The sequence below is a fragment of the Pygocentrus nattereri genome, chromosome 11, assembly GCF_015220715.1.
Source record: "Pygocentrus nattereri isolate fPygNat1 chromosome 11, fPygNat1.pri, whole genome shotgun sequence".
In the NCBI taxonomy this organism is placed as follows: domain Eukaryota; kingdom Metazoa; phylum Chordata; class Actinopteri; order Characiformes; family Serrasalmidae; genus Pygocentrus; species Pygocentrus nattereri.
In genome coordinates this window covers 2666415-2810593 of record NC_051221.1, presented here as the reverse complement: position 1 = coordinate 2810593, position 144179 = coordinate 2666415, and the positions used below count along the sequence as shown (strand labels likewise).

Below are 144179 nucleotides of genomic sequence, written 5' to 3'. Positions count from 1 at the left end.
CAACAGGGCTAAAAGGGCATCATAACATTTCTGCGACAGTTTTCACGGCAGTATCTTCTGCAGAGCTCAGTAATAATGGCAATAAAGTGGCAAACAAAATATGTTTTAGTTTAAAAGGAGAACAAGCTTCTATAGAAGATATCTTCTACAAGATATCTATCTATCTATCTATCTATCTATCTATCTATCTATCAGACAAAATTAGGTTGCCAAGTAGTCTTGATTGTGCTCCTTATTGACAATAAGGGTTGCGGAATGGTTCTTGGCTCAGACATACAGTTCTAAGAAAATCTTTGAATTGGTATAGAACTTTTACATTATGTGGATGTTCATCAAACCTTAATAAGGCCTTCACACAGTCACGTCATGGACAGCAATGGTTCTATGACAATGAAGAGCAGGGTTCTTCTGTGACAGTGAACCCTTTTCTAGCACCCCTTTCTTTTTCTTAAATATCATCGCGGGTATGTGGAGCTGGGCAGAATGGCAGAACGTGGAGCTCAACTGAATGTGATGGATTCATTGTGAAAAGCTCGACGTAAATACAAGCTAATTACTCAGGAGATATTTCAGAGAAGATATAAGGTAATCCACTTGCGTAAGGATGGAGAAGGTTAAGAAAAAAACAGGAGTTTCCAAAACTGGAGTTCAAAAACTGGAAGACCTGGTAGCCCCCAAAACTGCCCCCCATCAGGTAAACAGCACAGAAAGCTTTGATCTCTGAGAAAAAGGAGACGATCAAGCTACTTCTGATCTGAAAACATCCACAGGGGTTTCTGTCCATCCTTCCACTGTGAGAAGCACACTCAGCGTGGTGGGTCTGAAAGGACGTGTAGCTGTTCAAGTAGAACCTCACTGAGAAAAGGAGATGGACACATCAAACAAAGAAGCTGGACGATGGACTGACCGCCCCAGAGTCCAGGCCTCACCACTGAATGGGTTTGATTAGTTCAGAAAATCAACCAGCTTCTCAGACTGAGCTTTGGAGGCGTGTCTGCAGGTTCTCTGAGGAGCTGAGAGTGAGGCTCCTGAAAGGAACGGAAGCTGGAATGAAGGTGAAGAGCGCCTCGGAGGCTTCTGCGTGGTTTTCTCTTAAACGTATGTTTTGAATGAATTATTTTTACCGAACGTCAGTTTTGAGGATGAAATAAACGAAGGGTGCTCTGGTGTTGGTGCAGTGCTGGAGCTGGAAACAGCAGTTTGTTACCTGCATCACGAACCAGCCTAACATACTGAAATAGCCCCACCGTGCGAAGCCTCCGCTGGCCTTCTTGGCCGTCTCTCTGTAGACGCTTAATGATTTCCTGCTCGTTTAGCGAGCGGATCCTGCGCTGGAGCAGAGAAACACGAGTGAGGGACAGCAGGGAGGAGGACGTGTCCCGGCTTCTACAACAAAGTCGATACGCTCTGAGACGTTAACAGTCATTCATGCAAGACAACCACAGCAATCAATAGACTCTTTCACTGCGCTCTACAGGCCAAAAGGCATCCGACGTAAACGAGAGCGAGCCAGAGGGCGAGAGAGGAAGCCAGTGTTTCTTTGCAGAGGCTAAAATACACACAGTGCGATTATTTTAATTGGACACATTTTTGATGCTCGAAATTGCTTTGAATCGATCATTAGCACGAATATCTTTCTCACAAGGCCCTTTTCATTTCACTGAGCATTGCACAATAAATATTGAGGAAAAAATGCAGGCAGAAACATTTGGTTCTCTTTTTGCACCTCACACTGCATTAAATAGCCAATCAATAGGTCAATGACTTTCCTGCAAATTAACTCCACGGTTTGACTTGACTGTGACCCTGCACTCCGCCGAGAATACTATATCTGTGTTTTTTTTAACTTTGGAGCCGTGACAAAGTGTTTTGGACCGGTTTCATTGACAGTTGAGCAGTTATATCTTTTTTTTTTTTTTTTTATCAGTTCCACCGAAGTGAGAAGATTGTAACAGTTATAAGTGTTTCTGTGGACGGCTTGCGTCTGTTTTCGACCATAACTGTGCATGTAAAAGCAGGAGAGAGAGAGATAGAGAGAGATAGAGAGAGAGAGAGATAGAGAGAGAGAGAGAGAGAGAGAGAGAGAGAGAGAGAGAGAGAGAAAGAGAGCGTTATTATTGATATGACACGTCCACGTAACGAGACGTGACAGATCCGGTGTTACTTTGAAAGAGGAAGCACTGTGTCGTGTAGCGTCTTACAGTCGACTTTTCTCTCTCTCTCTCTCTCTCTCTCTCTCTCTCTCTCTCTCTCTCTCTCTCTCCACGTCTCTCTCCATCTCTCTTCACCTGTCACTGCGCTCACTCAGCTATTTACTCCATAAGACTTACTGTCATTTAAACTGCAGCAAACAGCCATGGCAGTGAAGGACTGTGTGAAACTCCCAGAATGAATTCTTCTCCATGGGACGCTGGCCATTTAGTGTCAAGCTTTAGCGTTCAGAACGTCTTTGGGAGCTAAATGAAGTGGGTGCCATGGCGTAGATCATTTCACACCAAATGTCTTGTCCAGTGGTGTAGAATTTCAGAGATTGGCACTAAATGTCTTGAGTGCTGTGGTGTAACCCACTAGAATTTCAGAGTTTGGCACTAAATGTCTTGAGTGCTGTGGTGTACCCCACTAGAATTTCAGAGTTTGGCACTAATGTCTTGAGTGCTGTGGTGTAACCCACTAGAATTTCAGAGATTGGCACTAAATGTCTTGAGTGCTGTGGTGTACCCCACTAGAATTTCAGAGTTTGGCACTAAATGTCTTGAGTGCTGTGGTGTACCCCACTAGAATTTCAGAGTTTGGCACTAAATGTCTTGAGTGCTGTGGTGTACCCCACTAGAATTTCAGAGATTGGCACTAAATGTCTTGAGTGCTGTGGTGTAACCCACTAGAATTTCAGAGTTTGGCACTAAATGTCTTGAGTGCTGTGGTGTACCCCACTAGAATTTCAGAGTTTGGCACTAATGTCTTGAGTGCTGTGGTGTAACCCACTAGAATTTCAGAGATTGGCACTAAATGTCTTGAGTGCTGTGGTGTACCCCACTAGAATTTCAGAGATTGGCACTAAATGTCTTGAGTGCTGTGGTGTAACCCACTAGAATTTCAGAGATTGGCACTAAATGTCTTGAGTGCTGTGGTGTACCCCACTAGAATTTCAGAGATTGGCACTAAATGTCTTGAGTGCTGTGGTGTAACCCACTAGAATTTCAGAGATTTGCACTACATGATGTATATCCTATGGTGTAACCCACTGGGGCAGAGATGGCACTAAATGACCTGCCTGCCTGGTTGCAATACAGAATTTAAGAAAAATGACCTGCATCCTTTGGTCTACTCCTTTGGAGTACATTCCATAAATTGACACTATATAGCTATAGTGTTACCCACTAGAGTTTAATACTAAATTACCTGCATCTTATGGTGTAACACACTGGGGTAAAGAATCCCAGAGTTTGACATTAAATTATCTGTATCCTATGGTGGAAGCTGGTGTGTTGGACAATTACAGAGTTTGGTATGGTATAACCTGTATGTTTCCACCCACTGAGGTACAGACCTCCAGCATTTTGGCACTAAATGATCTAAATCCTTTGTTATACCCTGTTGGGGTACATAATTCCAGAGTCTGCCACTAAATTATCTGTTTACATACATCATGATGAGGATTCAGTGTTTGGGACAATGTGATCTTCATCCCTTGGTCTACCACACTGGTACTGCTCACTAGCAGCTCAACACAGTTACAACATTTTACACATAGAGAGACACACAGTCCCAGTTAGTCTGATAACAGAGTTACAGGAACGAATATCTTACTTGATAGAATCAATGAAAAAATATCCAAGTCAATTTCCATTGCATTGATAGAACTGCCACTAGGGGGCCTGCAGAAAAAGGATACATCAGCTGTTCTTGTCTTTCTTGTGTTTGCTCTTTTTTTTCCCCAAAAGCCAGCACCATCTGTACCTGTTATATATCATTCCTGAAAACTGTCGCAGAGTTTGTGGATCACAGTTCGGTCGCTGTCGACATTTTTGGGCTCAGATTTGCATACATTATGCCAAGTAACTCTTTGCTTCCTCGGCATAAAATACAGCGAAAGATGTTCCTCTTGTTTTGGAGACCGTCATCCATGATTATGAGGGCTTGGGAAAGAAAAGAACATATGTTGATTGAGACCTTGCACTTTTATTCTACCATCTCTGTTCCCACATACTAGAACATACACTCGTCCTATTCTCACATCTCAGGCAGGTGATATATATATATATATATATATATATATATATATACATCATCTCAAACAAATTGCGTATGATGAGAACATCCGCAACAACCACCACCTTCAGCACCGCATCGTGGAGGCTTGTGACAGCATAGAAAATGTATGTTTGGGACAAAGTTTGAACGCCCCCAGTCAACTGAATGTTGTTGTTGTTTTTCTAGGCAAATACAAATGAACACATCCACTGCAGAGAGCTCACTTTGTTGAGTTTGACACGTTTAACTCAGCAAATAACCATCAATAATGAGGATGTGTTCATTTATATTCACAGATCCACAAAACGTGCGACTGACTGTACATTCCTCTTATGATTCAAACAGTCCTGATCAGTTGTGTTTGTGTACAATATACACATATTACATAAAACGGTTTTCACTGATGGTTCTGGTGTCCAGGTTTAACTCCTATAGAACATTTCTGGTCTCACTTTAAGCACAAACTGGCTCAGTAATGCTTTTCAGCTGGTTAAGGCCGTCACTGCTGACTCTTCTTTCCGTAAAAGACTGTGGGCGGGTTCATCGTTTAAAGAGGTCAAAGTGAAAAGCCCCTCCTACACTGGTTTGCCACAGATGTGTGTTTAAGAATCTGTTGTTAAGACTATTAAAAGCTTAATGTTTTGCCATTTTGGGCCCATTTATTTATTTATTTATTTACTTATTCAGTCGTTCATTTGCACAGAGGTGTATAACGCTTTGAGTTCTGTGCAGGACGACGGAAGTAAGTTTACATTTATTTATTTAACGCAGGTTTTTATAGCGAGCAATTCGTTTGTTACGTAATGTAAATACACTCAGGCTTTAATGAGTTAGACTTAATAATTAGTGCAGATCATTTAAGTTTTAGTCCTGAAGTGAGAATGAAGGAAGCTACAGAAGTGTAAAATGAAACTTGTGCATTCCTACACAAACGTCCACACAGTCCGGTCCAGTCCGGTCCACTCCAGGCCAGTCTGGTGTCCTGTATTGGCCTGTGGGTCTTCGGCTGAGCTGGCTTCAGTGCACTCATCCGTGTGTGTGTGTGTGTGTGTGTGTGTGTGTGTGTGTAAGCTGTGGGTCAGTAGGGTGTGAGTAATAGGTCGGGGGCCGCCGGCTGCCCCCAGTCCCCAGCTCAGCCCTGCACTTAACACACTGAATTGATTTCAGACACCCCTCTTGATCCTCAGAGGGGACGAGGCTGTGCCACCAGTGACCCCCCCCCACCCCCCCAAACAGGCCTACATATACACACACAGTGCATGCAGGCCCACACACACAGCCCTGTGCATGCCTCGTTGCTCTGGTGGAGTTTGTGTGAAGCAGCGCCCCCCTGTGGCCTTACTTACCATCGACCAGTACAGCCTTAAAAATAATCGGTCTGAAGTACGGAACCTAGGATAAACCTTAAAGCAGTGCAGAGCCCTCACATCACATGGAGGTTCTCTAAGCTTTTTAAAAGGCTCCTCGCCCTCTCACATCTCCAAACATGGTTCTTCTATAATGCAGCACCAAAAATGCCATTTTAAGAGTAGATTTCAACCCTTTCCAGATGCAAACCACCACAAATAAAATGAGATTTGAAGAAAGATTGCTTTCTCAAACAACCAAACAAACAGAAAAAATGGGTATTATTTTGATACAAAATCAAATTTACCCATTTTTATCCTTACTGTGAATGCAGTCAGGTAGCCGAGTCATGTTTGGCATCTGAAGTTTAAGCACTGGAGCTCACTTTAAGCCTAAAATGAGGATTGTCTAATAGAAATGCCACAGCGCTCTTCTCCTATTGGACCGGATTGACCTTTGGGCTTAAGTTATCTGGCTAACGGAGAAATCTTGCTCTGTGAAACACCCCCCAGCGCGTGCCTGCGAAATCGTCAGACCGGAAAGCCTCTGTGGTTTAAATCAATGCATTGGCACTTTGCGGAGTGCCTCCCACAGATTTGGGAGCGCCCCAGTAGAACTCATCCCTTCATCCCTCTGTCCATTCCTCCACGGGCCAAACAACTGGAAAAGAGAAAAACACACTCCCACGTCCCTGCAGGGAGCGAGGGATTCTCTCTCTCCCTCACTCGGGGCCCCAAAACGACACGCTCGATAGCCATCACCCTGTCAAACACACCGCTACTGACACACACACACACACACACACACACACACACACACACACACACACACACACACACACATTTAACCCTGCCATGACAACATACGTTTAATGCTTACCTAAGAATAGCAAACATAAATTAGACATAAAACAAGAAAACAAACCTATGATGTAATATAATTTGTTTATGGAAAAAACATTGAAAGACAGCACAGAATCATCTAAAACTAAGTTCATAGGTGTGGCTGAGACCCCTGCTTTAGATACCACCTTTCAGACATGCAGCATTTTGTGAGATTAGGATATTCTTATCATACTCACCACCTGTCCTCCAAGGTGTTCCCCAGGGCTCCGTTCTAGGTCCCCTTTTTGTAGGGCCTAGCATGTCCTGGATGTCTAAAATTGTCTACAATTAAACTATGACAAGGTATGGAGCTCCATCCTGCTCCTGAAGGTACCAGTTCAGTTCAATTCAAATGTATTTGAATAGCACATTTTTTGTCACAAAGCAGACTTCCAGAAATCAGCGGTTAAGGGCAAAAGCAGCGCGAAAATGCCTGAAGTGCAAGAGAAAGAACCCTTGAGAAGAACCAAGACTCAAAAGTGGAACCCATCCTTCTGCCATCCTCCACTTATTACAGCTCACGTTTGCCATGATTTCCATCTTCATTAATGGCAAAACTCATTCATGCCTTCAAACCTCCCATCTTGATTATTGAAGCTGACGTTCTATTCATCCACCCTTCAGAATTCCAAACCATATTATTGACCATATTATTCCTATTCTTCAACAGCTACACCGGCTTTCTATTTCATCCCACGTACAGTTCAAAGGATCCAACAGCGTTGCTCTGATTAAGCAGAACTCTTTCAACCGTGTACCAACTACCGAGTTCGTAGACCCTTGGATCTTGGTCCGCTCACCATCCCCACGTATCCAGAATATTTAGCGCATAATATATTTCAGAATTATGGAATCCAATATTTTTTGCCTGGAGATGTTCTTTCACAGCCCAAATGAAAACCCCTCAGTAAAGATGGTTCTCCAAGGGTTACTTAGTGAAAGCAATGGTTCTAATTAAAAGCATTAGTTCTGCAAAGAACCCTTTCCTGCTTAAACGGCTCTTTGCATGGTGAAAAAAAAAAGGTGCTGTTACAAGCTTAATGTCGTAGCCATCGCAGAAACCATTCTGGTGCTGGTTCTAAACAGAAACACTGCCTTTCCTAAAGAAACCAGTCGAGCCATATCTTTAACAGTGACGAAGTGGTGATGATGATAGACATTTAAGATGAACATCTTCACATGAGTTAGTGGTGCTGTGCATGTTTTATTTTGATTTACAGGCTTGAAAGTTTGCATTTTTGGTCTGTTTATCATTTTATTGTTTTGTCTATGTTTATCCAGTTAACACAGACAGTTTTCTTGTGTTGTTGAGTCGTTTTATATCGCACCTTTTCACACACTGCGGCTGCTCGAAACGGAAAAAAAAGCTCAAATGAAATAAAAAAGGAGGAGAACATACATTAAAAAGATGATATGAAACAATAGATTCAAAAGAGAAGAGATCAAGCATTAAGTTAAAAATGAAAAGGAAAATTAAAGCCGAAATGATGATAATAGAGTGGTGTTAAAGGACAGAAGTGCAGTAGAGACACAGAATCGTTTTCAGGCCGGTGTAAAGTGTCCAGTGTTGGGGCTCTTCTAACGCTCCCTGTCCACTGGGTCCATTTAACAGCAGCACAGTATCTAAACGATGTTTAGCCTTCACCTTCGGCACTGACTGACTAGTTCCTAATGATCTGAGAGGTCTGTTAGGCCCATATCGCTGCAGCAGATCAGTCAAATACGCTGCTCCTGCACCATGAAGACCTTTATAGAGCAATAACAGCTCCTTAAAGGCTGTTCTGGAACAGACTTGAGGGGGGGGGGGTACCATTACAGTAATCAATCCCATTGGAAATAAAGGTGTGGATGAGGTTCACTACATTAAGACATATTTCTATTATTAAGCTGCTCTCATTGATTAGAAATGAAGTGAAGCGGTGGGATAATAATATAATTATTAAGCGTTTTTTGGCCATTTTCTCAACTGTCTGAAGTTTTCTTTCTGGCAGGGAAACCTGCTATAAAAGCTCGCCCGCTGGCCGCACGAATATCAGTAACACACAGCGCTTTTAAAATGCCCCGTTAGCTCGTTGGTTTGCCGAGCTGCGGTCAGTTTGCACCGTGTCCATAGCCAATGCAAAAGCACGGACTCTTGGCGCCGTCTTGGAGCTCTGAGCGTGTGAAAGCTGTAAGAATCTCGTTCTCTCGTGCATTGTCTTCACACCGTCTGAGCATGAGATTTTCACTACATATGGAATCTCCAGAATTTCGCGAAGCACAACTTTTTTTATCTTCATGTGATTTTATTATTCATTTATGTTCATTTGTATTTATGTGCTTTTATACACGCGGGGTGTCCACTGCTCGAGATTGATGCCTATTATTTAAGGCTGCGCTCTTGACTTTATTCAGTTTTTTAGCGCTTTGAGAAATCCCTTTAGAGAAAACAGCCACTAATCCCATTGGACATGGTCTGAAAAGGAGAAAAAGGGTAGAACGTACTGGTCACACTCCCGGGGCTTGCCAGCAACTCCTAGAAACAGTGGCAGGTTGGGTTCTGTGATTAGGGACAAAAGTTACAATTGCAAATGCGCTAAGACTAAAATTGCAGGGAAGGATGAGGTCATTTTGGCTGAGAAATACAATTTTGACCAAAACTTGTATGATTTTTGTTTCCGATTAAAAGTAGCTGGTCTGGACTCTTATACTGTTATTCGGAACGGAAAACAGAGCAGAATGTTTGTTCATGGAATTTTAGTTGTCCCGTCTATACAGCTCGTATTGTATAATAACCACAGCAATTACTATCTGACAGTTTAGTCATGATTGTTAATAACATGCGTATGAATTCAGAAAGGGCACCATGTGAATTACTAACCAATTGCTAAGCATCGTACAAATAATCAGTCATTGTTTTGAATTGTAGAAACCTAATCGTTAATTACAGTTTTTAAAAAAGTGATTCAGTTATACTTATAGCTCTTAAATGAATACAACTTAAAATATTTAGTATTTGATTGCTTAGAAATAGTTTATAAATATATATTACACATGAATAATTACTCTGGCACCTTTCAAAACGTTGCAACCTTTTGATGTCTTCACAAGAATGTATGGCTATATTTTAAAATAACACATTTATGAAAAACATTTACAGTGTTTAAATTCTTGAATGTCACTGATGTTCATTCAAACTGTAGCACTGGTTAATGCACAAGTATCTATATATAAATAAACGTGTTATGATAATGATTAGGTTGCTATGTAGAGGAGTCTGTTATTATTAAGTGGTATGGAAACAGTAATATAAAGACATTACAAATGATGAAAGGAAGAAATACACACTGTTATATTCTGTATACATGGGAAAGATATTCCGTCTCTATCAATATAGGGCAGAATCCAGCGGATGGCTTTAAAAAGATCCGTGTCAAATTCAAATGAAAGTAAAATTCTGTTTCAGTTCAATTTGATACGACATCATTTCAACTTCACTCAGAGACGACTGCAATTAAGACCCATTCCAGGAGCTCAAACACGAGCTAAAGAAACTGAAGAGGAAACCACAACAGCAGCCAAAGATCTTGAGATCGACGCTCGTGCTGCATCTGTATTCAGCGTTTCACTTTTTAACGGCGAGCTGTGAAAGCTGTGAAATCAGATGGTTTGTTGGTGGAATTTCCAAGCTCTCAGGAATGCGATTTCTCTCTCCTTTACTGATTCGAGCGCCACAGATAACAACATAAATTCGATATGTAAATTCACAATGCATTGAAAATAGGTTGCAGTATTTTGTCGGTTTTATTTTGGGCATTATTAAAAATATCATTTTTTCTTTTTAGAGATGAGCACGTGTCATGACAAATGGTCCAGCAGAAATTTTTAGGAAAATTAGCACATTTTTACCTTCTGTTATGAAGTCGTTCTGACAGAGATTTGATGTTCTGACAAATGTCAAGAGTATAATGGCAAACATCCATTAATGTGATACAGTGAGAGTATCCAATGTGTTTACAGTTACAGTTACAGTTAGTGGTACAGTTATCTAGTCAACATCCTGTACAGTTTCACTGTATCACAGTATAACTGATCTTTTAAAAACACAAGTTGGTAAAAACATCAGTCATCTATGCAGTATGGCGGCATCATCCACGAACACTTTTTCTCAGATATTTGTAGGCCGCTATGTGGTTTACTACAACTGTCTGGAATTGTCTGATAGTGCCCTTGAGCAAGGAGAGGGGAGTCAGTAACTGGAAGGTTGGGGTTCAGATCCGGGGAATGACTGGAATTGTCTGATAGTGCCCTTGAGCAAGGAGAGGGGAGTTGGTAACTGGAAGGTTGTGGGTTCAGATCCCAGAAATGACTGGAATTGTCTGATAGTGCTCTTGAGCAAAGAGCAAGAAGAGGGGTGTATCTGGAAGGTTGTGGGTTCAAATCCTGGAACTGACTGGAATTTTCTAATTGCGCCATTGAGCAAAGAGCAAGGAGAGGGGAGTCAGTAACCGGAAGGTTGTGGGTTTAGATCCTGGGAATGACTGAAATTGTCTGATTGTGTCCTTAAGCAAGGAGAGGGGAGTCAGTAACTGGAAGGTTGTGGGTTCAAATCCTGGAACTGACTGGAATTTTCTAGTTGCGCCATTGAGCAAAGAGCAAGGAGAGGGGAGTCAGTAACTGGAAGGTTGTGGGTTTAGATCCTGGGAATGACTGAAATTGTCTGATTGTGTCCTTAAGCAAGGAGAGGGGAGTCAGTAACTGGAAGGTTGTGGGTTCAAATCCTGGAACTGACTGGAATTTTCTAGTTGCGCCATTGAGCAAAGAGCAAGGAGAGGGGAGTCAGTAACTGGAAGGTTGTGGGTTCAGATACTGGGAACAACTGGAATTGTCTGATTGCATATCCTTGAGCAAGGAGAAGGGAGTCGGTAACTGGAAGGTTGTAGATTCAAATCCTGGAACTGACTGGAATTGTCTGATAGTGCCTTGAGCAAGGAGAGGTGAGTCATAACTGGAAGGTTGTGGGTTCAAACCTAGAGTGACTTGTCTGATTGTGCCACTCCTACTGCCCAAGGTGGTGCTGCTCTGCATGCATTTATCTTGAGAACAATTTCTGTGCTCTTTATCCCAAGACCATGACAAGACCACGTGAAAAATTAGGTTGAGGCTGGAACAAGACTGAAATAGCTAATTTAGACTAGTCTTTGCCTCTCGTACTACAATTCTATGCCGTAATGTTTGATGTTATATTTATATAATGTTTGATATTTCTCGTTAAGCTTACTGTAGTCAGCCCTCACAGTAAACTTTGTAATATCTGTCTTAGGAAGTTTTGGTAATGATTATGCCACATTTGCAGATTTACAGCATAGTTATGTTTGTGTTATGTAGCAGGGTTCATGTAGGGTGTTTACATACTGTGCATACCTCCACTGCACCTGAAGCATTTGAGTCATTTGTACCCTCACACTCCTCCTGTCTATCTCCCTCCTCCCTCTCTCCCTCCCTCTTTCTCTTTCCCTTTCTCTCCACAGTTCATTCCTCTGCTCAGCATGTGCGTGCTCCGTGTATGTGCGTGCGATAATAGGCTTGAACATAATTGGAGTCGGGGCACTTTAATTAAGAGGTGCTATCAGCTCCCTGTTCTGATCTGTGCTATTTCCTTACACTGGTGTGACTTTGCCTTTTGGGGGAAAGCACTATTTAAAGGCAGGGACCCTCAACGCCGAGAACTCTGAGAGAAAGAGTGAGAGATTTACACTGCTCATCAAAAGTTCAGAGATGCTTTCCCTTCTTTTGAAAATTTCTGAGAAATGTTTGATCTTGGCTTGAGTTAAGCAAAGGGTGTAGAGATTATTAAGCAGCTCTGTGCTAACTCTTTGGGTATATTTCATTTCATAATATTTAATTTCATGATGAACATATTGTTCATCAATATGCCCTCCTAGGCATAAAGAGCAGGTTTTGTCTATACAAGGATTTGACTGTTGGCTTTTCAAAACTTTTATTCAAAGCACATATTCAAACTCTTCTGGCCCAAAGGTAGTTTGAACACCTGAAAAGTTTGAGTGATATTGTTTTGTTTTTTTTTAAATAAATAATCAGGCCTTAAAGAAGATTTTGAATAGTATTTACTTATGTTGTCGCTATTATTTGTTTATGTGTTTATTTCTATAGCACTTTTAACAACAGGTGTTTTCGCCATGCAGTTTTACAGAAAAATCCAGATCCAAGCCCACATGAGTGCCACCAATGGCGATGGTGCCAAGGAAAAACTCCCTAAGAGTAAGAGGAAGAAACCTTGAGAACGAAGACTCAAAAGGGGAACTGATCCTCCCCTGGTCCACTTTGGCTAGCAAACAATAACACAAGAACAAAATGAGCAAAGAATAAAGTTGTAACATGAGTATAAAATATAATAAGAAACTGACACCAAGCATGTCCTTCAGAATTTCAAGAACATAGATCACTAGTGGAATTCCCAGAGGGAAAGTCATCTATTACAGCAGCACAGAGTACGGTAAAGAGCAAAAAGGGCAGTGGCATTGTTGTGCACTATTATACAGATGCATAAACAAAGTGGCAGTGCAATATGCAATAGGTATATATATATATATAGTTCTTAATTGGTACAGGAACTTTACATTATGTGGAAACATGCTTAATTAACATAGTACAAACGTGTTTAAGTGTGTGCAGTAAGTGGCTGTTAATGAGTTGAGCTCGTGCAGATTCTCCTGCAGAGCTTCACTGCAGCTCTAATCAGATCCACCTGATTCCCTCATTCAGAAGGTCCTGTGGGCAGCGCAGCTCCAACAGGTGCGTGACATTAAGAGTAAAGAAAGACCTTTCAGTTTAAGATGCTCTTTGTCGATGAGCGTGAAGAAGAGTTGTCCTTCAGAATAGTCCATCTGTTTCTCTGCATACTTTGTTACCCTCTTCTTCAAAGGTCAGGACCCCCACAGAGCAGGTATTATGTGGGTGGTGGGTCATCCTCAACACTGACATGGTAGTGCCATGGCCATGGCATAGTAATTACATGGTAGTGATGCGGTAATCACACGGTAGTGGTGTGGTAATGATGTGGTACTGGCTTGGTAATGATACATCATACTGATGTGGTGGTCACATGGCAGTGACTCTGTAGGTACATAGTATTAATGTGGTAGTGTTGTAGTTGTGTGGTAATGATATGGTAGAGCTGTAGTTGTGTGGTAATGATATGGTAGAGATTTGAAATGCAGTTCAAAAACAAAAAAGCCTTTAATGAATTGCCTTTACCAATTAATTCAAATGTAAGTGCTTGATTAACATATAAAACATGTTTTTGGTACAGTGTAGTGGGTATACAGTGGTTGGTTAGTGTAGTGGGTAACACCTTTGCATTCTATGCTGGAGACTGGGGTTCAATCCCCCGCCCGGGCAGCAACCTACACTATACTAATAAGAGTCCTTGGGCAAGACTCCCAACAAATAACCCAATTGTTAGTTGCTCTGGATAAAAGCATCTGCCAAATAATGTAAATGTTTTAGTTTTGCTGTAAATGGCTGTTAAATGAAGTGTTGGAGGATGAATCTTTGAGCATATACGTGAAGCCTTCATCAAATCATCCTATTACCTCACAACCTTTACAGTTTAGAATATATGCAAATACACCGCAGACACAGCACACTCTCCACACAGCACAGTCAACAGATTCGTCAGTAACAGATGGGCAAAAGCTGACGAAACACCTCAGGCAAATGGGTTATGAGTGATTATGATGTTTTTGGGGGTGTATTTCAAACACTCTGTCTGTAAGCTAAGGTTAAAAGTCTAAACTCTTAAAACCTAAATGCCACAAACTGTTGTTCGAGTGAAGCCACAGCAAAACCCCTTGGCTTCCCATGTTTAATAAAGAGCCTCTAAAAGCCTAACAATAAAACAGGCATTTCACATATGCATCAGAACCTAAGCTCTGAAAAGGTTTTTCACATTCACACATCTCGTTTGATAAAAAAATATTCTTCAAAAAACAATTCATTGCAATGTTCTCTAGGAAGCCAGCACTTTTCTTCTATTGTCTTCAATGCTACCACCACAGAACCCTTTTTGGCATCTGTACTTCTGAGAGTTTAGAACTGATGAGGCACCAAGAGGAAAGTAAATACATGCATGTAAAGAACACACCTCCTTTATCTAGCTGATCCTTTTGGTCAAATGTTACACTATGCTGCCATCTTGTGGACATTATGTAGACTACAACAAATGCTTGGAGAGTAAAGCTGTTATGATCTGTTCTCAAGTGGCTTTCAAATCCAAAAATGTTTAAGATATTTGTCTTAGCCTCTTATTCTCCAGGCTGTATTTTGGTGTGTCCGTCTGACTTTCCGTGACCAAATCGTAAGGCAAATTATTCAGTGACTGCGTGAGATAAAAGTAATTTTTATTTATTTATTATTTTGTAAAAGCCCCTCAAATGAACAGAATGTGTGTTTTATGATCTCCACATATCACTATACGCTCGCAATTCACTGCTGAGAGCCAAAAATCTGCGCCGCTCTTTGTGTTGTTCTCTAAAAGTGATGTTTCCAGAGCAGATCACTGAAGAGACGCCGGCTGTTTATAGTTTAGAGCCCAGATTTGGGGAAAAACGGGTCGACTTTCAGTAGAAAAACAAACTGAGTTCAGCTTCTTTTATTATAAGGGTTTAAAATGACGTCACCGTCTATTAGACTGGAGAGAAGAGCTACAGCCTCACACGACGCCCAGCTTCTGAATGGAGCTTATGGAATATGAACGTTATGGAGAACATGACCGAGTGCGGTTTGGAGCCACCGGTGGTCCCGAGGAGCATAAGAGGTTAATTTGCTAAGAATATACAGTGTGTTTTCATCCTCCATAAGCCTAGTTCTGTGTAAAAAATAGATAAACTCAGTGTAAACACATTTTAATAAGTCTATAATTGAAGCAATATTTTGACGACCCCATCTGAAGGCCTAACCGTTAACACCAGGTCCATTAGTGGATGGCCTACAGCACACAAAGCCAGTCGCTAATCATTTCTCACATGATTAAACTCAGAGACTGACCTGCATTGATCTACCGACAGTGCTTGTAAACATAGCTGTGCTGAGAGACTGATCATTTGAACTGCATTTGTTCAGTAATCTGCACTCATGTTGAGACTTGTCTTTAATAATTAATGTTATACTGACAATTAAGTAAAACAGTTAAATTGACAGTTTCGATGGATCCTTTGATCCAAAAAAAAAAAAATCTCATATTGCCATTAACATAACTATATTTCCAAAAGTTTTCACTCCCCCACCCAAATCATTGAGTTCAGGTGTTCCAGTCACTTCCATGGCCACAGGTGTATAAAGCCGAGCCCCTAGGCCTGCAGACTGCTTCTACAGACATTAGTGAAAGAATGGGTCGCTCTCAGGAGCTCAGTGAATTCCAGCGTGGTGCCGTGATCGGACGCCACCTGTGCAGCAAGTCCAGTCGTGAAATTTCCTCACTACTAAATATTCCACAGTCAACTGTCAGTGGGATTATAACAAAGTGGAAGCGATTGGGAACGACAGCAACTCAGCCACGAAGTGGTCGGTCATGTAAAATGACCTCAACCCTGTGAGCCAGGCCTTCTCGTCCAACATCAGTGTCTGACCTTACAAATGTGCTTCCGGAAGAACGGTCAGAAATTCCCATAAACACTCCTAACCCTTGTGGAAAGCCTTCCCAGAAGAGTTGAAGCTGTTATAGCTGCAAAGGGTGGGCCGACATCATATTAAACCCTATGGATTAAGAACGGGATCTCACTCAAGTTCATCTTGCATGAAGCCAGACGACCGAATACTTTTGGCAATATAGTGTAGCTTATATCTTTGCCTTTGTCTAGCACAGTGGTTTTCAGCCTGTGGGCCCCCTAGTGGACCTTTGCGGTACTGCTAAAGGCCGCTTTTTTCAATAAAAACAAGAAACTATGCAGATGTTTTTGTGGTCGTTTATGTGGGATCTAGTGTGATTAAGCAGGCTACCTCACCTGACACTGGCCAACAACTTAGGTTAGTTAGCCAAGACATATCAGGTGACGTAATGTGTCAATTACTTACTTACAAACACTGGTAATAAAAAATCAAATACAGTCTAGCATTTTCTAAAAAGGGTAGCTGGCTAACAGTAGCTGCAGTTTGGCTGGATAATTTGGCTATTGAATTAACTACTACTAGATTATGATTACTGAACATAAGGCTAGTGATCGGTTTGGTCCAAGAGTGTCCTGCAGAGGCAACGGTCTTCCCCTCTGCTTTATACAGGTCTTGTGCTTGAACATGCAGTTCAGTACATTTGTTCTGAAGTCTAGCAGACTGCAACATTTCTCCCTGCAGTATAAAAGCCTTTCTACCCATGCAGAGAGGCTGACCTTGTGGAGAACTATATGACAAGACCACTTCTTTGATCTTGATTTGGTCAATCAATCTATATTAAATAATCCACACCACTCAGGCCCTTGTTGCCTCTTTGTCGGAATAGGACAATTTTGGGCAATCAAGGCATTTTAAATTGCAGCAGTGAGATTTTAAGTAGCACACACATGACAAAATATGTCTTGAGGCTATGATACTGATCATGTAATTGCTGCTGGAAGGTCGCCGGTTCAAGACACCTAACGTCCAACTGCTCCCCGCGCACCGTGGATAGGGCTGCCCACCGCTGCCCTGCCCGTCCCACAGGCAAGTGTGCTCACTGCCCCCTAGTGTGTGTGTGTTCACTAGTGTGTATGTGGTGTTTCACTTCATGGATGGGTGGACTTCCCTCGTTTGTGCGAATTCAAATTCTGGCTAATTCCTCTCTGAAACTGGATCAGTATGTTAGCACTAAACTAACCAAGGCAATGAACATGAACATTCTTGACCTCACTAATGCTCTTGCGGTTTAAGGCAATCTAATTCTCACAGCAATGTTCCAACATCTAGTGCATATCCTTCCCAGAAAAGTAACGGCTTTTGTAAGAAGTGCTATAGATATCGACCTTGGCTTGACTTGACTTGATAAAGAGTACAGGAGAACCAGCTGGAGCTTCATTCATCATTGCAATGGACCGATACTGATTTCTTCATTGGCTATAGCCACCAAACCGTCCACATTTCTTCCCAAATGAATTACTGCTTGTGCATTTCTGGTTAATTGAATAAATAATTTTAGTTTGTAATATTTCCACATACTTTTAAACAGAGCCCACGAAACGACCTGGGGTTAAACATGGACTTGATATTTATTATAATAAGCCTCCTGCCTGTGACATAAACAGAGATTTTTTTTTCCACTCAAATGAATTATCTTGAGATCATTCCATGACTTGGGAATTTTCTGGTACCTGTATTTAAATAACAACAAAAAAAAAACCAAAGGCAAGACAACTAATGCTTAACCAAAGCTTACAAAGTAAATATGTATTAATTCTGAAACATGTTCCAAAGAACACTGCATCAGAAAAGATTTTAGACAAGCGATCATGCAAATAATCTCCACTACTGACCTCCACAAACATCTGAGACCCCCTTATTTTTCCTGTCCACTTAATGCCTTCAGGATCATCTGGGGGAGTGAAATGTCGTATAACGCTCAAATCATTCTGTCTTCTTTCAGAAAACTCTGGTGGGAATCAGAAGAGATTTTATTTCCCCACATCTCTATAAAAAGCTGCACTTTAAACATCAGATTCCACCCTGAGCAGAAACATCTGATCAAACAAGATCAGATAAATATGATCATCTTTACTCAGTGTTGTTAGAAAGATGATTTCCATAGAGGCTCCACTTTGCATGATCAGCCCATGCTTCAGTGCTCTGCTAGTGTTTATAGTCCTGTGAGTTTAACACTTCATGACTGAGAGCTGCTGCCCCACAAACTTCACCCACAGCAACCATGACTTTGGTCTCCATCTTCATCTGGACGCTCACCCTCTGGACTCAAGGTCACTCACTCATTTATCTTTACTATAAATGAACTTCAAAACTTTTTCTAACTTCATATGTACATTTTATTGTCATACACTCTATTCTCTATATTGTATTAATATTGTAACTTTAAATTTAATATTTTTCTCAGGATCCAGTGGTCCAGCTGGACTCTACTGCAGGTGCTGAGGGGGAGGATGGACACACACAATAACACACTCTGTGGAAGAGAGGATACACAAGAGAGGATTCAGTAACACACAACTCATCACAGTAATGTCATGGAGAGCTGTAAAGCTGTAAGATACACTGAACTGTAAATCCATTTCTATGACAGGAGCCTATCAAAAAGCAACTAATGAAAAGGCATCCCATAATCAACTCAAATTAGTCAATATCATCTAATTAATCTGATTCGTCTAAAACAAATGTAAATGTAAAGAAACCACAGAAAATTTCACATGAAAATTCTCATTTTTTGTAGAGAGAAAAGTTTAGTTGCAGTCAAAACACTTTTCTCCAAAATCCACCCTAAATTGACTGTTATTGCATATGTGACATGTCGTGTCCAACAGGAGCCACCAGGGGGAGGTGAAGCTGAAGGGATGGGTGTAGAAATAGTGTTGTGCTATAGAACGCAGAGCTTGCTGAGCTCAACTGAGTTACTTTAATTTACTTGAGCTCGGTCTTCATGGTTATTGAAGCATGGTGAAAAGGATACAACTGGTCTTCGTTTTGGGAGCAGCCAGAGCTCTACTGGAGGGATAGGCTTCACCCTAGTCATCTGGGATCTGTCGTTCTCTGATGGAACATCGAGAGGGCCATCCACTGACTATAAAGCGAAGGCCACATAAGTAGCGCCAAATATAGAAACGCTACAGCTCATCATGCTAGAATTACTGCTGAAAATAAGCCGATTGCTACTTCTACAAATACTTATTCTATAAATACAAATCCTCATACCGCAAACTGCCTTGAGACGCCACTTAGGTTCCTGCCAGTTGAGACTGTGTCTGTTTCCCGAATAAAACAAAGCATCACTAAGTCTTGAAAAGTTTGCTCTAGTAACCTGATTAATATCAGACCAGTTAAACCAGTCTGCAGTGACAGCACCTTTGGTCTAAAACTAGGACTGCTTAGTATAAGATCCTCTACATCTAAAGATTTCACAACCACACTCTAGACTTAATACTGACCTTTGGTGTAGACATAGATAACTTAGCTGTTCTCCCCCAGAGCCCAGCCGTCTCAGACCATGACTTAATCTTTACGAAATCCAGTTTGGTGGTAATGTGCGTTCATCACCATGTTATCAGGTTAAGAGGACTATAACTTCCTCCACAGCTGGCAGCTTTATCAGAAACCTTCCTCAGTTATCAGGTTCTGTCAGCTGCCCATCTGATCCTACCGAGTTAGATATTATGAACAAGTTCTTAGAGGATACTTCTTAGAAGATAATGTAAGTAAAAAGTAAAATAGTATAGCAGAAAAAACTCGTCCCTTGGTATAATGATCACACTCGAGCTTTAAAACAGACGGCCAGACAACTAGAGCGAAAATGGCGTCTGACTGAACTAGAAGTGTTCCAGTCCGCCTGGAAGGAGAACCTTACAGACTATAGAAGAGCTCTTACTGCAGCTCAGCCTGTCTCTCCTCTCTCATAGAAAACAATAAGAACAATCCCAGATTACTATTTAGAACAATTTCTAAACTAACAGAGAACAAAACAGTCACTGAACCCCAGATGCCATCAGCCTATAGCAGCAATGATTTTATGAATTTCTTTAGTGATAAAAAAAAATTAGGCAGAAAATTCTGAATGCACAGTTAAACCTGCTTATAATGCCAGTCTAGACCCTGAGAATATTACAGTCACTGCAGAGGCTGGAATGGTTTACTTTAATTCAAGAAAATGAAATAGTTAAATAGTTTCTTCCGCAAAACCATCGACCTGTATTTTGGACCCGATTCCTACAGGTTTACCCAAGGAAATCTTACCAGAAATAACTAAGCCTATTCTGTCAATAATAAACTCCTCTCTGAGCCTTGGATACATCCCCAAAACTCTTAAATTTGCAGTAATTAGACCGCTGATTAAGAAAGCTAACCTCGATCCCTGTGAACTATTAAACTACAGACCTATCTTAAATCTCGCCTTTATATCTAAGATCCTGGAAAAAGCAGCAGCAAAAATTTCAGTCTGGTTTTAGGCCACATCACAGTACAGAAACAGCACTAGTAAAAATTGTAAATGATCTTTTATTTTGCTCTGACAGAGGAAATGTGTCTCTGCTAGTTCTTCTTGATCTTAGTGCAGCATTTGAGACAATAGGCCACTCTATCCTACTAGATAGACTAGAAAACCTTGTAGGGGTAACAGGAACAGCTCTTTCCTGGTTCAGGTCCTACCTCACTGATCTCTATCAGTTCGTTAATGTAAAGGGTGAATCATCTGTCCTTGTAAAAGTAAAATATGGGGTTCCACAAGGCTCTGTTTTAGGGCCTATATTATTCACAATTCATATGTTACCACTAGACACCATTATCAGTAAACACAGTATAAATTTCCACTGCTATGCCGATGACACTCAGTTATATATATCAAGCAAACCGGATGATAAAATCAAACTTAGCAAGATTGAGGACTGTGTAAAAGACATAAAAGACTGGATGTTGAGTAACTTTCTGCTACTTAACTCAGATAAAACAGAGGTCCTGCTTCTTGGTCCAAAAGCAGCTAGAAACAAACTGTCTAACTTAACACTAGAACTTAACAATCTCTCAGCTGCATCGAGCTCATCTGTTAAAAATCTTGGTGTCGTGACAGACGCTGATCTGTCCTTCGACGCACATATAACTAATATCACTAGAACAGCCGTCCTGCATCTCCGCAATATCGTCAAATTAAGAAATGCATGATCTCTACAGGACGCAGAAAAGCTAGTTCATGCATTCATTACTTTAAGGCTGGACACTGTAATGCCCTGCTGTCTGGATGTCCCAGCAAAAGCCTCAATAAGCTTCAGCTGGTCCAGAACGCTGCAGCCAGAGTCTCACAGGAACCAGAAAGTTTGACCAGGTCAGCCCAGTTTTATCAGCCCTGCACTGGTTACCAGTTAAATTTCGCATTGATTATAAAATCCTATCACTGACCTATAAAGCTCTAAATGGACTCGCCCCTCAGTACCTGAGTGAGCTCCTCTCCCACTATGAACCATCACGCCTACTGAGATCACAAGGTGCTGCTCACTACTGGTACCTAGAACTAATAAAGCTCCATCAGGGGGCGGAGCTTCTCATACAAAGCCCCCCAGCTCTGGAATAATCTTCCTGTTAATGTTCAGGACTCAGACTCAGCCTTAGTCTTTAAGTCTAGGCTAAAAACTCACTTGTACAGTGGAGCATTTGGTGATTAGTCTCCCTGTCAGATCTGGACCTGCCGGAGTCTCTGCTGCTCTGTTTTACTGTAATCTGTGGTCAGCCACTCTTTACAGAACTGACTCTGTGGTCAGCCACTCTTTACAGAACTGACTCTGTTTTTTTCTTTCCTTTCTCTGCCGAGTTGATCAGCTGCCCATCCTGTGAGTCTGATGCTGTTGCCTCTTCTGCCTTGATTGGTGCTGCTGCTCTCCAGCCTTCTGGACCGGTTTGACCACCACTGAGCTTCTTGCTGTACAGCGCTGTGCAGTCCTCACCCTCAGATCTTCTCTTTTTCTTATTTTGTACTATAATGCTTCATACTAATAATGTTTGCTATCCGGTGTCGGCCAGAGGAGGATGGGTTCCCCTTCTGAGTCTTGGTTCCTCTCAAGGTTTCTTCCTCTTTTAAGAAGATTTCCTTGCCACTGTCGCCACTGGCTTGCTAATGGGGGCTCGGACCCGGATTTTTCTTTTCTTTTTCTTGGTTATTCTTTTTTCTTGAATGCCGATTGTTCTGTAAAGCTGCTTTGTGACAACACCTGATGTAAAAAGTGCCATATAAATAAACTTTGCTTTGCTTTGATTTATGCATGCACATATTCTGTCATCCACTCCAGTACTTTATCAGTCAGTCACACTGAAATGTGGCCAGTGCCCCATGGAGTCAAATGGTATCTCTGTGAATTGTTACATCTCCTAAGGCAGGAGTGTCCAATCTTATCCTCAAAGGGCTGGTATGGCTACAGGGTTTAGTCCAACAAAGCAGGAGATCACCTGATCAGCAGTTTGAAGACTGAAACCAACCGATTAAAGAAGTGGAATCAGGTGAGCTCCGGCTTGCTTTGAGTGAAAACCTGCAGCCACACCAGTCCTTTGTGGATGAGATTGGACACCCCTGCCCTGTAGTGTTTATTAACCAATGTCCCAAGTGTTCTCTTGTCCTTTGTATGAAGCCCTATCATATCGCCCCAGCAACATGGTGATGAAGACTCTGTAGCAGTTTTATTAGGCCAGCATTTTCTTATTGAGATGGATCTGATTCTGAATCTTTGTGAGGACTGCTGGGTAAAGCAGTCTTCTCCTTCTCCTTCTCCTCCTGTGTTTTGTTGGTGTGTGGCAAACCTGTTATGTGGTGCTTTACCACCACTTACTGGACTGCAGCATGGAGTGCCAGGACTGTGATATAATAGCAGAATTATCCATTAAAAAAACTTCTTTAATTTCACTTTCAATTTCATGAATTCTATCAAACAACCCTGTAATTTTCAGAAACCTTATCACTTTTACTTGCACATTCCCTGTTATATTTTGCAACAGCTTCTTCATTGTTAACATATGTATGTCCTTCTCATTGTTCAGGAGGAAGAGGTGACGTATTCCCAGTTTTTAAGATAAATATTTAGAACATGGCCTTAAAGGTGTGATTAAACCTCAAGATCATTATCTTTTTAAATAAGACCAACATTTGTTATGATTAGGAAATATCTATAATATCTGCTTTGATGAAGACTTTGTTCATACTCTGAAGCAATCTAGGTATGGAATTTGTTAACCTTAATCCTACTCTTGGTATTCTAGGTGGGACGATGTTTTAATAGCCAAAAATATTTACACTCATGTAAATTTAGCTGCAACATTGATGAGTCTGGTTTTGATATGTACTTCACTTTTTGGATTGATGTTTCATGTTTAATCCATTATTATTATATTCATATACGTAACTCAACTGATGAAGGCCTTGATAACTACTTGATGAGATGAACAAGTTCTGGAACTGAGATACTGCAAGTTATCAGCACTAAAGGAAGAAGTGAAACCAGCCCCCCACAGCCCACCCAGCTGAACACAAACAAGCAGTTTTAAGCAGTAAACAGTCAGACAGAGAGAGAGAGAGAGAGAGAGAGAGAGAGAGAGAGAGAGAGACAGAGAGAGAGAGAGAGAGAGAGAGAGAGACAGAGAGAGAGAGAGAGACAGAGAGAGAGACAGAGAGAGAGAGAGAGAGAGACAGAGACAGAGAGAGAGAGAGAGAGAGAGAGAGAGAGAGAGAGACAGAGAGAGAGAGAGAGAGAGAGAGTGAACAGAGAGAGAGGGAGAGAGAGAGGGAGAGAGAGAGAGAGAGACAGAGAGAGATTGAGAGAGAGGGAGAGAGAGAGACAGAGAGAGAGAGAGACAGAGAGAGAGAGAGACAGAGAGAGAGAGAGAGACAGAGAGAGAGAGAGAGAGAGACAGAGAGAGAGAGAGAGAGAGAGAGAGAGAGACAGAGAGAGAGAGACAGAGACAGAGAGAGAGAGAGAGAGAGAGAGAGAGAGAGAGAGAGAGAGAGAGAGAGAGAGAGAGAGAGCAGTGGGGTGGAACTCAGATCTGCATGAACAGGCCTGAGTCGTCCTCTTTCTCCCAGAATAGAGCAGCACTTTCACCAGATGTTCAGCTTCATTCAGCCAAACTCCCTCAAGATCAACACACAGCACTGCACTGAATCTCCAGCTGAACTCCCTCTCTAACAACACTGACCATCACCATTCATCACAGTAAAGAACTCAAAAGAACTGGAAACTATGCAGCGCCTGAATCAGTGTTGGTATATTTATCTTCAGAACATTTTACTGCAGAACATACATGTGGATGCAATAGGTTAACAGTGTTAGAGCGCAATACAAAAACCTCCCTCAGCTGTACAGGAACTGCTCTGACTCAGAAACTCTCACTGATCTGAGAACAGCTGCTAAAGCTGCACTCAGCTGAACTCATCAACTCCAAAACACTACAGTAGTGAGCACTGTTCTCTCTTTGGGGGGTTCTCCTCACTGTGGAACAGGATCTTCAGCAGGAGATGGAACATCTCACTAGTAGCAGGAATGTCTGGAGTAAAGCAGCAGCATGATTATATAATGCATATCCACAGTGTTGTGAAAACATATTCCAAATACAGATATAAACTCTCTATTCAGTCCAATTTAAAAAGCAACTACACTTATTAGACTGACTCTGAAGAGGAACTCATAAAGCATTTTCTTTACAAACACTGACATTCCTGTTAAAGCCTGAGTAGACTGATAAATCGCTGATAGAACCAATGATTTAGCTCACATATAGAAAACATTTGATTGATTTATGAAGATAGAGTTTCACTATTTGACACATTAGTTTCTAGATATTTTCCCTCTTTTGTCAAATACTCCAGATGGAGTTAGACACTTACTTGTCGAGTAAATTGGGGTGCATTTCGAAGTCATAATGTTAATTTATTATTAAACTTTTAAGAGCAATCATGTCATGACCACCATGGTAACTGACCTGTAACACCTGTAACTGACCTGTTTACACCTGATTATATAACAAGAGGCCTAACTGTGTTATTGTATACAGTACTGTATATATGTCGTAGACACCTAAGTGCAATGTTTAAAACCATTTATTTTTTTTATATATTATATTATAGTTTTAATGAGTATTCAATAGAATAGATGCATATAAACATAAATGCAGTAAAACTATCAAGAATTTCTTATTGTGAAAAGTTTGCCTGTATATTTCTCCTGAACACCTGCAACATGGATTTATTAAATTCCATCAGCAGCACCTAATTTAATATAATGATGTACTGATTAGATAAAGCAAGTATTGTATTAGAACTAAAATTAATTCCAGGTTTGTCGTGGAGAAGGCAGGAAATGGTTAAACAGTGGTAATAAAAGCACTGCTTATTTTGTTAATGTTATGTGCATTTGCTCTAATATTAGTCTTATTCTGATCAAATAAACAATCAATGACCAGATTAAAAAAATGTAATTTTATCAGGTGTCTGAAACTTTTGCATAGTTCTGTCTTCTGTAATATCCAACTAAAAGCTAAATTCCCTACAGTTTTAAATATTTGGAAATAAAGAGGGTTGTGGGGTAGTCCTGGGGCAGAAGCAGTGAGACGGGGGAAGGTCCTGCTCAGAGGGGTAGCAGTGAAAAGGGGGGTGCTACTGCTCAGGAGAGCAGCAGTGGAGTGAAGAAAATGATATAAAAAATCTGAATTAAGTAGAAATGACAACAGCAGAGTTTTCTTTTTACTTCATGTGCCATAATTTATAAAATGAACAAGGAAACAAATAACTGCATTTTATCCAATTGCTTTATTTTTAACAGGAAACAAAAGCTTTAAAAGATGAGAAAACAATATGATTTCATAAACAAAGTAGCAATCTGACATTAATTGTATATTTTGAGAGCAATAAAAGACTGGATATTTAGAACAAAGCTCTTATGATAATGATGAGGAAGTGATGATGAAGATCAGAGCATTAAGCAGAGCCATGATTGAGCTCACTGAAGATCAAGAGGAGCTCTAGCAGCTCAACACACGCGTGGACGCTCACTGCCCAGTGCATTGCTCTCTCCTCAGGGTTTGGCTGACAGGAGTCTGGGAGTCCTTGGTGGCCTCACAGGTCACTGTCTTCTTTAGCCACTGGTCCTCCTGGAGGGTCAGGGTGCTGCTCCAGCTGTAGAGGCCGTCGTCCTTCTGCAGAAGCCCGGGGCTCTGGCTAACCCCCGAGCTCCAGCTGCTCCCGTCCACCTTCCAGCTCAGCCTCCAGTCTGAGGGGAAGCCCTTGTTGGCCAAACACACGAGTGTGGCCTTCCCCTGCTGCAGCTCCACGCTGGAGGGGGGCAGGACCGTGAGGGTGGGCGCAGCCACACCTAGGACACACACACAGTTTCATTTCCCTTATTTCTAACAGAGCACAACTGAGTTCAGTGATGCATTAAAAACCAAACTCTAATTACAACCTTAAACTCACCCGTTTCACACACAAACTCATATTTCCAATCACATTCATAGCTGCACTTCATTTCCATTTTCATTAGAAAATATGACTGAATTTCACTCAGTAAAACTCAGACACTCTGCACATCCTGTGATGGGAAATTTGAAATGGAACATGATTTTATTTCCTCCAAAACAATAAATAATCCCTAAATAAATGGAGCTGCAGTCTCCATGTACTATGGCTTCAAAGCTTTAGAGCAGAAAACGCCGCTCATAATAACCTCCACATTGTGGCTTCCAGATGGAGACAGAACTGCTGTAATGGAGCCCAACACTGACACTACAATCCAGCTCTACATCTGATCTTTTTAAAGAAATGTCATTACTGAACACTTCACAGGAAACCTTTAGGAAATATTAGTGTTTTAAAGAAAAGAAATCCAGTTCAGAAACAGGAGCTCGTGGTAAAGCCTAAAGCTCCACGCTCGCCACACTTCAGCCAAGTTCTAATGAAATACATTCAAATTTGGATCAGAACTGATTTAGAAGAACATCAAGTACGTCTGTACTGTTGATCCATAATCATTTTAATAAAAGATTCCTTTTGAATAAGGAGGAAAAGTGGACTTACTTCCAACTGACAGTTTGGTTCCTCCACCAAAAGTGGCCCACAGTGATACAAACTGGTTTACTGGCTGTACAAAAACCTCCTGCTCTAAACACGCCGCTCTCTTCAGCCTCTACATGCACTATTTCTGACCTATAATACAATATTAATGGATTTTGCAGCTATTGATAAAAACAGTCAATGTCCAAACCTGTTGAACTATTAGTTCTCAAAAATAATTATTTTTAAGTATTAAACTAAACTAAGGATGTGTGTTATTCTTGTTATTCTTTTTAAACATATTAAAACATATAAATTCTATGTATATACATATTGGTTACATTTGCAAGTACAATTAGACTAAATTATATCAAATGAAAAGATGTTTAATGGCAATAATGTTAAAATGTATCTACCACTGTTTTGTTTGCAAAGTGTCCCAACCAGAAAATTTAAAAAATAATCATTTGATAAGTAAGCATTCAATTTGCTGTAATTGATGACAACTGGAAAAACTTTCAAGAACTATTTATATGATTCCTACCGTTTTCATTGTGTTTCCTCCACCAAAAAGTCCTTCAGCCCTGATGTAAACAGATACTGTGGCAATAGTTGCAGAAAACCTCAAATGAAAGGCAGTTAAAATTGAATAAAATTCCACACTGAGCAGAAACCTCTGATCAAACCAGATCAAATAAATATGATCATCTTTACTCAGTGTTGTTAGAAAGACGATTTCCAGAGATGCTCCACTTTGCATGATCAGCCCACGCTTCAGTGCTCTGCTAGTGTTTATAGTCCTGTGAGTTTAACACTTCATGACTGAGAGCTGCTGCCCCACAAACTTCACCCACAGCAACCATGACTTTGATCTCCATCTTCATCTGGATGCTCACCCTCTGGACTCCAGGTGATACACTCTGTAGGGAACTCTTTTTTTATTAGAAGGGCTTGTATTAAAACCTATTACTTACAATCAATGAGTACATAAATTCAAATGTCAGTGTGGAAAGAATATAGACAGCAAACACATCTGTGAAGTATTTAAATAGTGTAAAAATTGTTTTTGTATTTTTTTCTCAGGATCCAGGGGTCAGGTGACTGTGACTCAGACTCCTGCAGTAACAGCTACTTCAGGAAAAACAGTTACTATTGGCTGTAGAACCAACCGTGCAGTGTATAGATGGAATGGAATGGACTATCTTGCTTGGTATGTGCAGAAACCTGGAGAAGCTCCTAAACTTCTGATATTTGATGCTAACAGGAGGCCATCAGGTATTCCAGCTCGTTTCAGTGGCAGTGGATCTGGATCTGACTTCACTCTGACCATCAGTAATGTCCAAACTGAAGATGCCGGAGATTACCATTGCCATAGTGTGCACGAGATCAGGGGTATGGGTCCATACACACAGTGATTAGTAGGTGTACAAAAACCCCCCTCAGTCCAGCTGCACAGAGACTGCACTGCTGCAGCTGGACTCTACTGCAGGTGCTGAGGGGGAGATGCACTCAATAACACACCTCAGTGACACTCAGTACAAACAACACATGCATCTAAGACTCAGTTTGACTATGTTGGTATCTGTGGGTGGCAATATTAAGGGAATTTCCACTTTATTGTTCACAGTGGGTTTTTTTTTTTCACATTCCCATTCCTTTAGGAAAGATATGGGATCCTGCGCAAGTCTGGTACCATAAGTGTATCAGCATATCAGGTTAATTTACCTAATTGAGTAATATATGACCAATACAACCAATTTGGTAAACACTGCAGTTGAGCAGATCCCATAACTTTTAAAGAGCTTGGTCCAGCATTTGTTTTGGCAGTTGATGACATTGAACAGTTTAGTGAACTGACCAACAGTCTTTACTGTACTCAAACACTTCTGTCCTTTCCAGTGACCCTTGTGCTACTTTTATCTTGATGTCAGTGAAGGCATCTGCTCTGGGGTGATATTATTTTTAAGTCAGCTGGACAGAGGAAAGATGATATCCTACTTTGGTGGAATTGTGGAACAGAAATGACCTGATTGAATGACCCCATTAAAGTGTCCCCACTTTATTTCGGGTCACGTCACCCCCTAGACTGCATCCCAAGTGCTCAATTCACCATTGAACAAGCATTTCTGCCAAGTCAGCAATTTGGATCTAAAGAGGATGTATTGCAGAAGAAGGTTACAATATTTAGGTATGCAGCCAAGTGTTTTGCTTTCCAGTACCTTGTATATCAACCACTGAAATGGGACTGGTGATGCAAAGAGGTGTCACTGTAACCTGGATCATAAGTATAGCAGCACAAGGCCAAACAGAGCAGTCAATAATAAGCATGTTTTTTAGAAACTCTTTTGAAGAACATTTATAACGCCTTGGAAGTGATGCTGTTTCCATCATTCCAGGATATCCCTCTGTAGTGATGGTCTCCACTGCCTTTTTCTTTCCTCTTGAGCTGGAAAAGTGAGCTGCTTCTAGCCTTTCAGTGCAGTTTTCTCCCTGTAACAGCTCCTCTTCCTCAGACCCTCAGCCAGAGCCTGTCAGCTTCTGTAAAGTTTGTCTCTTACTCCCTGAGGACAGAAAAATCTAAACAAACACCATTTCAGTGAATTTAACCCACACATTATTTACAGAGAAGGGGGTTCTAGACCGTAGTATCATAAAATTGTATTAACGTGTCAGCAAGTTTACACAGCCAGACCAGTAGCCAAACTAACTCAGCAGAGAGGCAAGTAAAATACGACCACAGGGACTTTTTGAAGCAATCTACAAATGCAAATATGGTACATATGTTAAACAAAGATGGTGTAACATCCTGTACTGGGTAATATTCTCTTTGTCTGTTTTCCTCCCTTGTTTCCCTTCCCTCATGTCTTTCCTGCTCCTCCCTTGCTTCGCCACTTTTGCCATGACTCTCACCTGTATCTGACCTGTTGCCCTGCCCTGTGACTGTTCCCAGGTGGTTTTGTATTCAATCGCTCCAGTATTTATACCTCTTCTGTTTGTCCCTCCTTTGCTTGGCACTATGAGTTTATTTTGTGCTTTTTCAGATTCCATTGTGTTTGTTTCAGTTTATTTCATAGTTTCTTAGGTAGTTTTCTGGTTTAGCCTCTTTTTTCCCTTGACGCCTTCATCCTGGACACCACAAACCGCCAGCATTTACTTGCACCTCACGTATCCTTCATCTTTCAAGATGTTACATTTATTCCTATTTTAGTCTTTTCAGTGTCAGTATAATCTAGTGTAATATTTATCGTTCACATGCACTGCTTGACATTTCAAATTTATTAAGTATTAACTTAATGTTTAATTTTTAAAACTTTTTTGGAAGTCTTGCCTCAAATCTCAATGTTCTGTAATAACTGTAGCAGCATGAGGACTTTAAAGATATTTTCTAATACAGCCACTGCTAAGATATATGTGGATTTTCTCGCTGTACCATTACTGCTCTGTACACTGGAGCTTCATTCCCCACTGCACTTATTACACTGTTTATACTCCCATTACTTCCCTCAGAAGAACCTCACTACATGGTCTTCTACAGGACCATCACATCATGATCCATTTCAGACTCCATTGCTCTGTTAATCAGCAACATTAGACTCTGAACTGAGTCTCTTTTACACCAGCTTAGGATACTAAACCACACAGCACTGTGACTCTGATACACTGACAGTTAGATCAGGATAGCTGACTCACATCCTGGAGGCAGAGGCACTAAAGGAAGAAGTGAAACCAGCCCCCCCACAGCCCACCCAGCTGAAAACAAACAAGCAGTTTAAAACAGTAAACAGTCAGAGAGAGAGAGAGAGAGAGAGAGAGAGAGAGAGAGAGAGAGAGAGAGAGAGACAGAGAGAGAGACAGAGAGAGAGAGAGAGACAGAGAGAGAGAGAGAGACAGAGAGAGAGATAGAGAGAGACAGTGAGAGAGAGAGACAGAGAGAGACAGTGAGAGAGAGAGAGAGAGAGACAGAGAGAGAGAGAGAGAGAGAGAGAGAGAGAGAGAGAGAGCAGTGGGGTGGAACTCAGATCTGCATGAACAGGCCTGAGTCGTCCTCTTTCTCCCAGAATAGAGCAGCACTTTCACCAGATGTTCAGCTTCATTCAGCCAAACTCCCTCAAGATCAACACACAGCACTGCACTGAATCTCCAGCTGAACTCCCTCTCTAACAACACTGACCATCACCATTCATCACAGTAAAGAACTCACAACGTCCAGAATGAAGCTTTATTTCAGCTCAGCAGCAGCACAGCTACAGCAGCAGGACGCTGAACAGAGCACAGACAGAAACACCAGCACTGTGTAGAGGTTAAACTCTGCTGTAGCTGCATGTGAAAGCAGCTCTATGGTCAGCTCAATCTTGGAGCTTCTAACCTTCACAGTGGCTCTTTAGGAATGAGACAAACATCTCCCCCTTTTCCCAGAGTGCTTTGCTGAGGGTCAGGGTGCGGCTGTGACTGTAGTGTGTGTGTGTGTGTGTGTGTGTACAATAATACAGTGATACAATATATTTGTACAGTAATAATTATGAGTCACAGCAAAATCAGACTGCACTGTGATTTAGTGACTCCCAGTTCTATTCAGTAACTGGACATCTCGTTTGAAAGCTCAATTGTTTCTAATATCTGTTTTTTCCCTGATTTTTCTTTGTCATTGCCACAGTTTATGGAGAATGTATTGTAACTCATTTCCATAGAGGCTCCACTTTGCATGATCATCCCATGCTTCAGTGCTCTGCTAGTGTTTATAGTCCTGTGAGTTTAACACTTCATGACTGAGAGCTGCTGCCCCACAAACTTCACCCACAGCAACCATGACTTTGGTCTCCATCTTCATCTGGACGCTCACCCTCTGGACTCAAGGTCACTCACTCATTTACCTTTGTGTAAATTCATTTCTGTCCTGTTTGATGTACATTTTGTTGTATTTTACGTTTTATACAATATTTCTTTTAATATTTTCATCCTTTTTTTCTTTTATTTTCTCAGGATCCAGTGGTCAGGTGACTGTGACTCAGACTCCTGCAGTGAAAACTGTTCCTCCAGGAGACTCAGTTACCATCAGCTGTAGAACCAGCACTGCAGTGCATGTTTGGAGCACATATCACTATCTAGCCTGGTATCAGCAGAAACCTGGAGACGCTCCTAAACTCCTGATCTATGCTGCTAACAACAGACAGTCAGGTGTTCCAGCTCGTTTCAGTGGCAGTGGATCTGGATCTGACTTCACTCTGACCATCAGTAATGTCCAGACTGAAGATGCAGGAGATTATTACTGTCAGAGTGAACACAGTATCAGTGGTAGCTACGTGTTCCCACAGTGTTTAGTAGGCGTACAAAAACCCCCCTCAGTCCAGCTGCACAGAGACTGCACTGCTGCAGCTGGACTCTACTGCAGGTGCTGAGGGGGAGGATGGACACACACAATAACACACTCTGTGGAAATCAGGACTTTAGATGGAGTTTGTTCTTCTGTTCATTAGACTGGAAATGCTTTGTGATTTTAGGGGTTTATTTCCTGATCTCCACAGGTCTGGAACTAGCTCTAGAGTTCAGCTCCAGTCTCATTTATTCTAAAGTTTATTATAAGGATCTGGACAGATTACCAAATGGATGTTTCCCTCAGTCCTGAGAAAGAGGGAGTCCCTGAAGAAGTCCTTCAACAAACTCAGACTCATCAGCTTTTAGTAGGAGATCATATTCAGAGGTCAGTAGACTGTAAACAGTAATTCATCTGTTTATCCTCAAATAATTACTTCATGTGGTAACAATCATCGTTTCTGGCCTCATTCAGTTGAAATAACACATTTAGAGTGTTTATTTAAGTAAAACCAGTTCACTCAAATTTTACAGCATGAAGACCTTCAGACTCCTCCAGTAATGTTCAGAGACAGACATGAAGTTCAGATCTTTACTGAATTCTCTGTAAAACTGAAACACTAAACTATGGAAACAGAATGTCTGTTATAAGCTTTGAACATCTGAGTTTAAGTCAGAGCTGCTATAAAACTCTACATGTGCACCACCGTTAGCTTGGAGCTAACATTACATTACAAACCGCTTAGATGTGCTAAACTAGACGTCCACATGAACTGATTCAAATGAATCCTGTCCCCTCAACATTTAACGTCTACAGCAGATCACTGTTCCTGTTATTGATTTATTTATTTATTTATGACTGATTTTCTACAGTAATGACCTGAACTGAAGGTCTAGCTCTAAAAGTCCCAGTTCAGGACTGAGTTCTATAGAGAAACTCAGAGTTCTGATAGATTTTGGATCTGATCTTTTTATTTACTCCTATTTAATTTATAGTTTTACTGCTACTTCAGTCATGATTTCACTGAAGGATCAACACTTTCACTGGAGTCTGATTTGAAGCTGCTCTTTCTCTCTCAACACCTTTCACACTACACGACTTACACTGTTGTTCTGTGTTCCTACAGTGCAGAACCTCCCAGGAGTCTAACTGGATCCACCCTGGGGTCTGACTCCAAAGTCAGAGATGTCACCAATCAAAAGCTGTAAGGATGCCGATTAATAAACTCTGAACAGAGAATCAGTAACACATCAACATATCAGTAGTAGTGATCCATCTGAACACATTAAAGTAAATATCTTGATGTTCTGTTGACACATTACTGACACTAAGTAGATGTAGTGTTGATTCATTACATGAAGCAGACTTTATATGGGACTTACTTTAAGCAAAACATATATAGTTGTATATAACCTATATATACACACACTGATGGTAAAAATAGTCAGTAAAATGTACCAAGATATTTCAGTAAATGTTTATGTATTATGATTTGAAAATACTCAGGAGTACAAATCTGTCAATATTTTACTTTAGTACATGAAGTTGAATAAATATCAATAATTACTGCCCAACTCTGCATTTTACAATACTACAACTCAAATCTCCCACTGCTTCTGTTGATCGAGGTGTTCCACAGGGTTCTTTTCTGGGCCCCTTTCTCTTCTTAAATTTATACACTTCTATCAGTATTGACTCAGTTTTCATTGTTTCACTGATGGAGAAATTGGAATCAGCCACCACCCTCCCTCTCTAACAGTCTTTATCTGTCCCTAATAATTTTGTCGAAACCAACTGTGAAATCATTTTTGATAGAGTTAAAAAAAAACTCACAAACTCTTCATGATCATGGCGTCATATTTGATTCCTCACTCACTTCTGAATCCCATATTATCTCACTGATCCAGACTGTCTTCTACCACCTTCCTCATATCTCCAGACTCCGCCCCATGATTATCAGCAGTGCTGCAGAAATGTAGATTAGATCTTTATCAGTTCCACCTTCATTACTATAATGACCTTCTTAGTGGACTCCCAGTTAAACTCCTCCCTAAATACCAGTCTGTTCAGAACTCAGCAGCTGGAGTCCTCACTCACACTAAGCACTCTGCCCTCATCACACCTGCTCTCCATAACCTGCACTGCTTATCTGCCCCTTTGTGTGGTCAATACAGGCTGCTGCTCATGACCTTCACACACATACATGGCCTTGACCTTCATACCTTACTGACCTCCTCCATCTCTACACGCCAGCTCGGACACTCAGGTCTTCTGGAGCTGGTCTGATTAGAGTGACAATAATTGTATTAATACATATACTATCATGGCCTTCAGTCGGCTGATCCTCTGTCCTTTTCTATCTCCATGCAATCTTCCTTTCCTCTTTACTCTATTAATGAATGCTGTCCAGTAGAGATGCTCTCAAATTACAGTTACTCTCTCTTTAAAGCTTCTGAAGCTCATGCCTCCTTGAAGACCTGGCTTGTACCTTCTTCTCACTCCTGTCCTTGTTCCACTCCTGAGCTCCAGGTCATGAGAGCAGTAGGCTGCCACCTTCAGTAGCTTTAGAAGAAACCTGGCCTTAACGTTCAGCTCATCGCATGCAGTGAAGAAGTTGGCAGATCTGACATCAGTGTTTCCTGTTCACACCACATGTCTTCTATGATCAGCAGTGTTCATTTCAGGCCTCTGTCACTCTTTACCACAGTTAACAAACCCATTCACACCCTGCATCTAATGTTTCTGGCTCTGCTGAGCTATCTGAGGAACTTCTCCTGTTTCTTCAGTATAAAACTGCTTCTACACATAACCTTTTCAGGAGTTTATCTCGGAGACCACAACATACCAGTTAAATCCTTCCAGTGCCATACCAACAAATGTCTTCCAGTTATCTCTACTCCCACTTCTCACCTGAGTAATCTTGTATGTCTGGAATTGTCCTGTTCCAACTAAAACCTGCTGCAGTTGTGCCGGTCATGAAGAAATCTGGTGTAGATTCAACTGGTTTAAATAATTTCAGACCAAATTCGAAAATCCCTTTCGCTGCTAAACTACTGAAAAATGTCTCTTATGTTGCTCAAGGGGTTCCCCAGGGTTCTGTCCTTGGCCCTCTCCTCTTTATAATTTACAGACTTTCACAGGGCCGTATAATTCATCAGCATGAACTCAGTTTTCTTTCTTATGTGAATGAGAAACAGATATAAATCAGCTTCAACTCCTCTAATATCTTGCCCCCCCCCTCTCTAACTGTCTGTTGGGATATTCCAAGTTGGAAGAGCTGTAATTTCCTTATGCTTAACTCTGATGAGACTGATGTCCTAATTACCCCCAAAATATTTACTTGCACTCACTCTGATATGAGCTGTAACATTGACAGAGTTCATGTAAAACTCTCAGAACCTGTTTCTGATCTAGGTGACTGATTTAATTTATCACTTTCTATTGATTATCATATCAGCTCACTGATTAAACCACCTTCAGTCTCCTCTATAACATTTCCAGGGTCCGTCTCATGCTTAGTAGCAGTGATTCAGAAATGCTGATTAGTGTGTTTATGAGTATCTCTACACACCAGCTCATACACTCAGGTCTTCTGGTACTGCTTTCTTCACCCCAGTTCAGATCATCCTCAGACAGTGGTTCATTGTAACAGCTCCAGAACTTTGAAACTCACTTCCTCAAAGTCTGCATGATCTCACATTTGTCTCGGCCTTTAAGACACAAATCAAAACCTGCCTGTTTCTCAGTGATTTGCTTTTCTCTGAATTTCAATAATTTTCATATGTAAACCAACCTTGTGAGGAAGGAGCTATAAAAAGGAAACTTATTACTATTAAAAACACAATTTTATTAAAACAAATAGTGCCTGGTTGGGTGGACAACAGTGTGATGCATCAGTGTTATCAGGTTAATGAAAGTGGCTGATAGAGTCAAGAGTTCTTTAGAGTCTCTGAATCAGAAACATTACATTTATACAAAACTGAATAAAGATTTGATTTTATTGGGACAGAGTTGAACTGTTATCCATGTAACGACTTGTTTATGGTTTTATTTGTATATTTGTAATTTTTGTGTGTATTGGTTTATTCATTTTCTAATAATGGAAAGTTTTATGGACTATAATCTTGTTTCTAACAACTGATTGAAAAATAAATAATTGTATCATTAATCTTTTTACAATAAAGCCTCAAAAAATCATGACACAAAAGTGGAAACACTGCAGTTAATCAAATCTACAAGCTTTATTTTTAGAGGAGAAATAAACAAATTAAGAAATTTTTAATTGTTTGCTTGAAAAAATAGGAAAATAACACAATAAACAATGAAAGACTGTAGATATTAATACTGAAACTCTTTATTGTGATGAAGAATTGATGAGATGAAGATCAGAGCATTAAGCAGAGCCATGTTTGAGCTCACTGAAGATCAAGAGGAGCTCTAGCAGCTCCAACACACGCGTGGACGTTCACTGCCCAGTGCATTGCTCTCTCCTTAGGGTTTGGCTGACAGGAGGCTGGGAGTCCTTGGTGGCCTCACAGGTCACTGTCTTCTTTAGCCACTGGTCCTCCTGGAGGGTCAGGGTGCTGCTCCAGCTGTAGAGGCCGTCGTCCTTCTGCAGAAGCCCGGGGCTCTGGCTAACCCCCGAGCTCCAGCTGCTCCCGTCCACCTTCCAGCTCAGCCTCCAGTCTGAGGGGAAGCCCTTGTTGGCCAAACACACGAGTGTGGCCTTCCCCTGCTGCAGCTCCACGCTGGAGGGGGGCAGGACCGTGAGGGTGGGCACGGCCACACCTAGGACACACACACAGTTTCATTTCCCTTATTTCTAATAGAGCACAACTGAGTTCAGTGATGCATTAAAAACCAAACTCTAATTACAACCTTAAACTCAACCGTTTCACACACAAACTCATATTTCCAATCACATTCATAGCTGCACTTCATTTCCATTTTCATTAGAAAATATTACTGAATTTCACTCAGTAAAACTCGGACATTCTGCACATCCTGTGATGGGAAATTTGAAATGGAACATGATTTTATTTCCTCCAAAACAATAAATAATCCCTAAATAAATGGAGCTGCAATCTCCATGTACTATGGCTTCAAAGCTTTAGAGTAGAAAACGCTGCTCATAATAACCTCCACATTGTGGCTTCCAGATGGAGACAGAACTGCTGTAATGGAGCCCAACACTGACACTACAATCCAGCTCTACATCTGATCTTTTTAAAGAAATGTCATTACTGAACACTTCACAGGAAACCTTTAGGAAATATTAGTGTTTTAAAGAAAAGAAATCCAGTTCAGAAACAGGAGCTCGTGGTAAAGCCTAAAGCTCCATGCTCACCACACTTCAGCCAAGTTCTAATGAAATACATTCAAATTTGGATCAGAACTGATTTAGAAGAACATCAAGTACGTCTGTACTGTTGATCCATAATCATTTTAATAAAACATTCCTTTTGAATAAGGAGGAAAAGTGGACTTACTTCCAACTGACAGTTTGGTTCCTCCACCAAAAGTCCACCACAGTGATACAAACTGGTTTACTGGCTGTACAAAAACCTCCTGCTCTAAACACGCCGCTCTCTTCAGCCACTACACGCACTATTTCTGACCTATAATACAATATTAATGGGTTCTACAATCATCTAATAATGGAATAAACTACACACTGGAGATCTGCACACGTTCTGCCTTTTATTCCCAACAAGGATTATTTTATAAGCAGTGAAATATCTAAACTGAGGACTCGCTTGGTCCTTTAGAATTTACACAGCAGACAAACTGAACTTCCTAAACACTAAATATACAGATTTAAATTGGTAGAAAATGTTCTAGATAAAATTTCTTCTAAAAGTAATAGATGAAAAGGTTCTTACTGTTTTCATTGTTTCCTCCACCAAATAGTCCTCCAGCCCTGATCCAGACAGACTGGGTGGCAGTCGTAGCTGCAGAGACCCTCAAATGAAAGGCAGAGACAGTTAGACCTGCACAATAAGAGAGCGCCCTCTGCTGGACATTAAAGGGAATATTTCACTTCTAATAGAGGCTCCACTTTGCATGATCAGCCCATGCTTCAGTGCTCTGCTAGTGTTTATAGTCCTGTGAGTTTAACACTTCATGACTGAGAGCTGCTGCTCCACAAACTTCACCCACAGCAACCATGACTTTGGTCTCCATCTTCATCTGGACACTCACCCTCTGGACTCAAGGTCACTCACTCATTTACCTCTGGTGTCATTGTTCTTTTTTCAAAGTGTACAAATACTAATTTTGGAAATTTGGATCGATTAATTGAAATGAACGAATATTTCATTCTCTTCTTTTTTCAGGATCCAGTGTTCATGTGACTGTGACTCAGACACCTGCAGTGAAATCTGTTTCTGCAGGAGACTCAGTTACCATCAGCTGTAAGTTTAGCAGCGCTGTTGCTGATTACTGTAGTGGGGACTGTTTAGCCTGGTATCAGCAGAAACCTGGAGAAGCTCCTAAAATCCTGATCTACAGGGCTACTAGTAGACAGTCAGGTGTTCCAGATCGTTTCAGTGGCAGTGGATCTGGATCTGACTTCACTCTGACCATCAGTAATGTCCAGACTGAAGATGCAGGAGATTATTACTGTCTGAGTTATCATTGGATCAGTAGTAGTGCTGTGTTCCCACAGTGTTTAGTAGGTGTACAAAAACCCCCCTCAGTCCAGCTGCACAGAGACTGCACTGCTGCAGCTGGACTCTACTGCAGGTGCTGAGGGGGAGGATGGACACACACAATAACACACTCTGTGGAAATCAGGACTTTAGATGGAATTTGTTCTTCTGTTCATTAGACTGGAAATGCTTTGTGATTTTAGGGGTTTATTTCCTGATCTCCACAGGTCTGGAACTAGCTGTAGAGCTCAGCTCCAGTCTCATTTATTCTAAAGTTTATTATAAGGATCTGGACAGATTATGAAATGGATGTTTCTCTCAGTCCTGAGAAAGAGGGAGTCCCTGAAGAAGTCCTTCAACAAACTCAGACTCATCAGCTTTTAGTAGGAGATCATATTCAGAGGTGAGTACTAAACAAAATATTAATAATTACTTCTACCCATGCTTATTAGTGAATATAATACTCTTTTTTTCTCAGGTCTATTTCAGTCATTAACATTTAGTTCCCAATTCCTTTTTTTTAACTTTATTCGGTTGTGTTGGTTCAGCTGCTGGTCTGCTAGGAGATGATATTCAGAGGTGAGTAGGTATTAGTTACACCTCCAGTCTCGAAGCTATTTTACTGACACAGTGACCCCCTCCCCAACTCTCTAACCAAAACCAAACATGTGCTGCATGAACATCCGTTGCCACAGAGTTTTATGTCACTGTAACTGCATTTTATCACAGATGAGTGACAGCAGCGTCTCATGTGCTCCAAACAAGAGCTGTAAACGAGATCTTTCCAGTTCACCTGCATCATCACTTCCATTTTTATCGATTTTTAGAGTTTTTATCGATTTTTATTGAGTTTTATCAATGAAAGATATTGGAAGTAAATCCATTATGGACCATTACAAACACTTTATTTAAAGGTCATCACATAGTGAAAAAAAAGAAATCCTGTATAGAAAAAAGACGCAACGATAATCATTTTATAATCGCATCACAGCCTCTGAACCATAATTGAATCGAATTGTGAGGTGCTTAGATATTCCCACCCCTAAAATTCAGAATTTTGACATTTTCATCCATATAACATGTACTCTCTCTCTCTCTCTCTCTCTCTCTCTCTCTCTCTCTCTCTCTTTCTCTCCATATGTACTCCATCAATATTCAGGGACAATAATTTCAGATATTTACTGAAGAAGTTGCAGTAAAACTGAAACACTGACAGTAACAGATTGTCTGTTATAAACTTTGAATATTGTGTTTAAGAGATTCTATAAAAAATTCACATTCACCACTGTTAGCTTGGTGCTAACATAACATTAGAAATCTTTTAAGGGTGCCAGGGGAAATTTCATTGCCCCAGCTGTGAATTGGACAAACACTAAATCCACTTATAATCGATGTAAATGTTTCTGCAGGAATCATTTCCACCTGGACTGTTTTGCTGTTGCTCACACCTCCGACTTTGGGGCTTTACTATTTTGTTTTAAATGAAAAACAATCCTAATGACATGAAAACTAATTAACAATCGTGTGGACAGCACCGCATGTTCTTCTGTAACACTTTCTTTTACATACCTAAAATAATTTATAAAATAATTCATAGTGGATTTTGACATATGTTTTGATTATTATTGTTTCAGACTCCAGCCTCTTTTCAGTTTCTTAACTGGCTGTGTCCCATTTCTGATTCCAGGTTCTGCTGAAATTCTATCAGCAGCTACAGCAGCACTGAGAGTCCTGCCTCAAAGTTGTCATTCCTGGTCTTCTGTCTGTGTTGGGCTTTCCTTAGATTCTCTTTAGCCACACCGTCATCTTCAGCCTCCAGACCTATTCATTTGTCATGCAGTGCGTTTTGAAAGAATGTGAACTCTCATGTTGTGAATTTCTACAAAACTGTGAGCTAAAATATAATCAAACCTTTATTTTTATATTAGAACCATAGATGAGAACCCACGTAAAGAAATGACACAAAATATACAGTTTCTCATTCCTTTATTGAGCTAAGTGAGCCGATATTAAATGTCGTTGTTGGTTAAAGTGTGGTAAAACTTTGTGTTGAAGAACTGGTGTGGCCCCCGTGAGCAATAAGGACTTCAAACAAACGGTTCCTACAACTGTTGGTGAACTCTGAACGGAAACTTGGAGGAATCTTGGCCCATTCCTCCCTACAGAACTGCTTCAACTGTTACGTTGGTCTGCATTCTTGTACGAACACTGCACATTAGGTTTTGCCTGAACATGCCTTTGGAATTAAGGTCTGAACTTTGTGTCGTTCCAAAATCAGAACATTTTTTCTGCTTCAACCATTCTTTCTAGAGTAACTATCATCTTTAAGGTCATTGTTTTTCTGCAGGACCCGCCTTCTGATGAGGTTCAGTTCACAGATGGATGCCTGAAAATTCTCCTACAGAATTTCTTGACACAATCCAGAATTTATAGCTCCATCAAATGCTGGCAAGTTGTACTGGTCCTATAGCAGCCAACCATGATACTGCCACCACCATGTTTCAAAGATGGGATGAGGTTCTTATGCTGGAATGTAGTGTTTGGTCTTCTGGCTCATCCAGGTTGTCTTGAGGAAACACAACACAGGCAGAATGGCTCTTCCTGGAGACAAGTGGAACAGTTTACCATCAATCCATTCAAAATATTCTAGTTTGCCTGATGGTGGACTCAGGAACCCTGAGATTAGTCTGAGAAGCCTGCAGATGCTCAGATTTTAGCGTGGGGATCTTTGTGATCTTCCAGAATATCCTATGCCACAGTTGTAGCCTATTTGTTTGTGTTATTTGTTTTATTGAGTTCTGTTTATCTGTTTTATGACATAACTGAAGATCTGATAATATTTAGGTCATATACATGTTGAAATTCATAAAATGATAACGAGTTCAAGCAGCACTGTATGATAAAATACACTCCCATGTTTCCTTGAAGTCCTTTCACTCTTTTGCCAGACATTCCAAAAGAACCTTCACCTGATATTCATACAGCAGCTCAAAGGAAGAAAACCTGTTGATGATGGCCTTGAGGGTCTGATTGAAGCTGAAGTCCAAGCCCTTTTAAACCAGACCTTTTCTTGTAATAATAGGTGGAGCTTTGTGCTCTTTAAGATAAAATACCTAAATTAAGTAGAATTGAAGTTTAACAAAACCCAAAGGCTCAGTTCTAAGAAAGCTTCAGGTTAATGTGCAGCATAAGATTACTGAAATATTTCTGTATGTGGACTGATATTATTTTCTATATCCATCTTTTGAAGTCTTCCCAAATATATTTCATTCTTCGGTGAACTTGGATTTGACTGTTTTTGTTTCAACATTTTTTGACTTTTGTTCTCATAGTTTATTTTCAAGGATTGACTCACAGTAGTGCTCAGTTCCAGCCTAGGAGACTGAACACTCTACATATTACTGTATTCTCACTCTAACACACCTGACTGACCTGATGCAGAGCTTAATGATCCCCTGATGAGTTGAAGGAGGTTTGATACAATAAGACCAAGACACGCCCACAGTTATCAGCACTAAAGGAAGAAGTGAAACCAGCCCCCCCACAGCCCACCCAGCTGAACACAAACAAGCAGTTTAAAGCAGTAAACAGTCAGACAGAGAGAGAGAGAGAGAGAGAGAGGGAGAGAGAGAGAGAGAGAGACAGAGAGAGAGAGACAGAGAGAGAGAGAGAGAGAGAGAGACAGAGAGAGAGAGAGAGAGACAGAGAGAGAGAGACAGAGAGAGAGAGAGAGAGAGACAGAGAGAGAGAGAGAGAGAGAGAGAGAGAGAGAGAGAGAGAGAGCAGTGGGGTGGAACTCAGATCTGCATGAACAGGCCTGAGTCGTCCTCTTTCTCCCAGAAAAGAGCAGCACTTTCACCAGATGTTCAGCTTCATTCAGCCAAACTCCCTCAAGATCAACACACAGCACTGCACTGAATCTCCAGCTGAACTCCCTCTCTAACAACACTGACCATCACCATTCATCACAGTAAAGAACTCAGACTGAACTCAAAAGAACTGGAAACTATGCAGCAGCACTAATGCGTTCTAGCACTGGAGAACATTCGCTGGTTCCTCTTTCCACAGTGGAACAACTAGAACTTCCCTAACTCCTAATCTAACTACCATCAGATGAAGTGTCATAAAAACAGTTCAAACCTCTCATTGAAACCTGTGCATGTCTTCATCCAGGAGAATCTCACTGACCTCAGACCAGCTGGTCATCATGATCTGCAGCTGATAATGAGGGGATTAAATGAATCTCCTGTTTAAATAGAATAAAAGTCTCTTTTCACAGTGAGTTTGGTTCCTCCATTGAAAGAGAACCACAGTGCTACATTTCAGTGAAGTCATTGTACATAAACCTCCATCACTCCTCACTGTTCACCCTGAGCTCTTCTACACTCATCAACTATTGATGAGCTTTAGAGATGAACGTCTAACACTGAATGAACAGAACTGAGCTGATACTTTTTGATCAGATCTGAATAATCAGACGTGTTTATTATGGAGGTATTTGGTGAGTCCATTTCCATAGAGGCTCCACTTTGCATGATCATCCCATGCTTCAGTGCTCTGCTAGTGTTTATAGTCCTGTGAGTTTAACACTTCATGACTGAGAGCTGCTGCCCCACAAACTTCACCCACAGCAACCATGACTTTGGTCTCCATCTTCATCTGGACGCTCACCCTCTGGACTCAAGGTCACTCACTCATTTACCTCAGCTCAGAAGACTGTATGCTGTGCACTTCATCTCTGGCTAAGCCTTATTTCTAGTATATGTAAATATTTATACTGTAACTGTTTATTTAAGATGTTACCTGGACGTTATGCTGCTCCTCTGTACCTGCACTGTAGACTTTATATACTGACCACTGTTTACACCACTAGTACTTCTGCATTTACTGGACTGCAGTTCACCAGCACATTTCTGTCTCTATACCTGATACACTTGAATATCTGACTATGCACTAACTGTCTATATGTCCAGGACACCTATAACACTCGCCTACGCACATCTTGTCTACGTTGGACACCTGAACCTACTGACCGCACATTCTGTCTGTCTTTTACTGTCTTTAGTCTCTGCCCTGTTTACTATCCATCTCTTATTACTGCACTGGAAAAGTCGCCCCATAGTGTTTCATTATACTGTACTACCCTGTATTGTACAATGACAATAAAGTTGAACTGATTTGAATTGAATTGAATTGAATGATGAAGTTAAACACAGAATAAAATCCATCCATCCATCCATCCATTATCTTCCGCTTCTCCGGGGTTCGGGTCGCGGGGGCAGCATCCTAAGCAATGAAGCCCAGACCTCCCTTTCCCCAGCCACTTCCACAAGCTCTCCAAGGGGGATTCCGAGGCGCTCCCAGGCCAGCTGGGCGATATAGTCGCGCCAGCGTGTCCTGGGTCTTCCCCAGGGTCTCCTCCCAGGTGGACTCGCCTGTGACACCTCCCGAGGGAGGCGTCCAGGAGGCATCCTAACCAGATGCCCGAACCACCTCAGCTGGCTCCTCTCGACGTGAAGAAGCAGCGGCTCTACTCCGAGTCCCTCCCGGATGACTGAACTTCTCACCCTATCTCTCAGGGAGAGTCCAGACACCCTGCGGAGGAAACTCATTTCGGCCGCTTGTATTCGAGATCTTATTCTTTCGGTCATTACCCAAAGCTCATGACCATAGGTGAGGGTGGGAACGTAGATCGACCGGTAAATCGAGAGCCTTGCCTTATGGCTCAGCTCTTTCTTTACCACAACAGACCGGTAAAGAGCCCGCATCACTGCTGACCCAGCATCAATCCGCCTGTCAATCTCCCGCTCCCTTGTACCATCACTCGTGAACAAGACCCCGAGATACTTGAACTCCTCCACTTGAGGCAAGAGCCTATCCCCGACCCAGAGAGGGCTCTCCACCCTTTTCCGCCTGAGAACCATGGTCTCGGATTTAGAGGTACTGATTCTCATCCCAGCCGCTTCACACTCGGCTGCAAACCGATCCAGCGAAAGCTGAAGTTCACGGCCTGATGTCCCCAATAGGACCACATCATCTGCAAACAGCAGCGATGTGACCCTGAGGTCACCAAACTGGACACCCTCCATCCCTTGACTGCGCCTAGAAATTCTATCCCTAAAAATTATGAATAGAATCGGTGACAAAGGGCAGCCCTGACGGAGTCCAACTCTCACTGGGAACGAGTCTGACTTACTGCCGGCCATGCGAACCAAACTCCTGCTTTGTTTGTACAGGGCCTGAATGGCTCGTAGCAAAGAGCCATGTACCCCGTACTCCCGAAGCACCTCCCACAGAATACCCCGGGGAACACAGTCGAATGCCTTCTCCAGATCCACAAAGCACATGTGGACTGGTTGGGCAAACTCCCATGAACCCTCCAGAATCCTGGAGAGGGTGAAGAGTTGGTCCAGTGTTCCACGACCAGGGCGGAACCCGCACTGTTCCTCCTGGATCCGAGGTTCGACTATAAGCCGGACTCTCTTCTCCAGTACCCCTGCATAGACCTTGCCAGGGAGGCTGAGGAGTGTGATTCCCCTGTAGTTGGAACACACCCTCCGGTCCCCTTTTTTAAAAAGAGGCACCACCACCCCAGTCTGCCAATCCAGTGGCACCGCCCCCGATGTCCACGCAATGTTGAAAAGGCGTGTCAGCCAAGACAGCCCCACAACATCCAGAGCCTTGAGGAACTCAGGGCGGATCTCATTCACCCCTGGAGCCTTGCCACCAAGGAGCTTCTTAACTACCTTAGCGACTTCGGCCTCAGTAATGGACAAGCCTATTCCCATGTCCCCAGACTCAGCCTCCTCACTGGAGAACGTGTCGGTGGGATTGAGAAGGTCCTCAAAGTACTCCTTCCACCGCCCAATGACGTCTTCAGTCGAAGTCAGCAGCACACCATCTCCACTATATACAGTGCTAGTGGCACACTGCTTTCCCCTTCTGAGTCGCCTGACGGTTTGCCAGAATCTTTTCGGAGGCGACTTAAAGTCACTTTCCAAGGCCTCACCAAACTCCTCCCATACACGGGTTTTTGCCTTGGCGACAATTGAAGCCGCTAATCGCTTGGCCTGTCGATACCTGCCAGCTGCCTCTGGTGTCCCACAGGCCAACCATGCCCGGTAGGACTCCTTCTTCAGCTTGATGGCATCTCTCACCTGGGGTGTCCACCACCGGGTTCGAGGATTACCGCCCCGACAGGCACCAACTACCTTACGGCCACAGCTACAGTCAGCCGCTTCAGCAATGGAGGAACGGAACATGGCCCATTCTGAGTCAATGTCCCCCACCTCCCCAGATATCTGGTCAAAGTTCTGACGGAGGTGTGAGTTGAAGATCAATCTGACAGGTTCTTCTGCTAGACGTTCCCAGCAAACCCTCACTATACGTTTGGGCTTGCCTGGTCTGACCGGCATCTTCCCCCACCACCTGATCCAACTCACCACCAGGTGGTGATCAGTTGACAGCTCAGCTCCTCTCTTTACCCGAGTGTCCAAAACACATGGCCGCAAGTCCGATGACACGACTACAAAGTCAATCATTGAACTGCGGCCTAGGGTGTCCTGGTGCCATGTGCACTTATGGACATCCTTGTGTTCAAACATGGTGTTCGTGATGGACAAACTGTGGTTTGCGCAGAAGTCCAAAAACTGAACACCACTCGGGTTCAGATCAGAGAGGCCATTCCTCCCAATCACACCCCTCCAGGTCTCACTGTCATTGCCCACGTGAGCATTGAAGTCCCCCAGTAGGACAATAGAGTCTCCAGGAGGAGCACCTTCAAGCACCCTTCCCAAGGACTCTAAGAAGGCTGGGTACTCTGAACTGCTGTTCGGTGCATAAGCACAGACAACAGTCAGGACCCGTTCCCCAACCCGAAGGCGTAGGGAAGCTACCCTCTCGTCCACCGGAGAAAACCCCAACATACAGGCACCGAGTCGAGGGGCTATGAGAAAGCCCACACCTGCCCGCCGCCTCTCACCATGGGCAACTCCAGAAAAGAATAAAGTCCAGCCCCTCTCAAGGAGATTGGACCCAGATCCCAAGCTGTGTGTTGAGGTGAGCCCGACTATATCTAGCCGGTATCTCTCAACCTCGCGCACCAACTCAGGCTCTTTCCCCGCCAGTGAGGTAACGTTCCAAGTTCCAAAAGCCAATTTCAGCAACCGAGGATCAGAACGCCAAGGCCCACGCCTTTGGACACTGCCCGATCCACAACGCACCGAACCCCTACTACTGCCCCTCCCATTGGTGGTGGGTCGATGGGAGGGGGGACTCATGTAACTCCTTCGGGCTGGGCCCGGCCGGGCACCATGAGTAAATGCCCGGCCACCAGACGCTCGCTGGCGAGCCCCTCCCCCAGGCCTGGCTCCAGGGTGGGGCCCCGGTAACCCTGTTCCGGGCAGGGTACACAAGTCCTGCTTTTGTGTCTTCATAGGGGTTATTATGGATCACACTTTGTCTGACCTGTCACCTAGGACCAGTTTGCCATGGGAGACCCTACCAGGAGCTTTTGCTCCAGACAACATAGCTCCTAAGATCATTCAAGCACGCAAACCCCTCCACCACGATAAGGTGGTGATCCAAGGAGAGGACACAGAATAAAAGAAACAGTAAAATGTAGATTCATATACTGACCTTTGTGCGTATCTAAAAGTGAAGATATTATGGTTTGAAAAAAGCTTTCTAAAATAAAGCAGTGCTGCAAAACCACTTTGTGAGTGAGGCGTTTGTTTTAAAGCTGCTTCACTGCATGCGACCATCTGACAATCGCGGATAGATGCCTAGAGCCCACACAGGTGAGACCACCACAGCTGGAGGCGGCGTTTTGGAAATGGCCGGAAAACCTCGTCTCACCTGTTTACATAGAAGTCACTGGAGACGACTGATGACGTCTCTGGTGTTTGAAGGGTCGTCCCATTTCATAGGGGGGAAGATTTCAACCACTAGCCCTTCTAACGCCGTCTCAGGAGGGAGGGTTACACTCAAAAACAAGGGGTAGGGGTAGAAATAAGAAATGGGACTGGGCCTTAATTAATAAAGTGTCCTGAAGGTATAAAACAGGTCTTACATACTTAATGTGTGAGGTCACTGAGACCTGAATAACACCAGTGTTTATGGAGTAGTGCAGGGTCATAAGGTCACAGATCAGCCTGATGTTTATTAGGTACAGGATTATCTCTCAACTGCAGCTCTAACACAGAGAATTCCTCTTTATTTGGTGATGCTGCCCTGTTTATGTACCACATCTGTTCACTGTGAAAGCAGAGCGTCAGCCTTTCTAGTGACTGTAGTCCCGTCAGTGAAAAGAGACCCACTTCCCCCACAAGGAGGCGCTGTTGTCTAAGTTAAACAGAGACATTGGAGATGGTGGACTTGTAGTTAAAGCCTGTGATGAGTCTTAAACAGTAGTGTGGACTTCATTACTGCTTGAAGGGGAGGAGTTAATTCTCTAGACTACTTAAACTGCTGTGCTGTTTATTCCACTCTAGTTTATTTCAGACCACACAAGCTAATGAATGAGTGGAGCTCTGAGCCGTGAACTGCTGTGCTGTGGTGGGAAGTTCTCAGCTTGGAGAAATAAAGGCTTTGGAGCAGCATCAGTGGATCTCTCCTCTCACAGTCCTTTACCTGCCTCACAGTTCAGTAGTTGATTCTCAAAGGTTCCTCACACTGGTTCTCAGTTCCAGCCCTGAACGATCTACAGTCCTCATACTTTTGTAGTCTTAGTCCAGCCCACTGGACTAAACCCATGAAGGGCTTTAGAATTACCTGATGAGTTTAATGAGGGACGAGATACTACGACTACGAAGCAGCACTAAGGGAAGAAATGAAACCAGCCCCCCCACAGCCCACCCAGCTGAACACAAACAAGCAGTTTTAAGCAGTAAACAGTCAGACAGAGAGAGAGAGAGAGAGAGAGAGAGAGAGAGAGAGAGAGAGAAAGAGCAGTGGGGTGGAACTCAGATCTGCATGAACAGGCCTGAGTCGTCCTCTTTGTCCCAGAATAGAGCAGCACTTTCACCAGATGTTCAGCTTCATTCAGCCAAACTCCCTCAAGATCAACACACAGCACTGCACTGAATCTCCAGCTGAACTCCCTCTCTAACAACACTGACCATCACCATTCATCACAGTAAAGAACTCAGACTGAACTCAAAAGAACTGGAAACTATGCAGCAGCACTAAGGCGTTCTAGCACTGGAGAACATTTACTGGTTCCTCTTTCCACAGTGGAACAACTAGAACTCCTAATCTAACTACCATCAGATGAAGTGTCATAGAAACAGTTCAAACCTCTCATTAAAACCTGTGAATGTCTTCATCCAGGAGAATCTCACTGACCTCAGACCAGCTGGTCATCATGATCTGAATCAGTGCTGGTTCTTTACCTTTAGCACAGTTCACTCTAGAACATATGAGTGGAGCTGATTACTGAATAATCACATTCACTAAAACCAACATTTCATTTATGAAGCAAAGACTAATTTTAATGTTTCATGGAGGAACCATGTTTGTTGTTTGAATTATTTTCTTTCAAAAACTGCTCTTATCAACATCAATAGCTCATGATGTACTATATTAGTAACAGCTATTATAAATATGAATACATAAACAATAATTGTATTAATTTATATCCTATCATGGCCTTCAGTCGGCTGATCCTCTGTCCTTTTCTATCTCCAAGCAATCTTCCTTTCCTCTTTACTATATTAATGAATGCTGTCCAGATGCTCTCAAATTACAGTTACTCTCTCTTTAAAGCTTCTGAAGCTCATGCCTCTTGAAGACCTGGCTTGTACGCTCTTCTCACTCCTGTCCTTGTTCCACTCCTGAGCTCCAGGACATGAGAGCAGTAGGCTTCCACCTTCAGTAGCTTTAGAAGAAACCTGGCCTTAATGTTCAGCTCATCGCATACAGTGAACAAGTTGGCAGATCTGACATCAATGTTTCCTGTTCACACCACATTTCTTCTACAATCAGCAGTGTTCATTTCAGGCCTCTGTCACTATTTACCACAGTTAACAAACCCATTCACCCCCTGCATCTAATGTTTCTGGCTCTGCTGAGCTATCTGAGGAACTTCTCCTGTTTCTTCATAATAAAATTGCTTCTACATATAAACTTTTCAGGAGTTTATCTGGGAGACCACAACATACCAGTTAAATCCTTCCAGTGCCATACCAACAAAAGTCTTCCAGTTTCTTCAGTTTTACTCCCATTTCTCACCTGAGTAATCTTGAATGTCTGGAATTGTCCTGTTCCAACTAAAACCTGCTGCAGTTATGCCGGTCATGAAGAAATCTGGTGTAGATTCAACTGGTTTAAATAATTTCAGACCAAACTCGAATCTCCCTTTCGCTGCTAAACTACTGGAAAATGTCTCTCATGTTGCTCAAGGGGTTCACCAGGGTTCTGTCCTTGGCCCTCTCCTCTTTATAATTTACAGACTTTCACAGGGCCGTATAATTAATCAGCATGGACTCAGTTTTCTTTGTTATGTGAATGAGAAACAGATATAAATCAGCTTCAACTCCTCCAATCTCTTGCCCCCTGCCTCTCTAACTGTCTGTTGGGATATTACAAGTTGGAAGAGCTGTAATTTGCTTATGCTTAACTCTGATGAGACTGATGTCCTAATAACCCCCAAAATATTTACTTGCACTCACTCTGATATGAGCTTTAACATTGACGGAGGTCATTTAAAACCCTCAGAACCTGTTTCTGATCTAGGTGACACATTTAATTTATCACTTTCTGTTGATTATCATATCAGCTCACTGATTAAACCACCTTCAGTCTCCTTTATAACATTTCCAGGGTCCATCTCATGCTCAGTAGCCGTGATGCAGAAATGCTGATTAGTGTGTTTATGAGTATCTCTACATGCCAGCTCGTACATTCAGGTCTTCTGGTACTGCTTTCTTTACCCCAGTTCAGATCATCCTCAGACAGTGGTTCATTGTAACAGGTCCAGAACTTTGAAACTCACTTCCTCAAAGTCTCCATGATCTCACATTTGTCTCGGTCTTTAAGACACAAATCAAAACCTGCCTGTTTCTCAGTGATTTGCTTTTCTGTAAATTTCAATCATTTTTATATATAAACCAAACTTGTGGGGAAGAAGCTATAAAAATGAAACTTTAATTACTATTAAAAACACAATTTCATAAAAACAAATAGTGCCTGGTGGACAACAGTGTGATGCATCAGTGTTTTCAGGTTAATGAAAGTGGCTGATAGAGTCAAGAGTTCTTTAGAGTCTCTGAATCAGAAACATTACATTTATACAAAACTGAATAAAGATTTGATTTTTTTGGGACAGAGTTGATCTGTTATTCATGTAACAACTTCTTTATGGTTTTATTTCTATATTTGTTATTTTTCTGAGGTTGTATTGGCTTATTCATTTTCTAATAATGGAAAGTTTTATGGATTATAATCTTGTTTATTGTGACTTTTTGAAAAATAAATAATTGTGTCATCATTAAAATTTTTACAATAAAACCTCAAAAAATCATGACACAAAAAAGGAAACACTGCAGTTAATCAAATCTATAAGCTTTATTTTTAGAAGAGAAATAAACCAACTTGATTCCAGGAAATTACAGATCAAAGAAATGTTTACATGTTTATTGATGCTGGAAACAATAAAAGAAATAAAGAAAGAGAATAACACAATAAACAATGAAAGACTGTAGATATTAATACTGAAACTCTTTATTGTGATGATGAAGTGATGAGATGAAGATCAGAGCATTAAGCAGAGCCATGTTTGAGCTCACTGAAAATCAAGAGGAGCTCTAGCAGCTCCAACACACATGCGTGGACGTTCACTGCCCAGTGCATTGCTCTCTCCTCAGGGTTTGGCTGACAGGAGTCTGGGAGTCCATGGTGGCCTCACAGGTCACTGTCTTCTTTAGCCACTGGTCCGCCTGGAGGGTCAGGGTGCTGCTCCAGCTGTAGAGGCCGTCGTCCTTCTGCAGAAGCCCGGGGCTCTGGCTAACCCCCGAGCTCCAGCTGCTCCCGTCCACCTTCCAGCTCAGCCTCCAGTCTGAGGGGAAGCCCTTGTTGGCCAAACACACGAGTGTGGCCTTCCCCTGCTGCAGCTCCACGCTGGAGGGGGGCAGGACCGTGAGGGTGGGCACGGCCACACCTAGGACACACACACAGTTTCATTTCCCTTATTTCTAACAGAGCACAACTGAGTTCAGTGATGCATTAAAAACCAAACTCTAATTACAACCTTAATCTCAACCGTTTCACACACAAACTCATATTTCCAATCACATTCATAGCTGCACTTCATTTCCATTTACATTAGAAAATATTACTGAATTTCACTCAGTAAAACTCAGACATTCTGCACATCCTGTGATGGGAAATTTGAAATGGAACATGATTTTATTTCCTCCAAAACAATAAATAATCCCTAAATAAATGGAGCTGCAGTCTCCATGTACTATGGCTTCAAAGCTTTAGAGCAGAAAACGCTGCTCATAATAACCTCCACATTGTGGCTTCCAGATGGAGACAGAACTGCTGTAATGGAGCCCAACACTGACACTACAATCCAGCTCTACATCTGATCTTTTTAAAGAAATGTCATTACTGAACACTTCACAGGAAACCTTTAGGAAATATTAGTGTTTTAAAGAAAAGAAATCCAGTTCAGAAACAGGAGCTCGTGGTAAAGCCTAAAGCTCCACGCTCGCCACACTTCAGCCAAGTTCTAATGAAATACATTCAAATTTGGATCAGAACTGATTTAGAAGAACATCAAGTACGTCTGTACTGTTGATCCATAATCATTTTAATAAAACATTCCTTTTGAATAAGGAGGAAAAGTGGACTTACTTCCAACTGACAGTTTGGTTCCTCCACCAAAAGTCCACCACAGTGATACAAACTGGTTTACTGGCTGTACAAAAACCTCCTGCTCTAAACATGCTGCTCTCTTCAGCCTCTACACGCACTATTTCTGACCTATAATACAATATTAATGGGTTCTACAATCATCTAATAATGGAATAATCTACACACTGTAGATCTGCACACGTTCTGCCTTTTATTCCCAACAAGGATTATTTTATAAGCAGTGAAATATCTAAACTGAGGACTCCCTTGGTCCTTTAGAAATCAGAAAACAGACAAACTGAACTTCCTAAACACTAAATATACAGTTTTAAATTGGTAGAAAATGTTCTAGATAAAAGTTCTTCTAAAAGTTTTAGATGAAAAGGTTCTTACTGTTTTCATTGTTTCCTCCACCAGAAAGTCCTCCAGCCCTGATCCAGACAGACTGGGTGGCAGTCGTAGCTGCAGAGACCCTCAAATGAAAGGCAGAGACAGTTAGAACTGCACAATAAGAGAGCGCCCTCTGCTGGACATTAAAGGGAATATTTCACTTCTAGTCTCTCTAGAATTAGACAAGCCTGGCTGAGCTGAAGTAGCTCCCAGCAATAGTCTCCACTTCTGACCTCCACAAACCTCTGAGCCCCCTTTATTGTTCCTCTCCACTTAATGCCTTAAGGATCATCTGGGGGAGTGAAATGTCGTATAACCCTCAAATCATTCTGTCTTCTTTCAGAAAACTCTGGTGGGAATCAGAAGAGATTTCATTTCCCACATCTCTATAAAAAGCTGCACTTTAAACATCAGATTCCACCCTGAGCAGAAATATCTGATCAAACAAGATCAGATAAATATGCTCATCTTTACTCAGTTTTGTTAGAAAGATGATTTCCATAGAGGCTCCACTTTGCATGATCAGCCCATGCTTCAGTGCTCTGCTAGTGTTTATAGTCCTGTGAGTTTAACACTTCATGACTGAGAGCTGCTGCCCCACAAACTTCACCCACAGCAACCATGACTTTGGTCTCCATCTTCATCTGGACGCTCACCCTCTGGACTCAAGGTCACTCACTCATTTAACTTTGTGTAAATTAATTTCTGTCCTGTTTGATTTACATTTTGTTGTATTTTACGTTTCATACAATATTTATTTTAATGTTTTCATCCTTTTTTTCTTTTACATTCTCAGGATCCAGTGGTCAGGTGACTGTGACTCAGACTCCTGCAGTGAAAACTTTTTCTCCAGGAGACTCAGTTACCATCAGCTGTAGAACCAGCTCTGCAGTGTTTATTGATAATAGTTTATCCTGGTATCAGCAGAAACCTGGAGAAGCTCCTAAACTCCTGATCTACGACGCTACCAGTAGACAGTCAGGTATTCCAGATCGTTTCAGTGGCAGTGGATCTGGATCTGACTTCATTCTGACCATCAGTAATGTCCAGACTGAAGATGCAGGAGATTATTACTGTCAGAGTTATCATTATATCAGTAGCACACACCTGTTCCCACAGTGTTTAGTAGATGTACAAAAACCCCCCTCAGTCCAGCTGCACAGAGACTGCACTGCTGCAGCTGGACTCTACTGCAGGTGCTGAGGGGGAGGATGGACACACACAATAACACACTCTGTGGAAATCAGGACTTTAGATGGAGTTTGTTCTTCTGTTCATTAGACTGGAAATGCTTTGTGATTTTAGGGGTTTATTTCCTGATCTCCACAGGTCTGGAACTAGCTGTAGAGTTCAGCTCCAGTCTCATTTATTCTAAAGTTTATTATAAGGATCTGGACAGATTATGAAATGGATGTTTCTCTCAGTCCTGAGAAAGAGGGAGTCCCTGAAGAAGTCCTTCAACAAACTCAGACTCCATCCATCCATTTTCTAAGCCACTTCCCCGTCAGGGTCACGGGGGCGTGCTGGAGCCCATCCCAGCAGTCTTCGGGCGAAAGGCAGGATACACCCTGGACAGCTCGCCAGTCCATCGCAGGGCAGACAGACAGACACAGACAGTCACTTATAGGGGCAATGTAATATGTCCAATTGGCCTGACTGCATGTCTTTTGGACTGTGGGAGGAAACCGGAGAACCCGGAGGAAACCCACGCAGACACGGGGAGAACATGCAAACTCCACACAAAGAGGACCCCGGTCACCCGGCCGGGGAATCAAACCCAGGCCCTCCTCGCTGTGAGGCGACATCGCTACCCACCACGCCACTGTGCCGCCCCCAAACTCAGACTCATCAGCTTTTATTAGGAGATGATCTTTACAGGGTGAGTACTAAGCAGTTACACGTAAATCGGATTAGATCATAATGGAATTATTATCTGTCCAGCTGGTCAGCCAAGGTCCAGTTAAAAGAACTGCATTCTTTTAAAAAACATTCAGGTTTAAAAGATTTTAATTTTTATACACATAAACTGTCACTGTAAACATCAGTTACATGAATTCATTTAGTCTCTGCTTGTGTAGGTCAAATGCAGTCAAAAGCCTTTCCAAAATAGCAAGATAATGAACAATTTATATTTATTTTATTCAAAATATAGAATTCATTTAAAACTACAAATTACTTTTTTTAATCAAATAATCAAAGTTAGTTATAGGAATGATAAAAATACCATCACTGTAGGTCTGGAACAGGAAACTACGTCACTGAAACTGAACAGAAGTGATAACAGGCTCCTCCAATAACATTACAGAGATACAGGTTCAGGTCAGATCTTTACTGAAGAAGTCCCTGTAAAACAGAAACACAGTTAAAATATGTAGACAGAATGTCTGTTATAAGCTTGGAAGGTCTGTTTAAGGAAGATGTTCCATATAATATTAACATGCACCACTGTTAGCTTGGTGCTAACATAACATTACAAACCCCTTATGGGCACTAGCATCGCCAGAGCTGTTGATAAGATAAACTAAAGCCTCTCACAGAGTGATGTAGAGGGTTTCTGCATTAATCATTATTGGGCTGGTCTGCTGCTGCTCACACCTCTCATTTTGGGGCATTAGCAATTTATTTTACCACAAAATGCATAAGAAGTTTATTTAGTAACTCCTTTCTGGGATCTTTTGGAGAAAATAATCTCTAAAATTGTACTTTTCATAGTACTTTAGTCATTATTTCACTGAAGTATCAACACTTTCACTGGAGTCTGATTTGAAGCTGCTCTTTCTCTCTCAACACCTTTCACACTACACGACTTACACTGTTGTTCTGTGTTCCTACAGTGCAGAACTTCCCAAGAGTCTAACTGGACCTGATGGAAACAGTGGTCAATATCAGGTGCTGTGCTCTTAGACAGAGTGACCCACCATGGACTTCAAAGAGATTTGATGGATCACAAAGCAGTACAGATATCACCAATGAGATAAAATGGAATTTAACACATAAATCATGAAGTAAATATGAATAACTCAGTAAAAAGTAGATTACTCTACTTGAGTGGAAATGAAAGTATTATAATTTGAAAACAGTCAGGAGAAAACAAATCACCTGTATTTTAATACATGGAACTGTTGAGGAAATATAACTAGTTAATATTCATCTCTGCTCTTCACTATACAGCAACACAAATCCCCCACTGCTCCTGATGCTCTGGGTGTTCCCCAGGGGTCTGTTATGGGCCCCCCTGTCTTTATAGTTTATATGCAGTCCAACAGTCATATTCATGGATTATGTGTTCATTGTTAAATTTCTGATATCCAAATCTATATTAACTCCCTTTCTAAGTACCTGTATCTGTGATGTTAAGATTTGGTTGAGCTCTTATTTACTTAAATTCAACACAAATAAAACTGATGTTCTAATTATTACCCTAATACTTGTATCACCTCCCTCTCTGAAAGTATGTTGATATTGATGATTTTAGATAAAACCCTCACAAACTCTTCATGATCATGGTGTCATATTTGATTCCTCACTCACTTCTGAATCCCATATTATCTCACTGATCCAGACTGTCTTCTACCACCTTCCTCATATCTCCAGACTCCGCCCCATGATTATCAGCAGTGCTGCAGAAATGTAGATTAGATCTTTATCAGTTCCACCTTCATTACTGTAATGACCTTCTTAGTGGACTCCCAGTTAAACTCCTCCCTAAATACCAGTCTGTTCAGAACTCAGCAGCTGGAGTCCTCACTCACACTAAGCACTCTGCCCTCATCACACCTGCTCTCCATAACCTGCACTGCTTATCTGCCCCTTTGTGTGGTCAATACAGGCTGCTTCTCATGACCTTCACAGACATACATGGCCTTGACCTTCATACCTTACTGAACTCCTCCATCTCTACACGCCAGCTGGGACACTCAGGTCTTGTGGAGCTGGTCTGATTAGAGTGAATCAGACTGTCCTCAGTCAGTGGGAGAGAATTTAGTGGAACAGCTCCAAACCTCTGGTTCTCCCCTCTATCTCTGTCTTCAACACACAACTCAAACCCCCCTGTTCACTCAGTGCTTTACCTCCCTTTACATGTTCATTCAGATGGAGCTGATGCTTTTCTCCTGTATGTTAGAGCTCTTTCTGTTTGTTTCTGCACTCGTTCTGTTTCACTGTTACCTGCTTTGAGTTTAATAAAGGTGCTGTAGAAATAAAACAGGTTATTATTTGACTGACACACTGATGGTCATCAGCAGCACTAAAGGAAGAAGTGAAACCAGCCCCCCACAGCCCACCCAGCTGAACACAAACAAGCAGGTTTAAGCAGGAAACAGTCAGAGAGAGAGAGAGAGAGAGACAGAGAGAGAGAGAGAGAGCAGTGGGGTGGAACTCAGATCTGCATGAACAGGCCTGAGTCGTCCTCTTTCTCCCAGAATAGAGCAGCACGTTCACCAGATGTTCAGCTTCATTCAGCCAAACTCCCTCAAGATCAACACACAGCACTGCACTGAATCTCCAGCTGAACTCCCTCTCTAACAACACTGACCATCACCATTCATCACAGTAAAGAACTCAGACTGAACTCAAAAGAACTGGAAACTATGCAGCAGCACTAATGCGTTCTAGCACTGGAGAACATTTACTGGTTCCTCTTTTCACAGTGGAGCAACTAGAACTTTCCTAACTCATAATCTAACTACCATCAGATGAAGTGTCATAGAAACAGTTCAAACCTCTCATTAAAACCTGTGAATGTCTTCATCCAGGAAAATCTCACTGACCTCAGACCAGCTGGTCATCATGATCTGAATCAGTGTTGGTTCTTTTACCTTCAGCACAGTCCACTGTAGAACATATGAGTGGAGCTGATTACTGAATAATCACGTTTACTAAAACCAAGCATTTCATTTATAAAGCACAGACTAATGATTTAAAGTGTTACCACTAAAAGAGTTGTGCCTTTATGAACTCAGTACTGTGAGGAGATACATCCCCAAACACTCCATTCAGTGCAGTCAAGAGAAAAGACATTTGCAGATGATGCGATTCTTCTCTTCAATAGAGGTGGAGACCCTGGAGAAGAGAGCAGGTGAAGATGCTGCAGATCTAGCTTTTCTTCACATTTACACACTTCAATGTGTTTGAATGCTTTAATTTAACTCAGGATGTAGATCTTATTACTCTTATGATCACACATTTGATTTATTTTGTTCCTTTGGTCTGAATGATGTTAATGTTCCTGGTTCCAAGTATGGTGTCCCTGATCCTTTGCTTGAATTCAGTTTTAGGTTTTCTCCACTTAATCTAATACAGAAATCACAATATCCTATCATGGCCTTCAGTTGGCTGGTCCTCTGTCCTTTTCTATCTCCATGCAATCTTCCTTTCCTCTTTACTCTATTAATGAATGCTGTCCAGTAGAGATGCTCTCAAATTACAGTTACTCTCTCTTTAAAGCTTCTGAAGCTCATGCCTCCTTGAAGACCAGGCTTGTACCCTCTTCTCACTCACTTCCTTGTTCTACTCCTGTGCTCCAGGTCATGAGAGCAGTAGGCTGCCACCTTCAGCAGCTTTAGAAGAAACCTGGCCTTAATGTTCAGCTCATCGCATGCAGTGAAGAAGTTGGCAGATCTGACATCAATGTTTCCTGTTCACACCACATGTCTTCTATAATCAGCAGTGTTCATTTCAGGCCTCTGTCACTCTTAACCACAGTTAATAAACCCATTCACCCCCTGCATCTAATGTTTCTGGCTCTGCTGAGCGATCTGAGGAACTTCTCCTGTTTCTTCAGTATAAAACTGCTTCTACATATAACCTTTATATGCAGGAGTTTACCTGGGACATCACAACATACCAGTTAAATCCATCCAGTGCCATACCAACAAAAGTCTTCCAGTTATCTCTACTCCCACTTCTCACCTGAGTAATCTTGAATGTCTGGAATTGTCCTGTTCCAACTAAAACCTGCTGCAGTTATGCCGGTCATGAAGAAATCTGGTGTAGATTCAACTGGTTTAAATAATTTACAGACTTTCACAGGGCCATATAATTAATCAGCATGGACTCAGTTTTCTTTGTTATGTGAATGAGAAACAGATATAAATCAGCTTCAACTCCTCTAATCTCTCCCCCCTCCCTCTCTAACTGTCTGTTGGGATATTACAAGTTGGGAGAGCTGTAATTTCCTTATGCTTAACTCTGATGAGACTGATTTCCTAACTACCCCAAAATATTTACTTGCACTCACTCTGATATGAGCTGTAACATTGACGGAGTCCATGTAAAACTCTCAGAACCTGTTTCTGATCTAGGTGTCATATTTACTTTGTCACTTTCTATTGATTATCATATCAGCTCACTGATTAAACCACCTTCAGTCTCCTCTATAACATTTCCAGGGTCCGTCTCATGCTCAGTAGCAGTGATGCAGAAATGCTGATTAGTGTGTTTATGAGTATCTCTACACACCAGCTCGTACACTCAGGTCTTCTGGTACTGCTTTCTTCACCCCAGTTTAGATCATCCTCAGACAGTGGTTCATTGTAACAGCTCCAGAACTTTGAAACTCACTTCCTCAAAGTCTCCATGATCTCACATTTGACTTTTCCTTGAATTTCAATAATTTTCATTTGTAAACCAACCTTGTGGGGAAGGTGATATAAAAATGAAGATTATTACTATTAGAAACACAATTTCATTAAAACAAATAGTGCCTGGTTGGGTGGACAACATTGTGATGCATCAGTGTTTTCAGGTTAATGAAAGTGGCTGATAGAGTCAAGAGTTCTTTAGAGTCTCTGAATCAGAAACATTACATTTATAAAAAAGTGATTAATGATTTGATTCTTTTGGGACAGAGTTGATCTGTTATCCATGTAACGACTTGTTTATGGTTTTATTTGTATATTTGTTATTTGTGTGAGTTTGAATTGGTTTATTCATTTTCTAATAATGGAAAGTTTTATGGATTATAATCTTGTTTCTTGTGACTTTTTGAAAAATAATTATTAATTAAATAATAATTAATAATAATAATAAAATAATTTTTACAATAAAACCTCAAAAAATCATGACACAAAATAGGAAATACTGCAGTTAATCAAATCTATAAGCTTTATTTTTAGAAGAGAAATAAACCAACTTGATTCCAGGAAATTACAGATCAAAGAAATGTTTACATGTTTATTGATGCTGGAAACAATAAAAGAAATAAAGAAAGAGAATAACACAATAAACAATGAAAGACTGTAGATATTAAAACTAATACTCTTTATTGTGATGGTGAAGTGATGAGATGAAGATCAGAGCATTAAGCAGAGCCATGTTTGAGCTCACTGAAGATCAAGAGGAGCTCTAGCAGCTCCAACACACGCGTGGACGCTCACTGCCCAGTGCATTGCTCTCTCCTCAGGGTTTGGCTGACAGGAGTCTGGGAGTCCTTGGTGGCCTCACAGGTCACTGTCTTCTTTAGCCACTGGTCCGCCTGGAGGGTCAGGGTGCTGCTCCAGCTGTAGAGGCCGTCGTCCTTCTGCAGAAGCCCGGGGCTCTGGCTAACCCCCGAGCTCCAGCTGCTCCCGTCCACCTTCCAGCTCAGCCTCCAGTCTGAGGGGAAGCCCTTGTTGGCCAAACACACGAGTGTGGCCTTCCCCTGCTGCAGCTCCACGCTGGAGGGGGGCAGGACCGTGAGGGTGGGCGCGGCCAAACCTAGGACACACACACAGTTTCATTTCCCTTATTTCTAACAGAGCACAACTGAGTTCAGTGATGCATTAAAAACCAAACTCTAATTACAACCTTAAACTCAACCGTTTCACACACAAACTCATATTTCCAATCACATTCATAGCTGCACTTCATTTCCATTTTCATTAGAAAATATTACTGAATTTCACTCAGTAAAACTCAGACATTCTGCACATCCTGTGATGGGAAATTTGAAATGGAACATGATTTTATTTCCTCCAAAACAATAAATAATCCCTAAATAAATGGAGCTGCAGTCTCCATGTACTATGGCTTCAAAGCTTTAGAGCTGAAAACGCCGCTCATAATAACCTCCACATTGTGGCTTCCAGATGGAGACAGAACTGCTGTAATGGAGCCCAACACTGACACTACAATCCAGCTCTACATCTGATCTTTTTAAAGAAATGTCATTACTGAACACTTCACAGGAAACCTTTAGGAAATATTAGTGTTTTAAAGAAAAGAAATCCAGTTCAGAAACAGGAGCTCGTGGTAAAGCCTAAAGCTCCACGCTCGCCACACTTCAGCCAAGTTCTAATGAAATACATTCAAATTTGGATCAGAACTGATTTAGAAGAACATCAAGTACGTCTGTACTGTTGATCCATAGTCATTTTAATAAAAGATTCCTTTTGAATAAGGAGGAAAAGTGGACTTACTTCCAACTGACAGTTTGGTTCCTCCACCAAAAGTGTACCACAGTGATACAAACTGGTTTACTGGCTGTACAAAAACCTCCTGCTCTAAACACGCCGCTCTCTTCAGCCTCTACACGCACTATTTCTGACCTATAATACAATATTAATGGGTTCTCCAATCATCTAATAATGGAATAAACTACACACTGTAGATCTGCACACGTTCTGCCTTTTATTCCCAACAAGGATTATTTTATAAGCAGTGAAATATCTAAACTGAGGACTCGCTTGGTCCTTTAGAATTTACACAGCAGACACACTGAACTTCCTAAACACTAAATATACAGTTTTAAATTGGTAGAAAATGTTCTAGATAAAAGTTCTTCTAAAAGTAATAGATGAAAAGGTTCTTACTGTTTTCATTGTTTCCTCCACCAAAAAGTCCTCCAGCCCTGATCCAGACAGACTGGGTGGCAGTTGTAGCTGCAGAGACCCTCAAATGAAAGGCAGAGACAGTTAGAACTGCACAATAAGAGAGCGCCCTCTGCTGGACATTAAAGGGGATATTTCACTTCTAATAGAGGCTCCACTTTGCATGATCAGCCCATGCTTCAGTGCTCTGCTAGTGTTTATAGTCCTGTGAGTTTAACACTTCATGACTGAGAGCTGCTGCCCCACAAACTTCACCCACAGCAACCATGACTTTGGTCTCCATCTTCATCTGGACCCTCACCCTCTGGACTCAAGGTAAAAATATCACGGGTTATATTTCAGTTCTGAGGTGCATCAACTCACTTTTCTGTTTAATCATAACTGAATTAAAATTAAAAGAAGATGTTCTGAAATGTTCTGACTTGTTTTTCTCTGTATTTTTTTTTCTTTAGGGTCATTTGGAGACATAATTATGACTCAGACTCCAGGATCTCAGACTGTTTCACCAGGAGACTCTGTTACTATCAGCTGCAGATCCAGTCAGAGCATCAGCAACTATGTCACCTGGTATCTGCAGAAACCTGAAGAAGCTCCTAAATTTCTGATCTATGGTGCTACTTATCGTCAGTCTGGTGTTCCAGATCGTTTCAGTGGGAGTTATTCTGGAACATCATTTACTCTAAAGATCAGTGGAGTTCAGTCTGAAGATGCAGGAGATTATTACTGTCAGCAGGGTGGCTACACTCCGTTAACACAGTGTTAGAGCGCGATACAAAAACCTCCCTCAGCTGTAGAGGAACTGGTCTGACTCAGAAACTCTCACTGATCTGAGAACAGCTGCTAAAGCTGCACTCAGCTGAACTCATCAACTCCAAAACACTACAGTAGTGAGCACTGTTCTCTCTTTGGGGGGTTCTCCTGACTGTGAAACAGGGTTCTTCAGCAGGAGATGGAACATCTCACAAAACACATTCAGCACATCTTTTCTAAAGATAGCCTTCAAATATCTACAAACTCATGGATATTATTAGTTCTACTTCAAAGTAGTGAAGAGACAAAAATCTCCCACAGATTGTGTCTGACGTTAAAGTATCATCCCACCTTAATAGTAATAATAATAATAATAACGATAATAATAACAACAATAATCATCATCATTATTATTATTATTATCATAATTATTATATGTTCCATATTACATTTACATTTATTTTATTTAGCAGACTCCCTTTCATTACAGTAGAGGTCAATTCAACACAAAGTACCCAGATAGTCTCTAAAGTCTATAACCTAAAAATCAAGTCCTATCAAAGCTTGATCTTGTTAAATAAGGACAAATTTTAAAGTATTTTAATTTTTAATAAGTAAACAATAAATTCAACAGTGGTCTGAGGGATTTAGTGAAGCACTAAGTCTTCAGCCCACAGAAGAAGGGGCTCAGAGAAAGTGTAACCACTGAGAGACGTGGACGGTGAAGCGTTGAGAAATGACCTCATGCCTTTCTTGGATCTCAGGGAAGGGCAGGGCAGGGATCAGGAGATCTGAAGTTAGCGTGTGAGTGTGTTATTATGAATTCAGGTGCAGAGGACATGTGAAGCCGGGAATTCGTGAACTTGATCAGTTGAAGCATTCTGCATCCTCTGTAGAAGAGAAAAGGTGCATGAAAGAAAGTCAGCAAGCTGAAAATTTCAGTAATCAAGTCTGGAAATGACTAAGACGTAAATGAAGTCCTCTTTTCTGGAATGAAACCTTTTCATCTCATTTTAGCAGCTCAGTTTCATCAGGACTCCCTGACAGAAGAGACAGTGTATCTCAGTAGGGCCTTCCTGGTTAAATAAATAATAAATAAATAAAATAAAATAAAAAATTCTGGTTCATGTCGTAGAAATCCTCAGGATTGTCATGTGATCAGAGCTGGTTATGAAGAATCAGTCCAAGGTGATGATTAGATGAAGTACAGCTGGGTTTCTACATAGCAATGATAATGAAATGAGATCAGCACTAATTATGTTTACATACACAACAGTGGGTTCAGCATTAGACTAAGATATGATCGTTAGAACAGTGTGGTTTGATGATCATGGACTGACTGTGGTCTTAGTCGATCTGTACTTAGCAAGAATAAAACATGAATCCAGGCTGATAATCACAGGACTATGACAGCTTTATGACACCAAAACAAATGAGTGACCAAAGGAGAAAAAGCCCACAGTCTTGTGTAGAGAAAGAGTCTTTAATGTTATAGATTCAATGTTACAGACCGGTAGGATAAATACAGTAGCTGGTGGTTCACAGTACCAAATACAGATTGGAGAAAGATGAGAACTGAGTGAAGATAATTAAGAGCAGCTGTTTGTTCTTCAGTTTGGATGTTTTCAAGGAAAATTTGATTAACTGTAAATCAAAGTTTAAAAGGGTTTGCAGAAGCACCAAAAGGAAGAAGTGAAACCAGCCCCCCACAGCCCACCCAGCTGAACTCAAACAAGCAGTTTAAGCAGTAAACAGTCAGACAGAGAGAGAGAGAGAGAGAGAGAGAGAGAGAGAGAGAGAGAGAGAGAGAGAGAGAAAGAGAGAGAGAGAGAGAGACAGAGAGAGAGAGAGAGAGAGAGAGAGAGACAGAGAGAGAGACAGAGAGAGAGAGAGAGAGAGAGAGAGAGACAGAGAGAGAGAGAGAGAGAGAGAGAGAGAGACAGAGAGAGAGAGAGAGACAGAGAGAGAGAGAGAGAGAGAGAGAGAGAGAGAGAGAGAGAGAGAGAGCAGTGGGGTGGAACTCAGATCTGCATGAACAGGCCTGAGTCGTCCTCTTTCTCCCAGAATAGAGCAGCACTTTCACCAGATGTTCAGCTTCATTCAGCCAAACTCCCTCAAGATCAACACACAGCACTGCACTGAATCTCCAGCTGAACTCCCTCTCTAAGAACACTGACCATCACCATTCATCACAGTAAAGAACTCAGACTGAACTCAAAAGAACTGGAAACTATGCAGCAGCACTAATGCGTTCTAGCACTGGAGAACATTCACTGGTTCCTCTTTCCACAGTGGAACAACTAGAACTTTCCTAACTCCTAATCTAACTACCAGCAGATGAAGTGTCATAAAAACAGTTCAAACCTCTCATTGAAACCTGTGCATGTCTTCATCCAGGAGAATCTCACTGACCTCAGACCAGCTGGTCATCATGATCTGCAGCTGATAATGAGGGGATTAAATGAATCTCCTGTTTAAATAGAATAAAAGTCTCTTTTCACAGTGAGTTTGGTTCCTCCATTGAAAGAGAACCACAGTGCTACATTTCAGTGAAGTCATTGTACATAAACCTCCATCACTCCTCACTGTTCACCCTGAGCTCTTCTACACTCATCAACTATTGATGAGCTTTAGAGATGAACGTCTAACACTGAATGAACAGAACTGAGCTGATACTTTTTGATCAGATCTGAATAATCAGACGTGTTTATTATGGAGGTGTTTGGTGAGTCCATTTCCATAGAGGCTCCACTTTGCATGATCATCCCATGCTTCAGTGCTCTGCTAGTGTTTATAGTCCTGTGAGTTTAACACTTCATGACTGAGAGCTGCTGCCCCACAAACTTCACCCACAGCAACCATGACTTTGGTCTCCATCTTCATCTGGACGCTCACCCTCTGGACTCAAGGTAAACATTTATATAAGTGTGTGGGGACAGAGGACTAACGCTTGTAATTAAAGTTCTCTTTTCACAGTCAGTGAACCATTAAATATGTGTGAGTTTACATTGACTATATATTCATTCATATGTTCATCCATAATTTATTACAGGATCCAGTGGTCAGGTGACCGTGACTCAGACTCCTGCAGTGAAAACTGTTTCTCCAGGAGACTCAGTTACCATCAGCTGTAGAACCAGCCCTGCAGTAGGAACTTGGTCAGGTAGTCCTTGTTTAGCCTGGTATCAGCAGAAACCTGGAGAAGTTCCTAAACTCCTGATCTATGCTGCTACCAGTAGACAGTCAGGTGTTCCAGCTCGTTTCAGTGGCAGTGGATCTGGATCTGACTTCACTCTGACCATCAGTAATGTCCAGACTGAAGATGCAGGAGATTATTACTGTCAGAGTTTTCATTATATCAGTGGTATCTGGTTGTTCCCACAGTGTTTAGTAGGTGTACAAAAACCCCCCTCAGTCCAGCTGCACAGAGACTGCACTGCTGCAGCTGGACTCTACTGCAGGTGCTGAGGGGAGGATGGACACACACAATAACACACTCTGTGGAAATCAGGACTTTAGATGGAGTTTGTTCTTCTGTTCATTAGACTGGAAATGCTTTGTGATTTTAGGGGTTTATTTCCTGATCTCCACAGGTCTGGAACTAGCTGTAGAGTTCAGCTCCAGTCTCATTTATTCTAAAGTTTATTATAAGGATCTGGACAGATTATGAAATGGATGTTTCTCTCAGTCCTGAGAAAGAGGGAGTCCCTGAAGAAGTCCTTCAACAAACTCAGACTCATCAGCTTTTAGTAGGAGATCATATTCAGAGGTGAGTACTAAACAAAATATTAATAATTACTTCTACCCATGCTTATTAGTGAATATAATACTCTTTTTTTCTCAGGTCTATTTCAGTCATTAACATTTAGTTCCCAATTCCTTTTTTTTAACTTTATTCGGTTGTGTTGGTTCAGCTGCTGGTCTGCTAGGAGATGATATTCAGAGGTGAGTAGGTATTAGTTACACCTCCAGTCTCGAAGCTATTTTACTGACACAGTGACCCCCTCCCCAACTCTCTAACCAAAACCAAACATGTGCTGCATGAACATCCGTTGCCACAGAGTTTTATGTCACTGTAACTGCATTTTATCACAGATGAGTGACAGCAGCGTCTCATGTGCTCCAAACAAGAGCTGTAAACGAGATCTTTCCAGTTCACCTGCATCATCACTTCCATTTTTATCAATTTTTAGAGTTTTTATCGATTTTTATTGAGTTTTATCAATGAAAGATATTGGAAGTAAATCCATTATGGACCATTACAAACACTTTATTTAAAGGTCATCACATAGTGAAAAAAAAGAAATCCTGTATAGAAAAAAGACGCAACGATAATCATTTTATAATCGCATCACAGCCTCTGAACCATAATTGAATCGAATTGTGAGGTGCTTAGATATTCCCACCCCTAAAATTCAGAATTTTGACATTTTCATCCATATAACATGTACTCTCTCTCTCTCTCTCTCTCTCTTTCTCTCCATATGTACTCCATCAATATTCAGGGACAATAATTTCAGATATTTACTGAAGAAGTTGCAGTAAAACTGAAACACTGACAGTAACAGATTGTCTGTTATAAACTTTGAATATTGTGTTTAAGAGATTCTATAAAAAATTCACATTCACCACTGTTAGCTTGGTGCTAACATAACATTAGAAATCTTTTAAGGGTGCCAGGGGAAATTTCATTGCCCCAGCTGTGAATTGGACAAACACTAAATCCACTTATAATCGATGTAAATGTTTCTGCAGGAATCATTTCCACCTGGACTGTTTTGCTGTTGCTCACACCTCCGACTTTGGGGCTTTACTATTTTGTTTTAAATGAAAAACAATCCTAATGACATGAAAACTAATTAACAATCGTGTGGACAGCACCGCATGTTCTTCTGTAACACTTTCTTTTACATACCTAAAATAATTTATAAAATAATTCATAGTGGATTTTGACATATGTTTTGATTATTATTGTTTCAGACTCCAGCCTCTTTTCAGTTTCTTAACTGGCTGTGTCCCATTTCTGATTCCAGGTTCTGCTGAAATTCTATCAGCAGCTACAGCAGCACTGAGAGTCCTGCCTCAAAGTTGTCATTCCTGGTCTTCTGTCTGTGTTGGGCTTTCCTTAGATTCTCTTTAGCCACACCGTCATCTTCAGCCTCCAGACCTATTCATTTGTCATGCAGTGCGTTTTGAAAGAATGTGAACTCTCATGTTGTGAATTTCTACAAAACTGTGAGCTAAAATATAATCAAACCTTTATTTTTATATTAGAACCATAGATGAGAACCCACGTAAAGAAATGACACAAAATATACAGTTTCTCATTCCTTTATTGAGCTAAGTGAGCCGATATTAAATGTCGTTGTTGGTTAAAGTGTGGTAAAACTTTGTGTTGAAGAACTGGTGTGGCCCCCGTGAGAAATAAGGACTTCAAACAAACGGTTCCTAGAACTGTTGGTGAACTCTGAACGGAAACTTGGAGGAATCTTGGCCCATTCCTCCCTACAGAACTGCTTCAACTGTTACGTTGGTCTGCATTCTTGTACGAACACTGCACATTATGTTTTGCCTGAACATGCCTTTGGAATTAAGGTCTGAACTTTGTGTCGTTCCAAAATCAGAAAATTTTTTCTGCTTCAACCATTCTTTCTAGAGTAACTATCATCTTTAAGGTCATTGTTTTTCTGCAGGACCCGCCTTCTGATGAGGTTCAGTTCACAGATGGATGCCTGAAAATTCTCCTACAGAATTTCTTGACACAATCCAGAATTTATAGCTCCATCAAATGCTGGCAAGTTGTACTGGTCCAATAGCAGCCAACCATGATACTGCCACCACCATGTTTCAAAGATGGGATGAGGTTCTTATGCTGGAATGTAGTGTTTGGTCTTCTGGCTCATCCAGGTTGTCTTGAGGAAACACAACACAGGCAGAATGGCTCTTCCTGGAGACAAGTGGAACAGTTTACCATCAATCCATTTAAAATATTCTAGTTTGCCTGATGGTGGACTCAGGAACCCTGAGATTAGTCTGAGAAGCCTGCAGATGCTCAGATTTTAGCGTGGGGATCTTTGTGATCTTCCAGAATATCCTATGCCACAGTTGTAGCCTATTTGTTTGTGTTATTTGTTTTATTGAGTTATGTTTATCTGTTTTATGACATAACTGAAGATCTGATAATATTTAGGTCATATACATGTTGAAATTAATAAAATGATAACGAGTTCAAGCAGCACTGTATGATAAAATACACTCCCATGTTTCCTTGAAGTCCTTTCACTCTTTTGCCAGACATTCCAAAAGAACCTTCACCTGATATTCATACAGCAGCTCAAAGGAAGAAAACCTGTTGATGATGGCCTTGAGGGTCTGATTGAAGCTGAAGTCCAAGCCCTTTTAAACCAGACCTTTTCTTGTAATAATAGGTGGAGCTTTGTGCTCTTTAAGATAAAATACCTAAATTAAGTAGAATTGAAGTTTAACAAAACCCAAAGGCTCAGTTCTAAGAAAGCTTCAGGTTAATGTGCAGCATAAGATTACTGAAATATTTCTGTATGTGGACTGATATTATTTTCTATATCCATCTTTTGAAGTCTTCCCAAATATATTTCATTCTTCGGTGAACTTGGATTTGACTGTTTTTGTTTCAACATTTTTTTACTTTTGTTCTCATAGTTTATTTTCATTGATTGACTCACAGTAGTGCTCAGTTCCAGCCTAGGAGACTGAACACTCTACATATTACTGTATTCTCACTCTAACACACCTGACTGACCTGATGCAGAGCTTAATGATCCCCTGATGAGTTGAAGAAGGTTTGATACAATAAGACCAAGACACACCCACAGTTATCAGCACAAAAGGAAGAAGTGAAACCAGCCCCCCACAGCCCACCCAGCTGAACTCAAACAAGCAGTTTAAAGCAGTAAACAGTCAGACAGAGAGAGAGAGACAGAGAGAGAGAGAGAGAGAGAGAGACAGAGAGAGAGAGAGAGAGATAGAGAGAGAGAGAGAGAGAGAGAGAGAGAGAGAGAGAGAGAGACAGAGAGACAGAGAGAGAGAGAGAGAGAGAGAGAGAGAGAGAGAGAGAGCAGTGGGGTGGAACTCAGATCTGCATGAACAGGCCTGAGTCGTCCTCTTTCTCCCAGAATAGAGCAGCACTTTCACCAGATGTTCAGCTTCATTCAGCCAAACTCCCTCAAGATCAACACACAGCACTGCACTGAATCTCCAGCTGAACTCCCTCTCTAACAACACTGACCATCACCATTCATCACAGTAAAGAACTCAGACTGAACTCAAAAGAACTGGAAACTATGCAGCAGCACTAATGCGTTCTAGCACTGGAGAACATTCACTGGTTCCTCTTTCCACAGTGGAACAACTAGAACTTTCCTAACTCCTAATCTAACTACCAGCAGATGAAGTGTCATAAAAACAGTTCAAACCTCTCATTGAAACCTGTGCATGTCTTCATCCAGGAGAATCTCACTGACCTCAGACCAGCTGGTCATCATGATCTGCAGCTGATAATGAGGGGATTAAATGAATCTCCTGTTTAAATAGAATAAAAGTCTCTTTTCACAGTGAGTTTGGTTCCTCCACTGAAAGAGAACCACAGTGCTACATTTCAGTGAAGTCATTGTACATAAACCTCCATCACTCCTCACTGTTCACCCTGAGCTCTTCTACACTCATCAACTATTGATGAGCTTTAGAGATGAACGTCTAACACTGAATGAACAGAACTGAGCTGATACTTTTTGATCAGATCTGAATAATCAGACGTGTTTATTATGGAGGTGTTTGGTGAGTCCATTTCCATAGAGGCTCCACTTTGCATGATCATCCCATGCTTCAGTGCTCTGCTAGTGTTTATAGTCCTGTGAGTTTAACACTTCATGACTGAGAGCTGCTGCCCCACAAACTTCACCCACAGCAACCATGACTTTGGTCTCCATCTTCATCTGGACGCTCACCCTCTGGACTCAAGGTAACTCACTCATTCATCTTTGTGTAAATTAATTTCTGTCCTGCTTGATGTACATTTTTTTGTATTTTACGTTTTATACAATATTGCTTTTTTCTTTTCTTTTCTTTTCTCAGGATCCAGTGGTCAGGTGACCATGACTCAGACTCCTGCAGTGAAAACTGTTTCTCCAGGAGACTCAGTTACCATCAGCTGTAGAACCAGCACTGGAGTATATAACAATAACTATCTATCCTGGTATCTGCAGAAACCTGGAGAAGCTCCTAAAATCCTGATCTACAGGGCTACCAGTAGACAGTCAGGTGTTCCAGCTCGTTTCAGTGGCAGTGGATCTGGATCTGACTTCACTCTGACCATCAGTAATGTCCAGACTGAAGATGCAGGAGATTATTACTGTCAGAGTGTACACAGGATCAGTGGTAGCTGGGTGATCCCACAGAGTTTAGTAGGTGTACAAAAACCCCCCTCAGTCCAGCTGCACAGAGACTGCACTGCTGCAGCTGGACTCTACTGCAGGTGCTGAGGGGGAGGATGGACACACACAATAACACACTCTGTGGAAATCAGGACTTTAGATGGAGTTTGTTCTTCTGTTCATTAGACTGGAAATGCTTTGTGATTTTAGGGGTTTATTTCCTGATCTCCACAGGTCTGGAACTAGCTGTAGAGCTCAGCTCCAGTCTCATTTATTCTAAAGTTTATTATAAGGATCTGGACAGATTATGAAATGGATGTTTCTCTCAGTCCTGAGAAAGAGGGAGTCCCTGAAGAAGTCCTTCAACAAACTCAGACTCATCAGCTTTTAGTAGGAGATCATATTCAGAGGTGAGTACTAAACAAAATATTAATAATTACTTCTACCCATGCTTATTAGTGAATATAATACTCTTTTTTTCTCAGGTCTATTTCAGTCATTAACATTTAGTTCCCAATTCCTTTTTTTTAACTTTATTCGGTTGTGTTGGTTCAGCTGCTGGTCTGCTAGGAGATGATATTCAGAGGTGAGTAGGTATTAGTTACACCTCCAGTCTCGAAGCTATTTTACTGACACAGTGACCCCCTCCCCAACTCTCTAACCAAAACCAAACATGTGCTGCATGAACATCCGTTGCCACAGAGTTTTATGTCACTGTAACTGCATTTTATCACAGATGAGTGACAGCAGCGTCTCATGTGCTCCAAACAAGAGCTGTAAACGAGATCTTTCCAGTTCACCTGCATCATCACTTCCATTTTTATCGATTTTTAGAGTTTTTATCGATTTTTATTGAGTTTTATCAATGAAAGATATTGGAAGTAAATCCATTATGGACCATTACAAACACTTTATTTAAAGGTCATCACATAGTGAAAAAAAAGAAATCCTGTATAGAAAAAAGACGCAACGATAATCATTTTATAATCGCATCACAGCCTCTGAACCATAATGGAATCGAATTGTGAGGTGCTTAGATATTCCCACCCCTAAAATTCAGAATTTTGACATTTTCATCCATATAACATGTACTCTCTCTCTCTCTCTCTCTCTCTCTCTCTCTCTCTTTCTCTCCATATGTACTCCATCAATATTCAGGGACAATAATTTCAGATATTTACTGAAGAAGTTGCAGTAAAACTGAAACACTGACAGTAACAGATTGTCTGTTATAAACTTTGAATATTGTGTTTAAGAGATTCTATAAAAAATTCACATTCACCACTGTTAGCTTGGTGCTAACATAACATTAGAAATCTTTTAAGGGTGCCAGGGGAAATTTCATTGCCCCAGCTGTGAATTGGACAAACACTAAATCCACTTATAATCGATGTAAATGTTTCTGCAGGAATCATTTCCACCTGGACTGTTTTGCTGTTGCTCACACCTCCGACTTTGGGGCTTTACTATTTTGTTTTAAATGAAAAACAATCCTAATGACATGAAAACTAATTAACAATCGTGTGGACAGCACCGCATGTTCTTCTGTAACACTTTCTTTTACATACCTAAAATAATTTATAAAATAATTCATAGTGGATTTTGACATATGTTTTGATTATTATTGTTTCAGACTCCAGCCTCTTTTCAGTTTCTTAACTGGCTGTGTCCCATTTCTGATTCCAGGTTCTGCTGAAATTCTATCAGCAGCTACAGCAGCACTGAGAGTCCTGCCTCAAAGTTGTCATTCCTGGTCTTCTGTCTGTGTTGGGCTTTCCTTAGATTCTCTTTAGCCACACCGTCATCTTCAGCCTCCAGACCTATTCATTTGTCATGCAGTGCGTTTTGAAAGAATGTGAACTCTCATGTTGTGAATTTCTACAAAACTGTGAGCTAAAATATAATCAAGCCTTTATTTTTATATTAGAACCATAGATGAGAACCCACGTAAAGAAATGACACAAAATATACAGTTTCTCATTCCTTTATTGAGCTAAGTGAGCCGATATTAAATGTCGTTGTTGGTTAAAGTGTGGTAAAACTTTGTGTTGAAGAACTGGTGTGGCCCCCGTGAGAAATAAGGACTTCAAACAAACGGTTCCTACAACTGTTGGTGAACTCTGAACGGAAACTTGGAGGAATCTTGGCCCATTCCTCCCTACAGAACTGCTTCAACTGTTACGTTGGTCTGCTTTCTTGTACGAACACTGCACATTAGGTTTTGCCTGAACATGCCTTTGGAATTAAGGTCTGAACTTTGTGTCGTTCCAAAATCAGAACATTTTTTCTGCTTCAACCATTCTTTCTAGAGTAACTATCATCTTTAAGGTCATTGTTTTTCTGCAGGACCCGCCTTCTGATGAGGTTCAGTTCACAGATGGATGCCTGAAAATTCTCCTACAGAATTTCTTGACACAATCCAGAATTTATAGCTCCATCAAATGCTGGCAAGTTGTACTGGTCCAATAGCAGCCAACCATGATACTGCCACCACCATGTTTCAAAGATGGGATGAGGTTCTTATGCTGGAATGTAGTGTTTGGTCTTCTGGCTCATCCAGGTTGTCTTGAGGAAACACAACACAGGCAGAATGGCTCTTCCTGGAGACAAGTGGAACAGTTTACCATCAATCCATTCAAAATATTCTAGTTTGCCTGATGGTGGACTCAGGAACCCTGAGATTAGTCTGAGAAGCCTGCAGATGCTCAGATTTTAGCGTGGGGATCTTTGTGATCTTCCAGAATATCCTATGCCACAGTTGTAGCCTATTTGTTTGTGTTATTTGTTTTATTGAGTTCTGTTTATCTGTTTTATGACATAACTGAAGATCTGATAATATTTAGGTCATATACATGTTGAAATTAATAAAATGATAACGAGTTCAAGCAGCACTGTATGATAAAATACACTCCCATGTTTCCTTGAAGTCCTTTCACTCTTTTGCCAGACATTCCAAAAGAACCTTCACCTGATATTCATACAGCAGCTCAAAGGAAGAAAACCTGTTGATGATGGCCTTGAGGGTCTGATTGAAGCTGAAGTCCAAGCCCTTTTAAACCAGAACTTTTCTTGTAATAATAGGTGGAGCTTTGTGCTCTTTAAGATAAAATACCTAAATTAAGTAGAATTGAAGTTTAACAAAACCCAAAGGCTCAGTTCTAAGAAAGCTTCAGGTTAATGTGCAGCATAAGTTTACTGAAATATTTCTGTATGTGGACTGATATTATTTTCTATATCCATCTTTTGAAGTCTTACCAAATATATTTCATTCTTCGGTGAACTTGGATTTGACTGTTTTTGTTTCAACATTTTTTGACTTTTGTTCTCATAGTTTATTTTCAAGGATTGACTCACAGTGGTGCTCAGTTCCAGCCTAGGAGACTGAACACTCTACATATTACTGTATTCTCACTCTAACACACCTGACTGACCTGATGCAGAGCTTAATGATCCCCTGATGAGTTGAAGGAGGTTTGATACAATAAGACCAAGACACACCCACAGTTATCAGCACTAAAGGAAGAAGTGAAACCAGCCCCCCCACAGCCCACCCAGCTGAACTCAAACAAGCAGTTTAAAGCAGTAAACAGTCAGACAGAGAGAGAGAGACAGAGAGAGAGAGAGAGAGAGAGAGAGAGACAGAGAGAGAGAGAGAGAGAGAGAGAGAGAGAGAGAGATAGAGAGAGAGAGAGAGAGAGAGAGAGAGAGAGAGAGCAGTGGGGTGGAACTCAGATCTGCATGAACAGGCCTGAGTCGTCCTCTTTCTCCCAGAATAGAGCAGCACTTTCACCAGATGTTCAGCGTCATTCAGCCAAACTCCCTCAAGATCAACACACAGCACTGCACTGAATCTCCAGCTGAACTCCCTCTCTAACAACACTGACCATCACCATTCATCACAGTAAAGAACTCAGACGGAACTCAAAAGAACTGGAAACTATGCAGCAGCACTAATGCGTTCTAGCACTGGAGAACATTTACTGGTTCCTCTTTCCACAGTGGAACAACTAGAACTTTCCTTACTCCTAATCTAACTACCATCAGATTAAGTGTCATAGAAACAGTTCAAACCTCTCATTAAAACCTGTGAATGTCTTCATCCAGGAGAACCTCACTGACCTCAGACCAGCTGGTCATCATGATCTGCAGCTGATAATGAGGGGATTAAATGAACCTCCTGTTTAAATAGAATAAAAGTCTCTTTTCACAGTGAGTTTGTTTCCTCCACTGAAAGAGAACCACAGTGCTACATTTCAGTGAAGTCATTGTACATAAACCTCCATCACTCCTCACTGTTCACCCTGAGCTCTTCTACACTCATCAACTATTGATGAGCTTTAGAAATGAACGTCTAACACTGAATGAACAGAACTGAGCTGATACTTTTTAATCAGATCTAAATAATCAGACGTGTTTATTATGGAGGTGTTTGGTGAGTCCATTTCCATAGAGGCTCCACTTTGCATGATCAGCCCATGCTTCAGTGCTCTGCTAGTGTTTATAGTCCTGTGAGTTTAACACTTCATGACTGAGAGCTGCTGCCCCACAAACTTCACCCACAGCAACCATGACTTTGGTCTCCATCTTCATCTGGACGCTCACCCTCTGGACTCAAGGTCACTCACTCATTCATCTTTGTGTAAATTAATTTCTGTCCTGTTTGATGTACATTTTTTTGTATTTTACGTTTTATACAATATTGCTTTTTTCTTTTCTTTTCTTTTCTCAGGATCCAGTGGTCAGGTGACCATGACTCAGACTCCTGCAGTGAAAACTGTTTCTCCAGGAGACTCAGTTACCATCAGCTGTAGAACCAGCACTGGAGTATATAACAATAACTATCTATCCTGGTATCTGCAGAAACCTGGAGAAGCTCCTAAAATCCTGATCTACAGGGCTACCAGTAGACAGTCAGGTGTTCCAGCTCGTTTCAGTGGCAGTGGTTCTGGATCTGACTTCACTCTGACCATCAGTAATGTCCAGACTGAAGATGCAGGAGATTATTACTGTCAGAGTGTACACAGGATCAGTGGTAGCTGGGTGATCCCACAGAGTTTAGTAGGCGTACAAAAACCCCCCTCAGTCCAGCTGCACAGAGACTGCACTGCTGCAGCTGGACTCTACTGCAGGTGCTGAAGGGGAGGATGGACACACACAATAACACACTCTGTGGAAATCAGGACTTTAGATGGAGTTTTTTCTTCTGTTCATTAGACTGGAAATGCTTTGTGGTTTTAGGGGTTTATTTCCTGATCTCCACAGGTCTGGAACTAGCTGTAGAGTTCAGCTCCAGTCTCATTTATTCTAAAGTTTATTATAAGGATCTGGACAGATTATGAAATGGATGTTTCTCTCAGTCCTGAGAAAGAGGGAGTCCCTGAAGAAGTCCTTCAACAAACTCAGACTCATCAACTTTAGTAGGAGATCATATTCAGAGGTGAGTAGAGTGTAAACAGTAATTCATCTGTTTAACCTCAAATAATTACTTCATGTGGTAACAATCATCGTTTCTGGCCTCATTCAGTTGAAATAACACATTTAGAGTGTTTATTTCAGTAAAACCAGTTCACTCAAATTTTACAGCATGAAGACATTCAGACTCCTCCAGTAATGTTCAGAGACAGACATGAAGTTCAGATCTTTACTGAATTCTCTGTAAAACTGAAACACTAAACTATGGAAACAGAATGTCTGTTATAAGCTTTGAACATCTGAGTTTAAGTCAGAGCTGCTATAAAACTCTACATGTGCACCACCGTTAGCTTGGAGCTAACATTACATTACAAACCGCTTAGATGTGCTAAACTAGACGTCCACATGAACTGATTCAAATGAATCCTGTCCACTCAACATTTAACGTGTACAGCAGATCACTGTTCCTGTTATTGATTTATTTATTTAATTATGATTGATTTTCTACATTAATGACCTGAACTGAAGATCTAGCTCTAAAAGTCACAGTTGAGGACTGAGTTCTATAGAGAAACTCAGAGTTCTGATATATTTTGGATCTGATCTTTTTATTTACTCCTATTTAATTTATAGTTTTACTGCTACTTCAGTCATGATTTCTCTGAAGTATCAACACTTTCTCTGGAGTCTGATTTGAAGCTCCTCTTTCTCTCTCAACACCTTTCACACTACACGACTTACACTGTTGTTCTGTGTTCCTACAGTGCAGAACTTCCCAAGAGTCTAACTGGACCTGATGGACACAGTGGTCAGCAGCAGCTGGTGTGCTGTTGAAGTAATCCACTATGGAGTCTGACTCTGAAGTCAAAGATGTTCCCAATCTAAAAACAGCATAAATGTTGTGACTGGCAGCGCTGTTACTGACCAGCCTGACCACCCAGCCCTCTACACACTGAGCTCCACCAGCTCAGAGGACTGTATGCTGTGCACTTCATCTCTGGCTAAGCCTTATTTCTAGTATATGTAAATATTTATACTGTAACTGTTTATTTAAGATGTTACCTGAACGTTATGCTGCTCCTCTGTACCTGCACTGTAGACTTTATATACTGACCACTGTTTACACCACTAGTACTTCTGCATTTACTGGACTGCAGTTCACCAGCACATTTCTGTCTATATACCTGATACACTTGAATATCTGACTATGCAATAACTGTCTATACGTCCAGGACACCTATAACACTCGCCTACGCACATCTTGTGTACGTTCGACACCTGAACCTACTGACCGCACATTCTGTCTGTCTTTTACTGTCTTTAGTCTCTGCCCTGTTTACTATGCATCTCTTATTACTGCACTGGAAAAGTCGCCCCATAGTGTTTCATTATACTGTACTACCCTGTATTGTATAATGACAATAAAGTTGAACTGAATTGAACTGAATTGAATGAATTGAATTGAATTGAATTGAATGATGAAGTTAACCACAGAATAAAAGAAACAGTGAAATGTAGATTCATATACTGACTTTTGTGCGTATCTAAAAGTAAAGATATTCATCCATCCATCCATCCATCCATTATCTTCCGCTTCTCCGGGGTTCGGGTCTCGGGGGCAGCATCCTAAGCAATGAAGCCCAGACCTCCCTTTCCCCAGCCACTTCCACCAGCGCCCGAACCACCTCAGCTTGCTCCTCTCAACGTGAAGAAGCAGCGGCTCTACTCCGAGTCCCTCCCGGATGACTGAACTTCTCACCCTATATCTAAGGGAGAGTCCAGACACCCTGCGGAGGAAACTCATTTCGGCCGCTTGTATTCGCGATCTTATTCTTTCGGTCATTACCCAAAGCTCATGACCATAGGTGAGGGTGGGAACGTAGATCAACCGGTAAATCGAGAGCCTTGCCTTATGGCTCAGCTCTTTCTTTACCACAACAGACCGGTAAAGAGCCCGCATCACTGCTGACCCAGCACCAATCCGCCTGTCAATCTCCCGCTCCCTTGTACCATCACTCGTCAACAAGACCCCGAGATACTTGAACTAATCCACTTGAGGCAAGAGCCTATCCCCGACCCAGAGAGGGCTCTCCACCCTTTTCCGCCTGAGAACCATGGTCTCGGATTTAGAGGTACTGATTCTCATCCCAGCCACTTCACACTCGGCTGCAAACCGATCCAGCGAAAGCTGAAGTTCGCGGCCTGATGTCCCCAATAGGACCACATCATCTGCAAACAGCAGCGATGTGACCCTGAGGTCACCAAACCGGACACCCTCCATCCCCTGACTGCGCCTAGAAATTCTATCCATAAAAATTATGAATAGAATCGTTGACAATGGGCAGCCCTGACGGAGTCCAACTCTCACTGGGAACGAGTCTGACTTACTGCCGGCTATGCGAACCAAACTCCAGCTTTGTTTGTACAGGGCCTGAATGGCTCGTAGCAAAGAGCCATGTACCCTGTACTCCCGAAGCACCTCCCACAGAATACCCCGGGGAACACAGTCGAATGCCTTCTCCAGATCCACAAAGCACATGTGGACTGGTTGGGCAAACTCCCATGAACCCTCCAGAATCCTGGAGAGGGTGAAGAGTTGGTCCAGTGTTCCACGACCAGGACGGAACCCGCACTGCTCCTCCTGAATCCGAGGTTCGACTATGAGCCGGACTCTCTTCTCCAGTACCCCTGCATAGACCTTACCAGGGAGGCTGAGGAGTGTGATTCCCCTGTAGTTGGAACACACCCTCCGGTCCCCTTTTTTAAAAAGAGGCACCACCACCCCAGTCTGCCAATCCAGTGGCACCGCCCCCGATGTCCACGCAATGTTGAAAAGGCGTGTCAGCCAACACAGCCCCACAACATCCAGAGCCTTGAGGAACTCAGGGCGGATCTCATCCACCCCTGGAGCCTTGCCACCAAGGAGCTTCTTAACTGCCTTAGCGACTTCGGCCTCAGTAATGGACAAGCCTATTCCCATGTCCCCAGACTCAGCCTCCTCACTGGAGAACGTGTCGGTGGGATTGAGAAGGTCCTCAAAGTATTCCTTCCACCGCCCAATGACGTCTTCAGTCGAAGTCAGCAGCACACCATCTCCACTATATACAGTGCTAGTGGCACACTGCTTTCCCCTTCTGAGTCGCCTGACGGTTTGCCAGAATCTTTTCGGAGCCGACTTAAAGTCACTTTCCAAGGCCTCACCAAACTCCTCCCATACACGGGTTTTTGCATTGGCGACAACTGAAGCCGCAGATCGCTTGGCCTGTCGATACCTGCCAGCTGCCTCTGGTGTCCCACAGGCCAACCATGCCCGGTAGGACTCCTTCTTCAGCTTGACGGCATCTCTCACCTGGGGTGTCCACCATCGGGTTCGAAGATTACCGCCCCAACAGGCACCAACTACCTTACGGCCACAGCTACAGTCAGCCGCTTCAGCAATGGAGGAACGGAACATGGCCCATTCTGAGTCAATGTCCCCCACCTCCCCCGATATCTGGTCAAAGTTCTGACGGAGGTGTGAGTTGAAGATCAATCTGACAGGTTCTTCTGCTAGACGTTCCCAGCAAACCCTCACTATACGTTTGGGCTTGCCTGGTCTGACTGGCATCTTCCCCCACCACCTGGTCCAACTCACCATCAGGTGGTGATCAGTTGACAGCTCAGCTCCTCTCTTTACCCGAGTGTCCAAAACACATGGCCGCAAGTCCGATGACACGACTACAAAGTCAATCATTGAACTGCAGCCTAGGGTGTCCTGGTGCCATGTGCACTTATGGACATCCTTGTGTTCACACATGGTGTTCGTGATGGACAAACTGTGGTTTGCGCAGAAGTCCAAAAACTGAACACCACTCGGGTTCAGATCAGAGAGGCCATTCCTCCCAATCACACCCCTCCAGGTCTCACTGTCATTGCCCATGTGAGCGTTGAAGTCCCCCAGTAGGACAATAGAGTCTCCAGGAGGAGCACTTTCAAGCACCCTTCCCAAGGACTCTAAGAAGGCTGGGTACTCTGAACTGCTGTTCGGTGCATAAGCACAGACAACAGTCAGGACCCGTTCCCCAACCCGAAGGAGTAGGGAAGCTACCCTCTCGTCCACCGGAGAAAACCCCAACATACAGGCACCGAGTCGAGGGGCTATGAGAAAGCCCACACCTGCCCGCCGCCTCTCACCATGGGCAACTCCAGAAAAGAATAAAGTCCAGCCCCTCTCAAGGAGATTGGACCCAGAGCCCAAGCTGTGTGTTGAGGTGAGCCCGACTATATCTAGCCGGTATCTCTCAACCTCGCGCACCAACTCAGGCTCCTTCCCCGCCAGTGAGGTAACGTTCCAAGTTCCAAAAGCCAGTTTCAGCAACCGAGGATCAGAATGCCAAGGCCCACGCCTTCGGACACTGCCCGAACCACAACGCACCGAACCCCTACTACTGCCCCTCCCATTGGAGGTGGGTCGATGGGAGGGGGGACTCATGTAACTCCTTCGGGCTGGGCCAGGCCGGGCACCATGAGTAAATGCCCGGCCACCAGACGCTCGCTGGCGAGCCCCTCCCCCAGGCCTGGCTCCAGGGTGGGGCCCCGGTAACCCTGTTCCGGGCAGGGTACACAAGTCCCGTTTTTGTGTCTTCATAGGGGTTATTATGGATCACACTTTGTCTGACCTGTCACCTAGGACCAGTTTGCCATGGGAGACCCTACCAGGAGCTTTTGCTCCAGACAACATAGCTCCTAAGATCATTCAAGCACGCAAACCCCTCCACCACGATAAGGTCTCCAAGGAGAGGTAAAGATATTATGGTTTGAAAAAAGCTCAGGGGAGTTTATTTTATATTGATATTTATTTTAGTTCATGTACTTGGATTTCCACAAAGAATGACTGGTCCCACTTTATATTATGTGTCCATAATAACTGTGTAGTTACATATAAATAACATGTAAAAACAATGTAACTACATATGATTTAATCACCGTTACGAATTGATTACAGAAGCACAAGTTGTGTAATTACACACGTGTATCACCTTCAGTTTGCCCCATGTAATTACACACGTGTATCTTGATAGTCGTAACAGTCTATTCTCCCTTATGTAATTACACGAGGGTAATAACAAGTGTAATTACATTTGTAATTAGACTGGAACAGCAGTTTAGTTCTGGTCATGTCCAGCAGTAAAAGAAAGTATGGAATAACTTGCAGTAACACATTATTACACTGGACCAGCTTTCCTAACGTTTAGATAATATCTATGCTGCTAGCGCCGTGACACTGTAACCAGTTTCAGCTTTAAACCATTCTGCAATGTGACGGTGCAGGAGACGTCCCCTTATCCTAAAATCTAACTTTAAAGACATTAATTAAATGTGTTGTACCTCCTCCAAAGCAATGTTTATATCACCACTCCATTACACAGGACCTACATAACAACTACACAGGAACTGTCCACTTATTATAAAGTGGAACTTTTACATAGTTACTCTGGAATAACTGTGTTTCATTATATTTCTCCAAGGAATTCCAGTGGATAGAGACCTTTGCGGTATCCAAGTTACACAGAATGTCAAATGTTTTCATGAATGTCCACATTATCACAGAAAACACACAAAATTTGATTTGACATCTTTATTCCAAGTCCTTTTAAATCAACCTTCTCAAATCAAACAGTTCTTAACCCTGAAGAAGTCTTCTGACTTTTCACAGCAACATTGAACATCTACTTCTGCACAATAGCAGACGAACTATAATAAACTACCCAGTAACTTTACTGTAGGAGTTTTTTATTCATTCACTTATAAAATAAACAGGACTACCTTAAAATATTATGTTCATCAATCATCTAACTAAGTTCACAGAAGAATAATGTCTCACATTTTACAAATGATTCTTCTCAGCTTGATGATCAGTTATTTAACTTTCACTGATCTTAAAAAATAAATAAAGCAAAGAGCAAACCATAAACACAACACAACAAAGAAAGAATCCACCAAAGGAAAAACTGATAACGGCCTGTTTGATTGATTTATTTCAATCTGTAAGTAATTGGGAGCATCAACCCTGCACTCTTTGGTGCATTTATGGCAGACCGGACATCTGCTGTAAGTGCTTCCTGACACCAGACCGCTCGTCCGGCTCCGAGCAAAGAATGACCAGCGCTTTCTAAAATAAAGCAGTGCTGCAAAACCACTTTGTGAGTGAGGCGTTTGTTTTAAAGCTGCTTCACTGCATGCGACCATCTGACAATCGCGGATAGATGCCTAGAGCCCACACAGGTGAGACCACCACAGCTGGAGGCAACGTTTTGGAAATGGCCGGAAAACCTCGTCGCACCTGTTTACATAGAAGTCACTGGAGACGACTGATGACGTCTCTGGTGCTTGAAGGGTCGTCCCATTTCATAGGGGGGAAGATTTCAACCACTAGCCCTTCTAACGCCGTCTCAAGAGGGAGGGTTACCCTCAAAAACAAGGGGTAGGGGTAGAAATAAGAAATGGGACTGGGCCTTAATTAATAAAGTGTCCTGAAGGTATAAAACAGGTCTTACATACTTAATGTGTGAGGTCACTGAGACCTGAATAACACCAGTGTTTATGGAGTAGTGCAGGGTCATGAGGTCACAGATCAGCCTGATGTTTATTAGGTACAGGATTATCTCTCAACTGCAGCTCTAACACAGAGAATTCCTCTTTATTTGGTGATGCTGCCCTGTTTATGTACCAGGTCTGTTCACTGTGAAAGCAGAGCGGCAGCCTTTCTAGTGACTGTAGTCCCGTCAGTGAAAAGAGACCCGCTTCCCCCACAAGGAGGTGCTGTTGTCTAAGTTAAACAGAGACGTTGGAGATGGTGGACTTGTAGTTAAAGCCTGTGATGAGTCTTAAACAGTAGTGTGGACTTCATTACTGCTTGAAGGGGAGAAGTTAATTCTCTAGACTCCTTAAACTGCTGTGCTGTTTATTCCACTCTAGTTTATTTCAGACCACACAAGCTAATGAATGAGTGGAGCTCTGAGCCGTGAGCTGCTGTGCTGTGGTGGAAAGTTCTCAGCTTGGAGAAATAAAGGCTTTGGAGCAGCATCAGTGGATCTCTCCTCTCACAGTCCTTTACCTGCCTGACAGTTCAGTAGTTTATTCTCAAAGGTTCCTCACACTGGTTCTCAGTTCCAGCCCTGAAAGCTCTACAGTCCTCATACTTTTGTAGTCTTAGTCCAGCTCACTGGACTAAACCCATGAAGGGCTTTAGAATTACCTGATGAGTTTAATGAGGGACGAGACACTACGAGTACGAAGCAGCACTAAAGGAAGAAGTGAAACCAGCCCCCCCACAGCCCACCCAGCTGAACACAAACAAGCAGTTTTAAGCAGTAAACAGTCAGACAGAGAGAGAGAGAGAGAGAGAGAGAGAGAGAGAGAGAGAGAGAGAGAGAGAGCAGTGGGGTGGAACTCAGATCTGCATGAACAGGCCTGAGTCGTCCTCTTTCTCCCAGAATAGAGCAGCACTTTCACCAGATGTTCAGCTTCATTCAGCCAAACTCCCTCAAGATCAACACACAGCACTGCACTGAATCTCCAGCTGAACTCCCTCTCTAACAACACTGACCATCACCATTCATCACAGTAAAGAACTCAGACTGAACTCAAAAGAACTGGAAACTATGCAGCAGCACTAAGGCGTTCTAGCACTGGAGAACATTTACTGGTTCCTCTTTCCACAGTGGAACAACTAGAACTCCTAATCTAACTACCATCAGATGAAGTGTCATAGAAACAGTTCAAACCTCTCATTAAAACCTGTGAATGTCTTCATCCAGGATAATCTCACTGACCTCAGACCAGCTGGTCATCATGATCTGAATCAGTGCTGGTTCTTTACCTTTAGCACAGTTCACTCTAGAACATATGAGTGGAGCTCCAAGCAATCTTCCTTTCCTCTTTACTCTATTAATGAATGCTGTCCAGATGCTCTCAAATTACAGTTACTCTCTCTTTAAAGCTTCTGAAACTCATGCCTCTTGAAGACCTGGCTTGTACGCTCTTCTCACTCCTGTCCTTGTTCCACTCCAGAGCTCCAGGACATGAGAGCAGTAGGCTTCCACCTTTAGTAGCTTTAGAAGAAACCTGGCCTTAATGTTCAGCTCATCGCATACAGTGAACAAGTTGGCAGATCTCACATCAGTGTTTCCTGTTCACACCACATGTCTTCTACAATCAGCAGTGTTCATTTCAGGCCTCTGTGACTCTTTACCACAGTTAACAAACCCATTCACCCCCTGCATCTAATGTTTCTGGCTCTGTTGAGCTATCTGAGGAACTTCTCCTGTTTCTTCATAATAAAATTGCTTCTACATATAACCTTTTTAGGAGTTTATCTGAGAGACCACAACATACCAGTTAAATCCTTCCAGTGCCATACCAACAAAAGTCTTCCAGTTATCTCTACTCCCATTTCTCACCTGAGTAATCTTGAATGTCTGGAATTGTCCTGTTCCAACTAAAACCTGCTGCAGTTGTGCTGGTCATGAAGAAATCTGGTGTAGATTCAACTGGTTTAAATAATTTGAGACCAAACTCGAATCTCCCTTTCGCTGATAAACTACTGGAAAATGTGTCTTATGTTGCTCAAGGGGTTCCCCAGGGTTCTGTCCTTGGCCCTCTCCTCTTTATAATTTACAGACTTTCACAGGGCCATATAATTCATCAGCATGGACTCAGTTTTCTTTGTTATGTGAAAGAGAAACAGATATAAATCAGCTTCAACTCCTCTAATCTCTTGCCCCCTCCCTCTCTAACTGTCTGTTGGGATATTACAAGTTGGAAGAGCTGTAATTTCCTTATGCTTCACTCTGATGAGACTGATTTCCTAATTACCCCCAAAATATTTACTTGCACTCACTCTGATATGAGCTTTAACATTGACGGAGTTCATGTAAAACCCTCAGAACCTGTTTCTGATCTAGGTGACACATTTAATTTATCACTTTCTGTTGATTATCATATCAGCTCACTGATTAAACCACCTTCAGTCTCCTCTATAACATTTCCAGGGTCCGTCTCATGCTCAGTAGCAGTGATGCAGAAATGCTGATTAGTGTGTTTATGAGTATCTCTACACACCAGCTCGTACACTCAGGTCTTCTGATACTGCTTTCTTTACCCCAGTTCAGATCATCCTCAGACAGTGGTTCATTGTAACAGGTCCAGAACTTTGAAACTCACTTCCTCAAAGTCTCCATGATCTCACATTTGTCTCGGTCTTTAAGACACAAATCAAAACCTGCCTGTTTCTCAGTGATTTGCTTTTCTCTAAATTTCAATCATTTTTATATATAAACCAACCTTGTGGGGAAGGCGCTATAAAAATGAAACTTTAATTACTATTAAAAACACAATTTCATAAAAACAAATAGTGCCTGGTTGGGTGGACAACAGTGTGATGCATCAGTGTTTTCAGGTTAATGAAAGTGGCTGATAGAGTCAAGAGTTCTTTAGAGTCTCTGAATCAGAAACATTACATTTATACAAAACTGAATAAAGATTTGATTTTATTGGGACAGAGTTGAACTGTTATCCATTTAACAACTTCTTTATGGTTTTATTTGTATATTTGTTATTTTTCTGAGGTTGTATTCGTTTATTCATTTTCTAATAATGGAAAGTTTTATGGATTATAATCATGTTTCTTGTGACTTTTTGAAAAATAAATAATTGTGTCATCATTAAAATTTTTACAATAAAACCTCAAAAAATCATGACACAAAAAAGGAAACATTGCAGTTAATCAAATCTATAAGCTTTATTTTTAGAAGAGAAATAAACAAACTTGATTCCAGGAAATTACAGATCAAAGAAATGTTTACATGTTTATTGATGCTGGAAACAATAAAAGAAATAAAGAAAGAGAATAACACAATAAACAATGAAAGACTGTAGATATTAAAACTAATACTCTTTATTGTGATGATGAAGTGATGAGATGAAGATCAGAGCATTAAGCAGAGCCATGTTTGAGCTCACTGAAAATCAAGAGGAGCTCTAGCAGCTCCAACACACGCGTGGACGCTCACTGCCCAGTGCATTGCTCTCTCCTCAGGGTTTGGCTGACAGGAGTCTGGGAGTCCTTGGTGGCCTCACAGGTCACTGTCTTCTTTAGCCACTGGTCCTCCTGGAGGGTCAGGGTGCTGCTCCAGCTGTAGAGGCCGTCGTCCTTCTGCAGAAGCCCGGGGCTCTGGCTAACCCCCGAGCTCCAGCTGCTCCCGTCCACCTTCCAGCTCAGCCTCCAGTCTGAGGGGAAGCCCTTGTTGGCCAAACACACGAGTGTGGCCTTCCCCTGCTGCAGCTCCACGCTGGAGGGGGGCAGGACCGTGAGGGTGGGCGCAGCCACACCTAGGACACACACACAGTTTCATTTCCCTTATTTCTAACAGAGCACAACTGAGTTCAGTGATGCATTAAAAACCAAACTCTAATTACAACCTTAAACTCAACCGTTTCACACACAAACTCATATTTCCAATCACATTCATAGCTGCACTTCATTTCCATTTTCATTAGAAAATATTACTGAATTTCACTCAGTAAAGCTCGGACATTCTGCACATCCTGTGATGGGAAATTTGAAATGGAACATGATTTTATTTCCTCCAAACAATAAATAATCCCTAAATAAATGGAGCTGCAGTCTCCATGTACTATGGCTTCAAAGCTTTAGAGCAGAAAACGCTGCTCATAATAACCTCCACATTGTGGCTTCCAGATGGAGACAGAACTGCTGTAATGGAGCCCAACACTGACACTACAATCCAGCTCTACATCTGATCTTTTTAAAGAAATGTCATTACTGAACACTTCACAGGAAACCTTTAGGAAATATTAGTGTTTTAAAGAAAAGAAATCCAGTTCAGAAACAGGAGCTCGTGGTAAAGCGTAAAGCTCCATGCTCGCCACACTTCAGCCAAGTTCTAATGAAATACATTCAAATTTGGATCAGAACTGATTTAGAAGAACATCAAGTACGTCTGTACTGTTGATCCATAATCATTTTAATAAAACATTCCTTTTGAATAAGGAGGAAAAGTGGACTTACTTCCAACTGACAGTTTGGTTCCTCCACCAAAAGTCCACCACAGTGATACAAACTGGTTTACTGGCTGTACAAAAACCTCCTGCTCTAAACACGCCACTCTCTTCAGCCTCTACACGCACTATTTCTGACCTATAATACAATATTAATGGGTTCTACAATCATCTAATAATGGACTAAACTACACACTGTAGATCTGCACACGTTCTGCCTTTTATTCCCAACAAGGATTATTTTATAAGCAGTGAAATATCTAAACTGAGGACTCACTTGGTCCTTTAGAAGTTACACAACAGACAAACTGAACTTCCTAAACACTAAATATACAGTTTTAAATTGGTAGAAAATGTTCTAGATAAAAGTTCTTCTAAAAGTTTTAGTTGAAAAGCTTCTCACTGTTTTCATTGTTTTCTCCACCAGAAAGTCCTCCAGCCCTGATCCAGACAGACTGGGTGGCAGGCGTAGCTGCAGAGACCCTCAAATGAAAGGCAGAGACAGTTAGAACTGCACAATAAGAGAGCGCCCTCTGCTGGACATTAAAGGGAATATTTCACTTCTAATAGAGGCTCCACTTTGCATGATCAGCCCATGCTTCAGTGCTCTGCTAGTGTTTATAGTCCTGTGAGTTTAACACTTCATGACTGAGAGCTGCTGCTCCACAAACTTCACCCACAGCAACCATGACTTTGGTCTCCATCTTCATCTGGACGCTCACCCTCAGGACTCAATGTCACTCACTCATTTACCTTTGAAAGAATACACTTCTGTAATTTTATACTTTTATAAAACCTTTTAATTTTATTTTCTTTTTACTTGTTGTATGAATTTTGTATTTCAAATTCATGTATATTTTACTTTTTAATTTTCAGGATCCAGTGGTCAGGTGACTTTGACTCAGACTCCTGCAGTGAAAACTGTTTCTCCAGGAGACTCAGTTAACATCAGCTGTAGAACCGGCACTGAAGGTTATAACAGTGACAATCTAGCCTGGTATCAGCAGAAACCTGGAGAAGCTCTTAAACTCCTGATCTACTGGGCTAAGAGCAGACAGTCAGGTGTTCCAGCTCGTTTCATTGGCAGTGGATCTGGATCTGACTTCACTCTGACCATCAGTAATGTCCAGACTGAAGATGCAGGAGATTATTACTGTCAGAGTGAACACTGGATCAGTGGTAGCTGGGTGATCCCACAGTGTTTAGTAGGTGTACAAAACCCCCCCTCAGTCCAGCTGCATAGAGACTGCACTGCTGCAGCTGGACTCTACTGCAGGTGCTGAGGAGGAGGATGGACACACACAATAACACACTCCATGGAAATCAGGACTTTAGATGGAGTTTGTTCTTCTGTTCATTAGACTGGAAATGCTTTGTCCACAGGTCTGGAACTAGCTGTAGAGTTCAGCTCCAGTCTCCTTTATTCTAAAGTTTATTATAAGGATCTGGACAGATTATGAAATGGATGTTTTGAGAAAGAGGGAGTCCCTGAAGAAGTCCTTCAACAAACTCAGACTCATCAGTTTTTTAGGAGGAGATCATATTCAGAGGCGAGTAGACTGTAAACAGTAGTTTGTCTGTTAAACATAAAAAGTACTAAAAAAGTTTACAGTACTTATTTGACCTGTTCAGTTGTTTGTTTCCACATAAAGACACTGAGCTCCTCCGATAATGTTTAGAGACAGACATTAAGTGCAGATCTTTACTGAAGTCTCTGTAAAACTGACACACAGACAGTAAAATATGTGAACAGAATGTCTGTTAAAAGCTTTGAACATCTGTGTTTAAGTTCTTCTTCTTCTTCTTTCGGCTGCTCCCTTTAGGGGTCGCCACAGCGGATCATCTGCCTCCATCTTGCCCTATCCACTGCCTCCTCTACTTTCACACCAACCATCTCCATGTCCACCTTCACTACATCCATTAACCTTCTCTGAGGGCTACCTTTTCTCCTTCTACCCGGCAGCTCCATCTCCAACATTCTTTGCCCAATATATCCACTATTCCTCCTCAACACATGTCCAAACCATCTCAACCTGGCCTCTCTGGCTTTATCTCCAAACTGCTCCACCTTCATTGTCCCTCTGATCTGCTCATTTCTAATCTTGTCCAGCCTTGTCACTCCCAACGAAAATCTCAGCATCTTCATCTCCGCCACCTCCAGCTCAGCCTCCTGTCTTTTAGACAGAGCCACAGTCTCCAAACCAAACATCATAGCAGGACGCACTGCTGTCTTGTAAACCTTCCCTTTCACTCTTGCTGCTATCCTTCTGTCACACATCAGCCCTGACACCCGTCTCCACCCACTCCATCCTGCCTGCACCCTCTTCTTCACCTCTTTTCTACACTGTCCATTGCTCTGGATGGTTGACCCAAGATATTTGAAGTCATCCACCTTTACAACCTCTACTCCTTGCATCTTCACCTTTCCACCTGCCTCCCTCTCATTCACACACATGTATTCTGTCTTGTCTCTACTGACCTTCATTCCTCTCCTCTCCAGTGCAAACCTCCACCTCTCCAGATTCTCTTCCACCTGCTCTCTACTCTCACCACAGATTACAATGTCATCTGCAAACATCATGGTCCATGGAGCCTCCTGCCTGACCTCATCTGTCAACCTGTCCATCACCATTGCAAACAAGAAGGGACTCAAAGCTGATCCCTGATGTAACCCCACCTTCACCTTGAAACCATTTGTCACTCCAACTGCACACCTCACCACTGTCTCACTCATCCTCATGTCCTGCACCACCCTAACATACTTTTCAGCTACACCTGACTTCTTCATACAGTACCACAGTTCCTCTCTTGGCACCCTATCATCTGCCTTCTCTAGATCCACAAAGACACAATGCAGCTCCTTCTGACCTTCTCTGTACTTCTCTACAAACACTCTCAACGCAAAAACTGCATCTGTGGTTCTCTTTCTGGGCATGAAACCAAACTGCTGCTCACTGATCTGAACCTCTCGCCTTAGCCTTGCTTCAACAACTCTTTCCCATACCTTCATGGTGTGGCTCATCAACTTTATACCTCTGTAGTTACTGCAGCTCTGCACATCAGCCTTGTTCTTAAAAATGGGGACCAGTGCACTGCTTCTCCACTCATCAGGCGTCCTCTCACTCTCCAGGGTTTTGTTAAACAACCTGGTTAAAAAGTCCACTGCCTTCTCTCCTAAACATCTCCATACCTCCACAGGTATGTCATCTGGACCAACTGCCTTTCCATTCTTCATCCTTTTTAAAGCTGCCCTCACTTCCACCTTACCAATTCTCTGCACTTCCTGATCCACTATCTCTCCCCCCATTGTCCTCCTCTCTCTCTCGTTTTCCTCATTAATTAGTTCTTCAAAGTTCTCCTTCCATCTACTCATCACTCTCTGTTCACTCACTAGTGCATTTCCCTCTCTATCCTTTATCAGCCTAACCTGCTGTACATCCTTTCCAGCTCTATCTCTCTGTTTAGCCAAACGATACAAGTCCTTTACTCCTTCTTTACTGTCCAGCCTCTCATACAGCTCATCATAGGCCTGAGCCTTTGCCACCGCCACCATTCTTTTTGCTATGCGACTAACCTCACAGCACTCCTGCCTACTTCCTTCATCTCTCTGGTTATCCCACTTTTTCTTAGCTGCCTTCTTCTTCTGAATACTCTCCTGGACTTCCTCATTCCACCACCAACTTTCCTTGTCTTCTTTCCTCTGACCAGACGAAACACCCAACACATTCTTGCCAGTTTTTCTCATCACCTTAGCTGTAGTTTCCCAGTCCTCAGGTAGCTCCTCACTGCCCCCAAGGGCCTGTTGCAAATTTTCCCTGAACTGCCTGCAACCATCCTCCTCCTTCAGCTTCCACCATCTAGTCTTTGGCTCTGTCTTCCCCCTCTTCCTCTTCTTTGTTTCTAATCTCATTCTACAGACAACCACCCTATGCTGCCTTGCTACACTTTCCCCTGGCACCACTTTACAATCTCCAATCTCCTTTAGGTGGCATCTCCTGCTAAGTATATAATCCACCTGTGTGCACCTCCCTCCACTCTTGTATGTCACCCTGTGTTCTTCCCTCTTCTGAAAATACGTGTTCACCACAGCCATTTCCATTCTCTTTGCAAAATCTACAACCATCTGACCTTCCACATTTCTGTCTTTCACACCATACATACCCAGCACCTCTTCATCCCCTCTGTTCCCTTCACCAACATATCCATTGAAGTCTGCACCAATCACCAATCTCTCCACTCTAGGGACACCATCTACCACTTCATCCATCTTACTCCAAAATTCCTCTTTCTCCTCTAACCGACAACCAGCCTGTGGTGCATATGAAGTGACCACATTCAAAATTACACCATAAACCTCCAACTTTAGGCTCATGATCCTGTCTGACACTCTTTACATCCAGAACACTTTTCACAAGCTGTTCCTTTAGGATTATCCCTACTCCATTTCGCTCCCTCTCTACACCATGATAGAACAGTTTGAATCCACCTCCAATGTTCCTGGCCTTGCTTCCTTTCCATCTGGTCTCCTGGACACACAGAATATCTACCTTCCTTCTCTCCATCATGTCTGCAAACTCTCTGCCTTTACCAGTCATTGTCCCTATGTTCAGAGTCCCTACTCTAACCTCCACACTCCTGCCTTTCCTTCTCTCTCGCTGCCGTCTAACCCGCCTTCCTCCTCTCCTCTTTGGTGGTCTTCGACCTACGGTAGTCCAATTTCCACCAGCACCCTGCTGGTCAACAGCACCGGAGGCGGTCGTTGTTAACCCGGGCCTCGACCGATCCGGTATGGCAATCATATTTGTGATCCGCAAGATAGTTTTGGCACAAGTTTTACGCCGGATGCCCTTCCTGATGCAACCCTCACCATTTATCCAGGCTTGGGACCGGCACCAGAAGTACACAAAGTACACCCCTAATGGCTGGTTTCCCTAAACACTAAATATACAGTTTTAAATTGGTAGAAAATGTTCTAGATAAAAGTTCTTCCAAAACTATTAGATGAAAAGGTTCTTACTGTTTTTATCATTTCCTTCACCAAAACGTCCTCCAGCCCTGATCCAGACAGACTGGGTGGCAGTCGTAGCTGCAGAGACCCTCAAATGAAAGTCAGAGACAGTTAGAACTGCACAATAAGAGAGCGCCCTCTGCTGGACATTAAAGGGAATAATTCACTGCTAATAGAGGCTCCACTTTGCATGATCAGCCCATGCTTCAGTGCTCTGCTAGTGTTTATAGTCCTGTGAGTTTAACACTTCATGACTGAGAGCTGCTGCCCCACAAACTTCACCCACAGCAACCATGACTTTGGTCTCCATCTTCATCTGGACGCTCACCCTCTGGACTCAAGGTAAATGTACTGATTTCTTTTTGGAATACTCATTATGTAAAGTATGAATAATGTATAAGAACCTTAAATGTCTATGTTTGTTTTGAAATAAACTTTTTCCATTATTTTATTTATATAGGCATGTATTTATTTATTTATTTATTTATTTATTAGGTTCCATTGGTCAGGTGACTGTGACTCAGACTCCTTCAGTGAAAACTGTTTCTCCAGGAGAATCAGTTACCATCAGCTGTAGAACCAGCCCTGCACCAGCCTGTTCTCCTCCTTGCATCTCTTGGCATCTTCAGAAGTCTGGAGAAACTCCTAAACTCCTGAACTACTGGACTATCAGGAGACAGTGAGGTATTCCAGATCGTTTCAGTGGCAGTGGATCTGGATCTGACTTCACTCTGACCATCAGTAATGTCCAGACTGAAGATGCAGGAGATTATTACTGTCAGAGTTATCACAGTGGTGGTGTGTTCACACAGTGTTTAGTAGGTGTACAAAAACCCCCCTCGGTCCAGCTGCACAGAGACTGCACTGCTGCAGCTGGACTCTACTGCAGGTGCTGAGGGGGAGGATGGACACACACAATAACACACTCTGTGGAAATCAGGACTTTAGATGGAGTTTCTTCTGTTCATTAGACTGGAAATGCTTTGTAATTTTACTCCCTTCAGCCTAAAGATTTAGTAGGTGGTAAAAAGCAGTTTCTCTGGTTTTATTCAACAGAACTTTTGATAATTTAAAGTATTTGTTTGATTAATACAAGTTCAGTTGTTTTTTTCCACATGAAGACATTCTGGCTGCTCCAGTGATGTTCAGAGACAGATATTAAGTTTAGATTTTTCTGAAGACGTCACTGTAAAACTGAAACACAGTAAACATGTAAACAGATCGTCTGTTATCAGCTTTGAACATCTGTTTTTAAGTCAGAGCTGCTATGAAATTTTCATCTGGACCACCTTTAATTTGCTGCTAACATTACAGTACAAACCCCGTAGAGGTGCTAATCACAAGATCCTCTTTTAATGTGATTTAATTCAGATTAATCACATTCAGTTAATATTTGTCATCTACAGCACATCATTTTTTTCTGAATTTTTACATTAATGTCATGATTTGACTGAAGTATCAACACTTTCACTGGAGTCTGATTTGAAGCTGCTCTTTCTCTCTCAACACCTTTCACACTACACGACTTACACTGTTGTTCTGTGTTCCTACAGTGCAGAACTTCCCAAGAGTCAGGATCCACCATGATAGAACAGTTTGAATCCACCTCCAATGTTCCTGGCCTTGCTTCCTTTCCATCTGGTCTCCTGGACACACAGAATATCTACCTTCCTTCTCTCCATCATGTCTGCAAGCTCTCTGCCTTTACCAGTCATTGTCCCTATGTTCAGAGTCCCTACTCTAACCTCCACACTCCTGCCTTTCCTTCTCTCTCGCTGCCGTCTAACCCGCCTTCCTCCTCTCCTCTTTGATGGTCTTCGACCTACGGTAGTCCAATTTCCACCGGCACCCTGCTGGTCAACAGCACCGCAGGCGGTCGTTGTTAACCCGGGCCTCGACCGATCCGGTATGGCAATCATATTTGTGATCCGCATGATAGTTTTGGCACAAGTTTTATGCCGGATGCCCTTCCTGATGCAACCCTCACCATTTATCCGGGCTTGGGACCGGCACCAGAAGTACACAAAATACACCCCTAATGGCTGGTTTATCTGTGTTTAAGTTAAAGAGGTTTTAACCCTTCAGGTGCTTCACCATTAGCTTGCTACTAACATTACATCACAAACCCCTTAGATGTGCTAATCTCACAGTCCAGACTTTTCACCTGATGTGTTTCAGATTAATCCTCTACACTCAACATTTGTCACCTACAGCAGATTCCTGTTATTTATTTATTTATTTATTTATTTATTTATGACTGAGTTTGGACATTAATGACCTGACTCTTGTTCCCAAGAGTCTAACTGGATCAGATGAACACAGTGGACAGTAGCAGTTGGTGATCTGTTAGACAGACATGCACTGTCCACTTTCAGGCATCTTGTTCATTGGTGTCGACTCACCCTGCTGTTTGAGTGGACCATCATGTACAGTGACTATGATTTATCTGCTCAAGCTGTACAACAACGCTGGCTCTGACTGACGTACGGTGACCGGGCTGCTTACGCTGCATGTGAAACGCGTCACCTAAGGACAGTTCTGTACATCAACAATCTTCATTAAAGCTGTTTCTTACAAAACAACATGCAGTGCAGCCAAGAACTCAGCAAACCCACTGGCTGAATCTGAAATGGCTCCACGCTCTCTACACCACGTAGACATTGAACTACTCCTGCAGTGGACAGCCTGGTGGGACTCAGCTCTGTTAGCACAGTTCCACACTGGACTAACTGCACTGTGTGGATGGAGACTTTAGAATTTCATATATTCAGTCAAACAGAGAAAAATTGGCATTTATGGATTTTATTACCAGAACTGTTACCATATCAGTTTTGATGGACTACCTGTGTTCACCTGTGTAGTAGCAGAAGTGGTGATTGTGTGTAGTTTGTGTGCAACTTTGACAAATCTGTTGTGAGAGCTGCTCAAACTGCAGGATGCTGAATATTTCTGAGAAATTCTGATGTCAGAACTGATCAATCTAAGCTCACTGGGACAGTAGCTGGGGCATCGCTTCCCCCCTCACGCTACACACGAGGACAGACGAAGCTGAAATCAGCCTGATGCTGAAATTCATTTGGCTACAATCAATTTAGACTAAGCTCAGCTGCTCCCAGCCTCCTGGAGCTCCACCCTCCCACACTGATCAGTAAAACTCCCACTACTGGCTCTGGAGTGTGGACCTGGGAGATGTTTTGAAGCTTTTTTAATCCTTCATATAAACACATGAATATGACGACTTCAAAAATACTGCATATACACACGTCACGCGTCCCTCTGACTCATTTGAGGACTCCATTTCCCAGGATACACAAGGGACTCACGTGACCTATGACTCTGCTAAACACTCCTATCAGCACTCACAATCCCCGGAATACTAACACGCAACACCCGTCCCACGTCCTGTTTAGACAGTGTGTAAGCCCGGGGTTTGAATAGGACTGTTGGGAAGTATTGCTTCCTGGTAAACGACTGAGCGATTGTTTAGGACTGTCCTCTCGTGTGTTTTTGACCTTTGCTGTTCTAGTCCGATTCTCGGTTCTCTGTCTTTGCCCTTTTGCTACGTTGCCTTTCTGGTTGGATGTGTGTTTTGACTTCTTGGACTGCATTAAGACTTTGATTCTGGATTTTCCTCCACATGAGATTCAATTTCTTTTTTGAGTATCTGCACGTGTCTGAATTCTGCTTTTGCATAACACACACATGAATATGAATTCAGACCTACTGCATATACACACATAAATATGAATTCAGACCTACTGCATATACACACATGAATATGAGTTCAGACCTACTGCATATACACACACGAATATGAGTTCAGACCTACTGCATATACACACATAAATATGAATTCAGACCTACTGCATATACACACATGAATATGAATTCAGACCTACTGCATATACACACATGAATATGAATTCAGACCGACTGCATATACACACATAAATATGAGTTCAGACCTACTGCATATACACACATGAATATGAATTCAGACCTACTGCATATACACACATGAATATGAATTCAGACCTACTGCATATACACACATGAATATGAATTCAGACCGACTGCATATACACACATAAATATGAATTCAGACCTACTGCATATACACACACATGAATATGAATTCAGACCTACTGCATATACACACATGAATATGAATTCAGACCTACTGCATATACACACATAAATATGAGTTCAGACCTACTGCATATACACACATGAATATGAATTCAGACCTACTGCATATACACACACGAATATGAATTCAGACCTACTGCATATACACACATGAATATGAATTCAGACCTACTGCATATACACACATGAATATGAATTCAGACCTACTGCATATACACACACGAATATGAATTCAGACCTACTGCATATACACACATAAATATGAGTTCAGACCTACTGCATATACACACATGAATATGAATTCAGACCTACTGCATATACACACATGAATATGAGTTCAGACCTACTGCATATACACACACGAATATGAATTCAGACCTACTGCATATACACACATAAATATGAGTTCAGACCTACTGCATACACACATGAATATGAATTCAGACCTACTGCATATACACACACGAATATGAATTCAGACCTACTGCATATACACACATAAATATGAGTTCAGACCTACTGCATATACACACATGAATATGAGTTCAGACCTACTGCATATACACATATATATATGAATTCAGACCTACTGCATATACACACATGAATATGAAATGTTTCTTATTCAGATACAGTTATATTGTGAATGTGTCGTTACTTGACAATGTTTCACGCACAGATATTTCATTTTGCTTCATAAGCCTGTATTTATCTGATTTACACCACTGCAATAACGATCATATTAGCGCCTTCATGGGATTCTCAGTGTTATGATAGCATCAGGCTAGGAGGTGCTGTATCTGTACATGAACATTTAAAGCTTATAAAACAGACACTTGAAGCTTCTAAGTGCTCATATCAGACGTCCAGGTGGGATATATTGTAGCGTGGCGAAGAAGAAGATGAATCAGAGGACTCCATGATTCTGCTGAGGAAGCTCTTTTAATGAAAAGACCACCCTGAAACAAAGGGGAGGTCCCCATTAGCCACAGGCCTCCACTCTACAGTAGCCCCTCAACCGCACTAACTGACCCCTCAGACTAACACAGTCGCACAGACAACAGATACAACATCACTTAATCTGAGTAACATCAACATTAAACATTCAGTCCCATTTTCAGAGGCTGCGCGCCGCCCCTGAGCCTCTTCACATGACCATCTGCATGGCCACGCCTACTGAGCCTCTCGGCCACAGTGCAGCCTATCAAAGGTCGACTGTCCTGGTGACCTACTAGCTCAAGCCAAGTCCCTGGTCCTTCAGGATTGATTTAGGGTTTAGACCTTATGATCAGCTCCAGCTGTAGTTCATATGAAGTCTAATGTTGCTGTGAAACACTGATTGTTCTGATGTTTAAGGATGACCTGTGGTTTACTGGGTGGCTCATTGCAGTGTTTCATTTCTGGACATGTGACAGTGTGGGAGCTGTTATACATGTTCCATTTTATTTAAAATTATAATTTAAATTATGGTTGTACATTATTTATTTATTCATCTATCTGTGATATTTTGTTTGTTATATAATTAATTCATTTATAAAATTATGTATACTGTAATTATAGAAACTTTTAAGCACTGTGAAGATGTTTCTTATGACTATTTGAAAAATAAAACATTGTGTCTCTTGATGCATTTTTTCCAATACATCATGACATAAATCATCACATAAAAGATGAAATATTGCAGTTTTTCAAATCAAACTGCTTTATTTTTACAAGAGACATGAACAGACGTATTTACGAGTGATTATAAATATTTATGGCAGTCATTATAAGGTATTATACCTGCCATATAATGTATTATAAATACATTCACAGTTCATTATGAATACAGGATTCATAGGAAGTGTCAGAAATGTCCAGAAATAAGTTCAAAGATTGAATAATATTCATACAAACTTCTCAAAATTAGAAATATTATGAGATCATTTCACTTACAAAGAGGCTATTTTATTCAGTAATAATAATAGTAATACATTTTTATTTAAAAGCGCCTTTCAAGAAACCCAAGGACACTGTACAATAAATAATAAAAGAAAAAAAGAAGGTAGATAAAAAAGGAAGAACATGAACAAACATACATAGACACATACAAAACCATAACACAAACACATAGAATCTACCATATTTAAAAAGATGAGTTTTGAGTCGGGATTTAAAAACATCAACAGATGAATAAGCTCACAGTTCATCAGGAAGACCATTCCACAGCTTTGGACCCGCGACACTGAATGCTCTATTACCAGTGGTGCTAAGCTTAAAATGTGGGACCTCAAGCAAGTGGAGGCTAGAGGACCGAAGAGTCCGCACTGGAGTCTAGGGTTGAAGCAGACTTCTTAGGTAAGATGGGGCAAGGTCATGCTGGGATTTAAACACCAACACAAGTCATTTGTACTGTATACGGTACTTCACTGGGAGCCAGTGGAGACGACTAAGGACTGGAGTAATATGCTCCCTAGATCGTGGATGGGTCAGCACCCTAGCAGCAGAGTTCTGCACATATTGCAGCCAGAGCAGGGAGGCCAGACAGCAGAGCATTGCAGTAGTCAAGCCTAGAAGTTATAAATGCATGGCCTCTGGTCTCAGCAGCAGTGAAAGAGAGAAAAGGGCGAATCCTAGAAATGTTTTTAAGATGGTAAAAGGCTGTCCTACATGTGTTGTTAATGTGTGATTCAAACGATAATGTAGAATCAAAAATTACTCCAAGATTTCTCACTTGTGTAGAGGTAGAGACAACAAAACCAGGGATACAGACATTTGTGTCACTAAGCCTCCTGACTGTTGCAGGAGAAGTAATTATGATGGCTTCAGATTTTTTATTATTCAGGCTCAGGAAGTTCTCCACCAGCCAAGCCCTCACGTCAGTTAAGCAATTCAGCAAGGCACTAGGTGGCAAGCTGTGAGAAGGCTTTGTACAAATGCATATCTGGACATTATCAGCAAAACAGTGAAACTGCAGCCCATGATGTCTAATGATGTTACCAAGAGGAAGGATGTACAAAATAAAAAGCAGGGGCCCAAGAACAGAGCCCTGGGGGACACCATGTGACAAAGAGCATGTGTCAGATTGAAAAATTCCCATTGAAACAAACTGCTGACTACCAGAAAGATATGATTGGAACCATTGCTAATGCAGTGCCAGTTATGCCAAATATATTTTTGAGAGGAGTTAGTAAAAGGCTATGACACTGTATCAAATGCTGCAGTAAGGTCCAACAGGACAAGCAGACTCAGCAGTCCTTGGTCAGCTGGCATCAGCAAATCATTCACAACCCTAACAAGAGCAGTTTCTGTGCTGTGATTCCTCCTAAATCCTGATTGAAAGACCTCAAACAGATCACATGTTACAATATGTTCTGTTAACTGAGCAGTTACTGCACGCTCCAACAGTTTAGCAAGGAATGGAAGATTAGAGATGGGCCTATAATTTGCGAGATTCTCAGGATCTAAGCCAGGCTTCTTCAGAACTGGAGCAATAGCTGCCAGTTTCAGAGAAGCTGGGACCATTCCTGAGCTAAGTGAAGCATTGATAACCCTGGTAATAAAAGGACAGATAATTGGCCAACAGGCTTTCACCTGCTGCGTTGGCAAGGGGTCTAATTGGCATGTAGTTGCCCTTGAGGAATTAATAATCTGTGAAACATACTGTTGGTTTACAGTATTGAACGTGGAAAAATAACTGCTGCTGACCTGAGAAAATAGTTGTGGAATGTCTGGGGTAGCTGCCGTTGGCTGAAACTGAGAGTAAATTGTGTGTATTTTATGATTGAAAACGTTCATGAACCGAGAGCAGAGTTCAGCCGAGGGAACCATGGGGAAACTTTTCACAGGGCTCAATAACTTATTGACCGTTGAAAAGAGAGCTCTAGGGTTACCGTGGGCACCATGAATAACATTAGAATAATATAGTGTTTTAGCTTCCTGTAGTTTTTCCTTATAAAACAAAACATGATCACTGTAAGCAAGGGCACGCACAGTCAGGCCAGTTCTGTTAGCAAGACGTTCAAGCTGACGACCAACAGCTTTCAGCTTGCGTAGCTCAGCGGTATACCAGGGAGCAGGCTGAGAAAAGGTAACCAAGCGTGTTCTTAGAGGTGCCAGGTGATTTAAAATATGTGACAGTGTTTCGTCATAATGGGTCACTAGCAGATCAGGATTTAAACAGCAGGTACCGGACTCTGACTGAGCATCTCCACAGCAGGAGGACTGATATTTTTAAGGCTCCGGAATGTAAACTGGCGTAATTGACGCTGCCCTCGCTGTTGACATGATAGCGAAAAATCAAAGAACACCACTTTATGGTCAGATACACACAGATCAATGCCTTTCACATTAAAAGGGGTTTTTACCAGAGAGCAAACAATGTCCAAAGGGTGGCCCTTGTTATGAGTAGGAAAATCAACATGCTGAGATCTACCAAATCTCTGTAAACATTAAGAAATTCTTTAGCAAAGAGACAGTTACCAGAACTGACATGAATATTAAAATCACCAAGCAGCAACAGATCAGAATAAACAGGAATAAGAGTGGAAATTAGCTCAGACAATTCAGCCATAAAAACAGATGAAGTTTTTGGGGATGATAGATGAGCAAAACCAACACAGGTTTACCAGTAGAGACCAACAGCGCCAAACACTCAAACGAGGTCACATTTGGGATTAAAACTGTTTTAACTTTAAGGCCAGATCTATACACCACTGCAAGTCCTCCACCTCGTCCAGTTAGACGAGGATTATCCGCATACTGATAATGTGCAGGCAGAGGCTGATTGAGTGAGAAATACTCATTAGGCCGCTGCCAGGTTTCCGTGAGAGAGAGCAGGTCAATGTCATGTTCCAGGATAGTATCAGCGACAAACGTTGCCTTATTATTTAAGGAGCGAACATTGAACAGAGCACATTTAAGAGTATGATCAGTGCTCAGGGCGTGTAGAGATGCTGTAGATACGTAACATAGGTTCCGGTTGTTTACGTGATCAGCTGAGCCCACCGTTGCCTGGGAAGATTTACGGCGGTATGATGGCCAGAGTGAGGGAATATTGTTGGGGTGCTGATAATAGTTAAATGTCCGACCAAGACCCCGATGACAATATTTAGGACGTCGCAAAATACCAAGGTGACGATGCATCAATAAAGGAGCAGGAGTTTTGCACTGTGTGTTTCGGAGCGTAAGAAGTTCACCAAAAGAGTAGCTTGTTCTCCTCGCCGTCATGATAAGACCACAATGGAAGTTGCAGCCGTAACAGTCCAGTAAATGCCAGAGAATAATCCCGAAAATAATCCACAAGCACGAGCAACACAGGTAATCTCACAGTAGGTGTTAAGCACAGTCACAGACGCTCTACGCTGAGCAGAGAACTCAGAGCCACAGAAAGAGAAATCCACAAGGCTCATATTAGATCCAGTACAAAGCAGGTGTTGGAGATCATGAGCAGACCGAGTGGGAATAATCCAAGCTGGAGATCCAGAAGTCCAGAACGCAGTGATCCATAACCAGCAAGATTAGGACATTAAGGACACATTGACTCCAGAGCTGGTGAAGAAAATGTAGCTGTCCATAAAAAGTTCAATCAGAAGATCAATCATCATGTATTTAATGGTGGAAATTCAAACTGCTGCTTTACTTCAGCTGCTAATAACAGCAGCAGGTCACTGTTATCTTACGCTCTAATTCTCCTAGCTGGACACTCAGAAATGGAGGAAGTCTGTCTCAAATGAAGCATCTGAGGCAAATTTCTGCCTCCTCAGCCGAGTAAAGCAGGTCAGCGGTGCTGGTCTTACATACTTAATGTGTGAGGTCACTGAGACCTGAATAACACCAGTGTTTATGGAGTAGTGCAGGGTCATGAGGTCACAGATCAGCCTGATGTTTATTAGGTACAGGATTATCTCTCAACTGCAGCTCTAACACAGAGAATTCCTCTTTATTTTGTGATGCTGCCCTGTTTATGTACCACGTCTGTTCACTGTGAAAGCAGAGCGGCAGCCTTTCTAGTGACTGTAGTCCCGTCAGTGAAAAGAGACCCGCTTCCCCCACAAGGAGGCGCTGTTGTCCAAGTTAAACAGAGACGTTGGAGATGGTGGACTTGTAGTTAAAGCCTGTGATGAGTCTTAAACAGTAGTGTGGACTTCATTACTGCTTGAAGGGGAGGAGTTAATTCTCTAGACTACTTAAACTGCTGTGCTGTTTATTCCACTCTAGTTTATTTCAGACCACACAAGCTAATGAATGAGTGGAGCTCTGAGCCGTGAGCTGCTGTGCTGTGGTGGAAAGTTCTCAGCTTGGAGAAATAAAGGCTTTGGAGCAGCATCAGTGGGTCTCTCCTCTCACAGTCCTTTACCTGCCTGACAGTTCAGTAGTTTATTCTCAAAGGTTCCTCACACTGGTTCTCAGTTCCAGCCCTGAACGTTCTACAGTCCTCATACTTTTGTAGTCTTAGTCCAGCACAATGGACTAAACCCATGAAGGGCTTTAGAATTACCTGATGAGTTTAATGAGGGACGAGACACTACGAGTACGAAGCAGCACTAAAGGAAGAAGTGAAACCAGCCCCCCCACAGCCCACCCAGCTGAACACAAACAAGCAGTTTTAAGCAGTAAACAGTCAGACAGAGAGAGAGAGAGAGAGAGAGAGAGAGAGAGAGAGACAGGGAGAGAGAGAGAGAGAGAGAGAGAGAGAGACAGAGAGAGAGACAGACAGAGAGAGAGAGAGAGACCGAGAGAGAGAGAGAGACAGAGAGAGAGAGAGAGAGACAGACACAGAGAGAGAGAGAGAGAGAGAGAGACAGAGAGAGAGAGAGAGAGAGAGAGAGAGAGAGACAGAGAGAGAGAGAGAGAGAGACAGAGAGAGAGACAGAGAGAGAGAGAGACAGAGAGAGAGAGAGAGAGAGAGAGAGACAGAGACAGAGAGAGAGAGAGAGAGAGAGAGAGAGAGAGAGAGAGAGAGAGAGCAGTGGGGTGGAACTCAGATCTGCATGAACAGGCCTGAGTCGTCCTCTTTCTCCCAGAATAGAGCAGCACTTTCACCAGATGTTCAGCTTCATTCAGCCAAACTCCCTCAAGATCAACACACAGCACTGCACTGAATCTCCAGCTGAACTCCCTCTCTAACAACACTGACCATCACCATTCATCACAGTAAAGAACTCAGACTGAACTCAAAAGAACTGGAAACTATGCAGCAGCACTAATGCGTTCTAGCACTGGAGAACATTTACTGGTTCCTCTTTCCACAGTGGAACAACTAGAACTTTCCTAACTCCTAATCTAACTACCATCAGATGAAGTGTCATAGAAACAGTTCAAACCTCTCATTAAAACCTGTGAATGTCTTCATCCAGGAGAACCTCACTGACCTCAGACCAGCTGGTCATCATGATCTGCAGCTGATAATGAGGGGATTAAATGAATCTCCTGTTTAAATAGAATAAAAGTCTCTTTTCACAGTGAGTTTGGTTCCTCCACTGAAAGAGAACCACAGTGCTACATTTCAGTGAAGTCATTGTACATAAACCTCCATCACTCCTCACTGTTCACCCTGAGCTCTTCTACACTCATCAACTATTGATGAGCTTTAGAGATGAACGTCTAGCACTGAATGAACAGAACTGAGCTGATACTTTTTAATCAGATCTAAATAATCAGACGTGTTTATTATGGAGGTGTTTGGTGAGTCCATTTCCATAGAGGCTCCACTTTGCATGATCAGCCCACGCTTCAGTGCTCTGCTAGTGTTTATAGTCCTGTGAGTTTAACACTTCATGACTGAGAGCTGCTGCCCCACAAACTTCACCCACAGCAACCATGACTTTGGTCTCCATCTTCATCTGGACGCTCACCCTCTGGACTCAAGGTCACTCACTCATTTATCTTTGAATAAATACACTTGTAATTTTATACTTTTATAAAACCTTTTAATTTAATTTTCTGTTTACTTCTTGTATTAATTTTGTATTTCAAATTCATGTATATTTTAATTTATAATTTTAAGGATCCAGTGGTCAGGTGACTGTGACTCAGACTCCCGCAGTGAAAACTGTTTCTCCAGGAGACTCAGTTACCATCAGCTGTAGAACCAGTAGTGCCGTGTACACGGACAGTGCAGGCCATTGTTTAGCCTGGTATCAGCAGAAACCTGGAGAAGCTCCTAAACTCCTGATCTATGCTGCTACCAGTAGACAGTCAGGTGTTCCAGCTCGTTTCAGTGGCAGTGGATCTGGTTCTGACTTCACTCTGACCATCAGTAATGTCCAGACTGAAGATGCAGGAGATTATTACTGTCAGAGTTATCATTATATCAGTAGCACAGACCTGTTCCCACAGTGTTTAGTAGGTGTACAAAAACCGCCCTCAGTCCAGCTGCACAGAGACTGCACTGCTGCAGCTGGACTCTACTGCAGGTGCTGAGGGGGAGGATGAACACACACAATAACACACTCTGTGGAAATCAGGACTTTAGATGGAGTTTGTTCTTCTGTTCATTAGACTGGAAATGCTTTGTGATTTTAGGGGTTTATTTCCTGATCTCCACAGGTCTGGAACTAGCTGTAGAGTTCAGCTCCAGTCTCATTTATTCTAAAGTTTATTATAAGGATCTGGACAGATTATGAAATGGATGTTTCTCTCAGACCTGAGAAAGAGGGAGTCCCTGAAGAAGTCCTTCAACAAACTCAGACTCATCAGCTTTTAGTAGGAGATGATCTTTACAGGGTGAGTACTAAACAGTTACATGTAAATCGGATGAATTCATAATGAATTTATTATCTGTCCAGCTGGTCAGCCAAGGTCCAGTTAAAAAACTGCATTCTTTTAAAAAACATTCAGGTTTAAAAGATTTTAATTTTTATACACATAAACTGTCACTGTAAACATCAGATACATGAATTCATTTATTCTCTGCTTGTGTAGGTCAAATGCCGTCAAAAGCCTTTCCAAAATAGCAAAATAATGAACTATTTATATTTATTTTATTCAAAATATAGAATTCATTTAAAACTACAAATTCCTTTTTGTAATCAAATAATCAAAGTTAGTTATAGGAATGATAAAAATACCATCACTGTAGGTCTGGAACATGAAACTACGTCACTGAAACTGAACAGAAGTGATAACAGGCTCCTCCAATAACATTACAGAGATACAGGTTCAGGTCAGATCTTTACTGAAGAAGTCCCTGTAAAACAGAAACACAGTTAAAATATGTAGACAGAATGTCTGTTATAAGCTTGGAAGGTCTGTTTAAGGAAGATGTTCCATATAATATTAACATGCACCACTGTTAGCTTGGTGCTAACATAACATTACAAACCCCTTATGGGCTCTAGCATCGCCAGAGCTGTTGATAAGATAAACTAAAGCCTCTCACAGAGTGATGTAGAGGGTTTCTGCATTAATCATTATTGGGCTGGTCTGCTGCTGCTCACACCTCTCATTTTGGGGCATTAGCAATTTATTTTACCACAAAATGCATAAGAAGTTTATTTAGTAACACCTTTCTGGGATCTTTTGGAGAAAATAATGTCTAAAATTGTACTTTTCACACTACTTTAGTCATTATTTCCCTGAAGTATCAACACTTTCACTGGAGTCTGATTTAAAGCTGCTCTTTCACTGTGAACACCTTTCACACTACACGACTTACACTGTTGTTCTGTGTTCCTACAGTGCAGAACTTCCCAAGAGTCTAACTGGATCCACCTTGGAGTCTGACTCCAAAGTCAGAGATGTGACCACTCACAAAGCTAAACCTCTAAACCTCACCTTAACCTTAACTCATAACCCAATCCTCATCTTCACCCAGTCCTAATCCTAAACCTCACCTTAACCTCAACCCAAAACCTAATCCTCAAATTCACCCAGTCCTAATTCTAAACTTCACATTAACATCAACCCAAAACCCAATCCTCACCTTCACCCAGTCCTAGTTCTAAACCTCACCTTAACCTCAACCCAAAACCCAATCCTCACCTTCACCCAGTCCTAATTCTAAACCTCACCTTAACCTCAACCCAAAACCCAATCCTCACCTTCACCCATTCCTAATTCTAAACCTCACCTTAACATCAACCCAAAACCCAATCCTCACCTTCACCCAGTCCTAATTCTAAACCTCACCTTAACCTCAACCCAAAACCCAGTCCTCACCTTCACCCAGTCCTAATTCTAAACCTCACCTTAACCTCAACCCAAAACCCAGTCCTCACCTTCACCCATTCCTAATTCTAAACCTCACCTTAACCTCAACCCAAAACCCAGTCCTCACCTTCACCCAGACCTAATTCTAAACCTCACCTTAACCTCAACCCAAAACCCAATCCTCACCTTCACCCAGTCCTAATTCTAAACCTCACCTTAACATCAACCCAAAACCCAATCCTCACCTTCACCCATTCCTAATTCTAAACCTCACCTTAACCTCAACCCAAAACCTAATCCTCACCTTCACCCATTCCTAATTCTAAACCTCACCTTAACATCAACCCAAAACCCAATCCTCACCTTCACCCAGTCCTAATTCTAAACCTCACCTTAACCTCAACCCAAAACCTAATCCTCACCTTCACCCAGTCCTAATTCTAAGCCTCACCTTAACCTCAACCCAAAACCCAGTCCTCACCTTCACCCATTCCTAATTTTAAACCTCACCTTAACCTCAACTCAAAACCTAATCCTCACCTTCACCCAGTCCTAATTCTAAGCCTCACGTTATCATCAGTGTGTTCGCTGGGTAATGTTTAGTGAACTCATTATCCCGCGTAAGTCGCGTACGCGATGGTCCACGTTCAGCAGACAGTTTAATGCTGTTGACTGTAACTCGAAGTGTGGAAGGTTGTATATGAATAAAAAGTGTCGAGCCAGAAAAACAGTTTAGCCAAATTTAAAGAATTTGGTGCCTGGACCAACTTCTCACCGTCTGGGAACGACGCCAGTATCTGCTCATTCACATGCAATCTAAACTTGGCTTAAAATATCTGGCTTTATGACGGTAACTTACTCCTCTCGGATTCCCGTATCTCTTTCACCATTTTTAAGCTAATTTACATACATACATGCATCATACATCATTGCTTGCTTGATAACTTACCTAATTATTCTTCGAAACTCCAAATGAGACTTCTTGAAATGATCCACACAGTCTGTTCGCCTTTCCTCAGCTTCCACACGACGGCCACCAATCCGGAGCGGAGACCCAGCACTATTGCGCCTGCTCATATCGGAACGTTTCTATTTACTTAACTGTTTTGACTGATCTGCACTCAAAACTATAAGGAAGTTGTTTTTTCACCATGCAGTTAACTGGGACTAGTAAGAAGTGCAGTTTGGTAACAACCAATTAAAGTTTACTAAACTTAATTAAGTCATGGCGGCTATTAAATTTTACAGTGTAACAAACATAAAAACCCCTAATAGCATGATAAGGTCTCAGTAGGTAGATAGTGAAATTTTCTCTTTAACCTTAAATAGTCCAGCAGTTCTGATGCCTGAAGTGCCAGAATGTAACTGCTGCTGCATTTAAGGTGGAACGGGAAAATTCAAACAAGAATCTGGAGAATCTCTGACTTCAGCTTCACATGACTGAAGAATTAGGGGGGGGGTGATAATAAATAATTGCCCCCCTCTTTGAAGGCGTATGATCCCTAAATGTAACTAAAGCCCAGCAGTGAGGAGCTGAACTTTCCCCTCCTCTGCTGTCCCTGCAGACGGGCAGGGTCGCCTACAGAGCGGCGCTAGTAGCTGATAATGAAGTGATGCTCTTTTATTAGAGGGTCTCATTTTGAAGAAGAATATTTCAACCATTACCTGTAGTAACTAAATTCCACGGGGCAACGTGGCACTCGACTACAAGAGATAGGGTTAAAAATAAGAAATAGGACTGGGTCTAAGACTGTTAGTCTCAGATATGGTCATATAAACAGCACAGGTCAACTGTCATGGACTGACTAAGGTCTTAATTGGCCTAAAATTAGAAAGAATAAAACACGAATCCAGGCTGATATTAGCTGGACTATTCAAGACAGATGGATAGAAACACTTAATTAGATAGAAACACAACCTTCTGCAGGTGTGATGACAGTCTTACGACACTAAAACAAGCAAGTGACCAGAGGAGAAGAGGCTCACAATCTTCTGGAGAGAAAGGAGTGTCTCATACGTTAGAGATTTTGTCAGGAATACACATCACAGAATACACACACACCTGGAGCCTATCCCAGCAGTCTTTGGGCAGAAGGTAGGATATATCCTACACAGGTCACCAGTCCATCGCAGGGCAGACAGACATACACAGTTACACACACATGTCCAATTGGCCTGACTGTGGGAGGAAACCGGAGAACCCGGAGGAAACCCACACAGACACGGGGAGAACATGCAGACTCCACACAGAGAGGACCCTGGTCACCCGGCCGGGGAATCAAACCCCTGCCCTTCTTGCTGTAAAGCAACAGCGCTACCCACCACAGAATCACATCACAGAATATTTTGGTTTAAATAAATAAAAAAACTGTATTATTGCTAAAACTCTATCGAGTCAGTAAGAGGGGAGGGGAGGGGAGTGGGGGGGGCATTTCACACTGTAGTGAAGTAAAACTGTTACTATGGAAATCTTTTACACGAAGCTCATGCAAATCACTTTTTCAGTCCAGTTTGAGTTGCGTTCATATTGTCAAGGCCCTGCCTGGTTCCATTCCATGTTTTCGTGTTATTTATTTATTTATTATTTTTTCCTAGTGAGGTGGAGTTGGAACCAGGTGCTGCCGATGTCCACAATGCCAGCTTGGACTGAGGCCTGAGAATAAAAGCTCTGTTTGCAGTGTGCCCTGGAGCTCCCCGTCTTCTAGCACCTTGCAATTTAATAATTTTTAAAAAGTGATCTAACATTTTTTGCCTAAATGAAATACTCATATAGTCCGTCTTTTATGTTGCCGCTTCATTGAGCTGGGTGAGTGTAACAATTAGAGGGAGTAACTGATCCCAGTGATTTTGTGTACACAGAGAACTGAAGTGGACCTAAAGCTGCCCCTTGGGGAACTCCAATGGTGAGGCTGTGAGGAGCCCAGACATACCCTTTGCAGGCCACCTTGTAGGATTGATCTGGAAGAAGAGAAGAGGTTCTGGGGCTTCACAGTCAAAGACAGATGACATGTCTAGAAGGATGAAAACTGAGGAAAAAGAATTAGAATGGGCTGTTCTGTATTTGGATGGGTTACCAATAAATGCTTGGCTGACATGGATACACTGACAGTTAATGGAAGCATTAAAATAAGAAGTGAAATCAGACCCACAGCCCACCCAGCTAAACACCCAGTGAGCAGCGCCCCCTGTGGAGAGTAGCCAGACAGCAGGCAGAGCAGAGAGGCAGATCCATCAGACAGCTGCAGAGAGGAGGGGGAGAGCAGAGACACGGAGGGCTTCACACAAATACACACACACACACACACACACACACACACACACACACACACACACACACTGCCTTCAGCCTCACATTTATAATGCATATCGTTCTATTTTTATTTAAAATTCTCATCTCAAACTAAGTCTTCTCTAATATTTGTCTTTTATTTACAATTTTTTTAAAACTTCAGTTCAGAGAGGAGTTTTCCTTCATTTCCATAGAGGCTCCACTTTGCATGATCAGCCCACGCTTCAGTGCTCTGCTAGTGTTTATAGTCCTGTGAGTTTAACACTTCATGACTGAGAGCTGCTGCCCCACAAACTTCACCCACAGCAACCATGACTTTGGTCTCCATCTTCATCTGGACCCTCACCCTCTGGACTCAAGGTAAATATCAGGGGTTAAATTTCAGTTCTGAGGAGCTGCATTAACCCCCTTTATTACTGATGTTACATTTCTGTTTACAACTAAAACAAAGATGTTCTGATAAACTGAAGCGTTTCTTTTTCTTTAGGGTCATTTGGAGACATAATTATGACTCAGACTCCAGGATCTCAGACTGTTTCACCAGGAGACTCTGTTACTATCAGCTGCAGATCCAGTCAGAGCATCAGTAATGTTTTAGCCTGGTATCTGCAGAAACCTGGAGAAGCTCCTAAACTCCTGATCTATTATGCTACTACCCGTCAGTCTGGTGTTCCAGATCGTTTCAGTGGGAGTGGATCTGGATCTGATTATTCTCTAAAGATCAGTGGAGTTCAGTCTGAAGATGCAGGAGATTATTACTGTCAGCAGGGTTATGACACTCCGTTCACACAGTGTTAGAGCGCAATACAAAAACCTCCCTCAGCTGTAGAGGAACTGCTCTGACTCAGAAACTCTCACTGATCTGAGAACAGCTGCTAAAGCTGCACTCAACTCCAAAACACTACAGTAGTGAGCACTGTTCTCTCTTTGGGGGGTTCTCCTCACTGTGGAACAGGATCTTCAGCACTAGATGGAACATCTCTGTAGCAGCAGATCAACACATACAGAAAAGCAGCTTCAGGACACAAAACAGTTAAAAAGATAGGTCAGTAAAGACAGTTAGAGTCAGAGTTGGGTAATAACAGAACTACATATGCAGAAAGGTAACTGTATTCATGGTTAAAAAAACAGTGATTCAGGTACATTATAAAACCAAACTGAATACCAGTAGAATTACTTTCCAATTACATTCATGCCTTCACACATCCATCTGGCTGAGAGGTTTCCATGGACTCCAACTCCAGGAATCCTCTAGGAGTTCACATGACTCCTGACCCTCCAGCACAGTGCAATCACAGATCTCTCCCACCTGAATACTAATCTGTAACACCTGTTAGCTTCAGTATAAAGCCCAGGCTTTTAGAACAGCTTAGTGGGAGGTGTTGCTTATTTCTTGAGCCACTGAGTGTTCATGTGTTGTGTTTTCTGGTTTTGACTGATCTTCTGTATTTTGACTTACCCGTTTTTGCCTGATCCCATTTGGATTATGTTTGTCTGCCTTTACTTGCTGCCCTTACTGGATTTGACCTGTGCCTGTTTCCTCAGTAAACAGTAAAGCCATTTTTACTTTTTTAATCCGCGAGTGTCTGAATTATTCTGTCACATTACACATGTAAACATTCACATTTGGTCAACATTTGTTATTTTGAAATTTCTGTAAAAAAAAAATGAGGAAGAATTTAATTTTACAGGCAAAATTAAGATCTGCAGGATGGCCCTGAAGATCAGCCACTTACCCCTTTCTACACAATGCCTGATTCTACATCAGCAACCTGGAATAAAGCTGTCAATCAAGTTTTTACTACATACAAATACAGTTTGACTAGTTATTAATCTAACTTTTCCTTATGTGATGACATGATCTAAAGTTTAATGAGAAGAATAATTGTGAAAAGAGCCTTGTGAGAAATAAAGCTGGTTTAATTTTAGCATATCGCTGTTGTCGGAAGAAAAACTCGTATCTCCATTTTTGCTGTTTTTCAGTTTTTGAGATATTTTTAAAGTACCTGTTGTTCTTTACATGGTCTATAAAGTTCACAATGAACGGACTTAAAGAAACAGCCCAAAATCACTTGGAAAAAATTATGGTTCCATTGACTTACATTAAAAGTCAAGTAGGTTTTTTCCTTCTCCTGTAAATTTACCATTTTGGAGATACAAGGTTTTCTTCTGACAACAGCGCTATACAGTATAAAAATCAGCTTACTTAGTTTTTCTCTGTTAAACTGGTTGATTGGTGTGGAAACTGAAACCGAGAGCCGATGAGGGTCTGTCCACAAATTACAGAACAACGACTGAACATTGAAATGCCTGAAGCACCAATATGAAGCCTGATGATCCAGTACAGGCCTTTTAGTAGAGAGAACACAGATGATGGTCAGTCAGAAGTTTTAGATTCATTAATAATGATTGTTGATGAGGGTCTCAAAAGAAGTTTTCTGTCTTTGGACTCTGGAAGGAAGCCCAGACAGTTAAGTCTCCTGCAGTGTATTGTTTGATTAAACAGTGCAGTTTCCCTGTTTGTCTTGAGTTCAGTTAAAGATGACCTATTGAAAGAGTTTTTCCTCTGGGTTTATTTAATAATACGACCTTAAAAAGATGAGCAATCCAAAAGCAACTTTAAAGACATTAATTGTTTAAGAGGTAACCAGTAAGATGTCAAGGGATACACTTTAAAAGTGCCCCTCCCAGCACTTCTTTCCCTTCCTCTCCCTCTGGAGGACTAGTTAAACTGAGTTTAACCCCTAAACTCTAGTTTAAACCTATTACGCCTCATCAGGCGTCCTCACTCATACACAGACGTTCTTAAAGATAGGAATGGATTCAAGTTTCAGACGTTCCCCAGACCACATTACACCCTGAGAACTCTGAATTCTAATCAAGAAACATTATAAACATCATTAAAGCTCAGCTTGTATTTTATTAGAGTCACTGTGTTCCTCTGAGTATATTAATGTGTCTGCAGAGTAGTGTTGTAGTCAAGACCACTGGAAGAGAGTCTAATTGAAGACCAAGACATTGTAGTAGATGAGTCTGAGTCAAGACCAAGGCTTTGTAGTAGATCGGTCTAAGTTATGGCCAAGACTTTGTAGTAGATGAGCCTGAGTCAACACCAAGACTTTGTAGTAGATGAGTCTGAGCCAAGACCAAGAGTTTGTAGTATATGAGTCTGATTCATGGCCAAGCCTTTGTAGTAGATGAGTCTGAGCCAAGACCAAGACTTTGTAGTAGATGAGTCTGAGCCAAGACCAAGACTTTGTAGTAGATGAGTCTGAGTCAAGACCAAGACATTGTAGTAGATTAGTCTGAGTCAAGACCAATGCTTGGTAGTAGACGAGTCTGAGCCAAGACCAAGAATTTGTAGTAGATGAGTCTGAGTCAAGACCAAGACATTGTAGTAGATGAGTCTGAGTCAAGACCAAGGCTTTGTAGTAGATGAGTCTGAGTCAAGACCAAGGCGTTGTAATAGATGAGTCTGAGTCAAGACCAAGGCTTTGTAGTAGATGAGTCTGAGTCAAGACTAAGGCTTTGTAGTAGATGAGTCTGAGTCAAGACCAAGAATTTGCAGTAGATGAGTCTGAGTCGTGACAAAGGCTTTGTAGTAGATGAGTCTGAGCCAAGACCAAGACTTTGTAGTAGATGAGTCTGAGCCAAGACCAAGACTTTGTAGTAGATGAGTCTGAGTCAAGACCAAGACATTGTAGTAGATGAGTCTGAGTCAAGACCAAGGCTTTGTAGTAGATGAGTCTGAGCCAAGACCAAGACTTTGTAGTAGATGAGTCTGAGCCAAGACCAAGACTTTGTAGTAGATGAGTCTGAGTCAAGACCAAGACATTGTAGTAGATTAGTCTGAGTCAAGACCAATGCTTGGTAGTAGATGAGTCTGAGCCAAGACCAAGACATTGTAGTAGATGAGTCTGAGTCAAGACCAAGGCTTTGTGGTGGATGAGTCTGAGTCAAGACCAAGGTGTTGTAGTAGATGAGTCTGAGTCAAGACCAAGGCTTTGTAGTAGATGAGTCTGAGTCAAGACTAAGGCTTTGTAGTAGATGAGTCTGAGTCGTGACCAAGGCTTTGTAGTAGATGAGTCTGAGTCAAGACCAAGGCTTTGTAGTAGATGAGTCTGAGTCAAGACCAAGGCTTTGTAGTAGATGAGTCTGAGTCAAGACCAAGGCTTTGTAGTAGATGAGTCTGAGTCAAGACCAAGGCTTTGCAGTAGATGAGTCTGAGCCAAGACCAAGACTTTGTAGTAGATGAGTCTGAGCCAAGACCAATACTTTGCAGTAGATGAGTCTGAGTCATGACCAAGGCTTTGTAGTAGATTAGTCTGAGTCAAGACCAAGACTTTGTAGTAGATGAGTCTGAGTCAAGACCAAGGCTTTGTAGTAGATGAGTCTGAGCCAAGACCAAGACTTTGTAGTAGATGAGTCTGAGTCAAGACCAAGACTTTGTAGTAGATGAGTCTGAGTCATGACCAAGACTTTGTAGTAGATGAGTCTGAGTCAAGACCAAGGCTTTGTAGTAGGTGAGTCTGAGTCAAGACCAAGGCTTTGTAGTAGATTAGTCTGAGCCAAGACCAATACTTTGTAGTAGATGAGTCTGAGTCAAGACCAATACTTTTTTAGTAGATGAGTCTGAGTCAAGACCAAGGCTTTGTAGTAGATGAGTCTGAGTCATGGCCAAAGCTTTGTAGTAGATGAGTCTGAGTCATGACCAACACTTTGTAGTAGATGAGTCTGAGTCATGGCCAAAGCTTTGTAGTAGATGAGCCTGAGCCAAGATTATTATGGAGATTATTTCCTGATCTCCGCAGGTCTGGAACTAGCTGTAGAGTTCAGCTCCAGTGCCATTTATTCTAAAGTTTATTATAAGGATCTGGACAGATTATGAAATGGATGTTTCTCTCAGTCCTGAGAAAGAGGGAGTCCCTGAAGAAGTCCTTCAACAAACTCAGACTCATCAGCTTTTAGTAGGAGATCATATTCAGAGGTCAGTAGACTGTAAACAGTAATTCATCTGTTTAATCTCAAATAATTACTTCATGTGGTAACAATCATCTTTTCTGGCCTCATTCAGTTGAAATACCACATTTAGAGTGTTTATTTCAGTAAAACCAGTTCACTCAAATTTTACAGCATGAAGACCTTCAGACTCCTCCAGTAATGTTCAGAGACAGACATGAAGTTCAGATCTTTACTGAATTCTCTGTAAAACTGAAACACTAAACTATGGAAACAGAATGTCTGTTATAAGCTTTGAACATCTGAGTTTAAGTCAGAGCTGCTATAAAACTCTACATGTGCACCACCGTTAGCTTGGAGCTAACATTACATTACAAACCGCTTAGATGTGCTAAACTAGACGTCCACATGAACTGATTCAAATGAATCCTGTCCCCTCAACATTTAACGTCTACAGCAGATCCACTGTTCCTGTTATTGATTTATTTATTTATTTATGACTGATTTTCTACAGGAATGACCTGAACTGAAGGTCTAGCTCTAAAAGTCACAGTTCAGGACTGAGTTCTATAGAGAAACTCAGAGTTCTGATATATTTTGGATCTGATCTTTTTATTTACTCCTATTTAATTTATATTTTTACTGCTACTTCAGTCATGATTTCACTGAAGTATCAACACTTTCACTGGAGTCTGATTTGAAGCTGCTCTTTCTCTCTCAACACCTTTCACACTACACGACTTACACTGTTGTTCTGTGTTCCTACAGTGCAGAACTTCCCCAGAGTCTAACTGGACCTGATGGACACAGTGGTCAGCAGCAGCTGGTGTGCTGTTGAAGTGATCCACTATGGAGTCTGACTCCGAGGTCAAAGATGTTCCCAATCTAAAAACAGCATAAATGTTGTAACTGGCAGCGCTGCTACTGACCAGCCTGACCACCCAGCCCTCTACACACTGAGCTCCACCAGCTCAGAGGACTGTATGCTGTGCACTTCATCTCTGGCTAAGCCTTATTTCTAGTATATGTAAATATTTATACTGTAACTGTTTATTTAAGATGTTACCTGAACGTTATGCTGCTACTCTGTACCTGCACTGTAGACTTTATATACTGACCACTGTTTACACCACTAGTACTTCTGCATTTACTGGACTGCAGTTCACCAGCACATTTCTGTCTCTATACCTGATACACTTGAATATCTGACTATGCACTAACTGTCTATACGTCCAGGACACCTATAACACTCGCCTACGCACATCTTGTCTACGTTGGACACCTGAACCTACTGACCGCACATTCTGTCTGTCTTTTACTGTCTTTAGTCTCCGCCCTGTTTACTATGCATCTTTTATTACTGCACTGGAAAAGTCGCCCCATAGTGTTTCATTATACTGTACTACCCTGTATTGTACAATGACAATAAAGTTGAACTGAACTGAATTGAATTGAATTGAATGATGAAGTGAAACACAGAATAAAAGAAACAGTAAAATGTAGATTCATATACTGACCTTTGTGCGTATCTAAAAGTAAAGATATTATGGTTTGAAAAAAGCTCAGGGGAGTTTATTTTATATTGATATTTATTTTAGTTCATGTACTTGAGTGTTGAGTCCCGCAGGACACAGTGTCCATGATTTCCACAAAGAATGACTGGTCCCACTTTATATTATGTGTCCATAATAACTGTGTAGTTACATATAAATAACATATGTAACAACAATGTAACTACATATGATTTAATCACTGTTACACATTGATTAGAGAAGCACAAGTTGTGTAATTACACACGTGTATCACCTTCAGTTTGCCCCATGTAATTACACACGTGTATCACCTTCAGTTTGCCCCATGTAATTACACTCGTGTATCACCTTCAGTTTGCCCCATGTAATTACACACGTGTATCACCTTCAGTTTGCCCCATGTAATTACACACGTGTATCTTGATAGTCGTAACAGTCTATTCTCACTCACGTAATTACACGAGGGTAATAACAAGTGTAATTACATTTGTAATTAGACTGTAACAGCAGTTTAGTTCTGGTCATGTCCAGCAGTAAAAGAAAGTATGGAATAACTTGCAGTAACACATTATTACACTGGACCAGCTTTCCTAACGTTTAGATAATATCTATGCTGCTAGCGCCGTGACACTGTAACCAGTTTCAGCTTTAAACCATTCTGCAATGTGACGGTTCAGGAGACGTCCCCTTATCCTAAAATCTAACTTTAAAGACCTTAATTAAATGTGTTGTACCACCTCCAAAGCAACGTTTATATTACCACTCCATTACACAGGACCTACATATCAACTACACAGGAACTGTCCACTTATTATAAAGTGGAACTTTTACATAGTTACTCTGGAATAACTGTGTTTCCTTATATTTCTCCAAGGAATTCCAGTGGATAGAGACCTTTGCGGATTCCAAGTTACACAGAATGTCAAATGTTTTCATGAATGTCCACATTATCACAGAAAACACACAAAATTAGATTTGACATCTTTATTGCAAGTCCTTTCAAATCAAACTCCTCAAATCAAACAGTTCTTAACCCTGAAGAAGTCTTCTGACTTTTCACAGCAACATTGAACATCTACTGCTGCACAATAGCAGATGAACTATAATAAACTACCCAGTAACTTTACTGTAGGAGTTTTTTATTCATTCACTTATAAAATGAACAGGACTACCTTAAAATATTATGTTCATCAATCATCTAACTAAGTTCACAGAAGAATAATGTCTCACATTTTACAAATGATTCTTCTCAGCTTGATGATCAGTTATTTAACTTTCACTGATCTTAAAAAATAAATAAAGCAAAGAGCAAACCATAAACACAACACAACAAAGAAAGAATCCACCAAAGGAAAAACTGATAACGGCCTGTTTGATTGATTTATTTCAATCTGTAAGTAATTGGGAGCATCAACCCTGCACTCTTTGGTGCATTTATGGCAGACCGGACATCTGCTGTAAGTGCTTCCTGACACCAGACCGCTCGTCCGGCTCCGAGCAAAGAATGACCAGCGCTTTCTAAAATAAAGCAGTGCTGCAAAACCACTTTGTTAGTGAGTCGTTTGTTTTAAAGCTGCTTCACTGCATGCGACCATCTGACAATCGCGGATAGACGCCTAGAGCCCACACAGGTGAGACCACCACAGCTGGAGCCGGCGTTTTGGAAATGGCCAGAAAACCTCGTCTCACCTGTTTACATAGAAGTCACTGGAGACGACTGATGACATCTCTGGTGCTTGAAGGGTCGTCCCATTTCATAGGGGGAAGATTTCAACCACTAGCCCTTCTAACGCCGTCTCAAGAGGGAGGGTTACCCTCAAAAACAAGGGGTAGAGGTAGAAATAAGAAATGGGACTGGGCCTTAATTAATAAAGTGTCCTGAAGGGATAAAACAGGTCTTACATACTTAATGTGTGAGGTCACTGAGACCTGAATAACACCAGTGTTTATGGAGTAGTGCAGGGTCATGAGGTCACAGATCAGCCTGATGTTTATTAGGTACAGGATTATCTCTCAACTGCAGCTCTAACACAGAGAATTCCTCTTTATTTTGTGATGCTGCCCTGTTTATGTACCACGTCTGTTCACTGTGAAAGCAGAGCGGCAGCCTTTCTAGTGACTGTAGTCCCGTCAGTGAAAAGAGACCCGCTTCCCCCACAAGGAGGCGCTGTTGTCCAAGTTAAACAGAGACGTTGGAGATGGTGGACTTGTAGTTAAAGCCTGTGATGAGTCTTAAACAGTAGTGTGGACTTCATTACTGCTTGAAGGGGAGGAGTTAATTCTCTAGACTACTTAAACTGCTGTGCTGTTTATTCCACTCTAGTTTATTTCAGACCACACAAGCTAATGAATGAGTGGAGCTCTGAGCCGTGAGCTGCTGTGCTGTGGTGGAAAGTTCTCAGCTTGGAGAAATAAAGGCTTTGGAGCAGCATCAGTGGATCTCTCCTCTCACAGTCCTTTACCTGCCTGACAGTTCAGTAGTTTATTCTCAAAGGTTCCTCACACTGGTTCTCAGTTCCAGCCCTGAACGCTCTACAGTCCTCATACTTTTGTAGTCTTAGTCCAGCACACTGGACTAAACCCATGAAGGGCTTTAGAATTACCTGATGAGTTTAATGAGGGACGAGACACTACGACTACGAAGCAGCACTAAAGGAAGAAGTGAAACCAGCCCCCCACAGCCCACCCAGCTGAACTCAAACAAGCAGTTTTAAGCAGTAAACAGTCAGACAGAGAGAGAGAGAGAGAGAGAGAGAGAGACAGAGAGAGAGAGAGAGCAGTGGGGTGGAACTCAGATCTGCATGAACAGGCCTGAGTCGTCCTCTTTCTCCCAGAATAGAGCAGCACTTTCACCAGATGTTCAGCTTCATTCAGCCAAACTCCCTCAAGATCAACACACAGCACTGCACTGAATCTCCAGCTGAACTCCCTCTCTAACAACACTGACCATCACCATTCATCACAGTAAAGAACTCAGACTGAACTCAAAAGAACTGGAAACTATGCAGCACCACTAATGCGTTCTAGCACTGGAGAACATTCACTGGTTCCTCTTTCCACAGTGGAACAACTAGAACTTTCCTAACTCCTAATCTAACTACCATCAGATGAAGTGTCATAGAAACAGTTCAAACCTCTCATTAAAACCTGTGAATGTCTTCATCCAGGAGAACCTCACTGACCTCAGACCAGCTGGTCATCATGATCTGCAGCTGATAATGAGGGGATTAAATGAATCTCCTGTTTAAATAGAATAAAAGTCTCTTTTCACAGTGAGTTTGGTTCCTCCACTGAAAGAGAACCACAGTGCTACATTTCAGTGAAGTCATTGTACATAAACCTCCATCACTCCTCACTGTTCACCCTGAGCTCTTCTACACTCATCAACTATTGATGAGCTTTAGAGATGAACGTCTAGCACTGAATGAACAGAACTGAGCTGATACTTTTTAATCAGATCTAAATAATCAGACGTGTTTATTATGGAGGTGTTTGGTGAGTCCATTTCCATAGAGGCTCCACTTTGCATGATCAGCCCATGCTTCAGTGCTCTGCTAGTGTTTATAGTCCTGTGAGTTTAACACTTCATGACTGAGAGCTGCTGCCCCACAAACTTCACCCACAGCAACCATGACTTTGGTCTCCATCTTCATCTGGACACTCACCCTCTGGACTCAAGGTCACTCACTCATTTACCTTTGTGTAAATTAATTTCTGTCCTGTTTTAAGTATATTTAGTTACATTTCATGCTCTGTGTAGTTTTCCCTTCATTTTTATCACTTGAATCTAATTTATTTATTTTTTCTTTCTTTTATTTTTTCTTTCTTTTACTTCTCTCAGGATCCAGTGGTCAGGTGACTGTGACTCAGACTCCTGCAGTGAAAACTGTTTCTCCAGGAGACTCAGTTACCATCAGCTGTAAGTTCAGCAGCGCTGTTGCTGATTATTGTGATGGGTCAAATGACTGTTTAGCCTGGTATCAGCAGAAACCTGGAGAAGCTCCTAAACTCCTGATCTACTACGCTACCAGTAGACAGTCAGGTGTTCCAGCTCGTTTCAGTGGCAGTGGATCTGGATCTGACTTCACTCTGACCATCAGTAATGTCCAGACTGAAGATGCAGGAGATTATTACTGTCAGAGTTATCACTATATCAGTAGTAGTGCTGTGTTTCCACAGTGTTTAGTAGGTGTACAAAAACCCCCCTCAGTCCAGCTGCACAGAGACTTCACTCTCACACTCATCAGTTTTTAGTAGGAGATCATATTCAGAGGTGAGTTCACTGTAAAACATAGTTTCTTTACTATAATCAATACTTTATATGATGCATTTATTCATTCAAATTATTTATTGAGTAAAACCAGTTCAGTTCAGCAGAAATTCAGGCTCCTCCAATAATATTCAGATTTAGCCATTAAGTTCAGATCTTTACTGATGTTTCTGTAAAACTGAAACACAGACAGTAAAAACATGTAAACTCTGTCTGTTATAAGCTTTGAAGATCAGGGTTTAATTTAATTAGAGCGGTTATAAAATCTTTATGTGCAGCACCGTTAGCTTAGCGCTAACATTACATTACAAACCCCTTAGAGGTGCTAATCTCACAATCTAGACTTTTTCATGTGATTTAATCCAAATTAATCCCGTCCACTCAACATTTAACATCTACAGCAGATCAATGTTCCTGTTATTTATTTATTTATGATGGAGTTTTGACATTAATATTCTTTAATATTAATATTCTTTCTAGTTTCTTTACTGAAGAGTTCACATTTGTTTCCAGGCTTTATTGATATTTACCCTGTAGAACTTCTGTCTGGAGCAACAGTAGCACCTCCTGCTCTTAGGATGTCAACACAGATCAGACGCTCACAGATAAAAGAACAAGGTTGAAGTTTACTTGAGGTTTTGATGGAAGTACAGAGGGCATAGTCAGAACAGGCGAAGGTCAGAACCACTGAGCAAGAAAACCAAAACAAACAGGACATCCAGAGAGTAGCCAAAAATCAGTCTTCAAAAACCAACATCTCATACAGGATCCAGCGAACAAACCAGCAAGGGCAGGTCAGACATACAAAAAACAGGTCATACACGAAATAACTGACAAACAGAGAACTCTCAGTGGACAAAGAAAAAGGTTGGCAATACTTCACAAAGTTCTACGCGAAAGCCCGGCTTTATATACTGACTAACGAGCTGTAATAAAAACAGGGGTGATGGTTTAGAATTCCAGTGAGGCTGAATGCTGAAGTGAATGTTCACTGGTTGATGGCTTTAGAGTAGGAGTCACTTGGTCTCCCACTGATTCATGGGAGTTGGAGTCCTCTGGGCCGTTCAAGGACTCAAGTGATCTGAGTAAAAAGGAACAGGTGGGGGAGGCGTCTTCACCAGAAGGCTTGACACCTGCCCTGACTCAAAGCTTCTAGTCCTTGCCTTCTTTCCATTCCTGACCTTCTGTCTGTCTTGTTTCTGCCTGTGTTGAACATTTTTGATCCCTTCATTTCTTCATACATGTGACCAAAAAAATATGATCAGATTATTTCAAACAAATAGCTTCTGTAAGTGTTGATCAGCACAACACATTGACTTGGAGGGATCTTGGCCTGTTTCTCCAGAACGGTTTCAACTGTACTTTGTTGTTATGACTGCCACATATCAGGTTCTGCCTCACCATTTCCATTGGATTAAGGTCTGGACTTTGACCAAGTCGTTCCAACATTTCTTCTGCATCAGTCATTCTTTATAGACTAACTGGCGTTTTTAGGGTCATTGTCTTTCTGCAGGACCACCTTCTGTTGAGCTTCAGTTCATGGATTAATGTCCTAACATTCTCCTATAAAACTTACTGATACATTCCGGAATTCATAGCTCCATTAAATGATGGCAAGCTGTCCTGGTCTAATACCAGCAAACTGCCCCAAACTGTGATACTCCCACCACCATCTTTCTAAGTTCAGTCGTGGTTCTTATGCTGGAAGTGTTCGGTTTTATTAAATGTTATATTTCTTGTTTGAGCCACAAAGATCCATTTTCCATCCACATGTCATTATTTCAGTCATCTTCTGGCTCATCCAGGTTGTCTTCAGGAATCTTTATACAGGCAGAAATGTTCTTCTTGGAGAGTAATGGCTTTCTCCATCCTATCATTCCATACATACTCTTCCTCTTCAGTGTTTGCTTGATGATGGACTCATGAACTCTGACATTACCCAGTGTAAGAGGGCCTGCAGGTTCTCAGACATATCCTGAGATTCTTCGTGATCTACCAGAATATTATGTATCTTAGTCATGGAGTCATTTTCTGTTGGATCACCACTCCAGTGAAGGATAACAGTGGTGTTGAATTGGTCTGACAGTGGATCTGTGAACACAAACTCATCAGAAAATGTTTTGAACTTCTTCCAGTCTAATCAACACTGACATGTTTTTCTGAGATCCCCAGAAATCTCTTTTGGCTGAGACATGGCATACACTGTTCTTTTAAATAGAGTAGAGACATTCACACTCAAACCTGATTGTCCAATTGATTGAACCTCCTGACCATATCCAACAAAATCCTGACCTGACATCCATAGAGCATTTTAAAGGGTCATTTGAGTAAATCACCATGTCCATGATTTGGCCATGTCTTTGTAGATGAATCACAGGTATCCTAGCTACAGTTTATGGGCCTCATTCACCCATGAGTTTTTTCTGAAGTTTGTTCTTGATGAAGGTTCTAAGAGAAAGTCTCAGATTCATGACATGATCTTAAAGCCCAGATCTGTTCTCACGTCTGTGCTCTCGAGTGTGTGCAGATTCTGTTCTTACCAAAGAGCAAATCCCAAATAAAACACTGGTGGGTGACAGAATCTTCATTAAAACTGTGTAAGTGGGTTTAAGAAGAAATTTCTACCTAAGAACGTTTGGTGAATGAGGCCCATTGAGATCAACTAAGAGGATCACCTTGAGGGTGAGACTAAAGTTTAAGGTGAAGGCCTTTCAAACCAGATCTTTGCTTGGAATAATAGGTCTAGCTATGTTCCCTTTAAGTTAAAGAACCTGGATTAAGCAGATTTGAAGAATTAGCAAAATCCACAGCCTCAGTTCTAAGAATTCTTCTGATTAGTGCAGCATAGCGTTACTAAAATATGTCTGTACGTGGACTGATGCGATTTTCTCCATCCATTTTTTGAAGTCCTACCAAATATTTCTGCTACTTCGGTGAACTTGGTGTTGACTGTTTTTTTTTCAAGATTTTTTGACTTTTGTTCTCATAGTTTATATTCAAGGATTCACCAACAGTGCTGGTCAGTTCCAGTCTTGGAGTCTGAACACTCAACATATTACTGTATTCTTCCTCTAACACACCCGACTGACTCAACTGATGCAGAGCTTAATGATCCCCCGATGGGTTGAAAAAGGTCTGAAACACTAAGACCAAGACACAGCCACAGTTATCAGCACTAAAGGAAGAAGTGAAACCAGCCCCCCACAGCCCACCCAGGTGAACACAAACAAGCAGTTTTAAACAAGCAGTTTTAAAACAAGTCAGAGAGAGAGAGAGAGAGAGAGAGAGAGAGAACAGTGGGGTGGAACTCAGATCTGCATGAACAGGCCTGAGTCGTCCTCTTTCTCCCAGAATAGAGCAGCACTTTCACCAGATGTTCAGCTTCATTCAGCCAAACTCCCTCAAGATCAACACACAGCACTGCACTGAATCTCCAGCTGAACTCCCTCTCTAACAACACTGACCATCACCATTCATCACAGTAAAGAACTCAGACTGAACTCAAAAGAACTGGAAACTAAGCAGCAGCACTGATGCGTTCTAGCACTGGAGAACATTCACTGGTTCCTCTTTCCACAGTGGAACAACTAGAACTTTCCTAACTCCTAATCTTACTACCATCAGATGAAGTGTCATAGAAACAGTTCAAACCTCTCATTAAAACCTGTGAATGTCTTCATCCAGGAGAACCTCACTGACCTCAGACCAGCTGGTCATCATGGTCTGCAGCTGATAATGAGGGGATTAAATGAATCTCCTGTTTAAATAGAATAAAAGTCTCTTTTCACAGTGAGTTTGGTTCCTCCACTGAAAGAGAACCACAGTGCTACATTTCAGTGAAGTCATTGTACATAAACCTCCATCACTCCTCACTGTTCACCCTGAGCTCTTCTACACTCATCAACTATTGATGAGCTTTAGAAATTAACGTCTAGCACTGAATGAACAGAACTGAGCTGATACTTTTTAATCAGATCTAAATAATCAGACGTGCTTATTATGGAGGTGTTTGGTGAGTCCATTTCCATAGAGGCTCCACTTTGCATGATCAGCCCATGCTTCAGTGCTCTGCTAGTGTTTATAGTCCTGTGAGTTTAACACTTCATGACTGAGAGCTGCTGCCCCACAAACTTCACCCACAGCAACCATGACTTTGGTCTCCATCTTCATCTGGACGCTCACCCTCTGGACTCAAGGTCACTCACTTATTCACCTTTGTGTAAATTAATTTCTGTCCTGTTTGATGTACATTTTGTTGTATTTTACGTTTCATACAATATTTCTTTTAATGTTTTCATCGTTTTTTTTCTTTTAATTTTCAGGATCCAGTGGTCAGGTGACTGTGACTCAGACTCCTGCAGTGAAAACTGTTTCTCCAGGAGACTCAGTTACCATCAGCTGTAGAACCAGCCCTGCAGTATATAACAATAACTTTCTATCCTGGTATCAGCAGAAACCTGGAGAAGCTCCTAAACTCCTGATCTACTACGCTACCAGCAGACAGTCAGGTGTTCCAACTCGTTTCAGTGGCAGTGGATCTGGATCTGACTTCACTCTGACCATCAGTAATGTCCAGACTGAAGATGCAGGAGATTATTACTGTCAGAGTGGACACTGGATCAGTAATAGCTGGGTGTTCCCACAGTGTTTAGTAGGAGTACAAAAACCCCCTTCAGTCCAGCTGCACAGAGACTGCACTGCTGCAGCTGGACTCTACTGCAGGTGCTGAGGGGGAGGATGGACACACACAATAACACACTCTGTGGAAATCAGGACTTTAGATGGAGTTTGTTCTTCTGTTCATTAGACTGGAAATGCTTTGTGATTTTAGGGGTTTATTTCCTGATCTCCACAGGTCTGGAACTAGCTGTAGAGTTCAGCTCCAGTCTCATTTATTCTAAAGTTTATTATAAGGATCTGGACAGATTATGAAATGGATGTTTCTCTCAGTCCTGAGAAAGAGGGAGTCCCTGAAGAAGTCCATCAACAAACTCAGACTCATCAGCTTTTAGTAGGAGATCATATTTAGAGGTGAGTAGACTGTAAACAATATTCCCTCCAGCCTAAAGAATTAGTAGGTGGTAAAAAGCAGCTTGTCTGGTTTTATTCAACAGAACTTTTGATAATTTAAAGTATTTGTTTGATTAATACAAGTTCAGTAGTTTTTTTTCCACATGAAGACATTCAGGCTCCTCCAGTGATGTTCAGAGACAGATATTAAGTTTAGATTTTTCTGAAGACGTCACTGTAAAACTGAAACACAGTAAACATGTAAACAGATCGTCTGTTATCAGCTTTGAACATCTGTGTTTAATTCAGAGCTGCTATGAAATTTTCATCTGGACCACCTTTAATTTGCTGCTAACATTACAGTACAAACCCCGTAGAGGTGCTAATCACAAGATCCTCTTTTAATGTGATTTAATTCAGATTAGTAGCAGTAAGACGTCTGAAGACACTGAGCTAAATGACGTGCAGTTGTAATGTTTATACATTTCTTATCCCTGCTGACGAAACCTTGTATCTCCAAAACTGTACCTTTACAGGAGAAGGAAAAAACCTGCTTGAATTTTTATGTAAGTCAATGAAACCAGAAGTAATTTTGGACCAGTTCGTTTGGTCTGTTCGTCATAATATTTACACATGATGTAAAGTCCAACAGGCCTTTTCAAATTATCTCAAAAACTGAAAAATTATAAAAATGGAGATTTTGTTCTGTCAGCAGCGTTAAATTAAGTAGGTGTATTGTTGATATTCTACATGATATAGACTTAAACCAGTACTAACATTAAGCAAACCCTGACCCTCAACCTGGTCCTAATCCTAACCTTAACCTCAACTCCAAACCTAATCCTAACCCTCACCCTGGCCCTAATCCTAACCTTATCCTCAACTCCAAACCTAATTCTAACCCTCACTCTGGCCCTAATCCTAACATTAACCTCAACTCCAAACCTAATCCTAACCCTCACCCTGGCCCTAATCCTAACCTTAACCTCAACTCCAAACCTACTTCTTCCCCTCACCCTGGCCCTAATCCTAACCTTAACCTCAATTCCAAACCTAATCCTAACCCTCACCCTGGCCCTAATGCTAACCTTAAACTTAGCCCCAAGCCTAATTCTAACCCTCACCCTGGCCCTAATCCTAACCTTAACCTCAACTCAGAACCTAATCTTAAACCTCAACCTAGCCCTAATCCTAACCTTAACCTCAACTCCAAACCTAATTCTAACCCTCACCCTGGCCCTAATCCTAACCCTAACCGTAACCTCAACTCCTTTCCTAATTCTAACCCTCACCCTAGCCCTAATCCTAACCTTAACCTCAACTCCAAACCTAATTCTAACCCTCACCCTAGCCCTAATCCTAACCGTAACCTCAACTCCTTTCCTAATTCTAACCCTCAACCTAGCCCTAATCCTAACCTTAACCTCAACTCCTTTCCTAATTCTAACCCTCACCCTGTCCCTAATCCTAACCTGAACCTAATCCTAACTCTCACTCTGGCTCTGATTCTAATCCAAACCATAACTCAAGCCTAATCTGGTGAAGCTCCAGGTACAGAATAATGTCAGTGTGTCTGTTACTGCTTGTTGAGGGTGTTGAGTGTCTGTATTAAACCTGTTAATGTTCAGTTCCTCTCAGATTAAACACCTACACATATAAACTTGGACAACAAATAAAGGGAAAAACAACTGAATTCAGCAGATTATAAACAATTTTTACTTACACAGTGAATCAAAAGTCTCTTGATAATCTACTCAATGTATTCAGTGCTCTTCCATGATTGACACGTTGCTGATATGTTAGTAAGTGTCTGTTGTTTATTTTATCTAAAAGGACCACCCAAAATAAAGTACCACTGATGTTGACCACAATAAAATATTCTCAAATTAAACACAAAGGAATTAGTAAATATTAATGGCAAAGTATAACTCAGTAAAAAGTAGTTTACTCATTAATATACTTCAGTAAAAGTACATGCATTATGATATGAAAATACTCAGGAGAGTACAAATCTGTCATTATTTTACTTAGTATATGTAATTGAGTAAATATAACTAATAAGTGCCCATCTCTGGTGAAGACTATAAAACAACACAAATCTTCCACTGATCCTGTTGCTCAAGGTGTACCCCAGGGTTGTGTTCGGGGCCACCTTCTCTTCTTAATGTATATGTTTATTTCAGTATTGACTCAGTTTTTTATTGTTGCTCTGATGACACACAAATGTATATGAGCCACCCACGACCCCTCTCCACAAGCCCCTCCCTCTCTAACCATCTTTATCTGTGATATTAATATTTGGGTGAGAGTTTCTTTGAATTCAACAGAGAAAAGACTGATACATTAATATCTGCCCTGAATACTTTTGTCAGCTCCCTCTCTGAAATAATTTTAGACGTTGATGAGTTCAGATAAAACCCTCCCAAACTCTTCATGATCATGGTGTCATATTTGATTCCTCACTCACTTCTGAATCCCATATTATCTCACTGATCCAGACTGTCTTCTACCACCTTCCTCATATCTCCAGACTCCGCCCCATGATTATCAGCAGTGCTGCAGAAATGTAGATTAGATCTTTATCAGTTCCACCTTCATTACTGTAATGACCTTCTTAGTGGACTCCCAGTTAAACTCCTCCCTAAATACCAGTCTGTTCAGAACTCAGCAGCTGGAGTCCTCACTCACACTAAGCACTCTGCCCTCATCACACCTGCTCTCCATAACCTGCACTGCTTATCTGCCCCTTTGTGTGGTCAATACAGGCTGCTGCTCATGACCTTCACAGACATACATGGCCTTGACCTTCATACCTTACTGACCTCCTCCATCTCTACACGCCAGCTGGGACACTCAGGTCTTCTGGAGCTGGTCTGATTAGAGTGAATCAGACTGTCCTCAGTCAGTGGGAGAGAATTTAGTGGAACAGCTCCAAACCTCTGGAACTCCCCTCTATCTCTGTCTTTAACACACAACTCAAAACCCCCTGTTCACTCAGTGCTTTACCTCCCTTTGCATGTTCATTCAGATGGAGCTGATGCTTTTCTCCTGTATGTTAGAGCTCTTTCTGTTTGTTTCTGCACTCATTCTGTTTCACTGTTACCTGCTTTGAGTTTAATAAAGGTGCTGTAGAAATAAAACAGGTTATTATTTGACTGACACACTGATGGTCATCAGCAGCACTAAAGGAAGAAGTGAAACCAGCCCTCCACAGCCCACCCAGCTGAACACAAACAAGCAGTTTTAAGCAGTAAACAGTCAGACAGAGAGAGAGAGAGAGAGAGAGAGAGAGAGAGACAGAGAGAGAGAGAGAGAGAGCAGTGGGGTGGAACTCAGATCTGCATGAACAGGCCTGAGTCGTCCTCTTTCTCCCAGAATAGAGCAGCACTTTCACCAGATGTTCAGCTTCATTCAGCCAAACTCCCTCAAGATCAACACACAGCACTGCACTGAATCTCCAGCTGAACTCCCTCTCTAACAACACTGACCATCACCATTCATCACAGTAAAGAACTCAGACTGAACTCAAAAGAACTGAAACTATGCAGCAGCACTAATGCGTTCTAGCACTAGAGAACATTTACAATAATTGTATTAATACTTATCCTATCATGGCCTTCAGTCGGCTGATCCTCTGTCCTTTTCTATCTCCATGCAATCTTCCTTTCCTCTTTACTCTATTAATGAATGCTGTCCAGTAGAGATGCTCTCAAATTACAGTTACTCTCTCTTTAAAGCTTCTGAAGCTCATGCCTCCTTGAAGACCTGGCTTGTACCCTCTTCTCACTCCTGTCCTTGTTCCACTCCTGAGCTCCAGGTCATGAGAGCAGTAGGCTGCCACCTTCAGTAGCTTTAGAAGAAACCTGGCCTTAATGTTCAGCTCATCGCATACAGTGAACAAGTTGGCAGATCTGACATCAGTGTTTCCTGTTCACACCACATGTCTTCTATAATCAGCAGTGTTCATTTCAGGCCTCTGTCACTCTTTACCACAGTTAACAAACCCATTCACCCCCTGCATCTAATGTTTCTGGCTCTGCTGAACTATCTGAGGAACTTCTACTGTTTCTTCAGTATAAAATTGCTTCTACATATAAACTTTTCAAGAGTTCATCTGGGAGACCACAACATACCTGTTAAATCCATCCAGTGCCATACCAACAAAAGTCTTCCAGTTATCTCTACTACCATTTCTCACCTGAGTAATCTTGAATGTCTGGAATTGTCCTGTTCCAACTAAAACCTGCTGCAGTTGTGCCGGTCATGAAGAAATCTGGTTTAGATTCAACTGGTTTAAATAATTTCAGACCAAACTCGAAACTCCCTTTCGCTGCTAAACTACTGGAAAATGTGTCTTATGTTGCTCAAGGGGTTCCCCAGGGTTCTGTCCTTGGTCCTCTCCTCTTTATAATTTACACACTTTCACAGGGCCATATAATTAATCAGCATGGACTCAGTTTTCTTTGTTATTTGAATGAGAAACAGATATAAATCAGCTTCAACTCCTCTAATCTCTTTCCCTCTCCCTCTCTAACTGTCTGTTGGGATATTACAAGTTGGAAGAGCTATAATTTCCTTATGCTTAACTCTGATGAGATTGATTTCCGAATTACCCCCAAAATATTTACTTGCACTCACTCTGATATGAGCTTTAACATTGACGGAGGTCATGCAAAACCCTCAGAACCTGTTTCTGATCTAGGTGACATATTTAATTTGTTTTATCATATCGTATTTTATTGTGTTTTATCATATTTATCAAATTTAATTTGATTATCATATCAGCTCACTGATTAAACCACCTTCAGTCTCCTCTAACATTTCCAGGGTCCGTCTCATGCTCATTAGCAGTGATGCAGAAATGCTGATTAGTGTGTTTATGAGTATCTCTACACACCAGGTCGTACACTCAGGTCTTCTGGTACTGCTTTCTTTACCCCAGTTTAGATCGTCCTCAGACAGTGGTTCATTGTAACTTTAGAACTTTGCAAGTCACTTCCTCAAAGTCTCCATGATCTCACATTTGTCTCGGCCTTCCTCTAGTGTTAGGCTCGTGAGCGACCCGTTTGTCAGTTTAAATGCATAAAAATAGTACATAAATGTGTTTATTGCATCCGTTTTTTGTTACTTTGTCTAGAACTTAATCTAGAAACTGAACTCTCTAGAATTTAAACAAAATAAATACATATAAATATAATTTATTAAATTACAAAATTCTCTGGATAAAATTATGACCTTTCTGTTCTTAGGGTCAATTTTGACCAAGGTATAATTTAAGGTTAGAAAACAATAATAAATTCCAAAACTTAAATCATAAACACACTGTAAACCAACAACCCACAGGCAGCTCTACCTCCAAACACTTGGGGCTCCAAACACTTGGGGCTCTACCTCCAAACACAGTTAGGAGCTTCTGGACAGACATGCCCAGACATGCCCAGCCAAATCAGTTCAGAGTTGGTGCTTTGCAGAGTATACATCTCCAGCTTACAGCATGCAACAATGAGAAGAAGATTTGATGTAAGCCAAGTTCTGGATCATATATTTGATGATAATGAATCAGAGGACACACAGCAGCAATCTGATACAGATGAGCAGATTTCTGAGGAAGAAGATGATGTAGAGTATCACCCGGAAGACACAGACACATCTGATCAGTCTGATGAGGAGGTCACCAGTGCTGAAGCTGCTCCCACTCCTACCAAAAGATTCAAATCCAAAAGTGGTATCTGTTGGAGCTCAGTACCTCCTGATATACATGGCAGGGCAGATGCTGCAAATGGTATCAGAATGACCCCAGGGATCACAAGGTTTGCTGTGACAAGAGTGTCATCAAGTGACATCAAGACATGTTTTGATCTGTTTATGCCATCGTCACTAAAAAAAGTTATTATTGCTATGACAAACCTTGAAGGAAAAAAAGTTCACGACAACATGTGGAATGACATTCTTGAGGAAGATCTGGATGCCTACATTGGTGTTCTTCTCCTTGCTAGAGTGTACAAATCCAGCAATGAGGCCACTGATAGTCTCTGGGATGCATCGACAGGCAGGAATATATTCCAGGCAACAATGTCACATCAAAATTTTCATATGATATCAAGAGTCCTCAGATTTGACAACAGAGACACCAGAGCAAAATCTGACAAACTTTCTCCCATCAGGGTTGTTTGGGAGAAATGGGTGCAGCTCCTTCCACTAATGTTCAACTCAGGGCCAGAGGTAACAGTTGATGAACGTTTTCTCCCTTTTTGTGGATGCCCAGTAAGCCAGGCAAATATGGAATAAAAGTCAGGGCAGCCTGTGATACAAAAACTAGCTATGCATGGAATTTAAAGATTTACACAGGCAAGTCTGCAAGTGGCATACCTGAAAAAAAAACAAGGAAAACATGTAGTCCTCGATATGACTTCTGGACTGCAGGGTCACAACATTACTTGTGACAATTTTTTTATGAACTTCTCAAAAGGAAACTCACCATGGTGGGCACTGTAAAAAAGAATAACCCTGAGCTGCCCCCTGAAATGTTGCAGGTGAAGGACAGGGCTCTACTTTCCTCAAAGTTTGTTTTTACAGACACCACCACTGCGGTTTCATACTGTCCAAAAAAACGCCGGAATGTGATTCTGATGTCCACTCTTCACAAAGATGCAGCTGTGTCATCAGGAAGTGACAAAAAGCCCATAATTATCCTGGACTACAACAAAAACAAAGGAGGAGTGGACAACCTGGACAAGCTAACTGCCACCTACACTTGCCAGCGAATGACCAGGAGATGGCCAATGGTTGTATTTTACAACATCCTCGATGTGTCTGCATACAATGCATTTGTGTTGTGGAACCAAATTCACCAAGGGTGGAACTCAAACAAAAGAAAACAAGCGAAGGATGTTTCTTGAGGAGCTAGGAAGATCCCTTGTTAAGGCACAAATAGAGCAAAGGAAACGGGTGCCCCGAGACCCAGCCGCTGCAGCCTTGGTCAGACAGCTGCAGAGCTCATCAAGCACTCCATCCACACCCACAGCAACACGAAGAGCATCAGCACCAGCATCCTCCTCAACCAACCCTGCCTTAACATCAACCACAACAGCCACAACCCCAGTGAGACCATCTGATTCTAAAAGAAAGAGGTGTCAGGTCTGCCCTAGCAATAAGGACAGAAAGACAAACACGTTGTGCTTCACCTGCAAAAATATCTCTGCAAAGAACACACAAGTGTCACTTTTTGCCACACATGCATCTAATATTGCACAAGTACACATGCATGTTCTTGCACACAGATTATTTATAAAACTAGTACTTGGTTTTGGAGAGTTTGATTTGCTTGATTGGCTGTTGTTTGTTTGACATTGAAAATCTACATATTATTATTATTATTTAATAGTAGTTATTTATTGTTTATTACTGGTGCTTTTCATTTAGTATTTGTATTAAAGTTCTATTTTTTTGCCTTCTTGTTGAAGTAATTATATATGGGTCAAAATTGACCCGTAACAGCATAGATGTTACTATAGTTAATAATAAAAATATATACATTTATATATTTTTTTACATTTAGGAAATGTGTTCTAATGCCCTTTAGTAATAGTCAGGTACTATAGCAACCTTTTTTTATTTATATTATTCTCTTGAGGTTCATTTGACTATATTTTTATATTGAAGATGACGGGTATTCTCTCAAAAGAAAAATATTCTCTCAACAAAAAATATTTAAACCAATCATTTCATGGATGAGGAAGCCTAACAAGGTAACTAAAGTATCTGAAGGGTGATTTAAGACACGGGTCAAAACCGACCCGGTAACATAAGAAAGAGTAACAGAAAGTTACTACTAGAGGAAGGTTAAGACACAAATCAAAACCTGCCTGTTTCTCAGTGATTTGCTTTTCACTAAATTTCATTTATAATGTTTATACTTAAACCAAACTTGTGGGGAAGGCGCTATAAAAATGAAACTGATTACTATTAAAAACACAATTTTATTAAAACAAATAGTGCCTGGTTGGGTGGACAACAGTGTGATGCATCAGAGTTTTCAGGTTAATGAAAGTGGCTGATAGAGTCAAGAGTTCTTTAGAGTCTCTGAATCAGAAACATTACATTTATACAAAACTGAATAAAGATTTGATTTTATTGGGACAGAGTTGAACTGTTATCCATGTAACGACTTCTTTACGTTTTTATTTGTATAATTGTTTTTTTTGTGAATATGTATTGGATTATTCATTGATTTTCTAATAAATACTCCTCTGGACTATAATCTTATTTCTCATGACTGTTTGAGAAATAAATAATTTTGTCTCATGATTAATCTTTTTAAAATAAAGCCTCAAAAAATCATGACACAAAAGTGGAAACACTGCAGTTAATCAAATCTACAAGCTTTATTTTTAGAAGAGAAATAAACAAACTTGATTCCAGTAAATTACAGATCAAAGAAATGTTTACATGTTTATTGTTGCTGCTTTTAAAGGAAAATAACACAAACAATGAAAGACTGTAGATATTAATACTGAAAATCAAGAGGAGCTCTAGCAGCTCCAACACACGCGTGGACGCTCACTGCCCAGTGCATTGCTCTCTCCTCAGGGTTTGGCTGACAGGAGTCTGGGAGTCCTTGGTGGCCTCACAGGTCACTGTCTTCTTTAGCCACTGGTCCTCCTGGAGGGTCAGGGTGCTGCTCCAGCTGTAGAGGCCATCGTTCTTCTGCAGAAGCCCGGGGCTCTGGCTAACCCCCGAGCTCCAGCTGCTCCCGTCCACCTTCCAGCTCAGCCTCCAGTCTGAGGGGAAGCCCTTGTTGGCCAAACACACGAGTGTGGCCTTCCCCTGCTGCAGCTCCACGCTGGAGGGGGGCAGGACCGTGAGGGTGGGCGCGGCCACACCTAGGACACACACACAGTTTCATTTCCCTTATTTCTAACAGAGCACAACTGAGTTCAGTGATGCATTAAAAACCAAACTCTAATTACAACCTTAAACTCAACCGTTTCACACACAAACTCATATTTCCAATCACATTCATAGCTGCACTTCATTTCCATTTTCATTAGAAAATATTACTGAATTTCACTCAGTAAAACTCAGACATTCTGCACATCCTGTGATGGGAAATTTGAAATGGAACATGATTTTATTTCCTCCAAACAATAAATAATCCCTAAATAAATGGAGCTGCAGTCTCCATGTACTATGGCTTCAAAGCTTTAGAGCAGAAAACGCTGCTCATAATAACCTCCACATTGTGGCTTCCAGATGGAGACAGAACTGCTGTAATGGAGCCCAACACTGACACTACAATCCAGCTCTACATCTGATCTTTTTAAAGAAATGTCAATACTGAACACTTCACAGGAAACCTTTAGGAAATATTAGTGTTTTAAAGAAAAGAAATTCAGTTCAGAAACAGGAGCTCGTGGTAAAGCCTAAAGCTCCACGCTCGCCACACTTCAGCCAAGTTCTAATGAAATACATTCAAATTTGGATCAGAACTGATTTAGAAGAACATCAAGTACGTCTGTACTGTTGATCCATAATCATTTTAATAAAACATTCCTTTTGAATAAGGAGGAAAAGTGGACTTACTTCCAACTGACAGTTTGGTTCCTCCACCAAAAGTCCACCACAGTGATACAAACTGGTTTACTGGCTGTACAAAAACCTCCTGCTCTAAACATGCCGCTCTCTTCAGCCTCTACACGCACTATTTCTGACCTATAATACAATATTAATGGGTTCTACAATCATCTAATAATGGACTAAACTACACACTGTAGATCTGCACACGTTCTGCCTTTTATTCCCAACAAGGATTATTTTATAAGCAGTGAAATATCTAAACTGAGGACTCGCTTGGTCCTTTAGAATTTACACAACAGACAAACTGAACTTCCTAAACACTAAATATACAGATTTAAATTGGTAGAAAATGTTCTAGATAAAAGTTCTTCTAAAAGTTTTAGATGAAAAGGTTCTCACTGTTTTCATTGTTTCCTCCACCAAAAAGTCCTCCAGCCCTGATCCAGACAGACTGGGTGGCAGTCGTAGCTGCAGAGACCCTCAAATGAAAGGCAGAGTCAGTTAGAACTGCACAATAAGAGAGCGCCCTCTGCTGGACATTAAAGGGAATATTTCACTTCTAATAGAGGCTCCACTTTGCATGATCAGCCCACGCTTCAGTGCTCTGCTAGTGTTTATAGTCCTGTGAGTTTAACACTTCATGACTGAGAGCTGCTGCCCCACAAACTTCACCCACAGCAACCATGACTTTGGTCTCCATCTTCATCTGGACGCTCACCCTCTGGACTCAAGGTAAAAATATCAGGGGTTATATTTCAGTTCTGAGGAGCCGCATTAACTCACTTTTGTTTTTGATCATAGCTGAATTAAAATTAAAAGAAGATGTTCTGAAATGTTGACTTGTTTTTCTCTGTATTTTTTTTCTTTAGGGTCATTTGGAGACATAATTATGACTCAGACTCCAGGATCTCAGACTGTTTCACCAGGAGACTCTGTTACCATCAGCTGCAGAGCCAGTCAGAGCATTTACAGCAATCTGGCCTGGTATCTGCAGAAACCTGGAGAAGCTCCTAAACTCCTGATCTATGGTGCTACTAGCCGTCAGTCTGGTGTTCCAGATCGCTTCAGTGGGAGTGGATCTGGTACAGATTTTACTCTAAAGATCAGTGGAGTTCAGTCTGAAGATGCAGGAGATTATTACTGTCAGCAGGGTTATGACACTCCGTTCACACAGTGTTAGAGCACAATACAAAAACCTCCCTCAGCTGTAGAGGAACTGCTCTGACTCAGAAACTCTCACTGATCTGAGAACAGCTGCTAAAGCTGCACTCAGCTGAACTCATCAACTCCAAAACACTACAGTAGTGAGCACTGTTCTCTCTTTGGGGGGTTCTCCTGACTGTGGAACAGGGATCTTCAGCACTAGATGGAACATCTCACAAAACACACTCAGCACATCTTTTCTAAAGATTGCCTTCAAATATCTACAAACTCATGGATATTATTAGTTCTACTTCAAAGTAGTGAAGAGTCAAAAATCTTGCACAGATTGTCGCTGACGTTAAAGTACCATCCCACCTTAATAGTTATAATAATAATAATAATAATATGTTCCATATTATTTTTTTTAGCAGACTCCCTTTCATTACAGTGGAGATCAATGCAATTCAAAGTACCCAGATAGTCTCTAACTATCTATATCTAGTCTATAACCTAAAAATCAAGTCCTATCAAAGCTTGATCTTGTTAAATAAGGACATATTTTAAAGTATTTTAATTTTTAATAAGTAAACAATAAATTCAACAGTGGTCTGAGGGATTTAGTGAAGCACTAAGTCTTCAGCCCACAGAAGAAGGGGCTCAGAGTAAGTGTAACCACTGAGAGACGTGGACGGTGAAGCGTTGAGAAATGACCTCATGCCTTTCTTGGATCTCAGGGAAGGGCAGGGCAGGGATCAGGAGATCTGAAGTTAGCGTGTGAGTGTGTTATTATGAATTCAGGTGCAGAGGACATGTGAAGCCGGGAATTCGTGAACTTGATCAGTTGAAGCATTCTGCATCCTCTGTAGAAGAGAAAAGGTGCATGAAAGAAAGTCAGCAAGCTGAAAATTTCAGTAATCAAGTCTAGAAATGACTAAGACGTAAATGAAGTCCTCTTTTCTGGAATGAGACCTTTTCATCTCATTTTAGCTGCTCAGTTTCATCAGGACTCCCTGACAGAAGAGACAGTGTATCTCAGTAGGGCCTTCCTGGTTAAATAAATAATAAATAAATAAAATAAAATGAAAAATTCTGGTTCATGTCGTAGAAATCCTCAGGATCTGATAACAGATGTCATGTGATCAGAGCTGGTTATGAAGAATCAGTCCAAGGTGATGATTAGATGAAGTACAGCTGGGTTTCTACATAGCAATGATAATGAAATGAGATCAGCACTAATTATGTTTACATACACAACAGTGGGTTCAGCATTAGACTAAGATATGATCGTTAGAACAGTGTGGTTTGATGATCATGGACTGACTGTGGTCTTAGTCGATCTGTACTTAGCAACAATAAAACATGAATCCAGGCTGATAATCACAGGACTATGACAGCTTTATGACACCAAAACAAATGAGTGACCAAAGGAGAAAAAGCCCACAGTCTTGTGTAGAGAAAGAGTCTTTAATGTTATAGATTCAATGTTACAGACCGGTAGGATAAATACAGTAGCTGGTGGTTCACAGTACCAAAGACAGATTGGAGAAAGATGAGAACTGAGTGAAGATAATTAACAGCAGCTGTTTGTTCTTCAGTTTGGATGTTTTCAAGGAAAATTTGATGAACTGTAAAACAAAGTTTAAAAGGGTTTGCAGAAGCACCAAAAGGAAGAAGTGAAACCAGCCCCCCCACAGCCCACCCAGCTGAACTCAAACAAGCAGTTTAAGCAGTAAACAGTCAGACAGAGAGAGAGAGAGAGAGAGAGAGAGAGAGAGAGCGAGAGAGAGACAGAGAGACAGAGAGACAGAGAGAGAGAGAGAAGGAGAGAGAGACAGAGAGACAGAGAGAGAGAGACAGAGAGAGAGAGAGAGAGACAGAGAGAGAGAGAGACAGAGAGAGAGAGAGAGAGAGAGAGAGAGAGAGAGAGAGAGAGCAGTGGGGTGGAACCCAGATCTGCATGAACAGGCCTGAGTCGTCCTCTTTCTCCCAGAATAGAGCAGCACTTTCACCAGATGTTCAGCTTCATTCAGCCAAACTCCCTCAAGATCAACACACAGCACTGCACTGAATCTCCAGCTGAACTCCCTCTCTAACAACACTGACCATCACCATTCATCACAGTAAAGAACTCAGACTGAACTCAAAAGAACTGGAAACTATGCAGCAGCACTAATGCGTTCTAGCACTGGAGAACATTCACTGGTTCCTCTTTCCACAGTGGAACAACTAGAACTTTCCTAACTCCTAATCTAACTACCATCAGATGAAGTGTCATACAAACAGTTCAAACCTCTCATTAAAACCTGTGAATGTCTTCATCCAAGAGAACCTCCCTGACCTCAGACCAGCTGGTCATCATGATCTGCAGCTGATAATGAGGGGATTAAATGAATCTCCTGTTTAAATAGAATAAAAGTCTCTTTTCACAGTGAGTTTGGTTCCTCCACTGAAAGAGAACCACAGTGCTACATTTCAGTGAAGTCATTGTACATAAACCTCCATCACTCCTCACTGTTCACCCTGAGCTCTTCTACACTCATCAACTCTTGATGAGCTTTAGAAATTAACGTCTAACACTGAATGAACAGAACTGAGCTGATACTTTTTAATCAGATCTAAATAATCAGACGTGTTTATTATGGAGGTGTTTGGTGAGTCCATTTCCATAGAGGCTCCACTTTGCATGATCAGCCCATGCTTCAGTGCTCTGCTAGTGTTTATAGTCCTGTGAGTTTAACACTTCATGACTGAGAGCTGCTGCCCCACAAACTTCACCCACAGCAACCATGACTTTGGTCTCCATCTTCATCTGGACGCTCACCCTCTGGACTCAAGGTAACTCACTCATTTGTCTTTGTGTAAATTAATTTCTGTAGATTAATATCTCTTTATATATTCTACTAATTCTTTATTTTGAAGTGTTTAAAACTATTTTTTTCTCAGGATCCAGTGGTCAGGTGACTGTAACTCAGACTCCTGCAGTGAAAACTGTTTCTCCAGGAGACTCAGTTACCATCAGCTGTAGAACCAGCACTGCCGTGGCTACTTATAATAGCAAGGGTTTACTAGCCTGGTATCAGCAGAAACCTGGAGAAGCTCCTAAACTCCTGATCTACTACGCTACCAGTAGACAGTCAGGTGTTCCAGCTCGTTTCAGTGGCATTGGATCTGGATCTGACTTCACTCTGACCATCAGTAATGTCCAGACTGAAGATGCTGGAGATTATTACTGTCAGAGTGCACACAGTATCAGTGGTAGCTGGGTGTTCCCACAGTGTTTAGTAGGTGTACAAAAACCCCCCTCAGTCCAGCTGCACAGAGACTGCACTGCTGCAGCTGGACTCTACTGCAGGTGCTGAGGGGGAGGATGGACACACACAATAACACACTCTGTGGAAATCAGGACTTTAGATGGAGTTTGTTCTTCTGTTCATTAGACTGGAAATGCTTTGTGATTTTAGGGGTTTATTTCCTGATCTCCACAGGTCTGGAACTAGCTGTAGGGTTCAGCTCCAGTCTCATTTATTCTAAAGTTTATTATAAGGATCTGGACAGATTATGAAATGGATGTTTCTCTCAGTCCTGAGAAAGAGGGAGTCCCTGAAGAAGTCCTTCAACAAACTCAGACTCATCAGCTTTTAGTAGGAGTTGATCTTTACAGGGTGAGTACTAAGCAGTTACACGTAAATCGGATGAATTCATAATGGAATTATTATCTGTCCAGCTGGTCAGCCAAGGTCCAGTTAAAAGAACTGCATTATTTTAAAAAACATTCAGGTTTAAAAGATTTAAATTTTTATACACATAAACTGTCACTGTAAACATCAGTTACATAAATTCATTTATTCTCTGCTTGTGTAGGTCAAATGCCGTCAAAAGCCTTTCCAAAATAGCAAAATAATGAACTATTTATATTAATTTTATTCAAAATATAGAATTCATTTAAAACTACAAATTCCTTTTTTAATCAAATAATCAAAGTTAGTTATACGAATGATAAAAATACCATCACTGTAGGTCTGGAACAGGAAACTACGTCACTGAAACTGAACAGAAGTGATAACAGGCTCCTCCAATAACATTACAGAGATACAGGTTCAGGTCAGATCTTTACTGAAGAAGTCCCTGTAAAACAGAAACACAGTTAAAATATGTAGACAGAATGTCTGTTATAAGCTTGGAAGGTCTGTTTAAGTAAGATGTTCCATATAATATTAACATGCACCACTGTTAGCTTGGTGCTAACATAACATTACAAACCCCTTATGGGCTCTAGCATCGCCACAGCTGTTGATAAGATAAACTAAAGCCTCTCACAGAGTGATGTAGAGGGTTTCTGCATTAATCATTATTGGGCTGGTCTGCTGCTGCTCACACCTCTCATTTTGGGGCATTAGCAATTTATTTTACCACAAAATGCATAAGAAGTTTATTTATTAACACCTTTCTGGGATCTTTTGGAGAAAATAATCTCTAAAATTGTACTTTTCATAGTACTTTAGTCATGATTTCCCTGAAGTATCAACACTTTCACTGGAGTCTGATTTGAAGCTGCTCTTTCTCTCTCAACACCTTTCACACTACACGACTTACACTGTTGTTCTGTGTTCCTACAGTGCAGAACTTCCCAAGAGTCTAACTGGACCTGATGGAAACAGTGGTCAATATCAGGTGCTGTGCTCTTAGACAGAATGACCCACCATGGACTCTGACTTCAAAGAGATGTGACCGATCACAAAGCAGTACAGAGATCACCAATGAGATAAAATGGAATTTAACACATAAATCATGAAGGAAATATGAATCCATCCATCCATCTTCCAAGCCGCTTCTCCGTCAGGGTCGCAGGGGGTGCTGGAGCCTATCGCAGCGGTCATCGGGTGGAAGCCTGGACAGGTCGCCAGTCCATCGCAGGGCACACAAACAGACACAGTCACTCACACCTAGGGGCAGTGTAGCATATCCAATTGGCCTGACTGCATGTCTTTGGACTGTGTGAGGAAACCAGAAAACCCAGAGGAAACCCAAGCAGACACAGGGAGAACATGCAAACTCCACACAGAGAGGACCCCGGTCACCCGGCTGGGGAATCAAACCCAGGCCCCCCTCGCTGTGAGGCGACAGCGATACCCACCACGCCACCGTGCCACCTGCAAGTATGAACTCAGTAAAAAGTAGATTACTCTACTTGAGTGGAAATCAAAGTATTATAATTTGAAAACAGTCAGGAGAAAACAAATCACCTGTATTTTAATACATGGAACTGTTGAGGAAATATAACTAGTTAATATTCATCTCTGCTCTTCACTATACAGCAACACAAATCCCCCACTGCTCCTGATGCTCCGGGTGTTCCCCAGGGTTCTGTTATGGGCCCCCCTGTCTTTAAAGTTTATATGCAGTATAATAGTCATATTCATGGATTACCTTCCTTTCTAACTACCTGTATCTGTGATGTTAAGATTTGGTTAAGCTCTAATTTACTTAAATTCAACACGAATAAAACTGTTGTTCTAATTATTACCATAATACTTGTATAACCTCCCTCTCTGAAAGTATGTTGATATTGATGACTTTAGATAAAACCCTCACAATCTGATCATAATCATGGTGTCATATTTGATTCCTCACTCACACTAAGCACTCTGCCCTCATCACACCTGCTCTCCATAACCTGCACTGCTTATCTGCCCCTTTGTGTGGTCAATACAGGCTGCTGCTCATGACCTTCACAGACATACATGGCCTTGAGCTTAATACCTTACTGATCTCCTCCATCTCTACACGCCAGCTCAGACACTCAGGTCTTCTGTAGCTGGTCTGATTAGAGTGAATCAGACTGTCCTCAGTCAGTGGGAGAGAATTTAGTGGAACAGCTCCAAACCTCTGGAACTCCCCTCTATCTCTGTCTTTAACACAACTCAAACCCCCCTGTTCACTCAGTGCTTTACCTCCCTTTACATATTCATTCAGATGGAGCTGGTGCTCTTCTCCTGTATGTTAGAGCTCTTTCTGTTTGTTTCTGCACTCGTTCTGTTTCACTGTTACCTGCTTTGAGTTTAATAAAGGTGCTGTAGAAATAAAACAGGTTATTATTGGACTGACACACTGATGGTCATCAGCAGCACTAAAGGAAGAAGTGAAACCAGCCCCCCACAGCCCACGCAGCTGAACACAAACAAGCAGTTTAACCAGTAAACAGTAAGACAGAGAGCGAGAGAGAGAGAGAGAGAGAGAGAGAGAGAGAGAGAGAGAGACAGAGAGACAGAGAGAGAGAGAGAGAGAGAGACAGAGAGACAGAGAGAGAGAGAGAGAGAGAGAGAGAGAGAGAGAGAGCAGTGGGGCGGAACTCAGATCTGCATGAACAGGCCTGAGTCGTCCTCTTTCTCCCAGAATAGAGCAGCACTTTCACCAGATGTTCAGCTTCATTCAGCCAAACTCCCTCAAGATCAACACACAGCACTGCACTGAATCTCCAGCTGAACTCCCTCTCTAACAACACTGACCATCACCATTCATCACAGTAAAGAACTCAGACTGAACTCAAAAGAACTGGAAACTATGCAGCAGCACTAATGCGTTCTAGCACTGGAGAACATTCACTGGTTCCTCTTTCCACAGTGGAACAACTAGAACTTTCCTAACTCCTAATCTAACTACCATCAGATGAAGTGTCATAGAAACAGTTCAAACCTCTCATTAAAACCTGTGAATGTCTTCATCCAGGAGAATCTCACTGACCTCAGACCAGCTGGTCATCATGATCTGAATCAGTGTTGGTTCTTTAACTTTCAGCACAGTCCACTGTATAACATATGAGTGGAGCTGATTACTGAATAATCACATTCACTAAAACCAATCATTTAATTTATAAAGCACAGACTAATGGTGTGAAGTGTTACCACTAAAAGAGTTGTGCCTTTATGAACTCAGTACTGTGAGGAGATACATCCCCAAACACTCCATTCAGTGCAGTCATGAGAAAAGACATTTGCAGATGATGCGATTCTTTTCTTCAATAGAGGTGGAGACCCTGGAGAAGAGAGCAGGTGAAGATGCTGCAGATCTAGCTTTTCTTCACATTTACTCACTTTAACGTGTTTGAATGTTTTAATTTAACTCAGGATGTAGATCTTATTACTCTCATGATCACATACTTGATTTAGTTTCTTTCTCTGGTCTGAATGATGTTGGTGTGTCTGGTTCCAAGTGTGGTGTCTCTGATCATTTGCTTGAATTCAGTTTTAGGTTTTCTCCACTTAATCTAAGACAGAAAACACAAT

The 144179-nt window shown here is 41.7% G+C and overlaps 1 protein-coding gene, 1 long non-coding RNA gene and 8 gene segments (V, D, J or C); 4 read left to right on the top strand and 6 right to left on the bottom strand.

Moving 5' to 3' along the window:
• Positions 1–25925: 25925 nt before the first annotated feature.
• LOC119264338 lies at positions 25926–27736 on the bottom strand. The segment is given in 3 exon segments: positions 25926–26506; positions 27208–27271; positions 27728–27736. Coding segments are annotated over 3 exon segments (396 nt in total).
• Positions 27737–36828: 9092 nt separating this feature from the next.
• LOC119264337 lies at positions 36829–39955 on the bottom strand. The segment is given in 3 exon segments: positions 36829–37282; positions 37984–38092; positions 39938–39955. Coding segments are annotated over 3 exon segments (450 nt in total).
• An 11885-nt stretch (positions 39956–51840) lies between these two features.
• LOC119264336 lies at positions 51841–53911 on the bottom strand. The segment is given in 4 exon segments: positions 51841–52300; positions 53395–53463; positions 53625–53663; positions 53866–53911. Coding segments are annotated over 4 exon segments (477 nt in total).
• A 1240-nt stretch (positions 53912–55151) lies between these two features.
• LOC119264389 lies at positions 55152–56887 on the top strand. Its single transcript, XR_005130999.1, has 2 exons — positions 55152–55270; positions 56226–56887. It is a non-coding gene; the product is annotated as an uncharacterized LOC119264389 (long non-coding RNA).
• A 3743-nt stretch (positions 56888–60630) lies between these two features.
• LOC119264335 lies at positions 60631–65378 on the bottom strand. The segment is given in 3 exon segments: positions 60631–61086; positions 61788–61896; positions 65361–65378. Coding segments are annotated over 3 exon segments (450 nt in total).
• A 5509-nt stretch (positions 65379–70887) lies between these two features.
• LOC119264366 lies at positions 70888–71452 on the top strand (the record flags this gene model as incomplete). The annotated part of the segment is given in 2 exon segments: positions 70888–70944; positions 71058–71452. Coding segments are annotated over 2 exon segments (444 nt in total), but the record flags the coding sequence as incomplete, so codon positions are not given.
• Positions 71453–75915: 4463 nt separating this feature from the next.
• LOC119264365 lies at positions 75916–76503 on the top strand. The segment is given in 2 exon segments: positions 75916–75972; positions 76086–76503. Coding segments are annotated over 2 exon segments (456 nt in total).
• A 10021-nt stretch (positions 76504–86524) lies between these two features.
• Positions 86525–100490, bottom strand: LOC119264334 (immunoglobulin lambda-like polypeptide 5). Its single transcript, XM_037542795.1, has 4 exons — positions 100364–100490; positions 88233–88312; positions 87840–87948; positions 86525–87139 (listed from the first exon to the last, which is right to left on the bottom strand). The coding sequence occupies exons 1-4, from the start codon at positions 100488–100490 to the stop codon at positions 86817–86819; spliced, it is 639 nt and encodes a 212-aa protein (XP_037398692.1). The 3' UTR covers positions 86525–86816.
• A 34112-nt stretch (positions 100491–134602) lies between these two features.
• Positions 134603–136161, bottom strand: LOC108418143. The segment is given in 3 exon segments: positions 134603–135059; positions 135760–135868; positions 136153–136161. Coding segments are annotated over 3 exon segments (441 nt in total).
• Positions 136162–136440: 279 nt separating this feature from the next.
• LOC108417027 overlaps positions 136441–144179 on the top strand; it is an 83148-nt gene continuing 75409 nt past the window's right edge. Inside the window, 2 exon segments of the V gene segment in view lie at positions 136441–136485; positions 136623–136921. Coding sequence covers positions 136643–136921 — 279 coding nt within the window.

Bases quoted from the DNA above. Each gene is read 5' to 3' on its own strand.
- LOC119264334 (XM_037542795.1), bottom strand. From the start codon at position 100,490: ATGGTCCCAGCTTCTCTGAAACTGGCAGCTATTGCTCCAGTTCTGAAG. The intron at 88,313-100,363 runs GTGCAGTAACTG...CTTTCATTTGAG, and splicing joins CCTTGCTAAACTGTTGGAGC to GGTCTCTGCAGCTACGCCTG. The intron at 87,949-88,232 runs GTGAGAAGCTTT...TAGTGCGTGTAG, and splicing joins TGGAGAAAACAATGAAAACA to AGGCTGAAGAGAGTGGCGTG.